Source organism: Canis lupus, chromosome 9 (assembly GCF_048164855.1).
Source record: "Canis lupus baileyi chromosome 9, mCanLup2.hap1, whole genome shotgun sequence".
NCBI lineage: Eukaryota > Metazoa > Chordata > Mammalia > Carnivora > Canidae > Canis > Canis lupus.
Window position 1 is genome coordinate 60,159,766 of NC_132846.1, and position 127,162 is coordinate 60,286,927.

The 127,162-nt window shown below is 37.7% G+C and overlaps 2 long non-coding RNA genes across 3 annotated transcripts; one reads left to right on the top strand and one right to left on the bottom strand.

Annotated features, from left to right (window-relative positions):
• The first annotated feature begins 19,010 nt into the window (after positions 1-19,010).
• Positions 19,011-79,412, top strand: LOC140639479 (uncharacterized). 2 transcript variants are annotated; one of them, XR_012036194.1, is made up of 2 exons: positions 19,011-19,199; positions 79,193-79,412. It is a non-coding gene; the product is annotated as an uncharacterized lncRNA (long non-coding RNA). The 2 variants fall into 2 exon arrangements; XR_012036195.1 differs by having other exon boundaries at positions 19,011-19,181.
• A 13,039-nt stretch (positions 79,413-92,451) lies between these two features.
• Positions 92,452-98,693, bottom strand: LOC140639480 (uncharacterized). The gene is made up of 3 exons (XR_012036196.1): positions 98,151-98,693; positions 95,353-95,480; positions 92,452-92,883 (listed from the first exon to the last, which is right to left on the bottom strand). It is a non-coding gene; the product is annotated as an uncharacterized lncRNA (long non-coding RNA).
• Between the last annotated feature and the right edge of the window lie 28,469 nt (positions 98,694-127,162).

The window sequence follows — 127,162 nt, forward strand, 5'->3', positions numbered from 1 at the left end:
TAGAACATTTTACTCATCATCACAAAATCTCCTACAATATTACTTTTGACAAAGGAACTCAAATCAGTAAGGAAGCATGGCAGTGGGCTCACCCCCACAGAATTTACTTATATTATCATGCACAGACCTCATCACTCAGAAGCAGCTGACCTGACACATGGTAAAATGGCCTACGGAAGACTCAAATGCAGTACAAACAGACTCAAATAAAAGACCCTGAAATTTTTGTATTATATTTTATAGGCTAAATAAGCTATTGATATAATGCTGGGGTTTTTTTCTCATAGCCTCAGTACGTAAGTAGAGGAACCAAAGGATGGAAGTAGAAGTTGCTTCTCCTTCTCATACTCAATAATTGTGATTTTGAGATTTAGAATAAGAAATATATATTTGTTCTTTGACCCTATTCCTGGCTAAAATCCTTGGAATTGCCTAAATAATAAAAGCTATCAAGGTCTTAAAAAAAAAGATTAAAAAAAAAAGATTTTATTGATTTATTTGAGATAGAGAGCAAGGGGGGGCATGTGCACATGGTGGGATGGAATGTTGGGGGGCAGAAGGAGAGGGAGAAGCAGACTCCTGCTGAACAGGGAGCCTGATTTGGGGCTTGATTCCAGGAGTGGGATCATGACCTGGGCAGAGGGCCAACACTTAACTGACTGAACCTCCCAGGTGCCCCTAAGATGTCTTGATATGAATTAAAAATCATTTTCAACCACACCTGAGTTTATGTAAATGAGGTGACTTTTGGAAACACTTAAAGATGGGGCTGGTTGCCAGGAGAACTAACCATGTGATTAGAAGGTTGGAATTTGCAGTCCCATCTCCTTAACCTCTAGGAATGGAAGAGGGGCTGGAGGTTGAATCAGTTGCCAACGGCCAGATCTTCAATCAGTCATGCCTGTGTAATGAAGCCTCCATAAAATTCCATAGGACAAGATTTGGAAAGCTTCTGGGTGGTTGGACATGTGCAGATGCAGTGAGAGTGGCTCACCCAGAGAGGGCATGAAGCTCCTTGTCCCTTCCCATCTGCATCTTCGTCCTCTGCATGTCTTCCATCTGGCTGCTCCTAAATTATATCCTTTTTAAAGAATCAGTAATAACCAGTAATCTAGTAAATAAAGTGTTTCTCTGAGTTCTGTGAGGCGCTTTATCAAATTAATTCAAATACACAGAGGGGCTCCTGGAAACTTCCGATCTACAGCTAGTTGATCAGAAGCACAGGGAACAATTTGGGCTTGTAATTTATGTCAGCAGTTAGTGGGGGTGTTTAGTAGAATTTTCTTATGAAAAAAACGAAATTACAGTTTCATGATTAGCTACAAAAAGAATACAAATATTAAGATTATATTAACTATACACATATGCTCACTATAATTGTCACAGAAAATGAGGAGGATGGCTCTTGTTGATTAACATACGTAATACACTAATTTTCCCTTTTTTAGCTTTTTTGCTTATTATTTTATATACAATTGGTTGGTAGTAATCATCTATATAATTTAATGTTTAGGTTAAAGAGCACTCAAGTGATTTTTGTAGCTGAATTAAAAGCGAAATGGACCTCACTTTGTGATTTTTGTTCCTACCCCATTTAGAGAGAAGGCAAGAGCATCTCCAATTGTCCAAAGAGAGTTGCATCTTCTTAGGCAGAGGAAGTACTTTTTAGTTTGTCATGAGAAGAGTCAAATACATGTGGGATGATGTGGAAGTTTGCTGAACAGCCAAAAGAGTAGATGGTGCTGGTTTACGTACTTATTACCTTCTCTCATGACCAAATTCACCTTTCTTGACTCTCCTTTGTAAAACTAAGGCCAAATTTCTGTAAACTGTATAAGCCAGACATCCTTGCTAATTGGCTGACTTTTACATTCTGCAAGGTGAAATCATTAGAGGAAAAATAAAAGCTAGGACAAAGGGGAAACAATAGGATTTCCTTCTTTCATTTATTTGTTTGTTTCACTGTTCCTATTATTGATGTGTCACCAGTAACTGTTGGCTCTAACCACCAGTGTCTTTCGGTGCTGTTATAAACAGCTTTGTGGTGCTTCTCACTCATACCAGGAAAAAAAAAAAAAAACAGATAGTGCAGCCCCCTCAAAACTTGATCACACATTTTGTAGGACCCTCTCTTGAGCTCCTTGAATACCATCTGGAGATAAACAACACTTCCTGCCTAGAGGTCTGAGGATTATTTCAAGAAATTCTAGTCTAAACACATAGGTCTTAGTAACCCCCAGTTGACTGGAGCATGTGCCTTGTTGAGAAAATGGGTTGTTAAAGAAAGTAACTTAGGGATGCCTAGGTGGCTCAGCAGTTGAGCATCTGCCTTTGGCTCAGGGTGTGGTCCCGAGATCCCGAGATCGAGTCTCACATTGGGCTTCCTGCATGGAACCTCCTTCTTCCTCTGCCTGTGTCTCTGCCTCTCTCTCTCTGTCTCTCATGAATAAATAAATAAAATATTTTTTTAAAAAAAGAAAGTTACTGGGATCCCTGGGTGGCGCAGCGGTTTGGCGCCTGCCTTTGGCCCAGGGCGTGATCCTGGAGACCCCGGATCGAATCCCACGTCAGGCTCCTGGTGCATGGAGCCTGCTTCTCCCTCTGCCTATGTCTCTGCCTCTCTCTCTCTCTCTCTCTCTCTCTCTCTCTCTGTGACTGTCATAAATAAATTTAAAAAATATAAAAAAAAAAAGAAAGTTACTTGAATCACTCTTGAGATATATCATTAATTGCTAGTGAAGAATTATCCAGTCTTTTCATCCCTTATATTACTAGCATTTGCTTATATTGCCAGGTTATGGATGGTGGTCTAAAGTGGAAGGAACTGTTTGGGGCCAGCTCCATAGCAAGTCCCGAATACGTGGTCCAGATAACCTTATGTTAGGATATGGGTTTACCTTGCACCAACTCTTCCATTCTTGGCTCTTAGAGTCTTTGCTAAGATCCCAACACAACAGAAAGAGTTGTATTCAATGCCCTTACCACCTATATTACCCCAGTAGCGGTGTATGATAGACAACTATACTTGAGCTGAATATAAGGTGAAGTATTTTTAAAAATGAAAGCCAATCAAATATGGTGTTGGCTTCCTCAGAGGGTTAGGAGTCTTCTGTAACTTGTGATATTTAAGTAGAGACAAGATGATCCTTTATTTGAATGTCATTAGAAGCTCACTGAATAAATTGACATCCCTTTCTACATTTTATGATTTTGGGAGTTAGATGGCACTTTCAAGTGCATAGAACCTACATTGTTTTAATGTTTTTAATTTTACTGATTCATAAGCAAAAGCCTTGTGAAATCAAATATCCACTAACATGTACTGTTCATTCCATCACTCACTCAGCAAGTATTCTTTGAGGGCCTAATATGTATTATGCACTATGCTAGAACACTGAGAAAATTAAAAAGAAAGACACTGTCCTTGTGATCATAGAGCTGATAGTGGCAGAACAAGGAAAACAACCAAACATCCCTGGGGTAATTCTACTCCACAACACTATCGTCTACTTAAAGTTCCTCATTTGAAATGGATCATAAACCAATATAATTTTTCCATAGATAATTTAAAATGACAAATCACTGGCAATTTAATGTAAATCAAGTTAGTATCAGTAATTAATTCACACGTGTCATATTTTATATACTAGAATGTAATTCACTTATTACACATTGTCACATTTCAAAGAGCTGCCTTGCATTTTTTTTTTTTTTCTGAACTGCATCCCGCCTCTATGGAAGTCTTCTTTTTCTAGTCCTGGGGAAAACAGAAGGTTCAGCAACATAAATTTAGACTGAACTGTTCAGGACGCAACATGCCTAAACCCTATGTACTTTCTATTTGCAAAGTATTCAAATTCCTTTACTAGGAAGGAAGGAAGGAAGGTCTGCCTGCAGAATTAAGCGCAAGAGTGTGGGGAGTGCATTTTTCTTTCAGTTGGTTAACTGAAAATCAATTTCCTATTTTAAAAGCAAGCCCATCAAAGGCAAGTGTCCAATTTTAAGCTAAGCTCTACAAAATGCTTTTCAATAAAATGTCTTTCGGCCTCTTTCCCTTTTCTCATTTCAATGTCCTGTTACATATTTCCGAAAGCTCAGCTTTCAAACTTGGTATATGCTATGATTGTGTGGAATGAAAAGCCCTGAAAGGCCACAAAGAAAAGTATCACTTGCATCAATCTCCGAGGAGAGGGCCCTTTGAATTAAGACTGATTCCACCTGCGAAGCCTGAGTGAGCCTGAATTGATGATGCCTGCGTGTTGTGGGTTTTCTGGCTTTATTTCCTCTTGCATTCTTTTTCATTTTGGAATGTATTGTAGGCCATTATCCGATTTTCATAGCAGCATGAGTGATTACTAAAATGCTGTGAAAGAGAAATCCTTAAAACGAGGTATTCAGGCAGCCCGAGTGGCTCAGGAGTTTAGCGCCGCCTTCAGCCCAGGGTGTGATCCTGGAGACCCAGGATGGAATCCCACGTCAAGCTCCCTGCATGGAGCCTGCTTCTCCCTCTGCCTGTGTCTCTGCCTCTGTGTGTGTGTGTGTCTCTCATGAAGAAATAAATAAATAAAATCTTAAAAAAAATAAAACGAGGTATTCACTGAAGGCCAATATTATCTGATGATCACTGGGACTCAAAGCTGAATGTTGGAAACATCCAAAGGAATTTAATTTACCTCATGAGGATTTTTCTTTTTCTTTCCTTAGATGCTTGGGGCTCTTGAGGTTGAGGGGTTTCCCTTTATTTTATGTGTTCGTTGTTATTCTTCCTTACGTAGATCCATAATGTAGACTGGCAAAAGGACATAGCAATGGTAACTTTTTTGTTCAAGTAACTGCTTCTTTTCCAAAGCCTCTATCTACACCTTAACTCTGTAAAGCCTCTTGTCCTTTGCCCTGCGGCATTAGAAAAATGGAAAGCTAGAGATAGAAATGCTGCCTATTTAGAAGTTAGATGGACTGACATTATGATGCTCTAACAGAACTAGTAGAATGAGTCATGGAAACGATACACAGTGGCAAGAGATGCTCATTGAACACCTACAATTTTCCAGATGTAGGTATAGGCTGTGGCATAGAAAAGTGAATCAGACAGACTTCCTTCCCTGTTCTCAAGTATAATTTGTCACAAAGCGGTAGGTACAAAATATTGTAGGAAGGAATGGATATGCAAGTATTATATGAGCAAACCAAATGTCTACCAATCTTTAAATGTGGAATATCCACCCAGTGGGATAATATTCAAAGATAAAAAGGAATAAAGTCATGATAGGTACTATCACATGAAAGAACCTTAAAAATATCATGGTAGTTGAAAAAAGCCAGACACAAAAGACCACATACTCTAGGATTGCTTGTACGTGAAATGTCCAGAAAAGGCCAATGAAGGCAAAAAGTTGATTGATGGTTGTGTGGAGCTGAGGCCAGGAGTTAGGATTACTTGAACACAGCCATGAAGGATCATGCTGGAGTGACAGGAACAGTCTAAAACTGATATATAGTGATCGCTGCACAATTTGGTAAATTTACTAAAAATCATTGATCCTACACTTAAATACGTAATTTTATGGTATATCAATTGCAAGTCAGTAAAACTGCTGTGACATAAATTCCACACGAGGGAGGAAAATGAAGAAGCCAGATGAAGGAAGAGCTATTGAGAGGAGGTCTTCATTATTTTCCCATCACTGCTGGGACAAATTACCACAGATTTAGTAAAGTCAACCCAGATTTATTCTTTTATGATTCTGATGCTCAGAAATCTGAAGTCCATTTCACCACCTACAGCCAAGATATTGGCAGGCTGGTTCTTTCCACGGGCTCTAAAAGAAGACTGTTTTCCTGCCTTTCAGATCCTCAAGTTGGCCCAAATTCTTTGGTGTGTGGCCTCTTTCTCACTCTTCAAATCATGTGACTCCAATCTCTGTTTCCATTATTCCATCCCCTTCTTCTCTGATTCCCTCTGCATCTCTCTCACCAGAACCATTTTGATTACATTTGGCCCATTTGAATAACCTGCCCATCTCCAGATTCTTAATTTAAGGATTAAGGTAGGATCCTAACTCAATCACTTCTGCAAAATTTGTTTCGCCACATCAGATAACATTTCTGGTTTCTGGAGATTAAGATGTAAATCTATTTGGGGAACCACTACTCAGCCTCATATAAGGCTCATTTTTCAGAAGGGATATGTTTTGAGTTGGGTCTTGAAGAACAGATGCTTTTTCAGGTAAAAAAGAGAAGAAGTTCATTCCAAATACAAGGAATGTTGTCAGGAAAGGAACAGAAATAGAAACCTGTATATAGCTTGTGGAGTCAAAAGACAACATTTGGATTTGGTTGTGGAAAAACAAATAACATTGCTAACTGCTCTCATTTTACATTTGTGACTGGATTTTGTTTTTCCCTACAGGTACATTTTACTGTACCTTATCCTCATCGGTTCCAGCCTTAGCTGGTTGGTTATAACTGGGATTCAAATATGCTACAATTGTCTTCAATCTTTAAATAGTCTTCCCTGCCTACCCATCATTCTTCACCTACAACCCCAATGCTTTTCTTCCTTATTATTTTCACTAAATGCCTTCTTCCTCTTCCTTTCTTACCAATCTCTCTGAAAAGCATACAGTTTGGTTTTTGCCCCACTGAAACTGCTCTACACTGTCAGCAATGGCCTCTACATTGCCAAATCTAGTGGTCAATTCTCATTCGTATCTTACATGGCCCATGCAAATGACTTACCATCTTGCTTCTAGGGACTGTATCTTCTCTCGAATTCCAGGACATCACTGTCCCCTGATAGTCTTCTACATCATCATATCCTTCCCTTCTTTCTCATCTCCAAATATAGGTATTTCCAAGAAGTCAGTATTTAAACTTTGTCTTTTTTCTCTCTACAATCATTGTCTAGATTATCTCATCTACTTCATGTTCTTACATACCATGTTTACTGTGATGATCGTGTTTATAATATTATGACTCCCATTTTTTTGTCCTATGACTCCCATTTTTGTATTTATAACCTCAACCTCTTCTCTGAAAACTGAACTTGTAAAGTCAACAGCCTGTTGTCTCTACTTGGATATTTAATAGACGTATTAAACTTAATGTATTTCAACCAGAATTCTTCTTTTCCTCCTCCTGCTCCAGATTGGTCCCTCTACTGGTCTTTCCCTTTTTAATAAATGTTGAATAAATGTTATTTAGCTTCTTCAGCCAAATTCTACCATTGTCCTTAAATCCTCTACTCACTTCACATGTCAATGCGAAGTCATCAGCAAAGTTTTCAGGTCACACTTTCAAAATATACATGAAGCTTGATGATTTATTAATACCATTACTTTTACAACCCTGGTTCAAGCAACAATTTATTATCTATTTCCTCAATATCAAGAGCCTTTTACCTGATCTACATGTTTCCAATCTTGATCTTCTACATCTTATTTTTCCAAAAGAAACCAGAATGATCTCTTGGACATAAGTCACATCATGCTAAATCCTTGCTCAAAATTCTTCCTGTGCCATCTCCACAATCATCCTCAACAACCCCACATACTGGTCTTCACACCTTTTCATGGTTTCCTCCCACTTTGTGTCAAAGCCAGGTCTGTGTGACCAATGGAATATGGCTGATGGCATGCCACTTCTAAAATGAAGTTAAAGAACACTATGACTCCTGTCTCTTCTTTCTCTCTCTTTCTCACCTTTCCCTCTTATTTTCTTTCACGTTACTCATCTGGGGCAAGCTATTTCATGAGAAGTCTTATGGAGAGGCTCACATGTCAAGGAACCAAAGCCTTCTTTTGATAACCATATAAGTGGGCTCATAAATGGATCCTCCAAACCCAGTTAGGTCCCAGCTGACCAAAAACTTAGTTGACACCTTGATTGCTTTCCAATGACAGACCTTAATCCCAAACCATTAGGTGCCCTGATTCCTGACTCACAGAAACTGTGAGATTTTTTAAAAAATGTTCCTTTAAGCTTTTTAACCTGCTACTTTTGCAAAACACAAAAACAAAACAAAACAAACAAAACAAAACAAAAAAAAAAAACGAAAAAAACTTATACATCAGCAGATAAATAATTTCTATAGTAAATTGAAAAATAATAGCTTTAGATTGTCTATTTGGAAAATAAAATGAAAAGATGAGGTATCTGTGTCATCTGATGTTTTAATCTCTGATGACTTTTTGTTAATTTTGGAGAACTAGAAGTCACTTTTGAGTTAATGGCTGAAATAAACACCACTTAGGAGGCTTCTTACAAGACTATTTAAAAAGCAGTCATGGAAGAATTGTCTACTCCTTTAGTTTGATGTCTGTGTTCTGATAAAATGGCTGGGTTCTGATAAACAAAGTATATAGTTGAGAAGTGTAAGGCCAAATCGAAAAATGTGAGAGGCCACTTTATAATTAGCAGTAGGGCAAAAAGAATGACAGTTTTTGGCCATTGGTTGACTCATTTATTCCTCCCTCCCATTAACAAATATGTATTATTTGTCAGCTTTTCTGGGACAGACACTGAAGGTCTAGTTAACAAAGCAATTTCAAAACATCAAAATGAATACATATAGCAGTGAATAAAAACTGGTCAGTAAAAGACCAGTTTTCATAAAGTCATAGAAATATAGGCACATTATTTTTTTAAGTTGTGTAGCTGGTGTTAGAACATAAGCAGCACATAGTCATACCTGGAAGGATTAACAGTCTATTTGATTTTCATACACTTATCGTATGATTCAGCATCATTTTCAGTTTTTGAATTACATGTGATGGGGGTGAGTGGATGTATATTTTTTTTAGTGCTTGGGGCTTCTAAGATCCAAATCCAGCAGTAAGTACATGATAAGACTAAGTGCAAGTCGCATGGGACCAACAGGAGACATATGTCATCATTCTAAACAGGCCCCCATTATGATGTGAACATAAGTTGTATTGTTCTAAGAAGCAGGGATAAACCAGTCAAGAAATTGTAGAAGGGCATTCTAGGAAGTGCAGCACTGGCAAACAATAAACATGGGGACGGTCAAAAGTTTAAGATATCTGGCAGTAATAAAACAGTAGTATTGCCAAGTGAGTCCTGAGAGTGCATAAGGGCCAGATAAATGAGCAAGGATGGATGGTACACTCTGAGGAATTTGCACTTTATCCTGAGGCCAATGAGGATCTCTGTCAGTAAGAGTAACATGATTAGATTTGTGTTTTGGGAAAATGACACCTGCTACATTGTTTTGGAGAAAGTGTTTAGGGGCTGGAAGAAGATGGAGAGCAGTTATGTTTCAATAATCCAAAGGATTAAATACATTGGTTATTTTGTCTGGAATAGTAAGACTGAGGATGGAGAAAAATAGATTCCATAGATAATAAGTAGCTCTAAATTAGAGGAGTTAATGATATAACAGAGGAGAGGTGGGGAGGGTGAGAGTGGAGTCATGAATGGGATCCATGTTTTTCACTTACGCAATTTGAATGATGTTTGCACTCTTTCCTGGAATAGAAAACACTGAAGGCATGGAATCACATTATTGCATAGACTAAGTTACCATCTCAAATTATGTGAGACCTATTATCACAGCAGTGCTTTTCAAAGTGTGGTTCCCAGATTAATAGACTGCCTTAGCAATCTACACTGGGAAGGGGGCAGAGAGGAATGGAGAGACCCAGCCAGGAGCCCATTTGCCTGTCCATAAGAGGTCCTCTTCAGTGTCTTCCAGAAAAGTAAATACATATATTTGTCAGTGTTAAGGTACAGTGATTAACTGAACACCATAGAAGCACACTCTTCTGTAGGATTAAAATGTTACCAATCACCTTCATGTGAAGCTACCTAAATGCTACTTCCACACCTCTTCTCTTTTTTATCTTCTTGAGAAGTGAAGACTATCCAGAACCTGTCATTCACTTATTCTATATTCACAGTGTTTCCATATACATCCCATGACAAGCTTTGGGATTTAGCAAATCGTTATCATATTATATGCAATCTTCTAAGAACTGCCAATTTCCTTCATTATAATTATAATTTTTATCTATGAAGCTGTACAAACCTATAAATCATCTGTTCTCTCTTTCTTTTATGTTAATACATTGAACTTTCTCCCCATTCCTCAGGAATTATTTACATTATTTGCCTTTCATGAAAAAATCCTTCTATGTACAATCTTTGACATGATTCTAGATGCTCAAGAACAATAAGTGTTTCTACACTTATACAGGGTCAAGGGATATACACACAGATATACAAATGTTCAACTTTGCAAGATAGTGAAAAATTATTTTGAAAGGTAATTACACTATATCTTAATCCCTCCATCATTATGTAGAAGTTGCCATCTTTGCTAGTTCTTAGTACTTCGGGATACCTTTGCAACCGTGCTTACACACTGGCTTGCCTCATCAAGCCTGGGTGATGACCACTATATCAAACAGGTGGGGATGACTGTTAGCTTGTTATTTCATCTCAAACTGTGGCTCATGATGTGGTTTCTATCACTGTTGTTGTGGGATCTGGAGTCCCCAGAAGTTGCCCAGAAGAACCAGGAAATACAACAAATATGTGTAGAGTTAATGCTGTATAGAGAAATCTTTGACCACTGAGAGACAGAACATGGAAAAGGGCCTGCAGAAAAAGCCTTCTTTCTTTCTTTTTAATTAATTCATTAATTTATTTATTTGAGAGTGAGAGAGTGCAAATATGCAAACAGGGGAGGGAGAGAGTCCTCCAACAGACTCCCCACTGAGCACAGAGCCTGATGCGGGGATCCATCCCAAGACCCTGGGATTGTGACCTGAGCCAAGTCAGATGCTCAATAGACTGAGCCACCCAAGAGTCCCAGGAGAAGTCTCTTTTCTTCCAAATCCCAAAATTATTACAGAAACCACTGTTTTAGTTGATCCACTGTATTCAATCAGCCTCTATTGATTCACTCCCATTACCAAATATTATTATGTGTTTTTAAATTATTATTGATACTTTTATATTCTTATATGTGCCTTCACTTATTCCCTGCAATATACCCAGGGAATAAATCACACTTACTTATCTGGGATTATATCCATGAATGCAGCCATAGGAAATCCATTTATCTAAACATTGAGTGATCTTATTCTTTAGAGAGTCCTGACTATTTTTGGCGTTTGCCTTTTTATATAACTTTTAGAATCAGTTTGTCCTCAAAAGCTATCATTGTATTGTCATTGGGATTGCATGAAATTCATAAAACAATTGGGGGAGATGACAAGTGGAATTTTGTGAGTTCATATTTATGCATGATCATGGTTTTATCTCAATTGTTTAGGTCATCTTTAAGCTTTTTCAGTTAATTTTCTGCAATGAGACATCTTCTGTTAAAAGTTTCATTAGATATTTTAATTGTTTTTGTTATTAGACTATTCCTCAAAGATTTTCTACATATTTGTTGCTGGTGTATAGAGATGCATTTTATTTTTCATACTGCCTAGTACTCAGGCATTATTCTAAACTATGTCTTATTTTTCATCTTTATAGGGCATTTTTCTACATAGACAATATCATCTATAAACAATGACATCAGAATTCTTGCTAAAACTAATCTGGGCATGATGTTTTCTTCATGGATAGGTTTAGATTATTCATCAATATTTTTTGGTTATAGAAATATTCAGATATGTCTTTTCTTCTTAATTCAATTTTCATGTTACATTTTTGTAAGGATTTGAAATTTTCATTTAATTTTCTAATTTATTGGTTTATGGAAGAGACATATCTAGATTTCTAGACAACCCATTATTAAGAGGAATAAAATGGAGAATATGCTGAGCACTTCAGCAATATTTCAGCATAATCCTCTATAATTTCTAATCATATTAATTCATAAGCAGTCATTAACGTATTCAGCCAATGATGTCTACTAGTCACTGTGATTATGTATTGTATACTTTACAATATGATACAGCCATATACCCAACATTAAGGAGATTACATCTCCATTGGAAAAAAAGAAAAAAAAAGATAAGAAACGAACCTAAAATGACTAAAATCCAAAAGAGGAGGTTCTCCGTGAACCCTGAATGGCATAGAGATAGCAGTGTGGGCACTGAGAGGAAAGATGGATTACTGTCATATGAGGGAGTTGGGAAGACATCGAGAATCTTGGATATGGATTTCCTGCCATTGTCACCTCGCGCAGGTTTAATGGTTTCATTAGCGTCACTTCTCGGCTATGATGGATAATCAGAGACAGGACAGTGACAACAATGGCATGGAAGTGGAGCTCCCTGGCCCCTCAGGGCTGGGGAGGTACGTGGAGATGGTCCAGCAGCAGGTGCAGCCAAGCAGCTCCCATAAATCAAGCTGGCTCCCACCAACTGTGGGCAGGACTGATTGAAGCATTTTAAAGAAATGATTCAACAGATTTAAAAAATGATCTGCGAACTCCTAAAATAGCAGTTTGGTGCATGGAGAGTAGTTATTTTGAGTAAGGATGTAGAAACTGGCAAATCATAACAAAACCAAAGGTATTTTTAAAAAATATTTATTAAGTATTGATTTGTTCCTATTTACAGGTGCCTACTATATATTTTATTTAAAAAAACTTTAAAAAAAATAAAAAAAAATAAAAAAACTTTAATTTACATAGAAAGGAAGTAGGTAGAGAGTATCATCTCATTTTTCTAAGTAGATATCATGATTATATTGGTCAATTGCCAGTGCAGGAAGCCAGCTCTGGTTAACTTAACCAGCAAAGTAATTGGCAAGAAAGTTGGAGAAGTTACACTAGAAAATGGACAAAACTCAAGAGAGTCTAGACAGAGGTCCCAGAGTTCCCACAGAACAGGGGGTACCCCTCTGCTCAACACTTTGCTCAACTCTTGTGTCCCTTAGCTCTGGACAATCACCACAGCTGCTATTTGACATTATGCAATGAATTCATCGTTGACTTTTCCTTCATCTTGGTGGTGGCACTCATAGGAAGCTCAAAGTTGTAGATGAGAGTGTCTGATAATCCATGTCTTGCCTGTTGGACAGGAGGAGAGAGAAAGAAAGTATTTGCTTTCCTTCAGCTCTCCAATGGAAAGAAGTTCCCTGATTCTCACATGGGCTCTCAGAATTGAATATTCTTCCCAAATTAGAAAGGATTCCAGATGCCCAGGGACATTCACACAGACGCCTTTCTCAAAATGACCTAGCTAATAAGCAGAGCTAGTATTTTCCAATCAGGTCTGTCGGAACCAAAAACCCCATGATCTTTTCACAGAACTGATTCAGTTGCAATAAATACTGCAGATAAGTTTAGTTTTAGAAAGTGGCATGATTTTTACATCAGCGTAGTGGGGCTAGGTCTCCCATTTAGCATCTACTCTACGCAAGAGGATGCTGAGCAAGACAGAGTGGGGATAGATAGTCTTATATTCTTAGCATTTATGGTCTAATTGGGGGTCATTTTTTAAAATATCTATTCACACCAAGTGAATGTCAGCTCTGAAAAGAGCTATGGGCGTTCAATATTAGGAGAAAACACTGTGAGCTGAGACATTCCAGAAAGCTTTATAGGAGAGGTGGCCAGAATTTCACTATGCAGGAGATGATGTTTCGGGAAAGGGAAGATTTGCTTATGCAACAATATATGTAGGCATGAATCTATCAGACTGTAGTGCAGAACTTTCTGGGTTAAGTCCATGACGTCATTAAGGAAACAAAAGTGTTGATCATCGTAGCCTCTGGAAACCATGAACCAAATTCCAGCCATCAGAATAAGGGGCGGGATTGTGGGGTGTCAGGAAGCAACCGCCAGTTCTCTCTGTTTGATGGAATCCATTTTCTGGAGAAAAGGGCAAAGTACTGAACACCAGGCCTGCAGTGATTAGCAAACAGGCATGGCACAAATGGGAAGAAAGAGCAGTCAGCTCAGCTAAGATGTGCTCTCCAGGAGGTTAGAGACCCAGAGAGCAGGTTGCTGGCTAATAAAGAGCATGGACAGCTTTGGGCCAAAGTCAGTTGTGAGAGGCCTGAAATACAAATGCAAACTCTGTGTTTTGTTGCTTCAGGATAGAATTCCATTACGCTGGCTCTGACCTTACGAGAACATTGTCAGTGGCCTTGGAGCAAAAAAGAATAATGCTCCCTTCTGAAGTGAAGCCAAGAATAATGCTTCAATAAAGAATTATAAAGCAAACTCTAAACCAAAGCCGCATCCTACAGATGTACCATTCACTCCTTTTTTAGAGCAGGTGACCTGGAAAAGGAAGTCTCTACTGAGACCAATGATACTGACAGGAGTACTTAAGACATGGTTGCCCAGAAAGCCTTCATCACTTTGTAGTTAACATAAAATATACTCATTTATTGGAAGGTGCACAGTCACAGACAAATGTGACCATGTTGAAAGGAAGATAAACAGCAATGCATTTCAGAGCTTGTTAATTTCCATCCTGGCTTCACACCTGCTCTTCACTCTTGCTTAATCTCATATCCACCCTCTGCCCCTGCCCTGCACCCCTAGATACTCACAGTTTTCATCCCTCCCCTTACACAACTCCCTCAGCCACCCCCTCACACCAACTTCTTTCTACTTTTAACGGTTAAGCTTACATGTCACCTCCTGAGACAGGAATCCTCTGACCTGTCTCTAGCTAATGTAGGTTATTTCTTCTCTATCATAGCATCTTATTTCCTCAAAATACCCATTAAATACTTACATGCATTTACTTCTCTCCTTGCTTATTTTCCATCTGTCCTAATAGGCTGTTAACTTTAAAAGTCCAGTGATTGGGTCTTGTATTCACTCCCACATATTTGGTGCCCGGCAGAGTGACTGGCCCTTAGAAAACAGTAATTATTTGATGAATAAATAAATGAATGCAGAATCAGAACATTTCCTCAAGTTTTCTTCTGTATCACTCACTAGGCATCAAAACAGATGTTAGTAGATTTTGTGCACACAAGGAAAAGTAGGACCAAAGGTACCTTAGAGATTTGACCTTGAGCTACTTAATCTGGTTTTGTTCCACTTTTTAAGAAAATAGAATCTCATTCCACATGCAAATGAATATCAGAGGTTTATTGCTGTTTATGTAACAGTGAGTGCTGCTCTCCGAGGAGCAGCACCATTTTTCACTATTACACCACACTCTGCTTTAGACAGAGTGAGTGATTGGTATTATTTATTGCATAGATATTTAAATGATTAGATGATTACATGAATGAATGTAGAATTAGAGTGATATAATAATGCACAGAATCAAGAGATTTTCTTTGGGCTATGAATCAAATAACCAAAATGCAAACACAGGGACAACTCTTGCTTTGAATCTGGCAGGCTCCAATTAATATTTATTAGGTAAGGAATCGTGTCTCTGGCTGGGAATTTAAATTAACAAACAGATGGTTTCTCTAATGTAGCAAGTGTAGGTTGGAATTTTTTAGCTCGGTTAGCATCACATTACTCAGTTCCATGGCTCTGTACTTTACTTGCATTGTGCACACAGATTTGTGATATTTTGGCTACTAGTAGTACTTGGAGGGGCAGATGGTCCAGGGCAAAGTTAGCCTGTTTCTGGGAAAGACAACTCACAATGCTTCATAACAGCCTGGGGGTAGTTCACTATTTCTTGCTATACTGACACTCAGGAAATCAAGGCTTTAAGAATGGATTTAAGGGCATCACCATTTTATTCTGTATGATAAAATAATTGTGGTAGGTTAAAAACCCTTCAGTATGTTTCAGTGTATTTGTGAAAATCTGTTAGCAAACCTATTGTGTTTGACTTCCTTCTCAATCTAGAAAAAAAGGGCAACTATTTCAAAAGTTTTAAAGGGCAGTATAAATTGAACCTCTATTTTGATTATAGAATGTATGTGAAATGCCTTGTATATGGTGCATGGAATATAGTAAACTCTCAATAAATGTTATTTTCTTTTCTTTCCATAACACTTGGAAATTACAATGTGTTCATGAATTTTTGGTAGTTATTTATGAAGAATTCAATATATTTTAGACATTGCATGAGTGCTTTTCAGACATTATTACCTTGATTAATCCTTAATCTCTCTGTGAGGAAGAGACTATGATTATCCCCATTTTCCAAGGTTAAAGAAGTAAGTCACTCAACCAAGTCAACCACAGCAAATAATCCTGACCTGTCTTATCTCAAAATGTATGCTAGTAGATATCTTACCCCTTAATTAAGTATGTTTGCCACTTCAAAAGAATTGGCACATTTAAAGCCTTACTTTTAAGAATTCTATTGTGATTCATACGTGTTTGTGTAAAGTGCTTTATATTTTTAATTAGTGATGAACTCCATAAGAATGAGAACTGTTTTATTCTTATTTCCTCATGTCTTCCACAATGCCTGAGATTTCAAATATACATATATATATTTCAAATACATATATATTTCAAATACATATATATATTTCAAATATATATATATATATATATATATATATATATATATATATATTCCATGCCTGATAGATATTTGGCAAGTTAGTGAGTGATAATTCCAGAGAAAATATATAACATGAATTCTGCTTGTGGGGTGATCAGTATTTTCCTATTAGAAGTGCTCAGGCTGAAGCTGTGTGGTTCACCTTCCATGGATGATTTAGAAAGCATTTCTAAATTGTGGGAGAAATTGTCCTGGATGATGATGTAAACAATCCATGCAAATTAAATGTGCAACTTGTTTCTACAAATGCGAAGGAGTTCACAATCTTATTTATGTATCCTTCAGTAAATTTTTTCTTGCCTTAAAAATGTATGAATTAGAATCTAGGAGAGAAAAAAAGATCCATGCTATTGTCCCATCACTACCCTCAAACTTCAGAAAAATCCTTTATTGTTCCAAAAGCCTTTCTCCAATAATATATAATTTCTTACACTATCATCTCAGTCCATTTGAGCTGCTATAACATAATACCATGGGCACACTAGGTGGCTTATAACATCAGAAATTTATTTCTTACAGTTCCAGACACTAGAAGTCCAAATGCAGGAGGGGTCAGGTTCTGAATTACAGATTACCCACTTCTCACTGTGTTCACATGTAGTGGACGGTAATAGGGACCATGGCAGGGCCTCTTTTACAAGACACTAATCCCATTCCATTCGTGAAGGCCCCATCCTCACAACCAAATGGCCTCCAAAACTCCCCATCTCCTAATGCATCATCTTGGGGATTAAGATTTCAATATATGAATCTGGGGAGGATGCAAACATTCCAACTATAACACCACTCTTAAGTGAGACTCCCATGGCCACTGTTTCTAACTAAATTGTATGAAACAAGAGCATTGGAAACACTTCAGTGTGTTTGGTACAGAAGACAGGTTTCCCAAGGCCCCATGTCAGACGTATTTAGCAGAACCTTCAGTTGTAGGGCCCAGGAAATCACTTTTTACCCTGCTTCTATGTGTTTGAAATGATCCCACTACAGTTTGAAAATTGGTGTACTTGGACTATTGAGAGACAAGAACAAAACCTGACCCTGCCTCCAGCCCTCCCTCCCCCAACCGCAAGCATATACTATTGTTTGTTCTTCCTCAGTGCACAAGTCAGGCTTCTCCAGAGAAATGGAACCAATAGGATGTGTGTAAATAGAAAGAAAGAGAAAGACAGAAACAGATTTATTTTAAGAAATTGGTTCATGCAGTTGTGGAGTCTGGCAAGTGTGAAATCTGCAGGGCAGGCCAGCAGCCTCGAGAGCCAGGAAAGAATTGACATTGTAGCTTGAATCCAGAGGCCATCTGTAGACAGAATTCCCTTGTTCTCAGGGACAGTCAGTCTTTATCTTGGAGCCTTCAACTGATTAGATGAGGTCCACCTATGTCATGGAAGAAAACCTGCTTTACTCAAAGTCTACTGATAAAAACAGTAATCTCATCCAAAAAATATCTTCACAGGGACCAAAAATTATATTGTGAGCAAAAATCTAGGCACTGTGGTGTTGTCAAGCTGACACATAAAATTAACCATCATGCACAGCAGTAGCTTCAGAGAATGCTCAGGGGACTGTGTTTGTCATTAAGGCCTACAGAGAATAAATGATTCTGGACAGAGAGCTCCCAGACTCACAGCTTGATAGTGATCTTTCAAGCACGAGGCTTTCTATAGCTTCACTTATCTCCAGCAGAAAACGACCAGATGAAACTAAAGAAAAAAAAATCCAATGGTGACTTTCATGATGATTTTTAATATTACACACACACACACACACACACACACATGCATGCACACAGATTAGGATGTTTCATTTATCAAGCCATTATATTCAAGGTTTGAAATCTTTTTTTGTCTAAACCAAAAAAGGATGGTGAAAAAAGGAAACATAAACAGAGAGGGGTGACCTAACTCTCTAGTCAATACCAACCTCAGGATGAACTGAAATTACCCCATGGCTCCATTTGACCACAGAGTGGGGTTCCCTCCCCTCCCAGTTCTGATTCAGAGTTGCTGACGAGTTGGAACTCCTTGAGAAGGAAAATATTGCAGGTAAATGTTTTCCTCCTGATGTCTGAGTCAGAGAGCTTATTTCTCTGATTCACTAAGGGAGAGTTTTAGCCCCTACTCCCATGGACCCTCACATTACCATTTTGGTGTGCCAACAGATCTGCCAGAGAGCACCATTTGAAAACCCAACCTCTCTGAAATGCCACCTTTTACTCATGAAGGCTTCATAGTCAATATTTCTTTGGGACTTTATTTCTGGCTTTGATTTGGTGGACTGAATTAAGCAATGTTAAGATTCTACATCATATTAACACCTGGAATTCTTCTCACTGGGCTGGTAGTTAAAAGCTCTTCAATCCGTTTCTCTTTCCTTGTTAATGATAGAATGGGAACCTTTAAAGAATATACATGAAACTCCTCATTAATCATTTGCTTCAAAGTTGGCAAAGGCAATAACTTCACTCATTGGCATGAATTTGCCCAATTAATCTGCAGGAATTTCCATGTCTGGTGATTATTTCCTGGGATTGGTTTTCACATGGTATGCCCTCCTGGGATGTTTCTTAGAACACAACTTAGACTGCAAGCCTTTCAACCTCATGGGATTTGTATTTGGGCTTCTTTTCTGCAGGATTTTACCCTGTGGTTCTCACTGGAACTCATGTATGTCATTGGGGCTTTTATTTTCACCCAACTTCCTCCTGGGCTTTTACATCTGTGGCTGGGAATGGCTAACTGCATAATCTCAGAAGTGAGTGACTCTGCATTTGTAAGTGAAAAAATTACAAATGTTTGTTCTTGGGGACACTTCATAGGTTGTTGCCTTTTTATCTTATTTATATCTTGAATTTTTTCTTTCTGTGATTAAACTTAAAATATTAATAAAGTCAGTTATATGATAGGTAGAGGAATAGACGGATAGAAGACAGGTAATACAGATAGATGATAAATAGAAGATAGATGATAGATGGGGTGATGATAGGTAGATGATAGATGGATAGATAGATAGATGATAGAAGACAGCAAGACAGAGATACAGAGATAGAATGCTTCTAAGATACTTTTTCCAAAATAAGACTATTTTTTGAAATCTGCTGCACCGGTTTGGAGGCCCATCTTCCACCCAAAGCCATTGCTTCAGGTAATCAGGTGCCTCACTATTCCCCAAATTCTGTGTCATTCCAACCTTTCTGCTTTTATAAAAACTACTTCTAGATTTTCTTGTGATGTTCTCCATCATAACCTCTCAATCCACCAAATCCTACTCCTCCTTCTAAATCTTAATAAGGAAAGCTACAATTCCAGTTCCTACAATTCTTTGGACCTGCATTTATCCTTCCACACTTCTGATGGCCTTTTGCTACTGGCAGGACGATGCACTTGATACTTTAAGCACACTATACTTTCTCTTAATTTTACTGTATTTGTTAGTCTCTTCTTAAAAGCTGTAACAGAATAGCTTTTCAAGGTGCTATTCAGCTCACACAGGGCCTAGTCTCATATGAGGTGTTCAGCTATGAGCAGATTGAAAAGAAAACCTTAATCTAATGTATTCTCAAGTTATATCCACATGATTGTGGGTGACGTGGCTCATCAATGACCTGCACAGGGTAATGAATGGTAGGGCTTTATTTGCTCTCTCTCTCTCTTAAAAAAAAAAAAAATCTATTTATTTATTTATTTAATTTACTTATTTAAAAGAGAGAGAGATATAGAGATAGAGATAGAGATAAACATAGAGATAGAGATAGATAGAGAGAGAGAGAGAGAGAGAGCCTGAATAGGAGGGGCAGAGAGAGGGGGAGAGAAAATACACAGTAGAATCCAGACTGAGCATGAATCCCAATAAGGACTTGATGTGGGGCATGACCCCATGACCCTAAAATCCCGACTTGACCTGAAACCAAGAGTTGGATGCTTAACCAACTGTGCCACCATGATGCCCCTATTTTCTCTCTTGAAAAGGTCTGGGTTCTGGTATCACTACATAAAGGTAAATTCATGACTTCTGTTTCATAATTGTTCCCCAACTGCCCCTGACCTTTCCCTGGTAGTATGCAATTCCCTCTCTCTCCATTATGGAAAAGCAAGAGAGTTACATTTGAGGTAAATTATGTACTAATTATGTGAGTTGTTGTTGCAACCATTCTCAGTGACAAATTACTAATAATAAACCTTGCATTTTTCCTACTCACTGCCCAACCATGGAGAATCTCAGCAGGGACTCAGCATCTGTTTTGATGGTCTTGTTTTTCTATGCTTTATGCATAAACAGTTTTCGTATGAGTCAGGAAATACTGGCTTTCATAGTAGTGGGTTGAACATGGGTAACTGTCAGAAATGTTCTAGAACTCTTATAGTTTATGAATTAGATTTATAATTATGAAAACTTAGGAATATGTCACATGAAATAATTTTAACATGTGCCATGGTGGAGGAAAATGTTGAAACAATGGTTTCTGGACTTGTAAATATAATAAATGCCCATTTATTATTTTTTGTATTCATTTCATTATACTTGTTATCTATGACTTGGAATGGTTTTTCCCAAATTTAGAATAAAGCTATGCAGACTTGTAGAAATATCCATGACATAGCATCTGCTCTCTCATCAGAATTAGAATAGCATAACCAGTATCTCCTAGGATGCAATGGGAATCACAAGTCGAATGAGGCATCAATCTTATGCTCATGCTTCAGTGATCAGCCATACTGGCTGAACAAAGCAAACATTCCAAATTAAACATCATAGACATTGATTTGTGACTTAATGCAAAAATTTCCCTTGGAAAGGTTATGTTTTGTTTTGTTTTGTTTTGTTTGTTTGTGGTTAGCAATTCCTTTTGACATAGGAATTCTCATTATGAACAAGGAAAATTTAAACAACAAAATTCATTTTCCTTCCCATAACGTAAAATTTGGGGAGCTGTTCCTTTAGTATATTTCCTTTCACTTGCCATGTTTGGTTCCTGGTTTCTCCACCATGATAAAAATATGTGCCATCTTTTGAAAGAGTTGGGACATTCCTATAAGAAGTAAACAATAGGGATCCCTGGGTGGCGCAGCGGTTTAGCGCCTGCCTTTGGCCCAGGGCACGATCCTGGAGACCCGGGATTGAATCCCACGTCGGGCTCCCGGTGCATGAGCCTGCTTCTCCCTCTGCCTATGTCTCTGCCTCTCTCTCTCTCTCTGTGACTATCATAAATAAAAAAAAAAAAAAAAAAAAAAAAGAAGTAAACAGTAATTACTGCCCCTTATCTTAAAAAGAATTTTGGCTATTACAACAATTAAAAATGAAAGCCAACTTCTTTTTTTTATGTTAAGTTTTTTTTTTTTAATTTTTATTTATTTATGATAGTCACAGAGAGAGAGAGAGAGGCAGAGACACAGGCAGAGGGAGAAGCAGGCTCCATGCACCGGGAGCCTGACGTGGATTCGATCCCGGGTCTCCAGGATCGCGCCCTGGGCCAAAGGCAGGCGCTAAACCGCTGCACCACCCAGGGATCCCGAAAGCCAACTTCTAAATACAGAAGTTTTACAATTTTTTCCTGGTTATAATTGCAATGATATGCCTTGGAAAATCTTGAGAAAATCTATTCTTCAGCAATTTAGATTGTTTACAAAAGCTCCATGATTTCAACTGTGAACATACATCTGGCTGACAAAGATTTTGTCATATTTTTAGATCCCTTTACTCAAAGTAGGTCAATAGGATATTTTCAGAAACCTTTACTTCTGACTTAATATAAATTGCAAGAGATCTTTCCAGAAAATGCAATAACAGGCACCGAAGATGATTTTTCTTTTCTTACCAAATTTCATCGATGCCTAAGTATTAGTATTGGCAAGCCTGGCACTCTATTGCTATACACAGTTTTGAGCTGGGCAGTAAGTTAGTCTCTGCAAGGAGGCCACACAATCCCCAAATACTGATGTCATAAACTATACAGGAAGGCAAGGTAATACTTGAAAACAATGCTATTTCAGGAATGTTAGATTTTGTCTTGCAAGCACTATGAGGAATTGAAGTAATCATCTCAAGGACAAAACTCAAATGACAAACCCTTTTCTTTTCCTTGTATCTGTTTCTAAATGGCAGAAGTCATAGAAACTGAAATAAATTTAGCAATTTAAAATTTGAAATGTTTTGTTGAATTCTATGAAAAGGCATTGTTAATTTTTGACACTATCTGAAATGTTCTTAATTACAAAACAAGAGAGAGAATTTTAATATTTGGAAAATAGATTACACTGCAAATTCTATAATACCAGAAAACTGGTTGGGTTCCAAAATACTCTGAGAAATCACAGATTGGAGCTATGGTTTAAAACAATCAGTATAAACTGTGACACTGTAAATAATGTTCTCTCCAAAAATATCCCCCAAATACATATAAATTTAATCTCATGCAAAAGAACCCTAATCTTAAATTTTATTTAATAAAAAACAAATAGTTTATTGCAGAATTTTTTGGAACAATTAGGGATGAGGCATATTGGAACAGAGGAATGAGGAACGATTATCTATTTTATAAGCAGAAGACTGAATAATGTGAATTATGTACAAGTACACTTTTTACCTCCCAAATAAAGAATACATGTGAAGATTTTCATGTAACAATGTTTTATTTTTAAAATCCTTACCATAATCAAATTATTTCACATGACTTTTAAAAATAGCCTTCTAACTGGTATTATGTTTTGGCTCTTTTTTTCCTCCAACCAATCCTCTTTTGGATGGCCAGAGTCATCTGTCTAAAAACATAAACATCTGCCATGTTTGTGTACTTCAAAACTTTCAATGGATGACTACTTCTGAGAGGACTAAGTTCAATATTTAGGGCACAAAAAAGAGGCCCATGGTATAGTCTCTGCTCACCGTTCTACTTTATCTTTTACCATAACCTACACTTAGATAATTTCAGCCATATCTTTCAAGATAATACCTACACTGCTTATCCTCAAATGCAAGTTCTTCCATGGTAAACAAACTTCCGCATTTCTCATACCTCTCCATTCTTTGGTCTTTACACTTTAGCCATAGCAAATAATAGCTGTTTTTCCATCATCATGCTATTTCATTCCTCTGGGCCTTTGTTCATGTTCTCCCTGTGTATGTTCAACCTATCCTGTTTTCCACCTGGCTACCTCATAATCTTGTCATCCTCCAGGAACTTCTATCTTCCTCTACCATTTAACTTTTTAATTCATGCACTCCCACAACACCCAGGCCCAACTGATGACAGAAAGCTTGCTTTCATTATATCAAACGTATTCTTTCAAGTCTACTTCCCTTACTAGAATAAAAGCTAGATGAAGGCAAGGACTGATTCGTCTACCTTTGTATTCCTAGCTTCTAGCAAAATGCCTGGCATGTTAAAAGGTCTCCATTTTTATATCTTGGAATGAATGTTATCTTTTACAAGGAGGAAAATCATTTGGGACCATGCATTGGACAAACAATATTTTTAGAAAAAAGTAATCTGGCAGAGCTTCATAATGGTTTATAATGCCTGCAATTTTTATTTCTATACAAAGATATAAATTCTGGCCACAGTTCCTGTAAATTGCTAAAACGTTAAAATCATCTAAGCATTTGGAATTCTATTACCTTGACAAACAAATAGCATTATAAATCATCTGAAAACTTGGGTTTGCATTTGAATATTGTAAAAATGTTGTGTAAGGCTGGTGTCCTACAACAAGTTCAACACTGAAATTTGAAGTGTAGGGAAGGCAAACGTGATTCTTGAACCAAGTCTGCTTGTAGAAAGGGATGTAGTTGGGCAGGACTCAGATTAAAAGGAAAAGATCAATGTCTCTTAGAGAGAAACACAAATGGGTAGATCTTTCCAACCTCATCCTTCAGCTCCAAAAACAACCCAGTTGAAAACAGAGGAGAGTGAGTCAAAGCCCTGCTGGGGAAGTGTGGATGAGCCGTCCTGGTGGTCTAGGAATCACCTCCTAGAGACAAACAACACCATGGTAAAGAGAACCCATCAACAGGTAGTACGAGTAGAATGGAGTGATCTACCCCTGCAGGTAGACAACTCTGACGGTTCATTCATGCAACAAATATCTCTGTGTACCAGGTGCTGTGCCAACCTTTGGTCATATGGATGTGAAGACAGAGAGATCCTTTTCTCTTATAGAACTCACTGTGGAACATAGAGAAGCAGGAGCATGTAGTGATCATAAATGACCTGCAGTGGAAATTGCACTACTTTCCTCTTCACTGTATTGACCAAGTGATACTGACTTGTGAAATCCTGGTAACACCAATTGTACATTAATTTTCCCATAACCATGTGATGGCTCTTTGGGCCCCTAAGAATGGGAAATAATCCAGAAAAATAATGCTGAGATAAAGATCAATGGGTAAACCCTTTATTGAGAGATGCAAACCCAAGACAGCCAGAGTGGGGAGAAAGGAGAGTAAGATGAGATCAGGAAAGAGGAAAAGCAAGTACAGGTGGCCCCTTATCAAAGTGGCCCCAGCCTTCCAATAGAAAACAACTATGACTGGTTATTTGGTTCTGTAAGATGACTCCAGAGAGGTGCCTCAGAACTTCCTCTATATATCTGGTGACTTTCCTTCCTTCCTTCCTTCCTTCCTTCCTTCCTTCCTTCCTTCCTTCCTTCCTTCCTTCCTCTTTCTCCTCCTCCTTTCTTCTTCTTCTTCTTCTTCTTCTTCTTCTTCTTCTTCTTCTTCTTCTTCTTCTTCTTCTTTTCTTCTTCTCTTCCTCTCTCTCCCTTTCTTCCTTCCTTCCTCCTCCCCCTTTCTTGGCAGCTACCTCTCAATGTTCAAAGTCTTCCCAATGGGTGTTAACTCTCAGAGTTCCTAACAGTATGACCCACTCCCTCGTGGCAGGCACTAGGAAAGCACAGCTACTGCAGGTCCAGCTAGTTCAGCCTTCAGCCTCAGACAAGGTTTCTGCCATTGGTAGCCTCTGAAGACAAGTCAGGAGGGGCTGGGAATTCACCACCACAGGAGTAGACAGGGGGTGGTGCATAAACAGCCCAACACGGGTGGGATATGTCCCACTGTTAGAACAGGTGGTACTCAGTGGTCTGTGAACAAGGCGTCAGGTAACATGCAACATAGTGTATTTTACCTTTTGTAATCCTTTCCACTACATTAGGAAGAAAATCTCAGCTGGTGCTATTCTAAAACACTTCTCCAACACTTACCTTTAAAAAAAAAAAACAAGCAAGAACAATTTTATTCAAGATTATTGCAATAGGGGAAAAAGATTGAACTCACATTGGAATATAGCTGAGACAGCTGGGGATTTGTAGCTAATGGCAGGGTGAAAGGAAAGAGTAGAAAATCATTAAGAGGAACTCAGTTGATGTGGGGAAAGAGAAGCTTGACTGGCTACCAAGGTCAGAGGGATTGCCTCTAAACTGGCTTACCAGAATTCTCCTTAAAACTAGGCTCAGCACTCAACCCTTTTGCAAATGAAAAGAGGGCAGGTGAGTAGAATCTAGCTGGAGTTTAATTACATTACTGTACTTTGATAATATTTCTAGCATATTTTGTATGTTAATATGTGTATTTCACCTGTTTCAGCTCTGTTGCCCTTATGGAAAGTAGGATGGGTGTATATTAATATCATGAAGGAAGATTTCCTTTCAAAATGAATTTATTTGGATATAAAACCCACAGGCTAAAGAAAAAAATACCCAAACCATCATATTGAAGGTGATAGATAGATGAGAAAAAAAAATCCAAAAGGAACAATACAAACAAGAAACTGTTAGAAAATGCTACCTTCCTGTGTTTGGACCTGATGTATGCCTGAGCATACATATGAGAACTTGGTCACAATGAGTTTTCTAATTAATTTTCTTGCTCTTAAATTAAATCTGTGTCCAAAAATATCAGGACTCATAGACCTACAAATGGAATCGACTTTATAAAACAACTAGTGTGCTTCCAAGTGTATAGTTGGCATTCTATAAATACTTTTGTCATTTGGCTTTTACTAGCAATAGAAGTGTCCTTAATTTAGGAAATAAAGAAGAAAAGGATGAGCAAACAATCTGGTACTGCGACAACAGCATTTTTCTTCCAGGAGCCCTTGAGAAATGTGTCACTTTAGATTTGCAGGTTTTCAGAACCAAAATATTGAGAGACCATCACACCAATCCTCTCTTTGGACAAAGGAAGCACCAATAGACCAAGGGGTTTCCCAAGTCCACACAGTTAGTGTAAAAAGTTTGAACTAAAACCATATCTCCTGAGGTCTAGTTGGGATTTTTTTGGAACATACACAGTGGTATGGCATAGTAAGATCACCTCTTAATTCGGCTTCTAAGCCCAGATGTTCTAGGAAGCAGACACATTTAACCCACTTTACTTTCCTACGCAAGCGGAAGGCTGCAAGGGAGCTAGACCTTCTGAAACATTTAATGGTATTTGTCATTTCCCTCTTCTCCAATACTTAATTCCCTGTATTCTAGGACACCATTGCTTTCTGGTTTCCCTCTCATTTCTCTGGTCTCCAATTATTTGTCTACTTTATTACTCCCTCTTTTTCCTCCTGACCTTTAGATTTGTTTTTCGATTTTTTCTGACCTTATTCTAAATATTTGAGTACTTCAGCTATATAGTGGGGATAATACTCTTTAAAATACTTGGTGATTTATCTATCTTTACCTATTTATCTATCTTGTGATTTATCCATCTTTATCTATGTATCTATCAATTATTATATATCTCATGCTATTACCTATTTATCTATCACTTTCTTTTGCGTTTGTTTTATTTTTTTAAAGATTTTATTTATTTATTTATTTATTTATTTATTTATTTATTTATTTATGAGAAAGAGTGAGTGAGCAAGACAGAGACACTATATGCAGGGGAGTGGGAGAAATAGACTCCCATTAGCAGGGAGCCCAATGCAAGGCTTGATCCTAGGACCCTGGGATCATGACTTGAACTGGAATCAGACGCTTAACTGACTGAGCCAGCCAGGCACTCCTCCTTTGTTTTATTTTATGCATGCAGGCATCACTATTATGAAACCATGAGTTTAGTAATAAGTTAGTAACATGAGGAAGGGGCGGATTGTATCTCCCAAACAAAGCCAGCCAGTGAAGAAGGGAGAAAGCTGCAAACCAGTGGTTCTCACTGTTCAGGAAGGGAAAGTAGAAGCTTTTTTGGTGGGGGTGGAGGCCAGAGTCTTGAGGAAAGATAATAGTTTCAAGATGTTGTAAGGGTTTTTCTGGTCTCTAGTTCCCTCATCTCTTTGAGCCCTGTTCTAGACTGGATGTGGTTGGAAGATGGTGTGGGTGTATGGTAGGTGAGGAAGTGGGGGGATCTTTGGGAAGATTAAAAACCTCAAGTAAGTTGAGAGGGAATCCAAATGATGAGGGTGTTTTTCAGTTATATCTCTGGGAATTTTTCAGCATGGTTCTGTAAGAGATTGAACTATTTGAAGAAGATGAACCCATGACTGTCCCAGAGGAAAGCCTCCCAGAGTCTTAGATATTCTCTGGTGGTGCAGAGAAAGCAGCGAAGATTCACCAGGCCTCCATAGAGATCCTAAAAGAACCAGTAACCTTAAGAGATGTGCATTCATGACTGCCATATCCAGGAACATCCCAAAGTTAAAAATAAGGTGGAAACCAAAGATTTCATTACTGTCCAATGGGATACTCCAAATGATAATATTTTACCAATAGTACCAGAGTGGGCAAAGTACAGAAAAACTAGAAATCAAGCCTGAACAACTCCATGACACTAGAAACCAGAAGGACCCCCAAAGAATGCATGTAAAGTGGGGGTTCCTCCTAACTACCCATGTAATAATGAATAGAAATTTCTTTCTGCACACAACTATAAGTCTAAAGAAACCTTAATAGAAAATATAATCTTTAAACTGGTTGTATAAACAACCCAATTAATCTATTCACTCAAAAGTAACTTAAACCTGAAACATTATCTTGCCCTTAATTGGTGTCTCCCTCCCTCCTCCTCTCTCATAAGCATTGGCAACCTTTGCCAATTGATGGGAGTCTAGACTGTAAGAAGCATATAATACAGACAATGCTAAAAATTACTTTTTTGGAGTATTGTGTACATTTAGTTACCACGATTCATCTAATGTTCATTATATAAAGACAAATTTTAAAACTGTTAAGTGGCATGATGGAAATTCAGAAAAATAAACCATGCTAACCATATGTTCCATAAGCCTTGTGCTAGGCCCCGGTGGGTTTTCTTTGCATGGTTGTTCCACAAGAACATCACATTCAAAGTGTCCAATGCTAAACTTATATCCATCCCTTCTTTATTTTCTCACGCTAATGACACCCAAAATTGGGATAGAATCCTCAGAGCAATGTTTCTTGTTGATGTTAGATCAAAAAATGGTGAATAAATAAACACTGCCCCAATAACTGTCAAGGTACCATTATTGGAGTTCAAATGGCCCAGCTCTAACGCAGTGTGACATTGGGGAAGTTTCAATGAGACCCAGCTTCTTCATATATATAAAGTGAAGCAAATAAAAACAATTACAGAGATCCTATGAAAAAGAAATAAGACAGTGTAGTTCGATGTTTCCTAGCATTTAAATTTTTTAAATTCTTTTTTAGAGAAAGCTTGTTTAGCTAACGATTCAAGATAATGCTCTTCCAACTGATTTGTCCAATTTATCCTTTATTTATATGAATTCAATTTAAGCAGGATAAGAGAATTTGAGGTAGCAAACAGGGATGATTCAGTTCATCAATTTATATAATTAGCGAAATATTGCTGAGACTTTGTAAAATGCCATCACATAGACTTTAAAAATAAATGTGCTTGAGACATTGTTATTTAAATAGGAAAAAATTTGATACTCCCGCACAAAGTATATCCAAATAAATTTCAAATGGCTCAGAGATTTAAATTGAGAAAGAAGAAAAAAAGCTATGCAAACACTAAAATAAAATGTGAGTGAATTTCTTTATGCTCTGGGAAGAGGGAAGGTTTCCTAACTATGACTTCAGTTCCAGAAGAAATAAAAGAAAAAATAAACGCTTTTTACTATATTTTTTAAGTGCATGATGAAAGATAAGTGACAAAGCAAGTAAAAATTATTTGCATCTTACATCAAAGGGATGATATCTTAATATATAAAAATTTCTAAAAATCAGGAAGAAAAAGATAGTATGCCAATAAAAAAATGGGCAAAAGATACAATGGTGGGGGGGGGGAGCCCTTGTTTTGAAAAGTAGGAAATTTAAAAATACCAAGCATTTCTCTTGCCTATCCTATTTGAAAGAACCACAGTGTACTCCATAATTGATGAAACAGTGTCTCTCTATAGAAATGTTCCAGTTAATAGATAAAGAAGAAATGAAAGGATGAGAATATTACTATTTTGTGCACCCTCATGGGCTAATGAATTTAGGCCTAAGCATCAGGTAATCTCTCTCTCTCTCTTTTTTTGAGATTTTATTTATTTATTAATGAGAGACATACAGAGAGAGAGAGAGAGAGAGGCAGAGACACCGGCAGAGAGAGAAGCAGGCTCCAGGCAGGGAGTCCGACGTGGGACTCGATCCTGGGACTCCAGGATCACTCCCCGGGTCTAAGGAGGCGCTGAACCGCTGAGCCACCAGGGCTGCCCAGCATCAGGGAATCTTAACATAACAAAAAAAGAAATGAGACAACCTATGTCTTCAAACAGAAGTATACAATGCTACCAATGAAATGTTCTTTCCAAAACAAAAGCAAAGCAAAACAAATACCTCTCTGCCAAACTCTGCCAAGATATTTGCCAGTCATAATCACGGTGGTTGCTAGTGTAGGAGAACCTGGAATGGCTTGAACAGAAGCCACACCTCCCTGGAAAGCACTTCTCAGATCCTTATTATCTCGGATGTTCAAACTGTGATCCTTTTCTCTGGGAATCCCCAGATCCATTATCACGAGAAAATAAAGAAGGGATGGAAATGAGTTGAGCATTGGACATGTCATGATAATGACATCCCAAATCAGGATAGACCCGGGAACCCAAAATGCCTCCAGCAGTTTTGGAAATAGAAGCCTTCCTTTCTGAAATTACTCTGGTTATAATACTTAAGATGTACTCATTTAAGTGTATCTTTAGTAGGTTTTTTTTTTTTTAATTAAAGATTATTTATTTATTTATTTATTTGGGAGAGAGAGAGCACAAATAGGGGGAAGAGCAGAGGGAGAAGGAGAAGCAGGCTCCCCACTGAGCAGGGACCGCCCCCTCCCCCCAACAATGATCATGACCTGAGCTGAAGGTAGACACTTAACCAACTGAGCCACCTAGGTGCCCTTCAGCAGGTTTTAAAAGTAATTTTGAGAAATCTTTTCTATTTCTTTCCTTTGGAATGTTGGCTATTTGATTTTAAAGCCATCTTAGACCACCTATCTCTATTTGATTTACTCATCCTTTTTGATAGAGTTAAGATTTTTGTTATATCCGCTGGAGGTTGAGGTGGTGCAGCTGAGCCCCTCCCTCTAGCTTCATTTCATTTTAATAAGTCAAACAAAACCATAATGTTCTCTTTTCTCCTCAGTAATTCAGGTTCACATCATTTCAGCTACATTTCTATGCCCTTTTAATCATCCTCGATCTCTCTAAGTCTATTGATCTCTTTGTTGCTTTGTTGTCTTTTATAAGTTTTTCAAGACCATTTCTCTTCTCACCTTATATAAATCAATCTGAAACTGTGCATATCGGAAAAGCAAAATGGAGGAATGTCTATGACTCTTAGGTTCTAACTTGAGCTTGAATTTCAATTTCTCTAACTTTTCAAAAGGTATGCTTGTAAGAAAATGTTCACATTCTGTTTGCTCCATTTCTTAAGACTTTTCTACCCATGAATCATCATTTTATGGACGATCTTAGCTGAATCACTAATTAGACTTCTTTATTGGCAATATTATCACCAGTACACATAATAATAATAATAATAATAATAATAATAACAGTCCTGATGTACTGAGTGCATTGAAGTGCCAGGTACTCTCTTGGAGCTCTACAATCATTAACTCAGTCAAGTTTTCATCACCACTCTCCAAGTGCAACAAGAGTGGCCCACATTGTAGAGGTGAAGATCTGAGACTTGGAAAGTTTATGGAGCATAATTCCTTCACACTGCCTGAAAAACTCAAAATCAAATCCAGGTCTATCTGAATAAAAGCTGTGCTTTTAAGGACTGTACTTTTAGTTGCTTCTCATGGTTAGTCTTAAAAATTGCTTTTTGTTTTGTTTGGGGTTTTTTGTTTCTTTTTTTTTCTTTTGTTTTTTTTCAGATTGTCAGCTCAATTAGAATATGAAGCATGATTAAAAAAAGTTGTATGAAGAGCATCTGAAAATACTGCCACATAGGGGAGAAAGCAAAGATTCTAAGGAGGGCACAGCATGCATTTCTAAGCACTAGAAAAGTCAACTATGTATCCTTTTTTTTTTTTTAAGATTTTATTTATTTATTCATGAGAGACACACAGAGAGAGAGGCAGAGACACAGGCAGAGGGAGAAGCAGGCTCCATGCAGGGAGCCGAACGTGGGACTCGATCCCAGGACTCCAGGATCACACCCTGGGTCAAAGGCAGGCGCTAAACCACTGAGCCACCCAGGGATCCCCTCATCAACTATATATCCTATTTGTATCACTTCAGAGAAGAGGTTTGGGACAGGTCAGTCCCTGTGGGAAATGGATAATAGGGAGAAGAAAGGAGCTATGACTTTAAGGCTATTTTTTGAAGTCAATGTACACTTCTAGGCAACAAAGACAAAGAAATTAGAAGGCAGGGTTTATATTAGTTAGATGCTGCTTTCAGCCTGTAGCAATAGAGACCTTTTTGCAACACTTTAAACAGGCAAGGGATCCCTGGGTGGCGCAGCGGTTTGGCGCCTGCCTTTGGCCCAGGGCGCGATCCTGGAGACCCGGGATCGAATCCCACGTCGGGCTCTCGGTGCATGGAGCCTGCTTCTCCCTCTGCCTGTGTCTCTGCCTCTCTCTCTCTCCTCTCTGTGTATTCTCATGAATAAATAAATAAAATCTTAAAAAAATAAAAAAATAAACAGGCAAGACTTTAGTCTCTCATGTCAGAGCATTCTGAGAGAGGAAGTCCAAGGCTGTTTTGGTGGCTCCAAAGAGTCCCTTAAGGGCTTAGACTTCTTACAGTTTTCCACTTCTACACCCATGCTTTCTGTTATCCAAATTACCTCATAGTCCACAATGGCTGCAGAGACTCCAGCCATTGCATTTGGAATCCAGTCAGCAGGAAAATAGAAGGTAGAGAGTATAAAGGAATACCCTTCTTAGGTCTGGTGGCTTTCCAAGAAGGACCAAGAGGCTTCCACTTAGATTTCATCAACAAGACTCTTAGTCACATGGACAAAATTGTTGAAAGAGAATCTGAGAAATGTATTCTTTTAGCTGGGCTCACTGTCCCTTTAAAGAAAATGGAGGGTTGCCTGCAGGGAAAAAAAAAGTAAAAGGAGGAAAATTAATATTATTAGCATTTAGCAATCTCTGTCATAAGCCAGGCCTGGGTGGGGAAAAAGAAAAAAAATGAAAAACAGTTTTCAGCCAGCAGGGCAAAGTCCAAACAACGTGAATCTCACTGAAACAAATGAGAAGAAGGCAGGACAGTCCAGTTGGCAAGCCTGTCTTGGGATCAGGACCCATTCTTAACCACATATTTTTTAAATTTGGTTGTTTTCAAGCTTCTAATATATAGTTTATATTTGCTCTTATGGATTTAATTATCTCCCTTTTCCTACCACTAACAACAAATAACTCAGTATGAGATAGACAAATGTTCCGGATAAGTCAATACTGGCCCATGATGAGGATGAATTAACTTTTTTTAAAAATAAAAATCTCTGCCTCCAGGGGCACCTGGCTGGGTCAGTCAGTGAAGCACCCTACTCTTGATTTCCACTCAGGTCATGGTCTCAGGGTTGTGAGATCCAGCTCCATGCTTTGGTATAGAGCCTGCTTAAGAGTCTCTCTCTCTCTCTCTCTCTCTCTCTCTCTCTCTCTTAAAAAAATATATCTGACTCCAAATTTCAATATCTCAGGGCATTTTGTGTCTTCAACCAAACTTTTTTTTTTTTTTTTCCTATTTTGAACTTCTTTTCTTGGCTAGTTTTCCTGCGCTCTTTCCACATAGTGAACTGATTGGACACAGTGCCATAATACACCCATCTGGACTCTGGTAGGTATTTTGGTTAAGATCTAGATTAAATTAACCCTACTATATGTAGTTACCTAAGCCAACAGATGCATATTATCTAGAGATGGTATACTGAGGCCCAAATAGGGGCAGCATTAACTATTCAGGACCCCTAACAGAACCCTTGGGTAGGAAGACTCAAAACACCGTAATTCATTTGCAGGCTCTTGTTCCCATGAACTTTATGCATTATTTCAACATTATATATAAAAGTTATGACTTGCATTTTTATTATTGCTTCTGGCTCCCAAAATTTTCATCTTTACTTACAGTAGCTAAAATTTTAGGGGAATTACTTTATACTTGTTGACAAGTATCAAGCAGAAGGAGTCCAAAAAGAAGCCAGAAGCATGGGAACATGACAAGTGTACTGAAGATGGAGAAAGTCAAGGAGAATCCTTTTGAGGAGCTCAGAAAACAGTAGCTTAATCTGTAATTAAAGTTTAGTCTTTAACTTTGGGAAAAATTAGGTCATCTACAATGTTTGGGCTCAAAAAATAAGCAAAAGAAGAGCAACTCCACTGACTGTCTCTTCCTTACTTCTAGCTGCCTTACCCAATACTTAACTCTACGCTAAGTCTGGCCCTAGAGAAATAAGGTTCATTTTGTTGGGTATGAGCTGTAGAGCTCACGTTTTGCCAACAGTATGATTGTAGGAGTTTCATTTTGGTTTCCAAAGCAACCTGAATCCTCCTCCTCACCCATGTGAACCTTCCTCAGGAACAAAGAGACCTGCTTTTTGGTACTTGGGAGAATGGGTCAGATGATGAATATTTCACCTACCCTAAGAAAACACAGTGAGGCCAAAACACAGAATTGAGATGCTTCAGGAAAAAGCAAACTACTTGATATGCAAACACAAGCATTTCTCAGATCCAGAAGTGGGAAGTGAAGTTTCCTGCCTCAAAGTCATTCTTCAGGAGGAAAACAGTTGGAAGAAAAGAGAAGCCAACATATGGCAGGTGTGACCAACAGAGATGTGAGTGTTGCCAATCCAAAAGTCCAAAATAGAGTGTCCTTGCTTCTTTTCATCTCTTAAAATATTTCTACATGTAAATCACCCATAACTATGTCAGATCCCAAGACAGTTTAAATTATATTTAATTATATTTAGGTACAACCATGATGAACAGTATTTAGAAAGACGTGTCAGCGATAAAGTACATTTTGTTCACAACCACATTTCTTGTCAAAGCATGGAGCTCTTAAGAGCATTCAAACTAAGAAAAACTAGTTCTTTACTAGAGAATATGTTTTCACCTAGAGAATAAGTATTATTACAAAATACAATGTTGGAAAACTATAGTTTAGGAAAAAATCCAAAAATTTTATTGTCAAACAAGATATCTTATGCACTGTTCTTTAATAACTAATAGAAATGAAGCAGATTCCAGTAACATAGTACTAAATTACCATCAAGATTCATATTTCATATATATATGTGGCATTTTCTACGAGAGTAAGGGCTAGAAATTCAAAATAAGTAAGGGGTTCAGTCTCTATCATGTTAAAATATGTTTTATTATTATGTAAGTATGGAAAGGCCAACAGATCAAGAGACAATTGCCCTTGAAAACATAGTTTGTTATACTCACAGATTCCCAAGAGAAGAGGCATACTGTGTCATGCAGGGCCCCGAGGGGAGGCATAGAGGTCTGCTGGGACACAGAGGGAGTAGAAAGAAAATTGCATGAGAGACTTTATCGTGGTTTCTGTGGGAAGGAACTAGAATAGGGGAAGCAAGGTAAGTAGATTTGGGATTGGTTAGTTTAAAAAAAACTTTTAGTGGAGGGTACCTGGGTGATGGTTAAGGGTCTGCTTTTGGCTCATTTTATAGAATCAGAGTTCTCGGGGCCCTGGGTGGCTCAGTTAATGAAGCACCTGCCTTTGGATCAGGTCATGATCCCAGGGATCCAGCCTCACATCAAGCTCCCTGCTTAGTAAGAAGCCTGCTTTTCCCTCTCCTTCTGCTGCTCCCTCTGCTTCTGCTATCTCTCTGTGTCAAATAAATAAATAAAATCTTAAAAAAAAAAGAATCACCCTTCAATTGCTGCCCTAGCATGCTGCTCTGTATATCATGTTGTCCAGAGTTAAGGAAAAACAAACAAACAAACCTCAACTCTGGAATCTTCCAGAGCAATTCACAACAGCCATTGAGGAAATTCGTTAGGTCACAACATACCTCCTGGGTTTACCACCCTTCTAACATTCAATTTAGTTGGCTCTTTTTAGTAGCAAGCATGTCACGTGGGCCTTTGCAAGCGTAATTCAGTTTCCCCTATGAGCTTCTGTCCATTCTATCTAGATGAATCGGTCTATTTACTACCACTTCTGGGGAAAGCCAAGCAACATGAGCCCACGGAGGCTTCCCAACATGGTTAATGCTCTCTGTGACACTGTAGGGCTCATCACACTTCTTGATTTCTGTTGGAAGAAAACGAAAGTATATTTTAAAGATTTATTTTCAGGCACTCCAATGACCCTCATTCTTCAATTCCAATGCCCTTGGTAGGGTGACAAATAGCCAAATCAGAGTAAGAGAAATTAAAACCCAAGGGAAATAAATAATCCCTGCTATAAGATATCATCTGATATGCCAGGGCACTAAAATATAAAGGTACCAATAAGTAGCCATCCATGTTGTTTACCTCTCAAAGTACATTTTTCTTTGTTTATTATAGTCATTTCATAAATTACAAGGAAATGGACAAATTATGAGAAAAAAACGAAGATAAAGAATAAAAGATTATCCAATGCGACCCATTTTTGAAAATAATTTATCTATAGAGTTTATAAATAAAAGCATTATTAGCTCATGTTACTTTAGGAGAAAAAAATAATATTACCTAAAGTCAAAATCATATTTAATCAGTTAAAAAGATACTCATTTGAAAGAGAACAGATAATATTCTCCTACTCAAAATTCCTCTTCTATTATATGTACAGACACATGGCCTAACAGTTTATACTGTGTAATTCTGTAGGTCATAGTCTAGAATGCATCACTTAAAATGTAATGGTAACCAAGTAGACCATGAATCAGACTCTTCTTATGCACCAATCACTTCAGGTTTTGTCCCTCTTGTTCATTTGTTGTTCCAACTACTGCTAGGGGCCCTACTCTATATGAGTTCCAACTCTTGTCAGGAAAGTACAACTTGACCTCACGTCACCTCCTGTTCAGGCTACATAAATAGCCCCAACCCCTCTAACTTCCCTACTGATGCCAAAGAGTGGGTACCAGCAAGCAAGATCCTATTGACACCTGCACCACCTCAACTTGAAAGTGGTACAGACTATGTCCAGTGGGATGAAACTTTGACCAGTGGAAGATAGGAACAAGAGGTTATGCCTTTCCTTCACCTGTTCCATTAAACTGAGAAGTGACTTTTTTTTTTTTTAAGATTTTATTTATTTATTTATGATAGTCACAGAGAGAGAGAGAGGCAGAGACACAGGCAGAGGGAGAAGCAGGCTCCATGCAGGGAGCCTGACGTGGGATTCGATCCCGGGTCTCCAGGATCGCGCCCCGGGCCAAAGGCAGGCGCCAAACCGCTGCGCCACCCAGGGATCCCCAGAAGTGACTTTTTAGACAATGATCCTTAAGAATCAGCAACCATCCAGGTTCTCTAATTGCCCCTCTCTCCTTCCTTGCCTCACTCTCTATGTCCCTCGCTATCGCTCCCTAAGATTATGTTCCTTAGTCAAAAAGTCAGTAGAAAAAAAAAACACTTGCCCTCAGGCTCTCCTTTCTGGAGAATCTAGACTAAAAGAGACATTTCCATGAATATCTTAGTATAGTTATCTCTACTTATGTAGTGTTTGATGGTTCACCAAAGCACTTTCAGAATAATATCTCATCGAAACTTTTAATATGAGCTTTTGGAAACAAAGAACATGAGAATAACTAATTCATTCTCTTGATAAAGTATGAACCAATTATGCAAAACAGATAACTTCAAACTTTTCAAAGCTATATCTGTATGTCTCTAATCCAGACAGTTTTCACTGGGCTTTAATCACTAAGACTTTATTTTTTAGGGATTTAATTGAGGTCTCATCCAACTTGTGATTAAACAAGAATTTCTGTCCATTCCTCATCCTGTTGTTTTTTTTTTTTTTTTTTTTTTTTAAAGATTTTATTTATTTATTCATGATAGTCACAGAGAGAGAGAGAGAGGCAGAGACACAAGCAGAGGGAGAAGCAGGCTCCATGCACCGGGAGCCCGATGTGGGATTCGATCCCGGGTCTCCAGGATCACGCCCTGGGCCAAAGGCAGGCGCCAAACCGCTGCGCCACCCAGGGATCCCATATATTTATTTTTTTTTATATTTTTTTATTTATTTATGATAGGCACACAGTGAGAGAGAGAGAGGCAGAGACACAGGCAGAGGGAGAAGCAGGCTCCATGCACCGGGAGCCCGACGTGGGATTCGATCCCGGGTCTCCAGGATCGCGCCCTGGGCCAAAGGCAGGCGCCAAACCGCTGCGCCACCCAGGGATCCCTGTTGTTTTCATATGTTCTCTTCTCTGCATTTGTGTCAAGGAGCTTGACATTACCTGCTTTTATACTCAGGTATCCTAGACATAATTCTTATCTTAAGGGTATATATGGTGGTTATGGCTACGGGCATAAAGACAGACTATCTGGGCTCATAATTCCAGCTCTGTGACTTAGGAACCTTGTGGACATTTGCAAGTTGCTTGATTTCCCTGGACTTTTGCTCATATATAAAATTAGGATAAAAATAATACCTACATCATAAGATTATATAAAGGATTAAATGAATAAATTTAATTTGAGCAATGCCTGGCAAATATTAAGCATATAACCATAAATTTGTTTACTTCTTTCTCTTCTGCTACTATAATTCTTTGGAGGGAAGGAAGAATCACAAAGTTAAAGTCAGAAAGACTTGAATTTAAATCTTGGGTTTACAATGGAAGAGTTGCTTGACCTGAGTAAGTCACTTGGCTAATTCTGCAAGTCTACTTGTTATCTTAGTCCCTTTGTGAACTTCCTTATGTCCATAATTCCTTCTCTTAAGCCCTCAGAATTAGGATATGTTCACACACTAAACATTTGTCATATTTTAGAAATGTAATAAGGTACCTACAGTGTATTTTAATAACACCCCCCTGCTGGGGATTGGTATAGCACTAGTAATCAAACACATTAACATTTTTACCGAAAAACTTAGAAAAATTTACAGGAGATGGAGTAAATCTAAAAACCTAAAGAACCAGTGGAATCAGATCAGGTTTTACCCCTAAACAAGCCTGCCATATGTTTACAGTCCCTTTGTTTTTCTGAATTTCAGAAAATGGCAGTGCAAAACTGAATTTTCAATGATCACCAAGACACAAGCACCTTTGAAGGACATGATTTTCATTCAAAGCCCTTTCTTTCCTTCCTGTATTTCCCATCATGCTCTAGAGGTAGGATTCTGGCCCTGCATTTGCACTACTGCTCCACCAAGAAATGCCCCCTTTTCTTAACTCATATTCTTCATCTTGTCCATATAAAAATATTTATGAAGTACCTATACCAGGTAGATGATAACCAATAGAGGAACATCATTTCATAAGACCTAATTTACTGTCTAGGAAGCAGAAACATATAAAAATGTTGAAAGAATCCAGATATTCTATAGAGATCCTCTGATACCAATAGGTAGGTGTTTTATATGTCTTCCTTTACCCTCATATAATTAGACTAAGCCATTTGAGAAATGGGATGGTCTTACTTATAAATAGGCACTAAATAATTGTCACAAAACTGCAGACAGTTCCTTCTTTTAAAATGCTATAAATATTCAAGCAAGGTTCCTTTTAAGATGTCTCTAGGGTTCTACATTTTAACAAATAAAAAATATTACCTATTAAATTACTTGCTAAAACTTACTTTTCAATTGCCATGAAAATCTGTGTTTCTCTAAGCATGAATCTGAAGTTAGACTCTGTTGACAATGGAAAATCCTTTATATCTGAAAAGACAAATTGTTCATGGTCAAATTTCTCTCTAGAATATTTTTGAATTATCTCCTTATATGACATATTTCATGAATGTTCTTAAGGACAAAATTAAAACTCCATTTGACCCCCTAAAAAAGATTAGTCAAATCCATTACTTGGCATCTGTTAGAGGTGATGACCACTCTCTGAGGCTATCATATTTAGTCTCCTCTCCATCTCCCCACCAAGTTTTCTATGGTGCTAAAACCTATTCTTTGGATTTGATTTTTCTTTTTTTGCATCAATAAACATTCACCTCTCTGTATGGCTCTCACCTCAGAGGTGTTCAAATATTTGCTCCATCATTATCGCTCTTAGTCATTATTTATTGAGCACATCACCCTGTCCCTGCGGTGTCCCCTAGTTCCAGGCATGCCTCACAGCTGGGCAATGTATCTCTCAATGCAATCTTATTTGTTTCCTTCTTTCAATACTCATACATTGGACAACACAAATAATCTTTGAAATCCGAGGCTAGTGTCATTATTGAAATAGAAAAGATGGACATCTTTTCAATAATTTTTTTTTCCAATTTTTTCTTCCATCTCATGTGAACCAGTTCAAAACCATTTAAGTTTGTTAAGTTGAGTAAATAAAAGGGGAATAGAGTCCTATATGTGAAGCAGCTTAATTCCATTTTTTTTTTCAAATTGAAAAGTCAACCCTGCTATTGCAGCATTTCTTTCCGGCCTTTCCTTCTGAAACTCCATGAAAAAAAAAAAAAAAAAAAAAAACAGAGTAGCATAGACACATATTGCACATTTATCTAGTTTTAGACCCTGAACGTCAAGGTGATGCCTGGAGCAAATATTTAGCCAGGCAAATGGTAATCTTATCAAAAGAAGGATTTATAAGAGAAATACTAGCACAAAGCTCCCTGCAATGGGTGAATGGCTTTGGGTAATCATCACTATTCTTTGCACTGATATTTGACAACATCCTTCTCGGCAACAGCTGCTTTATCACTGCCTTTAATGACCATAAACCAGAAAATCTTGCATAATTCAGCGAGAGTATTCTGAAGGCCCTCCGTCTGTCTGAGCTTTGCTGAACAGTTTCTTTCTTGGGGATTTCTTGACTAACAGGTGCATCATTATACACACCAACAATTGGCAGAGTGAGGAGTGCAGTAATTCAGTGTGCAGTGCCTTCTGATAACTACATAAAGAAATGAACTTCCTTAAGGAAGAAAAAAATGGAGAACCATTTAACTTGTCCAAATGCATTTAAGCTGATGTTATAGGGAAGACAATTTAGATTCTGAACAAGTATTTGTGGCTCAATCTCAATCTTCTTTCCACACAGCTCTGAGTTTTGCTCACAAACAGAACTACTTTGGGCAATGTTATTTTCCCTTTGTAGGCTTGCACTATTTCTGAGTTCATACAGACTAAGAGTGCTCAAAATACTGATCAAGTTAAAATAGGGTCTTGAGAAATTCCATTCAGCCAGAAAGGAAATAAAAGTTTCACCTATGGAAAAGTTACTACAGCTACAATGAGGACAAATTCCAACCTTGATTTAAAATCCAGTTAAGTGTCCAGTCCATGACCTTTGGAATGCATCTTCATATCTCTGAACTTTTATTACTGAAACTAAAAGCTGGAATTGCCAAATGCTTCCTTAGACATGGGCTTTGGAGAAATTGGGGAAGGTTGTATGGAAATATATTAAGCTTTTAATATATACACAGAATGCGAAAGAGTACAGAGTGCACAGATTGTTAGAATATCTACAAAATGTGAAGTGTTAGGTTGGAAAGCCTCATAACAATCAAGAGGTCTAGGGTTCTGACCCACAACAGACTACATGACCTCAGACTCATCCCCTGGATTCAATAACAATGATAATGGTTAACTTAGGAAACTTAGGAAAGAATAATGTGCTATACAATTATGGAGTAAAGCCACTATTGATGAAGTTGATATTTTATTGAGGAGCAAAGCTGCCATGATGGCTAAGGATCTTTCACATAAAGTCCTTCTTTGAGTAGAAAGCCACCGCCAGCATTAGACCTCATTATCCTTTGTGCTGACTCTTGTGATAGTCCCTCCTGGGTTCTCTCTCTCTCTGATCCTCTAATACTTTAAGTCTTTCTAAATTATAGTCACTGGATATTATAGTCACATCACTCTTTTTCTTAAAACACTTCTGAAGATTCCCCATTGCCAGGTCCAGCTGCTTACCTTAGAACCCACACTAAGAGAGCATGAAAGTTCCATCAATCAGGAATAAATGACATGCTCACAGATCAGGAACTAATCACTGGGCACCAGACAACCCTAGCAAAGCCCTCAGCTGCTTTTCTATCTTGTGCTCATTTTTCCCCCTCAGACACCTGCAGCTTCCAGCTGCTTAAAGATCTGGTTGCTTCTTAACCTGTTAACTCATAACCCTCAAGCAGTTAGCCATTGTCTCCTTTATTTCTCTAGAAGGCAATGTGTCTCCATCTCAGCACTTGAATTTTAATTCTTTATCTCTGAGACTGCCCTCCATGCAAAGTCACAGGGCAAAATTTTCCCCCTCTGTCAGTGTGATTAGTTTGAAAAGGACTGGCACAAAATAATTAGTGTTTGTTGAATGAATGGACCTGCCATCCACCATTAGCTTCTGCTGCTTACAGTGCCCAGAAGTTACTATAGATACAGATGATACCTTAATTCCAGTCATGCTCTTTTCTCACTGGATGCTCAAAGTCAAAGTAAGACTCAAATAAGTCTTTTTAAAACTCCATATCAGGGGATCCCTGGGTGGCTCAGTGGTTTAGCGCCTGCCTTTGGCCCGGGGCGCGGTCCTGGAGATCCGGAATCGAGTCCCACGTGGGGCTCCCAGCATGGAGCCTGCTTCTCCCTCTGCCTGTGTCTCTGCCTCTCTCTCTGTGTCTCTCATGAATCAATAAACAAAATCTTAAAAAAAAACCTCCATATCATAGATTTTCCATGATTATATATTAAATTAATGAATAAAAATGGCTCTAAACCACTGACCCTCTTTCTTTCCCAATTTAATTTCTAAAAACAAAATTATTCTGCTCCTACTTTCAAAATATTTGATGTTTTCACATTTTAAAACCTTTCAAAGTTTATTAGTTCTGTTAACAACAACCAAGCATTTCCTTTGTCCTGTAGTTCATTCTCTTGCCTAGATGTTGTATTTGAGCAGTAACCTTACAACCTGCTCTGGTCTACCCTATTTTTTTTTTTTTTCCTTTTCCAAATGGGGCAATAGGACCTGAGTAAACACTATATCTACTTTTTCTTTGTTGGACAATTTTACAGCATAAGATACCAGAGAAAAATATTGACCTTGCTTTTAGAACACCTGATTTCATTCCTCTTTACAGAACCAGCTACATAATTTTCAGGATCCAATCCAAAATAAAAATGAAAATTTTTTCATTCTTTGATCAAAACACAGGGGGAAAAAAGCTGTTCCTTTTTTCAGTGGTCTCTCTGTTTTTTGTTTTTTTGTTTTTGTTTTTTTTTTTAATTTTTATTTATTTATGATAGTCACACACAGAGAGAGAGAGAGACATAGGCAGAGGGAGAAGCAGGCTCCATGCACCGGGAGCCCAACGTGGGATTCGATCCCGGGTCTCCAGGATCGTGCCCTGGGCCAAAGGCAGGCGCCAAACTGCTGCGCCACCCAGGGATCCCTGTTTTTCATTCTCTAATAGATCTATGGGATAGATCTATTTAATGCTGCACTACCTCAGATGTGAGGCCGCTCCCCGAATGACTGCAGAATCTTACAGATATCTCGGCTCCACAGTTCAGCACTACTGACACACACCCAATCCTGACCCTCCCCAGTACCAATGCCCAGAGCCCTGCTAGCGGGCCAAGACTCCAGGGACTATTGGGTTGGGGAGAAGGGAAACAGAAAGCTGAAATCCAATCCTAGAGAGGTGACAAGGAGGCAGGATGGGGAATCACATATGAACACAAGTTCCAAGCCCCCTGCATTGTCCCATCAGACTAAATTTACAAAATAGAACTTCAAATAGAAAATTATGACAGGGTTCAAGATGGCAGCTGCAGAGCAGAAGGTCCTGTGGGACTGTCCTAATTGCACACAAGATAGCCTTGCCTCTTCACTTTCAATACTGTCTACTCTCAGGGAGAAAATACTCCCTGTGCCTCCGTCTATAAGACTTCTATCACAATTTTCTTGTAGGGTTAAATCGAATAATGTTTGTAACTTGCTGCATCGGTTGTGAATAATCATCCATAACAAATGCTTAATGTGCCAATAGTTTGGAGCACAGCCTGACTTCTTGAGTTCCAGTCCCAACTTTGTTTCTTGCTTGCGAGAGAGACTTGAGAACATGATACTTGCCATTTACTTTAGAATATACCAGTCTGTACATTGAGATAACACATGCATGTCACTTAAGTTAGTACAGTGCCCAGGTGCTACCCTCAAAAGTGCATTTGAGAAATGATCAGCCAATATGTGAATGCACAGTCCAGAAGGCAGCCAGCTATCCTTCAGAAAAGACACATTCCTGGTACCACTACAAACATCCCTATACCTGATGATTTGCTGATTACTCTACTGATGGTCAAAATATATAACTTTTTAAAATTATCAAAAATAATGGCATGTCAATCAATAATTCCTTGGTGGAATTAAATGCATATAAGATAGTTGAACTGTCTAAAGTAATTTAGGAATACTCCTTACTCTTGATTGTCAAGATACTGAAGTCTAGTGCAACTTGCACACTTAGAAATAGCACATTAGGCTGAATCCCTCAACTGTCTGGTGTCCAGCAACAAACTCTGGAATTGTGAGCTATATGCGTGGGCTCTTGGAATCTGCTTCAGGAAACCTTTCCTGCAAAGTCAGAATTGGATCATGCAGAAGGACAGAGAGTTGAGATATCTTTTAGTCAACAGAACAGATCCTATGAATTGACTTTTTTTTAGTGCATGTGAATAATTGTTGAATTAATATGTGACATATGTGTATCAACATTTGATCTTAGACTTGTGCCTTCATTGGAGAGGGCTGCCCTAACAAAGTATTCACAGACTGAGTGGGTTACAGGAATGTATTTTCTCACAACTGTGGAGTCCAGAAATCTGAAATCACGTGTTGGCAGGTTTGGATTCTTCTGAAGCTTCTCTCTTTGGCTTGTATGTAGATGCCTGTCTTTTATTGTGTTCTTACATCATTTTCTTTTTGTGCAAGTCTGTGTCCAAATTTCCCTTTTTTATAAGGACACTGGTTAGATTGGATTAGGACCCCATCCTATTGACCCCATTTTAACTAAAGTACCTCTTTAAAGTTCCTATCTCAAAATACAGTCACTTACTGATGTACTAGGAGTTAGAACATCAACATAGGAGTTTTGAGGAACATAACTCAGCCTGTAATGACTTATTTTCATTACAAAGTAGCAGGAGGCTCGAAAAGTAGGTAATTTTCAGTACTCCAAATTTTTGGCCACTACTGTGATTTACCAAAAACAACCTAAGAGATATGCATGTCTAAACTGGCATCAGTCATTTCACAGTCCTTAGAAAATCTACTTTCTGTCTCTATGCCTCAGTATCCTCTTGGGATAATAAAAGTATGTGCTTCATAGATCGCTTTAACGATTAAATATGTTAAGGAATAGAAGATATTTAAAACAAGTGCCTGGTGAATAGTGTTTACCATTATTAATATTATTATGAATTATCAAATCAATGATGAAATTTACGAAAATGAGGAAAAAAAATGAATGAGTCAATCAGTAAGACTAGTTTTACAGAACAGTAAATTAAAAGCCAGCAAGTTTCAATAACATTCTCATTGCCATCCAGCTTTTCAGAGATACAACCTGCATAAGAACTTAGACTTGACTCAAAATTCAATTTTCTTTCCCTTCACTGTTTCACATGAGTCCTCTTAGGGGTCAACTTCACAAATGTCCATTGAGGTACGATTTCCACTTAGTCATACCAAAAGAATATCTCTCTGACATTTTCTGAGCTAAAATGAACTAAGAAGATTCTATTTCAATTGTTGACATCTGCGTATATCTGTATATGATTGATTTTAATTTAGTTTGAACTATTATTTAATTAAGTATTTAACAAATATTAATTGGGCCAAGCATGCTATTGAAAGAATGTCACATAACTGTCCCTGAAAAGAATTTATCATGAGCTATTTTAAGCCAATTTGGTCACACACATCTATCAGGCCCCATTTGGTGGACTTTAGTAGTTGCCAATAATTATAGGTTAGTTACCTCTCTATATAACCTGTACCTATTACTTTTGTAAACTCCATGGAGTCCCAGATCTCTTGTCTCTATAGTTCCCCAAATTGCCCAAGAATCACAATACCAGAATAAGCTAAACCATTCTCAGAGTCAGGCAACTAAGACTCTTCCACACCTTTGGTAGGACACAGGACTATTCAGGGGTTAAGGCCAAGGGACCATTTTCAAGGACAAAGGGCAAAAGGTCTACTAGATTTTATACCTTCCCTGTTAATGCAAAGCAGAAATTTCTCTAAGATATTTTTGACAATCAACATATTTTTAATACAGCTAATTTCAATTATGTGACCTCTTTCAACATTCATTGTACTGATTATTAAAGTCTCTAGGGATCCAGTAAAGGAGTTCCAAAAAGCTCCATCAGAGTCGCTGCTTCTGAGTACATCCATTCTCATTAACAGGAGAGAGGGCCTTTCATGGGATATGAATGCTGCATAAGGACAGCTGACTAACCTCAGGGTGTAGATTGAAACCAGTACACACACATTTTATAACACTTTCCACGTTAAAATGTTCTAAAGTAAATTACAGACATAATAACTACCACGCTATTAGCTGGCCTATCTGAAAGCACAGAGGTGGCCTTTCTAGAAAAAGCACAAAATGCAGCCATGCTGAATGATTCTCCTACAGAAGAGGTTCACTAACAAATTTGCTCCATGCAGAGCAGATGAAAACATATTTTAAGACACAAAATTTCTCCCAAAGATGATATATATACATTTATACACACAAGCACATGTATATGTATATACATACATACACAATATGTATCCACACACACGTGATTTTCTGTATAGAACTGAATATCATTAATTGCAACTAATATTTTTTTTCAGCTTCATTGGTTTGTAGAATGCTAGGCTTCAAGGTATGTACTCCCTTCACACAAAATATATTTAGAAATCTAGAAAAAGATAGTTACTCCCAAAGATCTAGGTGCAGTATTTATTAACTAATTATACAATTCTAGATCTATTATATGCTAGATATGAGGGATTGCCTAGTATATTACTTAAATGCTCATAGATACTTAGATACCAAGCAAGGGATTAAAAAATATTTGACTTAAAAAAAAACAACAGTCCATTTAACAAAGAAAACTTGCATAATCCTTTCAGTTATATAATAAGCACATCAAAACCTCCCACTCTTGTAGGAGGAATGCATTATGGACATATTCTAAAAACAGGGGAGGCATTGTTAATGCATAGCTCTATGATACCTCTTTGAAATATCACAAGAACACTGTTATTATTGCAAATAAGGGGTGGAGATGACTCAAGTTCTACCAGAATATGGCTCTTTTAGACTGGAACCATTTTAGACAGATGCACATATACCCAATAGGGTCCAGCACAATGCCTCCCACATAAGAATTACAGATTCTTGTTTAATAACTTGATGATAACATTACATTCTAATGTCCCACAAGGTTTCTGTAGAGGTATGAAAAACCCAAAGAGAAGGATATATGTGTGACTATATGAGCTGAAGTAAGGCACTGTAGGGAACCCATGATTACCTTATGGTTATGTTGTCATTTTCTTGTTCCCAACAAGGATGTGTATTTCCAAACACTACAATGGAAGAGTATTTAAAATTGTCCAGTCAACTATTTTATCGTTTGCCTTATTTTATTTTATTTTATTTTATTTTATTTTATTTTATTGGCCATGAAAATCTTTTAAATAAAGCAAAAGCTCCATAATAGTAATTAAATATTTAAATCAGTATTCTGGTGGCTCCTAGAGGGCTGATCAAAGGGGAGAGATTGGAGGAAGATAGTTCACTAGAGAGATACGATGAGAACCATAACTCAAGTAGTGAGAATGAAGAAAAGAATACAAATTCAAGAGATATTTAGAAGTTAGACTCAGCATGTGGGGATAAAGGAGAGAAAGATGTTGAGTTTGAATTCTAGGCTTCCAGCATGGGTACCTGAGGTAATAGAGAAGTAGATTTCCACAAGAAGGAAATCCATTTGGAAGAAGAAAATTGAAGGGAAAGATCAGGATCCATCTATGTTGATTGTGAAAAATGTAATGACAGTAAATGAAGCAATCTCTGTCTTCACACATGCATCTTTTGTTCTGATTTGCAGACATCCATTGATTTCACCTCATAGTAAGTACCTTGTTATGAGAAACTGTCAATTGGAAAAATTAAGACCCAGAATAGGTTATTTCTCTCCAAAACTCTCTCCTGGCTAACATGCAGTCTGGTTTCCCAACATTTCCATAGCTGTATGATCCCAGAATATTGGGGGACATGATTGATTGACATGACTGCCTCTTTTGTGAGCTTGTGTGTATGTGTACGTGTTCTAAATTTTTCTCACTTTTCTTATTCCCAGGAGTAAGTCTTAGATTTTTACACACTTCCTAGGATCATCTGAAATCTACTCCTTAGCTAATAACAAACTCTTTCCATTCACTAGCAGCCGAAGAATTGACCATAAACACCTATCCTAAACCCTGTCCAAATGTGTACTATCACTTTGCGTAAGAGCTCCGAATTCTATAAAAACTAGAAAAATAAGTTGACAAATGTTTTTTTTTTTTTTTCTTTTGAAGTCACCAAAGCAGGAAATTCTATTCACACTATTTGGCCAGCAAGGCCACAGCCTCTAATCCCTTCTGCAAGCTATACGTTCAGTCTGAAGAGGCACTATGCAGGCATGAGAGGAGAAAGTTGCTAAACCCATATGGTTGGCTGAATTACTGGGATGTCACTCCTTGACCCTGGTCTAAGCAGTGGCAACTTTTTGTAAAGCATTATTTTGTGTTCCTTTATTTATATGGAAGGTGACTAGAATTATTGCTTTTGTCATTTTTTTATCACTCATGGTCAGAAAAATATTATTTACATTTGCCTGAAGAAAAAGAAGTAGGTCCGATATCCAGGCTGGGTCATAAGCCCATTGCAGTATGACAAGATTCAAGAAAAATGGGCTTGGGGAAGGAAATCTGTGCTTTTCTTAAATATTTTTTAAATGGCCAGAAAGAAAGGATGAAATGTAGAAGACAGTGAGAAGTTCAGGAACAGTCTTGGCCTACAGCTATGTAGATTGTTCTTTTCAAGGTAAAAATAGTTGTAAAATTAAAGGAAAGGTCAAGATCACCCAGAGATATATTGTAAGGTCTGGAGAGAAGAAAACTCAAGATAAAACCTTAGGTAATACCAGCATTTTAAAGTGTGGCAGAAGGCCACCAGAAAAAGGAAACCAGGAAAAAGTAGCAAGAGGTAAAAGTGAACTAGAAAAGAATAGTATTATGAAAACCAAAAGAGAGAGAGTTTCAGGATCTAGAGAAAAATAAACAAACCAAAGTTTGTATAAAAGTCATGTAAGATGAAAACTAAGAATTGTTTATTGAATTTGTCATTTAGAGTCACTACTTGCCTTTGTGTGATTTTAAGGAAGTGGTATAGCCACAATCATGACTGCAAAGCATTGTAGACAAATCAGGATTGGGTAAATGAGGACATCAAGTGTAGTCTGTCAGACAAACATTTGATTAAGAAGGGTCAGAAAAAGATAGGGTGATAGTTAGGGAAGGGTACAAAGTTAAGGAGCGGGTCATGTTTTATATGTACATATTTATGCACAATTGTTTTATTTTTAGGGTAGAGTAAAAAACCAAATGTATAAGTTGGGGAAAATCCGTAAGTGGACAGGAAAGCAGAATAGTCAGAAATGAGAGAAGGGTAATTGATTGTATTAGTTTTCTAGGGCTGCTGGATTAGCACCCAGCCTAAAACAAACAAAACAAAACTTCATCTTAATTTAATCACCTGTTGGCTCTATCTCCAAATATAGTCACGTTTTGAGGTACTAAAGGTTAAGATTTCAACATATGAATTGAGGGGAGGGCACACAAATTAACCTATAATACTCATGGAGAGAGTGCTAGGATGGAGTTGTGGGGAAAGGGAGGCACTGTTCAGATTTAGCTTCTTATATTGTCAACAATAGTCGGTGGCTGGTAACGATAATAGAAACAATCACTTGGACCTCCTACCATTCCAACAGAACATACTCCATCTAATACTGCAAACATATATATCTAAAAGTTTTTTTTTCCATTCTGTAACATATTCTAAAGTCTTTTCACTCCTATGCTATGATTCTCTAAAAAATTATTCTTTGCTTCAGTCAAAAAATATTGTTGGGCAACTATCTTAGTGCCAAGCACCATGCTTTTTATGGAAATAGAATCTCAATTTATTTTTTGAAATCAAAAGCATGTCATTTAACTAAACTTTCTGGCTTTAATTGATTCAACCTCTAATTTACTCTGTTGTTCTACTCTAATCATCTTGATACTTATATGTTAGTGTGAAAATACTGAAATAAATGAAAAATAAAGTATATGTTACAATAGAATGAATAAAGAAATCAGCAACATAAAGAAAAACAGAAAAATCTCTAAATACATGGAGATAAATAACACATCTGTAACACATGAGAAAAAAGAATAGAATTCAAGAGGAATTTTATAATAGTTTGAAGTAAAAGAAAATGAAAACAAAACTTATGAAAATTTGTGTAGTACAGCAAAAGTACTTCAAGGGAAAATTATAACATTGAAATATTACAAAAGAAGAAATATCTAAAATCAATAATCTGAGTTTCCACTGTAGGAAACTAGAAAAAGAATAGTAAATTCTTTGAAAAAATTCTTCTCAGTGTAAGAAGAAGAAGAGAAATAAGAATTAGAGCAGAAATCAGAGAAATTTAAACCAGGAAATCAATAGAGAAAACAAAACCAAAAGTATATTGCTAATATCCAAAATGAAATGGGGAACATCACTACAGATTCTGTATTCTACATTAAATAAATAATTTTAAAATACTATAAACAAGTCTATACCCATAAATTTAAAAGCTAGATGAAATGAACCAATTCTTTGAAAGACACAAGCTGCTAAAACTCACACAAAAATAAATAGTTGATATGAATAGGGCTATATCTTTCTTAAGAAATTGATTCAATAATTAATAATCTCCCCAAACAAAAAGCAGCAGGGGTAGGTAAATTCTCTAGTGAATTATACCAAACCTTTAAAGAATTACACCAATTTTTTCAATATGTATTAGAGGATAGAAGCAAAGAGAACTCATTCAATGCAACCAGCATTGTCTTAATAACAAAACCAGACAAAGATATTATAAGAAAACAAAACTACACACCAGAATGAATATAAATACAAAAGCCCTCATTAAAACATCAGCAAGTGGACACTAACAATGTATAAAAAGAATTATGAATTACTGAACTCTACATCTGAAACTAATGATGTACTATATGTTGGTTAATTGAATTTAAATTATATATAAAAATTATAGGGGCACCTGGGTGGCTCAGTAGGTTGAGGGTCTATCTTTGGTTCAGGTCATGATTTCAGGGTGCTGGGATCAAACCCTGCATCAGGCTCCCCATTCAGCGGGGAATCTGCTTTTCCCTCTGTTTCTCCCCGCCCCCTCCCTTTGAAATAAATAAATAATCTTTAAAAACAAGAATTATACACCATGACCAAGTGTGATTTATCCCAGGTATATAAGGCTGGTTCAACATTAAAAAATCAATTAATTCAATCCATTTTATCAGTAGGATAAAAAAAAAATCACACAACCATATCAATAGATGCAGAAAAATGATTGGACACCCATTTATTATAAAAACTCTCAGTGAACTAATGGCTGGGATTTTTTTCAACCTGATAACAAATACCTGCCAAATAATCCTACAGCTAACATCATACTTAATGGAGATAATCTTGAAGCTTTGTTATTGAGATCATGTATAGGCAAAGATGTCTGCTCTTACATCTCCTTTTCAACTTCATCGTGGAAATTCTAGCTAATGAAATAAGACAGGGACAGGAAAAAGATATAGATATTGGAAAGGAAGAAATAAAATTGTCTTTCTTCACAGATGACTGATTTTCTACATAGAAAATCCAAAATAATCAACAAAAAAACTCCTAGAACTAATAAGTAATTAAGGCAAGGTTGCAAGGTACAAGGTTAATATACCAAAGTCAATCAGTTCCTTATTATATCAGCAATGAACCAGGGGAATTTGTAATTAAAAGCAGTATCATTTACATTAGCACCCAAAAAAGATTAAATACTTAGATATAAATCCAACAACATACATAAAGCAAATTACAAAATTCTGATAAACAAAATTAAAGAAGAACCAAATAAATGGAGAGATATTCCATGTTCATGGATAGGAAGATTGACTATTGTCAAGATTGCAATTCATCCAAACTTGATCTATAGATTCTTTGTAATCCCAATCAAAATCCCAGAAAATTCTTTTGTGAATATCAATAAAATAATTCTAAAACTTATATGAAGAAAAAAAAGAGCAGATTAACCAAAATAATATTAAAGGAAAAGAAAGTTCCTTTCTAACACTATTTGATTTCATGACTTACATTCAGCTGGGGTAATCAAGACAGTGTGTTATAGGCAAAAGGATAGAAAAACCAATAGAATAGAATGCAGAGCCCAGAAACAAAGCCATGTAAATATATTCAACTGATCTTTGACAAAGTAACAAAGGCAATACAACAAACAATGACAATCTTTTCCACAAATGGTGCCAGAACAACTGAACATCCACATGCAAAAAAACCAAACCAAACCAAAAAAAAAAAAAAAAAACACACACACACAAACCCAAAACCCAAACCCCCCCCAAAAAAAAAACAAAAACAAAAACAAAAACAAAAAAGAACTTAATTAAGACATAGACCTTACACTTTTCACAAAACTTAACTCAAAGAAGACCATGGACCTAAATGGAAAATTCAAAACTACAAAACCAGAAAATAAAATGAGAAAAAACCCTAAATGACCTTCGGTATGGTGATGACTTTTAGATACAATACCAAAGGCACACTCCATGACAGAAATCATTGTTAAGTTATACAAATTTTAAAATATTTCATTCTGTGAAATAGAATGACAAAATAATGGGAAGACAAAGCATAGACTGAGAGAAGATATTTGCAAAAGACATATCTGATAAAGAACTGTTAAACAAGAACTGCTTAAAACTCAACAAGAAAAGAAACACAATTTAAAAATGGACCAAAGACCTTAACAGACAGTTTACCAAAGGAGATATACAAATGCCAAATAAGCATATGAAAAAAATGTTCTATGTCATATGTCATCAGGAAAGTGCAAATTAAAACAACAACAAGGTACCACTACACATCCATTAGAATGACCAAAATCTAGAATGCAAACAACATTAAATGCCTGCAAGTACATGGGGCAACAAGAGCTATCATACATTGCTGGTGGAAATGCAAAATGATATAGTCTCTTTGGAAGGCAAAATGCTGGTTTTTTTCTAAAGCTAAACATACTCTTAACAAAAATCAACCTGCTATTGCACTCCTCAGTGTTTATTCAAAGGCTTTGAGAATTTATGTCCATGTGAAAACCCACATACAGATGTTTATAGCAGCTTTATTCCTAAGGCTATACATTCACACCAAATATCAAACCTTAATGAAAATTTTCTAAATAGTTATATAATTCAGTTTTAACCAGTTAGATTTGAGGGAATTTTTCAATGTGGTCAGCTTGATCTTCAAGCCTGAACATTAGTAACATTAAGATATACTTGAAATATTTATAACAAGGTGAAAATCTGAGATTATTAACTTTATCCTCTATCATGAATCTTATATACTTTGTGAATAAAAAGCACAGAAATCAGATCTCCTCAGTAACCAAGAGTCATTAATTCTTTGTTAATGCAACACACTTTTGCTCTTTTGGCATTATTATAATGAAGAACAGTATTTTACAAAAGGAAGTCAAGCAAATACATTAAATCATGACCTCTTTACTTTGCACTACTCTAGTTTAAGTGCCCTGAAATGAACTTTTTAGTTAATTAGCATTCTTCTGTTTGTCACTTTAAGTAATTACTCTTCTCAATTTAATTGAAGTGTTATATGTGAGGCGCTAAGAGCTTGGAAACAGACCCACCTGATGAATTAAGTTCACTCAGGAACAAAGCAGATAGTTGCGTTCAAGAGTCAAAGGAGCAGCCTGTGGGGAGGTTTGGAGCAAAGTAATGGGAATAATTAACATCTCTTGCTCCAATAATTGTATTGGAAGAATGGATTTCAAATATCCATTAATTTAAGTGGTCTTTATTCCATCATTAAGCAAACTGCAGATTTGGCACTGACTTTTGCATACGCTTAGCACAAATAGACCATGTTGTGGGTATATGCCCTTGGGAGTGATTGTCATAAGAAGCTTCAGAGGCTCTCCATGTCTGTGCCTCTTGTGCTGGATGCTGTAGGCAGGGATGGGCTGACAACTGTGCAAGGTCTTAAGGGCACTGCTACTTCTCTGGAGAGCAGAAATTAAGTTTTTCACCTCAGAGATAAAACCTCAAGGTCTGTTTGTTCAAGGATAATTTGTCCCTGAGAAAATTGCTTTGTAGCATCTCAGCTCATATAAGGCTTAAAATTCAACTTAATAATTCATAAATAAAAAAGCCATACTGGTTTGTGTTGAACCAGGGTGGTTTTTTTCATATTTAAATAATTCTGAAATTGGAATGCCCCTTACAGTTTTCTTTTCTAGCCCTTGCAAATGTATGTTTAAAAAGCTAATGGATTAATCACAGAGATAAAGAAAGATAGTATCTCAACTACAGGAAGCTTATGTAATGAGATGGTTAGTTTGTTCTAGTCCTTACAAGCCTTATTACATGTTAACTGAGGTACCACATGCCTTCATATCCAATCTCAACAATCTTCCACACAAATGGATCATTGGGTATTATTTTTCTCATTTGTCTGAATATCACAGTGCTGGGGAATGTTAAAGTTTGAATTCATCATTCATTCATTCATTCATTCATTCATTCATTATTCATTTATTAATGTAGTCAGTCAACACTTGTTTTGAGCACCTGCAATATAAATAGCAATGATAATGACAATGATAAAACATAAATGTCGTGAGTACTCATTCTAGGCCAACCACTATACTGAGTTCTATGGAGAGAATGGTTAGTAATGTGGGTCACAGATTCAAATTACATTGAATTGACTAAAAACGTGGGCTCTGAAGCCATGCTACCTTTAGAAAGCAACCTAAAAGGAAGGTATATAGCTGCTGTGGCTGAGATATTCACCACTGAAATAATTAGCAAGATAATATCTGCTGACCTGATCTGATATACAAACATCCCCCAATCAGAATTCTGAAGACAATCTATTTTTGAGTCCTACCTTGCCTTTTTTTAAGATTTTATTTATGTATTCATGAAAGACACAGAGAGAGAGAAGCAGAGACATAGGCAGAGGGAGAAGCAGGCTTCCTGCAGGCTGCCAGGACCCTGGGATTACGACGTGTGCCAAAGGCTGATGCTCAACCACTGAGCCACCACGTGCCCCTAACCTTGCCTTTTATCGACTACCAAACGTTGAGTATATTAATGTACCTTTCTAAGATTGTATCCCCTTCTGTAAAATACTCCCATGGCCAGGTGTTTTAGTGAAGTTCACTATTTTTCATAAGATAGTATAAGCTCTCTCTTCCTTTTGAGAATGCCATAGCATCATAGAAATATCTTCACTTTATATTTTTGGTTTTGTTTCACAAGAAAATACAACCTCAACTTCAGTAATTATTATCAAATTTCATTATAAGGAATGATATTGATGTGCATTTTCTGAAACATAAGCAGTCTATTTTTTCAATGTATACATATTACTCTTTAATAGCTAAAAATAAAAGCAAAGATAATAGCGTCTGTATTTTTTATTTAAATGCTAATACTTCCTTGCTTTGAAATATAGTAATAAGAGCTAACATTTATTGATTTCTAAATTCTAACCATCATTAATTAACATTTTTAATTTTATTTTTAATTTTATTTTTTTATTTTTAGATTGTATTTAAATTAGATTAATTAACATATCATGTATTCTTGGTTTCAGAGGTAAAGGTCAGTGATTCATCAGTGTCACATAATACCCAGTGCTCATTACATCACACACCTTCCTTGCTGTTCATCACCCAGTTACCCTACCCCCCAATCCTCTCCTCTCCAGTGACCCTTGGTTTGTTTCCTATGATTAAGAGTTTCTTATGGTTTGTCTCCTTCTCTGATTTTGTCTTGTTTTGTTTTTTTCCTCTCTCTAATAAAAGCATCATAAATTTTCACATTTGATAAGCCAAATTTAAAGAGCTACAGGAGTGGACTCAATTTTGTATATTGAATTCTGCTTAGTTATTATACATTTAAATTATAGGAAAGAATTTAGATAGGAAGTTAAATAAATAATATATAGATGATAGATAGATAGATGATAGATAGATAGATGATAGATAGATAGATAGATAGATAGATAGATAGATAGATAGATAGATGATAGATAGATAGAAATATGTTAAAATGTGGGCCACTACATCGTATCATCCTTCTTATAGGACCAATATAAGAAATTTTGGCAGGCAAGCACAAAGACAAAACTTATGAACAAAAACAAGTCTCCTAACACATCGTATTTCCATTTCTGTGCTTTGGCTCCAAAGAAATTTAGAGCTAATTTGCAATCTATCTCTAGTGATGGTACAGCATGTTCTGGTGGGCATTTCTGTACACTTACTTTGCCTCTGCTTCATCTTACTTCCTTGTCCTCATATTCTCATTCCACCTACTTGCCTTGCCTACTTTTGTCCTATTGTACTGCACATACTGCACATATTTATGTAAGTGTACTTCAGTTTATTTGAGGAATTTATAAAATTAATCATTAAAAATCAATGTCTGAGTAACTTTACAATGGAGAAACATGACAAGGGCTAGCTAGCCAGGTGATTAAGGTAATACCATCAGTGATAAATCCTGTTCCCTTGTTATGATGTAAAGAGAATGGCATCTTGCTGTGGTCATCTTTCTCAAAACCCATCATCCCAGTCTAATCATGAAAAAAATCAAGCAAATCCCAATCGAAGAACATTCTATAAAATACTTCATCAGCATCTCTCAAAACTGTTAAGGACATTAGAAACAAAGATAGTCTGAGAAATTGTTACAGCCAAGAGAAGCCTAAAGAGACTCAATAACTAAATATAATGTGGTATTCTGGATGGGGTTCTGGAACAGATAAAGGACAGTAAGCAAAATTAATCAATAGTAGTTTATTAATTATGACAAAGTTCAGTAAGTATTCTCAGTTATGGTGATAATTAATGATAGGAGAAACTGCGTCTGGGGTATATGGGAACTACAAAAATTGTTTATAAATCTAAAACTATTCTAAAATTTAAACATTTATAAAAATAAAAAAAATTAATGACTGGAGATGTGGAATGACTGAGATACCATGTATGCTATAGTTTTGCACACTACTAAGTACAAGAAAAAGATACCTCCTGTGTATCTGCGTGGCTGTGTGACTGGTGTAAGTAGGGGACAGGTGACATTTCCTGACAGAGAGTACATACTCTATGACTAAGTCACTTCAGAAAGTTGTTTCAGAGATGACATGGAATCAAAGCTCAGTATCATTGTAGAACCTACAGGACCAGTATGCCTGATATTAAGGCCCTCTTTAAATGAGATAAGCAACTTGGGAATAAGAAGGAAACAAAAACTAATGGACAATGAATTTTCCCCAAACCTCTCTAATTTTCTCTATAGCTTCTTTACCCAACATAGGTAGAGCCATAGCATCCTATGGAAAAAGGGTCCTATGGTTAATATGGGTATGTCTTTATGAATCTCCAAGTATCTCCCCAGAGTGAGAAACATACATACTTGACCAACATTTGACCACAGTGCCTTCACACAGGCCCAGGTTTGATGGCTCTCAGGCACCCCTGAATTTGGTAAGTTATCTGAATGTGCTTCTTTACCAAGGAAGTCCAGTTAGCCATCTGGTCTTGATCCTGTTTGGCCAGCCACTCTGATCTTCAGATTCAAATTTTGTTACCTCAGGAACAAAATCTCCAGTAGGTGCTAAATTGCCTAGAGTAGGATTCAGTTACATTTGAGTCACCAACACAATGGCAGCATAAATTTGATCAAAGACTTTTGTGGGGCTTTTTTGTTGTTGTTGTTTGTTTTCCTCACAGAGAAATTTAGAATTGGGAAGTCCGGGTCTGGTGTGGAGCCTCACCAATTGTCTGGAACTCAGGTGTTCTCTTTAACCACCCCTAGAATGTGACCTTCAAGGGCATGACCCAAGATGGAGATACTGTCATCATCACATTTCTGTTTCAGAAAGAATAGAAAAGGACAAGGAAATGAGGAGCAAGGCTGGGTGAGGGTCAGCTACATTATAAGGAAGGCTCTCAGAAACTAATTGATCACAGCTGAGTGGAGGCAGGATGATATTTTCACTATTCTAAAAGGTCGTGTGCTTTGGCAAAGGAAGTTCTCTCTTTAAGAGAAAAGGAGAGGATTGATATTGGGAGACACCTATAAGAGCAATCTTTCTCCTTAGCACTTAATCTCATTTATTTCCAGTGTTACAAAATTGCCCTGAGAAGATCTAAGCTCTGTTCTCAGCTCTATGATGTACTAAATAAATATATGACCTTGGTTAAATCACTTAACCTCTTGGAGATGTAGTTTGCTCATCTCTAAAATGAGGCTAATATTGTCTCCTCTTTCATCCTCAAATGATTTAATTAGATAAATGTATGTGAAAGGCCCCCACAAACTATCAATGATCACCCCCTACAACTATGGGATGATAACGTCATCTTTCCAGTTGTCTCTGTTATCATAGTATATCCCCTACCCATGCACCTTCCTTTCAGTATGCACATACAAATCCGTGAATGATACTTTTATCCAAGTATGTATTTATTTAACCCCAAAGTACTATCATATTAATAACAGATTTTCAGAAATTATAAGGAAGGAATAATCAAAGCATTAAATATTCACATCACTTGTTATACTTACCCTGATTTAAGAAATCATTATGTGGTCAATAGACATCAGTGTTTTGGGATCCCTGGGTGGCGCAGCGGTTTAGCGCCTGCCTTTGGCCCAGGGCGCGATCCTGGAGACCCGGGATCGAATCCCACATTGGGCTCCCGGTGCATGGAGCCTGTTTCTCCCTCTGCCTGTGTCTCTGCCTCTCTCGCTCTCTCTGTGTGACTATCATAAATAAATAAAAATTAAAAAAAAATAGACATCAGTGTTTTATTATTTATTTTATTTATTTAAGATTATTTATTATTTATTTATCTATTTGCCTGTGTGTGTGTGTGTGTGTGAGAGAGAGAGAGAGAGAGAGAGGGAGAGAGCATATGAGCAGGGGGAGGGTCAGAGGGAGAAGCAGACTCCCTACTGAGCAGGGAGCCCAACTAGGAGCATGGGGCTCCATCCCAGGACACCTGGTGAGGTTAGACTCCAGGACCTCCTCCCCGCCCACCTTGAGATCATGCACTGAGCCAAAAAGCAGACATTTAGCCCACTAAGCCACCCAGGCACCTGGTTCAGTGTTTTAAAAATCAAAGATAGGGGCACCCGCGTGGCTCAGTCAGTTAAGTGTCAGTCTTCAGTGTAGGCCGTGATTCCAGGTTCCTGGGATCAAGCTCTGTGTCAGTATGTTAGGCTCCCTGCTCAGCAGGGAGTCTGCTTCTCCCTCTCCCTCTGCCCCTCCGCTTCTTGTGCTCTCTGACTCTTTCTATATCTCAGTTAAATAAATAAATAAAATCTTAAAAAAAAAAAAAAAATAATTGGTAGGAGGCAGGGGGCAGGTTTACTATTTAAAACCAAACAAATAAGAGCTGATACATGGTAGTCAGAGCATATCGTATTAATGGAACTTTGGTGTCAGATAAACATGGGTTCCAATCTCAGCTTCTACATGAATTATCTGTGAAAGCTTGACCAATTTTGTAGACTTAGACTGAGCTTTCTTATTTTTGTTGCTGTATCATGCTAAGTATTCTTTAAAAACTATGTGAGGTAATGTACTTATAACTCTAAACACAATATCCTGCACACAACAGGCACACACACAAAAAATGAGTCTAACTCCCATGCCCTCCTTTGTTCCCAAAGAGCCAGTTATGGTGATCTGAAACTTACAAGATAATAATTTATACTGTTTTAGCCCTTAGTATATATTTCACTGTGTTCAACCCATGGTGTGGGTTATTTCATTGACCCACACAACCTTATGTAAAGATACTTTCATAATTTCCATTTTATGGATGTGAAGATTGAAGGTCAGGAATGTTGACTTGCCAAGGTTACCCTGCTGGCAAGTGGGGAAAAGAGAACAGAACCCAGAAGTCAATGTCAAATTCCAATTCTTGGATCAAAACCTAATTCACTGAAAGCCAGTTTGGCAAATATTAACTCAAGGTATGATAAATTGGCCAAAACTCACAAACAAAGGAGGTGTATGTTTAGGACTAGTGTGGAGACACAGCTTTTGGGCCGGGTGTAAATCTGCAAGAGGGTGGACAGCATTAAGAGTTAGCTCATCCATTCCTAAGTAAAATTATGCACATTGGAAAAGGCAACCATGCTAGTCTGAAAAAAAGCCTTGGCAGCAGCAAAACCCCAATGAAATCAAACATTGGAGAACATCTCTCATTTGGTTAATTGGTCACTTTATAAATTGATCATTTTCTGAATTAAATTTTAGTTAACTGGCCAGTATCCCAACCTCTCAACCACCAGGCACTACTGCCAGATCGGGTTTGCTTTAAATGGTAAATGGCAGGCTAATTTTCCCCAACTCAAATACTTATGTGTCCATTATTAATGTTCTAAGCATGTCATTTACCCAAAAGACATATCAGGGCAAAGGAGTGGAATCTAGAATTGATTAGCTGACAGCTGTGGACCAACACAAGTGGTGGGATATTGCATGAAAACAAACAAACAAGACAAACCCCTCGTTCCTCCCCCTGAAAAAGATAATCAAAAAAGCTGTTCCAGTAGAATCATGAAAACAGGTCAGGGTATGCCAACTTGTGATCACTAGACTGAAAGGGAGAGGGCACTGCCATTGTCTACCAAAGAGTCAGGATTTGAATGAAATAATCCCAATAACCAGAGCACTAGAGGAAATGGGGAGAAGATAGGAATTAGCAGGCCGTGCCTTTACTACACACGAAATAATACCTGTTTGATTATTTCAATATTGTAAGGACATTTTTGTTCTCATTTTATAATTGGTAAAACCAAAACAGATTGCTTTGCCTTTTTTTTTTTTTTTTTTTTTTTTTTAGTGTGATTATCTCTTTCCCTAGGTAAACTCCTCTCGCCTCCACCTCTATAAATGGGCAATTCCTATTTATATAAACACATGGATCCCTCAAAAGGTAGTAACAACAATAATAATGTCCACCATTACTCAATATTCCATAGCTCTGTGAGCTGGGATTCACACCTCTACATGCTGACTCCACAGTTTATGCTCATTACCAGTCAACCCATACTTTCTGGAGGAAAAATAGGTTCTTTGGGTAGCCACAGCATGTTTTCTAATTAGCCAATGATATTTCCCTTTTTTTTTTTAACTGAAGTATTTTTATAATACAATATATCATTTTCTTATCCCCACAAACCTGAATCTATATTCAAAGTTCTTACTAATGAGTCACGATGATTATTATTAACATAAATTATTTTATGTTTTAATATGATGATAAACAAAGATAGCTTGATATATGTAGGTCTACTTTACAAAGCCTATAGTTTGCCTTTTAGATTTTCTTTGTTTCTCCTTCTTTTGACTAGAGAAATCACAATTTTCACTTCTCCCTGCTGGCAATGTATTGAATGATTCTAATTTTGTCCCTGTATTTAAAAACAAGTTTTTGTAAGTGACCTCTTCCATCTACTTAAGTACATGGACATTTATTGATAGAGTTCATGATCTTTCTAATAATTATATTCCCACACGGTTAAATTTGTTTTAATTCATTTATTTCAGGTTCTAGGTTAGCTGTGGGGGTTTGAGAGATAGGAAGTCATAAAGGCAAATTATGGGATGAGTTGAGTTTTAAAAAGTTATTTTTTTTTCATAATCTTCTTGAAAAAAATATTTTTGTTAGTTTATAAAACCAGTATCTTAGTAATTGCCAGCTACCACCCTGTGCCCCACCCAAAACTCAGCCAAATACTCTCTTACACTTTGGCCCCAATTCAGATGAGCTGACATCTTTGCCAGACAGACAAAAGTGTGGTCACAATATCCATGTCAGAAATGCTTATTTTGTACTTGTGCTCTCCAGCTCAACTTCAGTAGAGCAACTTTCCACGTCAAGCCTAATCACTGCATTAGTAAGATCAGGGCCAGGTATATTCAGCAAGGTCACTGCCAGCTCTAGTGGCTCCCACAGGACAAGGCTGGCATTAGTGATTAGAAAACAGATGGATCCCCAGTGGGAATTAAGAGAATTCGACCAGCTGCTATAGGAAGCTCTTTTTGCAATGGGCAGGCTGATCTTGTGAGTAGAGTTTTGTCACCAGGTTTGCAGGCACCTGCCCTTGGGGGAAATCTGTCAGACTGATGAGTTGACTCAGGAAGCATAGTGATTTTGTAAAGGGCCTTGGGTGGCATTATATGGCTTTCTTTCCTAAGTGTTCTTCAGCAAGTGCTCTTAGCTTATTTGTACTTATTAAAACTACTAACAATAATTCAGGCTGAAAATCAAATTCAGCTCCTGCCTTATCTTTGCCAATTTCCTCTGGCTCTGGAGTCCTTAATGGGCCAGGTACAAATATGTAAATATCATGCCTTGTGTTGGTAATTAATTTCCTTAAGGTCAAGACTGAGTGATAAGAATGCTACCTTCACTTTATGAATAATTCATTTCTGAAGAAGATCTTTATTCATTCAGACTTCATGGATGTAAAAAGTTTTGAATTCACATATCTGTGACTGTATCCCACTTTTCCCTATAAAGTGAGTGACTTTGGATAATTTGCTTAATCTTTCTAAGCTTCTTCTATGTCTCTATATAAAAGATGAGTCTAATAATGTATACCTCACATGCTTACAGCTTGTTAGGAGTTTAAATAAATACATACATACAAAATACTTAGGAAAGGTAGGTGTCCAATTGATGTCATCTCTTTCTTCCTTCCCAGTCTTAAGCATGTTAAAAAGTTAAGTTAAACCAAGATGTTTTAATCTAACCAGCATGTTGCTTTAAAAAAAAAAAAAATGATGGGGAACTCAAATAACCTTGACATGCAAATAAAATAAGCAAGTGAGCAAAACCAACAGAACATGTAATAGTATGTTTAAAATTTTAGGAATTTGGCATTGATCATGTGCTTAACACAATAATAAATGTTTTAAGTTCATTATCTTGTCCGAAGTTTTAATAGTCCAATAAAATAGACCAATTCTTCTATCATCTCCATTTTGCAGTTGGGAAAACCTCCTAGATTAAGTTGCTTGACAAAAATCATCCAGGGCATAAGTGTTAGATGCAGGTGTGCATTTACCATGAAGTCAATAAAGCTTAGGATCCCCCTCTTTAATAAGGCTCCCCAACGAAAGTTGGCTGAGGCCCCAGCAAAGAGATCCCATGGAAATACATAATTGTAAATTTTGCAAAAATACTATATAAACTTTAGGCAACATAGTATATATGTCTCCTCCTGATCAAATATCTTCTCTGTGAGATATCCCTAAGCTTCTCTAAAATTTCAACCTACCTCTCATTTACACTTTTTTTCCTCCTTAGCACTTAACACAATCTAAAATAGTATATAATTTATTCATGTACCTTGTTTTTGCTAACTCCTCCATTGCAAAGGTAAATAAATAGGGCATTTTTTTTTGTTACATACCAGTACCTAGAATAGTGCCTAGAATATAGTAGCAACTCAATATTTGTTGAATAAATGAGTGAATGAATGGATTAGACTTCCCCTGGCTCCAGAGCCTATGCCCTTTACCATAATATTGTACAGCCTCTCTGAGGGAGACCCTTCATTATAAACAATCCCCTTCCCCCAGGTCTATGTGAGTGAAAATCCAACTTGTAAGGCTTTAAATTGCCCCTGAGATAATGATGAATTGGTGACCATTTAATCGGTATCCAAGAATTATGGGACAACATTTGAGACCTGACAGGTATATAGCAACAGACGAAGCCCAATTAAAGGGAAATACGTCTGTGAAAGAGGCTAGCAATGGGAAAGTGAAAAACAGAAGTAACACAGTTCTGCAGGCTGTGTTCCCCCAAACTCATGAGAAATCAGTTATGTGCAAGAATCTATTGCAAACAGGCATTCCTGGGGCTCCTGGGTTGTGCAGTGGTCAAGCATATGACTCTTGGTTTTGGCTCAGGTCATGATCTCAGGATATTGGGATCTGGCCCCACATCAAGCTCCACACTCAGCAGGGGGCCTGCTTGGAATTCTCTCTCTCCCTCTCTCTCAAATAAATAAATCTAAAAAAAGAAAGAAGAAAGAAGAAGGAAGGAAGGAAGGAAGGAAGGAAGGAAGGAAGGAAGGAAGGAAGGAAAGAGGCACTCCCTTTTCACCTATGTTTCACTTTAAACTTTTTCCTCCATGAGAGGAATGGAGACAATTTAACGTAGAAGACCCTTCCCCAGTTTGAATTTGCAATAAATATGTGTATTTAACAAAACCAAAAAGTAAGAACAATCACCTTTGTAAAAATCAGCCATGTCATGCCCCAATCCTCTTTGGTATGAATGTATTATGTCAAGTCACAGGGAGGTCAATTTCTGCTAGCACATCAAAATCCATACAACAGTACCTGATTGCTATGTACGTACTCTAAAAATTAATAATTTTAATTATTTAACTGAATAGAATATTTTGATGAACTGAAATAGCTGTATTCATATTGTTTTCAACTGTTGTAGTTCTGTTAGTGCTTTTCTCTGCTTTACTATATATTGGAGTTGTGAAAACATACCATTAATAATGAGCTGGAAGATATTCAGGATTAAAGAAAAATGTCTAATCCGGCAGAGATTTGAGTAGATATTGCCCCCAGAGCCACCCTGGAACTTGTTTATTGTGGAGAATAAATCCAAAATTCAAAGTGTTTCACTGTTGGTGTATGCAATCTTAAAAATTTAGACTTCAATCATTCTGAGAAGATTCTGAGACCCAGAGGGAATAAATATTTTCCCCCAACATCCCACAGGCAGTTCACAGCTGAAATAAACCTTCAAACTCTGCTTGTATTCAACAAAAACTATGTACGCCTCCTTAGATTCCCTTGGCCCTGACCACTTTCTGGACTTACTCAGCCACTTCTCTGCCTGGATGAGTCTTCTAGCCTTGCCATGAGAGTGCCCTGACCTCCTGTTGGCCTGTGTTGCATGGCCAAGACTCAGCCAACACCACATATTTGGTTCCCTCCTATCACCTTTACACCTAAAAGAAAGTTTCTTTATAGGGCATAGGTATGGCATCTGAGAACAGCTGCTGAAGGGGCCAGATGACAGTGAGGGGCAGTAACTCCTCCTAGGGTATCCTTTGATCCATGAGATGCAGGAGATAGGACAGATCTGGGCAAATACAGTACCTCATTTTCTCTCTCCCATAGACTATCCCATGGTTTGTACATGCAGTCTAGTTGGAGACATTCCATCTGACAGCAAGTGCATCTGCTGAAGGACCTGCTATGTTTCATCATGGCTTGTCACCAAGTAGTAGCCAACTTGATAACCCATCACTTTGTAGTACCTGACATCTTTATTTTGCTCCCTTCTTTTCCTTTTAAACCTCACTGCCCTCTATTTTCATTTCCTTAATAAAGCATTATCCCATTAGGCCTTGCCTCAGGTTTTATTTTCTAGAGAATCCCTGTTAAAGTCACTGCTAATTAGACTTCAAGGTATATTTTGAGTAATGTTTTAAATCTACAAGTTTTTCAAAAGATAAAAGTCATTAAATCCTTGAAGCATTTCAGTCAACCTGCTATGAACCCATTAGAAAGGATATGTGTGAGATTCTCTCCATATAGAGTGCATTTGGGGAATGGTTGGCCCCAGTTATCTGCTGGGTCAGGTGGTTCTCTGTCAGGATCACCAGAACATGGAGAGTGAGGTTAAACTAAAAGTGTCATTCTGGGATGGCCAGAATGAAGCACATATTTGGTAAAAGATGTAGCTTGTCTTTTGCTTTTAAAAACACATGCATAACTGGCACAAAAATGAAATAATTGGGAACTGGGTGCCTTGATTCTTCTGCTAACAAGTTCTTCAAAACTGGTGAAGTCATTTAATATTCCTGGTTTCACTTATATCATTGAACCCTGTTTTCCTTAATAGACCCCTTTGAGAATATACATTTTTGGAACTGTGAATCCTTTCTATAGGAATATGCAGCCACAATCTTACTGAAAAAAAATGTGATAAATTATAGGGATTTTTCTGACTCCTTATAACTCATGCATTCCAAGTTACAAATTCCTCATCTAAGTGATCATGATTATAAATTTATAGAAAAAAGGCAGAAAGCCGTTACTCAGTAAAGCTCAGACTGAGATAACACACACAAGCTTTGAATAGTTTCAGCCCCCAATTGATTGAAACGGTGCTTTTAGCGAGGAGATGGAAGGGAGGTTAAGTTTTTTAAGGCAACGAATAAACCAAAGAGAGCGAATTATAATATTAAGGATGACTTCTCCAGGCTAGAAATAGTGCTTGTTTTCTCAAGGCTGTGATTGCTTCCTCCATCTGCAGGGGGTTACCTCTGATTGATAAGAAAATTGGAAATCAATTGAGGGAACTTATATGCTTCAATATTTGGTGGCCAACTGTTGAGTTTTTTGCCACTGAGCATCCATTTTCCTGGTCTGATTTCTATCACAGAATACTCTCACCGTATCCTCTACAAACACGAGAGATGACAATTCCAGTTTAGGAAGCTGACAAGTTCAGAACCTTTCACTCCTCTTCCTTGTACAGGTTGGGAGTGGGAATGTGATCTAATCCTGGCTAAGTGGGCAGTCTTATGGGAGCATTTGAATCCTGACTTTCTGTTGCAAGGCACAGTGTTCAGCGTCATCCACAGGGCCGGCGGGGGTAGGAATGGCTGTGGAATCCAATCAGGATATTTTAGATACAAGACTCTGCAGTACTTCCTGATCCTCAGTTCTTTGCATATCGAGAGTCACTGGATGCTTTCCATTCCCAAGTCTGGTCTGTCAGTTCCATGAATGCCCAGTAACCTTTCAGGAAATCATCTTGTATCAAGGTGGAGATTGTGGTTGAGTGCAAGCAAGAACCCTTCATAACACACTTTTATTTATGACGTGTGAAGGTCCTTCTTTCCACAAGGGTTTGCATCTCCTCCTTAAAAATAGAGTTTTAATGTAGAAGGCAGAAGACCAAAGCAAGACTTAGACTTTTAGCCTATCAAGTGCACATGCAACAAAGAGTGAAGCACCCAATAATAATACTGCTCACTCCATCTCTTTATAGATAAATATAGACAACCTTCCCAACCACCACAAGGATGGCTTCAAGGACGGGACACAATGAGACTTGAGATGTATTCTGTAGTTTATGATGTCTTAAAAGAACTAGGAAGTAATACGACCTTTTGGTTAAGTAAAGGTAGGGATTTTCAGAGAAGTGATATACCCAAGTTTGCTTTTGCTGACATTTCTGGATGAGGTAATCATTATCACTGACACTACCAACCCTGATATGTATTTGATAAAGTTTCCATATAAAATACAGAATGACTGGTTAAATTGGAATTTCAAATAAAAACAAATAAATACATGTTTAAAACATATGTCACAAATAGTGCAGGGAAGGTGCACTAAAAAATTACTTAGTATTAATCTGAAATTCAAATTCAACTGGCATCCTCTGTTTTTATTTTCTAAATCTGTCAGCCATAATTTGAGAGTCCATGAGTCCAAGTCCAAGGATTCAAAGTGCAGTTAACTTAGGAGCAAACTATATTATTGCCTCAGGTAGACAAAAGGACCTGAAGGGATAATTAAATTTGCAAGATCCCTGGATAATCAGTAAGATTTCCCTTCTTTGATAAAAATGGAGAAAGTTATGGGCCACCTGGGTGACTCAGTTGGTTAAGTGTCTGACTCTTGGTTTTGGCTCAGGTCATGATCTCAGGGTCATAGAATTGAGCCCTGAGTGAGGCTCCACACTCAGTGGGGAGTCAACTTGAGATTCTCTCTTTTTCTCTCTGCTCCTCCCAGCCACAATCTCTCTCTCCCAAATAAATAAATAAATCTTTAAAAAATGGAGAAAATTATATTATAATTGGTTCACTACTAAGCTCAAATAGTTCATTCATAGGACTTATGGAGAGACACAGGGGAGACCATAATCAAAAGGATAAACAACATAGTTTATAGGAAAAGTAGAGACAACTGAGTCAGACAAACTGAAATTTGTTATGGCAAAATAAATGTATACTCATAAATATTATTTTTAAAATAGATATTCTTAAAGATAAGGTTATTGGATCAAACAGCTTACATATTTTAATTCTAATAAAGATTGCCAAATTGCCCATCTAAACATACATATTTACCATCTAAACATACACATTTGCCAAGCAATATAAGAAAAAAACAGTATCTAGGGACACTCGGGTGGCTCAGCGGTTGAGCGTCTGTCTTTGGCCCAGGGCATGATCCCTGAGTCCTGGGATTGAGTCCCACATCGGGCTCTCTGCATGGAGCCTGCATCTCCTCCCTCTTCCTGCCTCTTTCTCTCTGTGTCTCTCATCAATAAATATATAAAATCTTTAAAAAAATAGCACAATAACTATTGTATTTTTAATTTGCATTTGGGACATCAGGAAAGTGAAACAGTATGTACTTTTGCAGTCAGTCTGCCATCTTGAAAAAGGTAGTCAGAACTCAAGTCTCTATGGACCAGCATGTAACCTTCAGTGGTTTTCCCTTCTTTGTGCTACACTTTTCCTAGGCCACGGATGTTAGTAATTAAACACTCAATTTGTTATGAAGACTAAATAAGCACATATTTTACAGCCCCACATAAGCACTGTGTTTGAAACATAAAATGTCCTGTATATATACACATCCTTTTTTTTCTTCTCTTAATTTTTTTTTACTTCTCTATCCCCCTTGTGATATCCTTCTACTCCGGGAGATATCTATTTTTGGTAGTTAGTTTATAGGCAACTAGGTGTTACATGTTTATAGCTTGTAAACATTTTCATTATCATGAATAGCATTAAATATCTTATAATAATAGTAGTAATTATCATCATCATTTTTTATCATTATCATTTTAAAGATGAAAAATAGAGGTGATGAGAATTTTGAGTATAGAAATCCAAAAAGATATACCTCAAATCAAGAGTAGTAATATACAGGACATATAACCTTCCACATTGTTTATTTGTTAGACAATCCATTCTTCAGTCAATTTCTGTTCAACACCTAATAATATAAATTAAGTAAGGTGGATAATGAAAGCAAGGTCATGTTTAACCACATTTAGATTTTCTCAAACTAATCAGAAGGGATTTGGGGTTTTAATCACAAAACTTCTTGAGAAACCACTTTTCATCTTTTGCTAATGATTCCAAGAGAAATAATTTCTAAAAGAAAATGACTAGAATCATTTACATTTTTGAGAACTAATGCCTTAAATAAAATAAAAATGTATGTAATCAAGTCTTAAGTATAGTGCTATTAGTAAATAATAATAATGACATTAGTAATTGTCACAAATGAAAGACTCAATAAAGGCTAGGATTGCACATGAAGCGCCTTCTATGGATTATTGCATGTAACCCTCACAATATCCTTGCAAGGTAGGGATTATTATTATTATTATGCCCTTTCTTTTTTTTTTTCAGGCAGGAAGGAACCAAAAGATTAGGAAAACTCACAGAGCTAATAATTATCAGAACTGAAATCTAACATAGCTCTCTCTGAGAGCTATATTAAACCATCTACATAGTGAAGCATGAAGATGAAATAATTATTTCTTGGGGTATTTCCAGAAACATGAATGAACACATAAACATTTATGGAATGCTTGCTGGATGTCAAGTTATTGTCATGACACCAACACTATTAATTAAGGATGATTATTTTTTTCCTTGATGTTACCTAGTAAGAAACTGACACTCAGTGGCATTTCTAAAATCAGATAAATAGCTTGAGGGTGACCCAAATGTAGGGGTTTCCATTTTGCTTCTGATATCTCCACGTCACACCCAAATATAATTCACATACATTCACTCAATTCTCCCAGTTTTAATGGAAACCCCAGGCAAAAATCTGCCAAAAAATATTCTTTATGTTAGAGCAGCAATATTCTCAAACTGTTTTGATGCTCCAATTTCTTGATCCTGATAAGAAGACTGTACTGTTTTTGGTTTTGTTTTTTAGCATGGAAAGCACACAGTATCAGCAAGGACAGTGGAAGAGTCTTTGATCAATGAGAGTGGGGATGGAGGAGGGCTTGACTTCTAAACTCAGGACTTTTGAGTGTTGTATTGAAACAAGCTTCTAAAAGTGAGCATGAATCTTAGCATTGAACTGAATATATAGGCTGCAAGCAATGGCATTTGCTTCATCTATGTTGATCATTTGGGTTTTCTTTCTGTCCCTGACTTTAAATATGTGACCTTGGTCTCGTCACTTAACCTAATGGAAAATCAATCATTTCATCACATGAAAGAAAATTCTATTGCTGCTTCCTCAGGGCTGTTTTCTGTTTGGAAGGAAAAATTTCTTCTGCTGTGATTTTGGTGGATATCACACCGACGTCCTAATTTATTCCTCAAAATAATCTGTCTTTTCTGTGGAAAATTACAAAATTCAAACAAGAAAAGAATGTGGCTATAATCCCACCACATATTACCTTTCTCAAAATATGACTTGTTATAGCCAGCCAACAGAGAAATAAAACAGAAATAATGTGAATGTAGAGACCACTTGGCTTTAAAGAAATGACTATGAATGGTAAAACCAGCAGAACGTGGGAGTTAATCTCTGGACTAGACTTCTTTTTAAAGGGCAATATGCAAGCATTATGGGGTAAACTGCATCCCCCAAGGAAGAAATGCTAAAATCCCAACCAACAACACCTCAGAATGTGGCCTTATTTGGAATAATGGTCTTTAGGAAACACAACTGAGTAGAAATGAGGTCATTAGAGTGGACTCCAATCTAATCTGACTGCTGTTACAAAAAGGAAAATTGGGACAGAGGCACAGTCACACAGTGAGGGGGGGCAATGTGAAGATATGCAGGGCAAAGATGGTCATGTGGCTGGAGTGATGCATGTACAATCCAAGGAATGCTAAGGCTTACAGGCAAGTGCCCAAAGCTGGAAAAGGTAAGCAAAGATCATCCCGTAGAGCTGTCAGCATGGATCTCCTGGCATCTAGATGCCTGACTTATAGACCTCACAACCGTGAGATAATAAATTTCTGGGTTTGGATTTTTTTTAAATACATTTTTAAGAATTTTTCATGGAAGTATGGAAGCTGACATAAATTTCTGTTGTTTTTAAAGCACCCATTCTGTACTACTTTGTTAGGGCAGTACTCGCAAAGTACTACAGCAAGTACGCCGGTATCACAACTGCACTACACACTGACAATCTCCACTTCTCATGGTCAAATGTATGCATGCTTTCTCACACACACACACACACACACACACACACTTTTATTAAATACAAGCAAGTTAAATGATGTTGTTGAATGAACCAGCCTCCTGCTTTATTCTCCCCTTGAAATGACTTGTGAGCTCTGCTGTCTTCTATGTGTTCGTCTGTTTATTGCACAGAAATAACAGCTATAAGGTCCACTAAGGATTTCTATAAAATAGCTAATAAAAGCTTCAACTTAAATTCATTCCAAAAAATTGAACACACATAACACATCATATCAGGGAAATGGAAAGCACGTTAGTGCACATTTAAAGTTGTATTGTTTGTGCAGACTTTGATATAGAAATATGTTGAAGGGCTGATGGAGATGATACAGAGGAAAGAACATCATTATGGGGGAGAGCTGGCTCTTGGGCCAGAGATCCCTCCTTGAAGACTTTCCCACCCTGCTGGCTTAATCACTTCCTAAAGACCCTCCCATTCTGCTTCTTTGGTGGTCCAGCTCTCCCCTTTTAGCTTCACAAAGCATCTGAGACTCATTGCTGACATTACTGTTGCCATGAAAAAGATCACGGTCTACTAAAGGCAGAATATTCTATGCACAGACACCAGTGGATATAGGGAACTAATGGAAGAAAAGTGAAGGCACTGGTAGCCACAGTACACAAATATAACCACCAATAAAATACATGGATGTTCTGATGATTGATACCACCCAAAATGAGATAATAAAGTCATCTATGAACACATAGTTCTTGAATGATCCATAAATTTTCCCAGTCCTTGATCTTTTTTTTTCCCTCTGACTTCTCAGCTTCCCTATACCATTTGGATGACCCCCTCGAGGCCACTGCCTAATTCTGCACACTATACTGTTAAAAATTAGTGGAATTTTTTACAGCCAACTATTCAATATCTTGCAGATCCATGCTTTTTCCCCTCTATTAACTCATTTACACTTTGAGGGCAATGACTTCGTATTATCCATATTTGTATAATTTGTATAATGTGTATAATTTCATCCATGCTTTGCAGTGAGTATCCAGTAGTGTTTATGATATGAACCATTCAGAGGACGGAGGGTGGAAATAGGACCAATTAGATTCATCTCTGCTCTTTTTATTTTTTTAAGATTTTATTTATTTATTTTAGAGAATGAGAGATTGAGTGCAGGAGGAGTGTGTAAGTGACAGGAGGAGTGGAGGAGGAGGGGGAGGGACAAGAGACTCTCCGCTGAGCACAGAGCCTTATGTGGGGCTCAACCATATGACTCTGAGGTCACAACCTGAGCAGAAATCAAGAGTCAGACACTTGGGAAGCCTGGGTGGCTCAGGGGTTGAGCTTCTGCCTTTGGCTCTGGGCGTGATCCTGGGGTCCCAGGATCGAGTCCCACATCGGGCTCCCTGCATGGAGCCTGTTTCTCTCTCAGCCTATGTCTCCGCCTCTCTCTATCTCTCTCTCCATTTCTCTCGTTAACAAATAAAGTCTTAAAAAAAAAGAGACACTTAAATAACTGAACCACTGAGGCACCCCCATTTCCACTCTTCATTTTTGTTTGGAGGGTGGATGGCGAACTCTGTCTTGACCATAAAATCATTCAACCCATGTTCTCCATCAAGTTGCTTCTGATATTTTTTCTGTTATAGAAATGGCAGGAACATTGAGAGAATGGAACATCCTAATAACCTTCCCGGTGCTAGGCACAGAGACTTCCTTATTGAATAATGGGCTTTTATTATAAAAGAGGAATCTGTGTTGTTTTTCCCTTAAGATCAAGTGGTAAACCTTTCCCTCTGCTGCCCACTGAATTTTAATTATTATTATTTTTTTTTAGTATAGTTGACACACAATGGTCCATTAGTTTTGGGTGTGTCACTTAATGATTTAACAAGTTTATTATTTATTTTTTTTAAGATTTATTTATTTATTTATTTATTTATTTATTTATTTATTTATGATAGTCACACAGAGAGAGAGAGGCAGAGACACAGGCAGAGGGAGAAGCAGGCTCCATGCAGGGAGCCCGACGTGGGATTCGATCCCGGGTCTCCAGGATCACGCCCTGGGCCAAAGGCAGGCGCCAAACCTCTGCGCCACCCAGGGATCCCTGATTTAACAAGTTTATACATTATGGTATGCTCCAGACAAGTATAGCTACCATCTGTCACCACACAATACTATTACAATATCATTGACTCTATTCCTTATGCTTTGCCTTTCATCCCTGTGAATTATGCCTCTATCTCCCACTCTCCTTCACACTCTTCACTAATTATTAATTTTTAAAGAGACTTTCAGTATCCAAGCATTATCTTGAGTAGCGATGGCTTGCTACTACTTTTTTTAAAAAAATGCATTAATGACAAAAATTATTATATATTTGGGTCTGTAGACTTTAATTCTTTCTCCATTTTAAAATTGGAGCACTTTAATTTTCTTTAGGGACATTTTTCCAAGTCAGTTGGTTCCAAACATCACAATAGGGTTAAACATTTGGAAGCCATGACAGACCCTTGACAGTTGGACATTAGATTGATGGGAAGATGGAAACTGCACACAAAACCATCATTAATAATGAGCATATGCAGGAAGGATCTCTCACAGCACACCGTGTTGAAATGATAAATGTGGAATATTAATTTAGGAAATAGCAATGTAGAGCCATTTTTAAACCAAAAACCAAGGTTAGAATCAACCATGCCATGCCTCTGAAAAGTAAAGTTGAAAAAAGAGGGTGAGCAGCCTTGGATATTCTAGTCACTTGCTCACTAGCTCACCTGGCTGTAGTCCTACCTAAAGCCACCCTCTTCCCAAATACAGTGATGGTATGCAGATATCAATACATTGGTAATCTTTCTAGCCCAAACAGGGTCAGGGAATTCAGATAATTAGTCATGTAGCCTGCCGCAGGCTCTACTGCTGAATTCAGTGCATGGGGACAAATGGGTGTAAACAGGCATTAGATAAGAGTGTAGCTTATGGATGTAAGCTTATGGAATATCTTCCCCCTTGGAGGGAAGAAGGAAGTCAGTCACATATATAGCTGATTCCTTGCTCTGGCTAAAAGCGTTAAAGAAGAAACCTTCACTTAGGATTTATTAATCATAATTTTGTAGGTCAAAATATTTCAAACTGAGTAGCTAGTTATATAGATATAACAGAGTACCTTCTTTTTTTTAAGATTTAATTTATTTATTCATGAGAGACAGAGAGAGACAGAGAGAGAGACAGAGAGAGAGAGAGAGACAGAGGGAGAAGCAGGCTTCATTCCATGCAGGGAGCCTGATGTGGGACTCGATCCCAGGTCTCCAGGACCACACCTTGGGCTGAAGGCAGAGCTAAACCACTGAGCCACCTGGGCTGCCCCAGAATAACTTTTCTTAATGATCACATATTTTAATTAAATTTTAGTAGTTATATTTGTTTTTCTGTTTTTATCAAAAACCAGAGATGACTAAAGTGTTTGACAGACTTGAAACTGGTAGAATTTTAAGTTTTTCCGGAGTGTGTTCTGTTGCTTATATGGGTATATAAATATTCAATACACTGGCTGGTTTTACAAATAACGACATTTTTTTTCTGTTGAGAAATGAATTACTTAAAGACCTCAGAGCTATTGACTAATCAAAACTAGAGATATGTTGCAATAAGGAAAAACACCACCTTGATAAAGTGAAAGGGGAAAAAGAAAAGAAGATTTTATAAAAGCCTCAGACTGGGTGATTTTAAGGTGAGGGGGAATTTATGGCATCATACCTTTGGATTGGTGGGATTAAGAATGTGAAAGTCTGGAAGCAAGTTTTGACAAGCTAGGTATTAGCCTTGATAAGCAAGCTGTTTTAGTTGGTTGATAGTATTACCTTCCAAAAACAAATATCTTCCAGGAACTGAGTTATTCTTGCTTGGTGTCAGTATGCATTAATATTAAGAAACAAAAAATATGCCCCATCTCGATGGTATCAGAATTATGTTTGAGTCCATTTTCTCTTTCCTTCCTTCTTTCTTTTTCTTTCTTTTTTAAAATACATTTTCCTTTCCTTTCTTCTCTTCCTTCCTTTCTTTGCTCATTTACTTTTAAAAACAGATCAAGGCAGCCTCCCAAGAAAGTTATCATAGTAAAACTAAAAACCATCTGGTCCAACACAAACATCACAAAGACAAAAGAGGAATTCTAATAAGATAGTCATGGCTGAGAAAGGCTACAGCAATTAGTGTCAGATCTTTCCATGAGCACCCGGAAAGTCCAAACAAAGAGGTGAATAAGATATTGACACAGCCAAAAATATATATATATATATATAAAGATACATATTTATTTAATTATTAGGAAAAAAAATCCCTGCTCCTTAGCTTTGTGGAGCAAAACATGCTGGAGAGAAATAAAGATTTTGAATAAATACATGCATGTGGAAGACCTCAGAACTCACGAATATACTGAAACCTCAGGTAACCCCAAAGACTCAATTAAAAATATAACGTGGAAGGATGGGGGCACCTGAGTGGTGCAATTGGTTAAGTGTCTGATTCTTTTGTCTCAGGTCCTGATCTCAGGGTCATGGGACAGAGCTTTGTGTGTGGCTCCGCACTGAGCACTGAGTCTACTTAAGATTCTCTCTCCCTCTCCCTCTGCTCCTCCCACTCATTCTTTCTCTGTCTCTGAAATAGATAAATAAGGCTTTTTTTTCTAAGTGAAAGGATGTAAATGTACTATAATAAGACCATTTTTTATATGACAGTAGGGTAGATCCTTACATGGTGACCCAATTTCTTACCTTACTTCATCTACTGGCCTAAAACTTTATAGAGAACTATTGGTCTCTAGTTTGGGGCTTTTCTGACCAGACAGTTTGCTCACACCACCTGGGCTACAGAACCCAGCCTTGCAGGTATGCCTCTGTGATGGCCTGAATCATTGGTTCCAGTCTTTCACTTCCTTGTTTATCCATCCTTTTATAATTCATCCATATTGTTGCCATGACAGAATGTGTTCTCCTGGCCCCAACCTTGGATTGGCCACGTGACTGTTTTCGATAATAAGAAGTCAGTAAAACTGAAATGGATAGAGGTGTGAAATGTATGTGCTGGATCAGCTTTATTTTCTTGCCCTTTTGCTTTCACCATGGGAGAAACTTCCCATGTCACCACTTAGTTACTAAAGAACAAGAGAACCTGACCTTAATCTTCAGCCTAGAATCCAAGGTAGATGGAACCCAGGCCACATCAGCCAAACACCCCAGTGGGCTCAGAGATGCACCAGTCAAACTAAATTTAAGCCATCCGGTTGGAGAGTTAAGGATGGAGGGAGTGGCCACACAGCAGACCACAGAGCTGACTTTTTCTAAAGTCTTCTGAGACATTTCAGAGTTCAATCTCTCACATGTATCCTTGATCCTGTGACTATTCTTTTGTGATTTGGTAACAAACAAGTCAGAGTTGCCATTTATAACAATCTAAAAACCTGGCTCACTCTTGTGATCTGGCCAGCATCAAAGAATGAGCTCCCTCCTATCTCAGATATAGCATTCTTGAATATATTTGCCAGACCCATCAAATTTCCACTGGAGGCTACAATACAGGAAAAACTGTTGTGAGAAATTACCCAAACCTAGCCCCACAGTTTAGAAATATCTGCAGACATTCAACACAACACACTCACTCTCACACACACACACACACACACACACATTTTAGCACAGTTTTTCTTCTGTCTTACATAATGCTGCTCTAGGATCTGCTTACCTATCCCTGCAATGGAGTGGGAAAAGCTAAGTGCCTCACCTATTATACAGGGTCAAAGTGGAGTAGAGGAAGAAAGGAGGTAGAACGGGTATGTGGCCATTTGGGCAGGCACTGATTAAGGGAGACAGCCCTCAGGAGACAAGATAGTCTGCTTCAATTGCTGGTTCTGGGTGAAAAAGGAGGTGCTAAGGCTCACGCAGGCACATATCCATCTGTCCCAAATTGCTAGCATTAATGCAAGTGAATTAAGATTGCCCCTCCTCTTCCATAATCACCATCAGGGGTCATGTCTGGTTTTCCCATCATCACCAGCCCCTGAAAGTGATGATTATTGAAGTCAAATCCTCCCTAAAATAAAAAAACACTCCCCAGGGAGGGGGTAGTCAAGCCTGTGATTTGGCTGGGCATCTTGCAGTGGATGCATTTGCTGCGTTCTGTCCTTCCCTAGAGACATCCCAGGTAAGAGTCTTACACTTGTGCCAAATTTGGTACTTAATGAAGCAATCAGCTTATCTCCCACCTCTAACCACATCGACTCCAATTTTACTTATCTGGATAGGTTTGGCTTTAAATTCATTACTAATAGTCTCAGTTTGTATTTTGATTAATGTTTAAGCTCCTTCAAATCCCTTTGGAGAAAGCTGAGAGCTGAAGCTTGAATAAACAATGAGATATTCTCAGACTTCAAAGAAGCATTACCTTAAGGGGCCTAGCCAGGCTGTGGAATGCTGAGCTTCTTTCTGCCTGGTCCTAATTAGCCCTGGGGTCTGGCAAACCTGCGCAGTCCAAAGGCATTCAGCCGAGGCCCCTGGCACGCTTTCTCAACTACCCTCACATCTGGGCTCACCACATCCTTGGATCATCATCTGAAGAAAATATTTTCTTCTGTTCTTGTTCTGCCTGGGGAATATCAATCCTTCTCCTCCTCTTCCGTCTCTCTCCTTTGAGTAGGGACAAAAATCAGTTAGCCAACTAAATCTTTTTCTCCCCAAGTGTAGGGTCTTGAGGTTAATGATTGCAAACTTTAAGGGAGGTAAAAGAGATACAACACCATTGAAACAATGGGGTTTGTGAGCTCTGGTCTCAATTCTCTCCCCTGGGGGTTCCTCTCTAGACCTTCAACTGGGAAAAGACTTCACATTTCAGATGAAAGCCTTGCAAAATAACTCTCTAGTGCCTCCCCTTGGGCACCACAAGGCCTACAGCACTGAAGCTGAATTCCCCACCATTGGAGAAAAGTGAGTCCTACAAGGAAAAAAGAAAAGTTGGCTCACTCTCCATCTTCCTCCCCAGGTCCCCACGTCTGTGCTAACCCTGAGATGTCAACTGTTCCAAGCCTTTGCTGATGCACCACCAAGGCTGTGGTGCAGGTAGGTCAGGGGTCAGCACACTGTAGTCCAGGGGCCGAATGCAGCCCACAACATGTTTTTGTAAATGAAGTTTCTGGAGCACAGCCTCCCCCATTTGTTTATGGATCTTCTATGGCTCCCTTCCCTTCCAACCACCGAGTGGCACAGTTGAGTAGTTGAAACTGAGACTGGATAGTTTGTAAAGCCTAAAATACTTATTACCTAGATCTTTACAAGAAAAGGTTGCCAAGAGAGGAAAGAGAAAGACAAAAGAAAATCAAAGATAAATCTGGTGTCAAGATGCAATATAATTTCAGTTCCTGTTCATCCAGTCAGAATCATTTTTTTTCCCCAGATTTGCAGATGTGGAGCAAAATACTCTCAAGAATTAGACTCCGACATCAACGAGGGTCCAACTGACATGCATTTTCTAAGAAAATTTCTCCATGGATATTATTTGGCATCACGCAGAGGGAGGGCTGAGATAAGTTGCAACCTCGATTAAGGCTAAACCTATACTCTTTTTGTCTTGTATGCAGGTTCCCAGACCAAAATGAAGTCTTCAGCTACTGCAAAGGACTCCCCAAAACATCCTTGAGATTGTGCTCAATGATGCAAGGGCTGTTCTGAGCCCTCACAGAGAAAACACAACTACAAAAAGGCTGTGGCGAGTAACGAAGAGTGAAATCAATCCAGACCCCCCTATAAGATGTGGGTTCTTCAGAGAGAAATAAAAACCTGTTGGGTTGCTTGTCCTTACTGCCTGCTTGTAAAGCGTATTCAATTATTCATTTTATTCACTTGACTGACCACTTAAAAACTATGTAGTCAGTGCTTTGGCAATAATTTCATTTCTAAGTGTTCCGCCTGGTTATTTTTCTGTGTGTGCACACTATTAATTAGTGACTATGGAGATGTCCATACATTTCAGCATTCTGTAGCAGTGGTGCCTGAATCTATTACCCATGAAAGCCAGAGTCTACAGTCACTGAGTAGGCACAAAGAGATAAGTATTGATTTTATTTTTGAGTTTTAATTTCTTCTCATTGAATCTATGTGAGTGGATTGCATCCAAACAACCCTCACAGCTCAGTGAAGTACAATGCAAGATGCACACAGCTGTCTGCCCGCGGGGTGGGCTCAGCCTACCAGCTCACGTTTTTGGGAGGCTTTATGTGTGTCACTGATGGAGAATCAATGAGAAAACATTTGGGGCTCTTCAAAAATGCAGCCAAATCCTCTCTGAGCCTTAGTGTCTTATTAAATTGGGACAAGGGTTTTAAGGACCTCCTGTGTTCAGAACTTCTGATGTGGTTGCATTCGGTTGATTCAGGCTCCCAGTGCATCATGAAGCTGGCCTTAATAAGACAGCAGAAAGTCTCCAACCGGTGAGTGGGGACATCTGGGCACTAATGTGGCCTTGGCTTAATGGATGCAATGTAATAGGATGAAGCAAGTGTTGCTGTACCTCCGTGTTCATCTGCTTAATGGAGATGAGACAAAGCAGGTCACAAACCTGTCTGGACCAAGATCCACATAAATAAAGAAGGAGAAAGCAGTCTTATTCCTTTTGAGAAAGAATGAAGCCTTTAGTTAGCCACTACACATTCTTGGTGTCAGATACAGAGAAAAATGTTTTAAGTGAAATGCAGAGAAAGGAGACTTGTATTAGGACAGTTGAGGATTGAACAATCTGGAATTCTTTGTACTCCTGTAGTACCTACAATATGCTAAGTAGTGTTGTAGTTTATAAAAAAAAAGCTAACCCTCATAACAATAATCTGATCAAGGTACTATTATTGCCTGCAGTATATTACAGATGAGGAGACCAGGGCACAACGTTTTTGAGCACACAAAGCCATGCAGCCAGCAGGAGGCTCCAAGCTCTCAGCTTCTAGGTCCCTAACCCTGATGTAGACCAGTTTCTCACCCCTTGGGCTGCCTCAGGTGGACCAGAGTCCAATGCATCATTTCCTCCTGGAGGACTTCAAGGTAAGGGCCCAAGTGGGCAAATGCTGGTTCTGGTCATGATTTTTAGGCAAATGAGCTATGTTATCCAGAGAACTCAGTTCACCATGTGCAAGCAATCAGTCACGTGGAGATTTGTTTTGGTTTTGTTTAGGGTATTTTCAAAACAGATCCCAAGACACCTAGAGATTGAGCAGTGCCAACAAAGAGATGCTAAAATCCAGCTTTTCACTGCAAATACTAATATAAATTATGTTCTGATTAAATTGTGCTTGAAATATTCAACCTCTAGGAGCATAGGAGCATATATCCACATGTTTAACATCTTAATATTTTTGAATTTAAAAAATTAAAATTAAAAAATAACATCTTACATGGATTTCTTTAATCCATTCTGTTCACACCTCTGAGCAAACACAGGCTGCTGTTGATGTTCTTCAGACTCTACCCAGCAGACAGCCTTACTCAAATGGCACCCTTTTGAAGCCTTCCTGTGCCCCACTTTGCTTTTGAATTTGGGGTTCCTCCTCATCACCCAAAGGGTACATTCCTGGAGGGAAACACTCTCATTTTTCACTTCCACGTTTTTATTGTCTGTTTCTTTCTGAACACTACCTTCAGTCATGCCTCTCCCAATAACAAGCAGACAAGATTGAAGATTCCCCTCAGCCCACCTCTATCTCAGGGGTACAGAAAGAAGCAAAGGGTTTATATGTCTTTGTGACCTTTATAAACAACACAAATTCAAGGAAAAAATTGTAAGATCCACTCATTGAGATGACCCAACTCTGGGCTGCTAAGTAATACCAGAAACTCTCCAGGTTAAAGCGGAGATACACATGCATGTAAGTAGCTCTGCGTGTGGGTGTGCATATGTGTGCAGGCATGCAAATGTGCATATATGCATTATATGCATATTTAAATTTTCAGAATTGATAAAACCAAGTAATGGGGCACCTGGGTGACTCAATGTTTGAGCATCTGCCTTCGGCTCAGGTCATGATCCCAGTGTCCTGGGGTAGAGTCCCACATCAGGTTCCCACAGAGAACCCACTTCTCCCTCTGCCTATGTCTCCGCCTCTCTTTCTCTGTGTCTCTCATGAATAATTTTTTTTTTAAATCTTAAAAAAAAAAAGGAATTGCCCGACCTTTCATGATGTCACAAAATTGATATTAGATGATGTGTTAATGAAAACAAACAAACAAACAAAAACAAACAAAAACAAAAAACTGAACAGCCCAGGTGGCTCAGCGGTTTAGCGCCACCTTCAGCCCAGGGCATGATTCTGGAGACCTGGCATTGAGTCCCACATCAGGCTCCCTCCATGGAGCCTGCTTCTCCCTCTGCCTGTGTCTCTGCCTCTCTCTCTCTCTCTCTGTGTCTTTCATGGATAAATAAATAAAATCTTAAAAAAAAAAAAAAAGAAAAAGAAAAAAGGAAAAAGTAAAACTAATGCTCTGAACCACAGCTAGGAGGACACAGATAAACATTTTATCTGACACGGGATCAAAAAACCCCCAAAAGCAACAGATGAAATCACATGTGGCCTATTGGTTGGTATATTATTTTCAGCACATAAAGGATATTATAAACAAATATCAACCAGAAACTTAGACAATGATATGGGCTTAAACTCTCTAGGAGTTAAGACTTGTAGAAATCTGCACTTTTTCAAGCTTTCAGGAGATTCTGAGGCCCCCAGAAGACTGTCCAGCCGTCAGGGAAGTACGACCCCCCCAGGCAGTTGTTGCATAGCGTCCTACCTCCAAACAAATCCTGTTCCTGTGGTTTCCTCCTAATCATGGCCTCAGATCCTCATCTGTAAAATGAGAGTCTTGTAGCAATACAAAAACCTCGAGTTTCTCATCTCTTAGGCCAGGGGGTTTTGTAATCCTGGTTACATTTCCTAGAAGGAGCAGAAAGTCTGGGTTCTGTGGAATGGGTCAGCAGTGAGGTGACCTCACTTGAGGGAAGACCACTCTGACCCTTCTTTCTACTGCCCCCAAATCTGAGTTGTTAAAAATAACTCCATACATGCATCTGGGTGGCCCATGCTTACAGACAAGAATGAACCTGGTAGGGGCTCCATTCTGCCAGCTGGCTTGTTGAACTGATTTGTTCACCAAAAGGACCCAAAAAGTTGATGGAAAATAGCAGTTGGGAGTCTATCCTGCCTACACTTCTATCGACAAAAATAACTGAAGAGACAGAACTTTCTAAAAGCAATAAAATGTTTGCTGGAGCACGGTTAGATTTATTACAAATAAAATGCCACCGGTACAATTGAGGCAGTGATGGATCCCTAGGCAGGACCAGGTGACAGAAAGAATGAGGGCTGTGGGGTCTCCTACTCAGGGGATGCCAGCTGGCCTCTCTGACCCTTAGTTTTCCTCGTCTGCAAATGAAAGTCATACCTGCCGGAAGATTGTAAATGACCTTTAAAAATAGAAGGAGGCTAATAGGTATAGTTCCCTATTTTATTTTGGGAACAGAATCCACTGCCTTCTTCCTGGGAGGATCATGGTTGTCCAACTTTTGTGTCCCACTCCTGCCTCCTATAATGGGCCCAACTTGTAAAAATGGGCCCATTTATTCATTTTAGACATATTCTTTAGCCCAAATCATTGTCCAAGTTTCTAGTTGGTAATTGTTTATAATATCCCTTCTGTGCTGAAAAAAATTATATTGACAAATAGGCCACGTGTCATTTCATCTGTTGCTTTTGGGGGTTTCTTTGATCCCATGTCAGATAAAATGTTTGTCTGTGTCCTTCTAGCTGTGGTTCAGAGCGTTAGTGCGTTTTTTTTATTAATGCATCGATCTAATATCAATTTTGTGACATCATGAAAGGTCAAGCTATTACTTGGTTTTATCAATCCTGAAAATTTAAATATGCATATAATGCATATATGCACGTCTGCATGCCTGCACACATGCACACCCACATGCACAGCTACTTACATGCATGTGTATCAGCCCGCTTTAATCTGGAGAGTCTCTGGTATAGTTAGCAGCTCAGAGCTGGGTCATCTCAATGAGCGGATCTTACAATTTTTTTCCTTGAATTTGTGTTGTTCATAAAGGTCATAAAGACATATAAACCCTTTGCTCCTTTTTGAACCCCTGAGATAGAGGTGGGCTGAGGGGAATCTTCAATCTTGTCTGCTTGTTATTGGGAGAGGCATGACTGAAGGTAGTGTTCAAAAAGAAATAGATAATAAAAACTTGGAAGTGAGAAATGCAAGTGTTGCCCTCTAAGAATGTACCCTTTGTGTGATGAAGAGGAACCCCAAATTCAAGAGAAAAGGGGGGCATGGATGGGAAGCCAAGGGGAGTGCCTCTTGAGTGAACCTGTCTGCTGGGTAGAGTCTGATGAACATCAACAGCAATCTGTGTTTGCTCAGAGGTAAACAGGGTGGATCAAAGAAATCCACGTAAGATGTTATTTTCTTTAATCTTAATTTTTTTACTTAAAATATATTAAGATGCTATTTAAACACGTGGGTAGACACATGTTCCTATACTCCTAGAGATTGAGCAGTGACAACAAAGAGATACTAAAATCCAGCATTTCACTGCAAATACTAATATAAATTATATTCTGATTAAATTGTGCTGGAAATGGCATTGTTTGCATTTTAGAACAGCCCTCATTTCTGTTAGACATTTATGTTGCGTTTTCATTAGCCTGGATTACCCTTTAGTAGGTATTTTCAGTTATGGTATTTAAAATAATTAGGACATGATGCTATGAACACTACTAGTACCTTTGGAATAATAGTGGGGAAACCTTCACAATTTTTCTTCCTTTGAAAGTATTTAAAGCTTTTGTCCTAAGATAAAGTGACTTGATTTCAGTAAGCTAACATGCCACATGGTTGGCATGTGGACTAAAGCACACATATTTTTGTACGGATTATGTTGCTCCCCCTTTCCTCTCTACCAGGGGAGAAGGCAGAGGTGTGAGATACACTTTGGATGTCTGACAGCGCAGCCTACTAGAAGGGACATGACAAAGCCAGAGGAGCCATTCTGGGGAAGGATGAATCTGAGTAAGTATCTCAAATAATGATATAGAACCTGTGTGGTGTGGACTGAAGGTGGCATGGACATTCAGAATTGAGGACTAAAGGGCAGTATTTCAGGAACACCTGAAGACATGAAAATCACCAGGCTGGTGGTAGGCCCCAAAAGGACAGTGTCCAGAGGAGTATTTTATACACCAAGAGGCATGATTTGCATGTAACATGGAAACACCTTCTCATCCCCCAGGACATGAGGAATCAGAAGACCTTCATTCAATCCCATCACTATCTTTTCCCCATTGCACAACGGGGGAAACGTACTTATGTAAGTCTTGTTTCTTCTGAAGAACTGTTTCCTTTCCTGGAAAATTGGCTTATTACCACTACTCGTTAAAACTCATTGAAAAAAACAATGTACATTGGGGCACCTGGGTGGCTCGATCTGTTGAGCATCTGACTCTCAATTTCAGCGATGGTCATGATCTCAGGGTCATGGGATCAAGCCCGGAGACTGGCTTCCATGCTGAGTGTGGAACCAGCTTACGATTCTCCCTCTCTCTCTCTCTCTCTCTCTCATTCTCTCTCTCCCTCTGCCCCTCTCCCCCTGCATTCTCTCTCTCTCTCTTTTTCTCTCATTAAAAAACAATGTACATCATAATATTTTTAGTTGTAAAAATAAGGACCCTCTATAAATATTAATGTTATCATCAACTTCATGAGGATATTGGGAGAATTCATGTGAAAACTGGAATAAAAGACACAAGAGTCCTTCATAAAAGGGAAAGTACTCTTTGTTTATCTGTAAAATGAAAATTGACCTTTTTTTCATACTCTTTTCTTTTGATCATTCTTTCTTCTTTTTCTTCCTTCCTTTCTTCCTATCTTTCTTTCTTCCTTTCTTTCTTCCTATCTTTCTTTCTCTCTCTCTTTCTTTCTTTCTTTCTTTCTTTCTTTCTTTCTTTCTTTCTTTCTTTCTTTCTCTTTCTCCTCCTTTTTCTTCTTCTCTGTTCTTTCATTTGCTAAAAGAAAAATGCTATGGCTTTTGAGTGCCCACTGGCCTTTACTAATTGAATATGAGGCTGCAGAAGGGCTAGGAAACTAGAAGATGTAATAATTGTGCAATTCTGACTTTTATTGTGATGGTTATTTGAGAAAGTCTGAAGGTCACCTGAGCATTCCCTTATTAAGAGTATATCTCCAATCAGACCTGAAGCTCAAACCAGAATTAAGCCACGGAAATAATTTAGGCTTGAAATGGGCACTCCTGTATTCACACACCTCTCCCAGAACCAATCAGCATGAGTGCATTTCCATTTCAGAGGTTGCATTTGATTTCGATCCACTCTCCCATGCCACTCTAAATGAGAAATTGAAATAAACGCCTATGCAACTTTTACAATTCTGGAAATAGTAGCATTTGGGCAGCAAGTTTCATGTCATTTTCCTATTAATGCCAATTTCCAAGGTAAACCAACCCATAATATTTTTGACAGGTCAGTGGCTAGAGTAATAGAGAAATTTCAATATATCAGTTTTCATTTCATATTTGGGGGGAGAAAAAGCTGAATGTCATTCCAGCAATTCAAATTTTCTAACAAAACCCACTGATATGTAAAACTCTCATTTATCAAGTCTCCTTTCTCAGGGGAAAATACATTTTAATGTTTTAATTCCATTTATTTATAATTATAATTTCATGTCCTGAGGAATTGTGTTCAATGAACTTTTAAATTTTTTCCCCATATTTTATATGACTAGTTTTCAGTTATAGGCTTAGCAGTATTGTGTAGACATTAAGACAACCACTTAATTGCAGAGACTCATAGAGTTGAATTTACATATATTCTTCTCATCAAAGTGAGAAAAACCTTGGTAGAAGAAATTCACCAACAGTCTGGGACAAGCCCTCTTCCAGGTCCTCGGATGAATGCAAACATGTAGTTACAAACTTGGTTTTCCTTACTTGAAAATAAAATGCAAATGATTGATACAGCATGACCCAAGAAATCAAACTGAATAAATGAAAAGAAACTTCATCGTGATCAAATGTAAGTTATACTTTTCCTCTCTCGTTCTCTTTGAAAATTATTTTTGGGAGGGTGGAGAGAAACAAAGAGCAGAAAGGAGATGAAAGGTCCTCGGAAGGGGCGCCTGGGTGGCTCAGCAGCTGATCGTCTGTCTTTCGCTCAGGTTGTGATCCCAGAATCCTGGGATCGAGTCCCACATCAGGCTCCCTGTGAGGAGCCTGCTTCTCCCTCTGCCTGTGTTTCTGCCTCTCTCTGTGTGTCTATCATGAATAAATAAATAAAATATTTTTTAAAAAGAAAGAAAGAAAGGTCCTTGGAAATATTTCTCATACAGAAAAAAGCGAAGAACAAACAACAAATAAACCAAAACAATTCCAGATACACTTTGAACCTAAAAGATGAAGCTACTTTGTATAGAACAGCGCTTCAATGGCTGGGCTTGGAGACAAAGAGATATAAAGTTCAATTCCAATTCTGCTTCTTACAGGCAATTTGACGTATTTCTTAATTCCACTTACTTTGGGTTCCTCAATTATAAAAAATCAAATTAAAACCACAATGAGATACCACCTCACACCAGTGAGAATGGGGAAAATTTAACAAGGCAGGAAACCACAAATGTTGGAGAGGATGTGGAGAAAAGTGAACCCTCTTACACTGTTGGTGGGAATGTGAAATGGTACAGCCACTCTTGAAAACTATTTTTCAAGAATTCTCAATGAATTATCAATTTTGTCTAAAGGCTCTAAAGTCAGAAGATTCTCCTTCTCTCTGACAAAATTTGAACCAATTATATACTTTTTCATAGAATAAAATTGTTTTCTATCCATTCCCATCTAGTTCTTTGAAAAAATTTGTATGTTCCTAGTTTAACATACCTCACAAGTTCCCAAGGGTTACTTCATCATGAGAGGAGATCTTCCTCACTTTCTTAAACTAGATGATTATGTGTACTACGATAGGCTTTAAAAGGAACTAAAAGTTATAGGTCCACGGAAGTCTACCTTTTTAAAAGCAATGCTTATTTTTTATGTAGGCTAGCAAAGGGGTTAAATGTGATTATAGACAGATGAGAAGATTTTTTTTAACCTTAAAATGAAGAATATAAAAGAAGTAACATGTGCAGCATATTGCAAATGAAATGAGACACTACCGTTAAAAAAAAAAAAAAAGACCATAGACTTAAAATGGAGTCACTAATGTTATGGCCCCACATTAGCAAACCAAGACTTAATATCTAACCTAACTTCAGTTTCAACCCCCTTCACCACCACCACCACCACCACCACCAAGGAATTTAACCAGTCAACATGGCATTTCCTGGTCAACACTAGAAAATTTGCTGATAGACCTCTTCCATTCCCCTTGGAAAGGTGGCCTTTCCTAAAACAATGCATTCTGTGCTAATAATTTTCTTTTTTTTTCACTCCCTCTTTGCCTATAAAAAACCCTTTCCTTTTCCATAGCTCTATGCAGCTCCTTTCTATTTGCTAGATGGGATACTGTCAGATTCATGAATCATTTAATAAAGCCAATCAGATCTTAAATTTATTTAGTTGATCTTTTGTGTGATTTAACCCTACCTAGCACCGTTAGCTTAGTGTCTAAACAACAACAAAACTCCTAAGTATGAACACCTTCAAAACCCACCATTTCTTCAAGAGCCGATGAGCTCAGTTTTGGAGATTCCATAAATTACCTGGAGCAGACAATACTTGAAACATGGTGTAGGGGAACCCCGGGTGGCTTGGCGGTTTAGCGCTGCCTTCAGCCCAGGGCCTGACCCTGGAGACCCGGGATCGAGTCCCACGTTGGGCTCCCTGCATAGAGCCTGCTTCTCCTTCTGCCTGTGTCTCTGCCTCTCTCTCTTTCTCTGTGTCTCTCATGAATAAATAAATAGAATCTTAAAAAAAAGAAAGAAAAGAAAAGTGGTGTAAACTGCTCCAAGTAGAAACAGAGCTATTTTATGTATTTTCATGCTATACATGTTAAAGAAGAGTTTGTGAGATAAGATAGGCTTTGTCATTCATTCCATATCTGCCATTTTTGAAATAGGGTTGAGGAAATGTTTGAAGCTTAGGCATTTGTCCATCTTAGTTTAACCTAGGTTTGACACCAAGGATGCAGCTGCAGATGGCATAGTGGGTAAAAGATGCAATTCCTAATTAACTGCCCTTTACCCTTCTTGCCCAGATCAGCTAATTTCCAACAATATTGTCAGTCAAGGGCATGGGCTCTGGAGAAAGAACTGAAGATACAATCAACCTTTGCTACTTACTAGTGATATGATCCCAGCAAAAGAGTTAACTGCTTAGTTTGCTTGCCATTTACATGAGATATTGGAGTCATACGAAGCAGTTAGTGGGGGGGGGGGGGCGGTAAGTAAGGAAATGCACAAAGTGGGTAGCAAAAATAATCGACGATGACTGTTGTTAACATTACCCCTTTCGTGTGATCCCTTCTCATTGGTAAAATAGGCTAATGTAACTTTTGGATATCTGCTTTTGGAGTTTGTTCTACCCAGGTAGTACCAGCAAAAGCCCTGCTCATGTTTAGTATGTGTCGTTTTAGGACTTGTCTCGCATGTGACTGTAGAATCTTTTCAAAACTTCTATCTCCTTCTCTGTTCCTTTTTTCCACATTGACAGAAAAGACTTCAAGGTGCCCCTCTGAGACAGGCAGAAGTCATAAAATAAGCAAGAAAACAAATAAACAAGTAAATAAACTGTGTTTCAGATGTTCAAGATAATGGTAACTGCAAACAGCCTTTGCCAAAGCGTTCTAAGAGGAAACAAACTGTCAGGCTAAGATCCATAGGGGCAATCTGATGCCATTCTATTGTGTAGTTTATTATTAATCTAATAAGATTAGAATTTTAAGAGATTTTGAAAATTAGTTTTTATCATTTTTAAAGATTTAGGGGAAATGATAGTTATTGGCTTTAGCTTAAAGTTAGTTATACTTTCCTGAGAAAATTCCCCTCTCTTCTTTTTTTTTGGAGTTAAATCACTGAGATTTGGGGTCATTTATCATAGAAACTAGAATTACCTACCCTAACTAGCACAGCTTCAGAGTAAAGAATTAGGAAAGGTCAAATTCAAATACTAGTCCAAATGACTCCAACAAAACATTTTGTCTACTAGTCAACCCAAGGCTGGCTATATGAACAATCAAGTCGCTGGTTTAAAGGACTCTTTGAGACTGAGTATTTTATGCTGGTGACATAAGTAGTAGACTGTGCTGTATTAAAGTAAAGGGAACAGTTGCTAGAACAGACAATCCCCCTCCCAATCCCATTTAGCCAGCATGATGGCTAATTTCTGCTGTCACAGGCAAACATGAATATTCATCATTGATAAGCGTAGTGTTGGCTTTGTATACTCCGTGCAGTTGAGGAGTTGTTCAAAGACCCAGGCTGAAGAAGACACTGCCATCTCAAACACATGGCTTCCTAGAACATCCCAGTATCTGCAAATCATCAACTGACTCCTTATTACTCTCTTCAGCCCAGAAGGGACACACATCACTTTCATTCATCCTCTACTGGCATGGACCAGTCATATGGCCCTACCTTGGCTGAACAGGAGTCTGGGAAAATATAGAGTCTGTCTGGCAACAATTCTACACGGTGCAAAGATGCATAAATTTTTATTGGATAGCTACCTTCTTCTGACACAGGCTAGTAAAGTGTTTGGAATGTAAGGGCAAAAATAAATTTCAAGCGGTCATGCAGTTGGCCTGCTTTCATTCTACTGTCAGCTAAAGAGGGAGCAGGAGGTGGCCAGAACCTGCCGTGTGCACTCACAGAAGTCTACTAGGCAGGAGGAAGCCTTTCCATTTCTGCCCCGGGGTCAGTGGGATCAGCTGTCCTCCAGACCACCGCCAGGAGGTGCTGCATCACAGACCAGTTTACTGCTGGTTCGTTCCAGAGTGTCATGGTGGGTTTCATGTAACTCGCAAAAAAAGGGCCTAGGAACAAAGATTGGGGAACAAGTCGTCTAACCAGAAGTTTACCAAGTAGGAAACAGGCCATGAACTGAAACTCCAGGATGACTACAAAAACTATTACTTCTAGAAACTATTCTCCAGGAACTACTAGAGCAAGTGGTGACATTTCGCATCTCAGCGATAACTCAATCATGTGGGGCGCTTAAAATTGCCCCTTTAATTCTTCCTAGAAAAATGCTAGCACGGACCATAGAGGCGCTCTATGCTTTGCTTCCCTTCCTAGAGAGTGCCATATTATTTCGTCCTATTTTAAATTATTGATTATTCTTTCTAGTCGGGCAGCCTAAAACATAACCTGTTGGTGGGAAAATAGTTGAAGTTAACTAAGTCTATGCATTTCTAAATCCATTTATTCATTCATCACATGTTTATTGAGTACCAAATGCCGGGTACTGACCCAAGACAGATAGAAACATCTGCTGTATCACATGCTTCCAAGCTTGAAGAGGAGGAGGAAAAAAATGTCATGTGAATCACTCACTGGCTCTGAAAGCTTCTGCATGGAAGTGACACTTCAATTCCCATTCATTTCATGTGCTATAGCAAGTGATAAGGCCCTGCCACGTTCTGCAAGCTGGGCAAGTAGACTTTTCCCAGCAGAAGAGAGAGCCCAATATGGGGCAGATAGTGACACATGTTGCTTTTCACAATTGGTTATCTTCTAGCAATTACAGCAAGGCGAAAACCACATATCTCCTCTTCCAGACCCTGGCTACCAGGGGGTATATTTCAGTAAAAAGAGGTTTTTGACCGGATTCTGCCAAATGACACTTATTAGAAAACAGGCTCCCAAACTGTCAAAAAGACTTTTCATTATAAGTTTGAGAAATTCCCGTTCTCCAGCTTCAGACATTCTGAAAAGCAAGCACCTGGAATGAAAATTGCACTCCAAGACAGATGCTATGATGTGTCCACTAGAAAAGTAATCAACAGACCCTCTGTTGTTGGGTCCAGCTGAACAGAAGGCCATTCGAACCATGGGGGTCTGGATCCTAGTGCTGTTCTGAGGATACGTTGCAGCTGAGCCACTTGCATACCTGTACTTCATTTTCATGCAGGGACTGTGAACTGCAACGATGTCCTAGTCAAAGCCCCATCTTTCATATCACTTTACTTCATAAATAAAATTATTTTTAAGTACCCCTTAGTTAAATATAAGCCTTCTTCTGTAGAATTCTATAAGAATATTTGTGGCTCCCACATAAATGAAGATTCATAATTAGGATGCTTTAAATGCTAACAGATCACCTCCAAGAAGGAGAATCAAATAAACGGAAATGCAACCACATGCATTCCACCTGTTATACTGACGTATAAAGTCCTATACAGAAATATTTCACTTTTAAATACTTATACGTATTTCTAATAATATCTTCTTACAGAGCCAAAATAATAGTATCCTAACATGATTACTGATTCCTTAATATACTTCAATACCCAATCAATAAGTATATTGAATATATTCCTCAATATACTTCAATACCCAATCAATAGTCAGATTTTTCTGAGAGTCCCAGGAATGTCTTTTGCCTCAACTGTGTGCAAAACAAGACACAAATAGAAATTACATTTCATGTTTCTTCCAATATTCAACAGTCCCTGTGATGACAACACTCTGCTTTGATGAAGAATACCCACCTTCCAAATTGGCCTAAATGCTTCCTCATGGTGCTATTTGCTTTATGTGATAGTTATCTGTTGCTGTGTAACAAATTATCCTAAAACTTAGCATCTGAAACAAACAAACAAAAAACATTTATTACCTTGCAGTTGTTTTGCTTGTGATTCAGCATTATCAGAGTAATCAATAAAATTATCAGCAGGGACTTCAGTTAAGTCAAGGCTGGTCTGAGGGAAGATCTTCTTCCAAGTTCACTCCCATGTTGGGCTCAGGTCCTGGGTGACTATAGGCAGGGGATTGCCCTCAATTCCTTGTGTAGGTTTCTTTCCAGGGCAACTCACCACATAGCAGGTATTTCCATCAGAGAGAGTGAAAGAGTGAACAATCAAGGGCAAGAAATAACGAAGCTAGGCTGTTTCTGTAGCCCAGCCTCAGAAGTGACAGCCCATCACCACTGTTGATTTCTATTCATCAGAAGTGAGTCACTAAGCCCAGGCCACATTCAAAGGGATATGAAACAAGATATGAATACCAGGGAAGTGGGGATATTGAGAGCTTGTTCCTGTATCCTCTGTTATTCCTAGAAATGATAGAAAAATATAGAAACTTACTTAGATAGATGATAAATATTTTTAATATGAACATGTGAAGGGTGATGTTCTATATCTTATGTTGCACAATACCTGGAATAAATATATAATCATCCCACTAGTACCGGAGGTAAGATTTATTGCTGGATAAAAGTAACGGCAGCCTAATTTTTTTATGGTAACATAATGTTTCCCCCCTTCAACCAGAATGTGAGCTTCCCTTCTTGACAAGAGCTACTCAGTTACCCAGAAATATAGCACCCATAAGAAAGGCAGGAAAACTGTCCAGTTCATATTTTTTTTAATTAACTCAAAACTTAGATTTCAATATTCAGTTTCCTGAAGTCTGACTGCACATCTCCAATTAACACTGTCTCACTGTGTCTGTTTTGTGATAACTTTCTGAGAAAACAATTATGTTTGATCACTTCTCTTATTTGTCTCATGTTGTTATTGAAATCCTCCTAATATCTATATTCTCCAGTCACTTTTCTTACCAAATCCCATACGGCCCAGTGTAACAATGTACTCAGCTCATTTAATGCCTCCTTTCTGCCATCGTATCCCCAAGCTGTGTCTTCAAACTTTCAGTTATATCATTTATTGGATATTGGATCAATTCCCACATATTTTTTTAATTCCCACATATTTATAACAGTCTAATCCTAATATGCAGCTCCAACTTGTTCTATCACTCATAGTGTCTTCCCTGAACATCTGGACCAACCAATTCATGCTCTTCTGTATGGCCTCAAAAATAATATTCATTAAAGTATGAGCACCAGTGATACAGCATACCTGCCAAGAAACCATCCCCATAAAACTGTAGGATGATCTGTTATAAAATTGCCCTAAAATTGATAATTTCTCTCTTTTTTGGAAGGCTCTTGTCATTTTGCTGTTGTTGTTGAAAACCTAAATAATATGATTCCCCTTCTTAAACTAACATAACACTTGAGACAGACTGTGATGTGATAGGCCGGAAGTGAGTGTAAGAAAATTATTACAAATTCTCTATAAGTCAACAAATCTCTATTGCTGGTACCCTGGATACCAAGTATGGAACTTCCCAGGGCACTGGGATTTCTAGGAAGTCTCGAGAACATCATAGTCCACCCCACTATGCACATGTCATGATGCCATTAAACACCGCCTATAAAATGTGGATTAGATGTCTGATTACGTCTTTGATTGCTAGGAGACTCAGAGACCTGTAAATGAAATGAAAGACCCATTACTTTGTTCCTGAACTAAAATTATATAACTGCAAATCTTAGCTGAAGCAATCCCATCCACGTATGTGTTTTAATGCAGAATGAGGCCTTTATGCTGAGTCAGTCCCCAAGATCATATATCCTTAATGTAGTCCAGTAAAATTTTTGTCTGGTGAACAAACAGGTATGCCTAGGGATTAACATTTCCTTCTACTTTCCAGAATGACTTTCACATCCATGTTGAGTGACATCAAAATGGTAGTGTTTTACTTTTGTCTTTTGAATTTATTCTCATTACAAGTGGCAGTATCAAAGTAGGGACTGGGGTTAAAAGGGACTATTGTCTTTCAGGATTCTACTAGGAGTATCTAGAGGACATGTTTCTGAATCTGATTCTGCTATATATAAAAAAAAAACTATTTTCTTCCTATCTTTGTTCAATCTTTTCCTCAAGGAGGCCTTCTGGGGCCAGTTATCTCAAATTTCCATCCCCAATTCATCATCTCTAGCACTTAACACTTAAGGATCATGCATTTCACATGACTATATATATGTGTATTGTCTGTCTTTCCTACTTACTAGAAAGTAACTTCCTTGAGGTCAAGGACTCTTGTCTTCCTCTGCCTTACATCATTCCTAGTGACTAGAAGGGTGCTAGTCTAGTTCAGAAGGGATTATTTGTTAGATAAATAAAAATGAATAAATAAACTGAGTATAGGACATCACATTTTTACTAAAATGAGGTGGAGTTTTAACATATCTGCTTCTGAAATCCCCTTAATACAAACACAAGGTAGTTTCCATTTTATTGTCTATTTTCATAATAAAGACAGTTTTAAAAACAGTGATGGAGCTGTGAGTTTTCTTTAGCATTTCTCTTAAATCATGAGGTAATTTTCACTTCTGAATTGTTAAAGGTCCTGGTCATTCCAAATACAATAAAAAAGTGAACTCCTGATTGATTGTTTTGAAACAGGGCTAACATCTCAAACAGAGCAAACCTTAGGATTGCAAAATGTATGAAATTGGCTGACCAATTAATGTCAGAAGCAAATGATATTTTGCTTCCTGAAAAAAGCATCAAATGATTACACTGTGTTATGAGATGAGACTTGTTTTTCATAAGGAACTAATTAGTAGAGTGTCTTTGACACCCTTCAGAACACAGCCTCTTCTGTACTTCTCTAACATACTGGATTTTGTCCGGTATAAAAAGACAACTAGCTCTCGTGCATATACAAATACCTGGGTTATTGATGCTGTGTGTGGTTTATTTGTTGATGAAGATGGGAAGAATTAGGGTTCCAATGTCATTAAAGTGGATCTGGGTCACCATAGCACACAGGAGGTATTTCTGTGCACAACTTCAACACCTGTTACATTAAAAAAAAAAAAAAAAAGACCACCTGTTAACATAAGCAGCCACAGGAAAAGCAACCATCCTGAAGTACCCACAAACACAGGAATAGAGCCCACACAGTCATTCTTTCCTTAGACTCATTCATCACAAATAAAGGAGAATCTCCCAATGGGTCATGAAGGTTGTCAGCAATTAATATCACTATATTAATATACAACATATATTAATATAACTATTAATATCACAACCATGCTCCAAGGTAGCACCCAAATTATTCCAAAAGGCAATGTCAATTTCATCCATTCAATCTTAACATCCATTTATCCTTGGCTTGTTAATCTTCATCATGTGAAAATTGTCTAGTCTAGTTGTACATATTAGTCCTGTTTCCACCTCCAACTTCAGTTTCCTTGGAAAAAAGATTGAGTTTGCACGCCATGTGCCAACAGAGTTAGAGAGTTCCTCTGGTTGTTCTTGCTCTAATGGACAGTATTGAAGATATCTCAAAAAGTCTTACTTTCCTGGGCCAGTTAATTTTATTGTTGGAAGATTAATTCTTCAAAATACTTTATCTGTAGCTTGGAGAAATTCTATTGGGATATATTGGCTGGAGACAAAATCATTTTTCTTTGCAACTTTATAGGTCTTTTGGCCTTTAGTGAAATTTTTACTCTATACATGTGTGGTTAATGTTCTTTGACCACTGCTATGGGCATCATTATTTGTGGCAGCAGATGGTACCCTTTTGATGACTTTTTTATTTGAATCTCTAACATGGAATTGAAGCATGTTGCCCACTTCCTGTTAAATTCTGGATCTAGGTATTTTTTTTAACTCCTTTTTAATAGGTTATTCTACTTTTCTGACATCCAGGCTACTTCATATGGGATCTGAAAAATCCACAGTCTACCCATGTCACTTGCCCATTCCAGCATAATTTTTGCCCTACAGTAATTTCGCATACCTGAATTCCAATGTCAGATGTTTTGTATCTTGTACACAGTTTTTTCCAGCTCTGCTGATTGTATTTTGATCAGCCACAGTTGAGGCTCTGCTGATCTGCACAGCCACAAGTGCAGCTCCCTTCTCTCGTTGACAGTGACAGTGAGAACACAGATTTTCCTGCTTTTGATAAAGGTCCTATATAAGCCACCCATCACTGTTTCCCAAGAATCAACCATCTAGGAACTTAATCTTCAGATTTATTCAATTATCAATCTGGACTCTTTACAACTGTATTTCTAAAATTTCACATTCACAAGTGACATCCTCTTTCTTGACTTTCACTCACTTTGAAGAAAAATTCCTGAAAAACCAGACATATCCTGTTTTCTTCCTCACGCATCTGAAAAAGGGCCTTATTGGACACTATCTCGAATTATCCCAGGCAATTTTAAATAGGTTTTATGCCTCCAGCAAATGCACCTGCTCCATTTGTTCTTTTGGAAGTTTTTCCACAATTTTGATAGACCACATATTTAAATTGATATTGATGAATTACTTAGCACCTTAATGCTTCCTCCAAGACTGTTTTTCTATTAATTAGAAACTTTTTCCAAAGACTTGACCATATAGACAATCTCTTAGCCATCATGCAAAATCTGGAAAACTATAAACTTATGAGAAATTAAATATCTCTGCTTGCTACGACCATCCAGAGTGCCTGGAATTCAAGGATATTGTACTAACTGGCCTAGTTCTGTCTTTACGTAGGATTTTCCAGGATTAGGCTAAAAGCAGGGGCTTCCTAATTCACCCCCTTACTGTTGTAAGAATGTTGCATTCTGTAAGCCAGAGTTTTTGTGTTCTTTTTGTAAATTATCTCAGGGATGTCTGAATTAACCAGAGGATCTCCTTAAAGCTTTACTTTATGGTATAAACTATGCTGCTTAAACAGGAGAGGAACCAGTGGTTTGTCGGTTGTCCACTCGAGTAATGTTGACCCATCCTGAGTTTGTGTCCTTTCTGGAGGTACAATTGTATTTCATTTGATTGAGGCAAAGTCTGAGCAACCTCTTTAAATAGTTCAGAATTTTAACTCTGCTATTCCCATCTTGCTATTGGAAGTTCTATTCATGTGACCATAGGTACATGTTGTATTAGGCCTTCGTTTCAATGATGCCCAATTATTTTGGAAACAGTTGTTTGGTTAGGAGTGTTTAATTGGTTTGTTTCACCTGGAATTTGTATATAAATCCCATTGATTGCCATACTTGATCATGTAGAGGCCACCTATAAAACCAATGCAAAGTCTCTAATGACTAACACTTCTAAAGTGAATTAAAGTTCTGCTGAAACTGATACCAAAAGTATGGTCTGTTATATTGTAATTTTTATTTAGTTGGACTCATTTGGCCACCTTAAAAAAAATACTTACCTCTTTTTTATATTACCTTGTAAATTGGTACAAGTGATATCCCCAAATGGGGAATGTGTTTTTTTCCCATAACTGAAAATTCCTGCAAACCAGGCACTTATTTTGGCTTTCTTTCCCCCCTTCTTCTTCCCTTACCTCCACTTCCTCCTTCTTACTGCAAAACTTAATGACTAAAAGGAACTATAGTCACTTATTATTTCCTACCATCTCTGTACATCAGGAACTCAGGAATGGCTTGGTTGGGCAGCTCTGGTTTACAGCCACTAAGACTTACTGGGACTAGAGGACTTCCAAAGTGTCACTCACATGGTGGGAATATGAATGTCGGCAAGTTTGTTCCATATCATATGCACCTCTCAGTGTTCCTTGAGTGTCTTCATAACACAGCAGCTGCTTCCCTCAAAGCAAACAAACCCAGAGATCAACACCTTTATGACTTGTTCTTGGAAGTCACACCACTGTTCTTCTACTGCATTGTATTGGTCACATAGGTGAGAACTGATTCAATATGGAAGGGGACCAGACAGGAGCCTCAACATAAGGAGTTCCTTAAGGGTCATTTTGGAGGCTGGCTACCACGCCTTCTCATATTTCTTCCCTTTAACCAGAATGTCATCAATATAAAACGTCATAAATGTCCTGGAAGAGCATAGTGAGCCTTACATCTTATCAACATAATCAGACTGTGGATGTAACCCAGAGTATTCAGGCAAAAGTATATTGTATTTCTTGCTGAGTGAAAGAAGATTATCTCTAAATTCCTTATCAGTGTTCCAGTGAAAAACATTACAAAGGTGTAATTTGTCTTCTGGAAATAGATTATGTAAACTTGACCACAGAGAACAAATAGAAAACCTGTAAATAAAATAAAATAGAAAACCTATAAATATGTAAATATATGTGATATATAAGTACACACACACACATATACACACACATACATATCAAGCTTAGATTACATCTATAACATTTTATATTATATTAAATGCTTTACAGTCAATCAAAAATAACTGGACATACAAGGAGATCAAATAATGTAACCAAAGCAACAACAACAAAAGAAACAGCAGGAAATAAAAACAGAAACACAGATGAAAAAGACAATGAGGTTCCAATTATGAATCTTAAGTTCACATCTATTTCCTTTTATACTAAATATTTAAGTTGATAATTTTCATCATTCTACATAAATAATATTTTCAAAGCAACACCACAATCATTATTATTAACACAATCATTCCCAAGGATATTTTAAGCTTTGTTTTCAGCTCTGTTTTCCTTGAACTATATCCCACTAGATACATAAAATTCTCTATAAAGTCACTTATAATGGTTCTTCTCTCTCTGCCATACCTACTGTGAGAACAAAAACAATTCTTAAACAAGTCTAAATGGGCATACAGTTATTGTGATGGTCCCTAGAAAACCTGTGGAGAGAATTCAATCACTCAATGGAGAGCTAAGTCTCTTTGGAAATAAAAAGATGAAGCTCTGGGTTGGCAAATGTTAAGGGGAATAAAAAGAACTATCTACAGTTTGCATGATCTGTAGTTATGTACAGAACATGATCAAGGATATTATATAGGGCTTCTATTGCAAGATGAGATAGGTGTGCTCTCAGTTTCCCATTAATATCACTATTCTAGAGAGAAAGAAACACTGTAAAAGCCAAAGTATCTTATGTGGAAAATATATCTACAGAGTTCAAAGCCAGGTGTTCTTTTTTTCATTATCCCTGTCCCAGAAAATTTAGTTAATTCTTGAAGGACAAAAAAAAAAAAAAAAGTATCAAATTCACCTTCCTTGATTCAGCAAGACTTGACAGTTAAAAAAATCAACTCATGACTCTTTTAAAAATCTTCAAAAATGTTACAGCTGCTAAAACAGTAAAATGCTGGATGGTACTCAATACCAATTTGTGATATTTTAAAAATTAGAATAAACTGCATCTGTTCATGGAAAGAATTCTTTGTTTCTGGTTGAGGAACCAATTGAATACATAATTAGATTCCCTTTTTTTTTTTTTTTTACTCTGCATTCAATTTTGAGAGAAAGATTTTTCTTCAACTTGGGTTTTGTTTATTTTATGATTATGCAAAACATTTATATTGTACTGGTTGACTGGTCTTTTTCTTACCTAGGACTTTTTAATGTTATAGCTAAAAGTGTGACCCTCCCGATTAACTCCTGACTGGTAGTAAGGACACTGCCTTTTGTAAGCCAGAATTTGTGTGTCCCCTTTGCAAATACATTCACATACACTCACACACACTCATAAGTAGGCACACACAGATATAATCTTCCTATACCCCTACATCTTTAGTCAACGTCTATCTTAGAAATATTTTCATCTCATAAATTGAGATCATCATCTTTTTTTTTTCTTTTCAAATCAAGTTTACTGGGTTTTTATAGTTGTTTTTTTAAAAAAGATAAAATACTTAGGAATACATTTAATAATAGAAGTCCAAGATTTGTACATCTAAAACTGTAAAAGTTTGTTGAAAAAAATTAAAGGTCTAAATAAATAGAAAGATATCTCAGGCTCATAACTGAAAGATTTTTTTTTAATATTTCATTTATTTATTTGAGAGAGAGAGAAAGAGTGAGAGAAAGAGAGAGAGAGAGAGATAATGTGCGAGAGAACACAAGCGGTTGAGAGGGAGAAACAGGCTGCCCACTGAGCAGGAAGCCCAATGTGAGGCTCCATCCCAGGACTCAGGGGTCATGACCTGAGCTAAAGGCGGACCCTTAACTCAGGGGTCATGACCTGAGCCAAAGGCGGACCCTTAACTGACTGAGCCAGTCAAGTGCCCCATAAATTGAAAGATTTAATATTATTGACATGGCAATACTCCCCAAATTAATCTGTAGATTCAATATTATCTCTATGAAACCCACGGAGGCAGAGTTTATACAGAGTATACTGCACCCATCTTAGGTGCAAAGGTTGATGAATTTTGACAATTAAGCACCATCACAATGAAAACATAGAACATTTTTGTAAACTCCAAGAGTTACCTTGCTTCCCTTTGCAATTACTTCATACGCTCCCCACTCATTTGATTTGTGCCAATATAGATCCGTTTTATCTGTTTTAAGATTTCATACAAATGGTATACAACAGTATATACTATTTTATCTTTTGCTGAGCTTTATGTTTTCCAGATTCATCTATGTGGCTGCTGTTATCAGTAGTGCATTTCCAATTTATTAGCAATTAGCATCCATTGTATGGATATATCTGATTTGTTTATCCATTCACCATGGACACTCAAGTCACTTCTAGTCTGGGGATAGTTTATATGCTATAAAACTCTTGGTCATGGAGTTGTGTAATTTTAAGTTTTTATTTCTCTTACGTAAATACTTAGGAATGGAATTGCTGAGTTATATGAAAGGTGTGTGTTTAAATTTATAAGAAACTTCCAGAATGTTTTCCAAAGAGGTTGTCTTATTTTACATTCCTACCAGCAATGTTGTTCCAGTTGCTCCATATCCCTGCCAACTCTGGGTATTGTTAGTCTTTTTAAATTTCTGTCATGCTAATTGGTATTTAATTTGCATTTCCTGGATGATTAACAATGTCAAATATCTTTCCACATGCTTGTTGGGAATTCTTATATCTCTGTTTACTCAAAGGTTTTTAAATTGTTGCTTTTTAAAAAAATTGTTGCTTTAAGATAGATCTTCAAATTAGGTAGGAAAAGCCATCCCATTTTTGTAGAAGTTTAAAAAAAAAATTGTTTTGCTAATGTAGGTTCTTTGCATCTCCGCATCAAATTGAGAATCACTTCATTAATTTCTACTAAAAAAAGAAAAACTCCTGGAATTTCAACTTTTTTATGGATCAATTAGAGAAAAACTGACATCTTAACATAGTCTTCCAATCATGCACATGGTATGTATCTCCATTTATTTAGATCTTTAATTTCTCGGTGCAGTGGGTATGGAGTCTGCCTTCAGCTCAAGTCATGAGCCCAGGGTCCTGCAGTCAAGCCTCGCTGAGCTGGGAGCCTGCTTCTTCCTCTCCCTTTGCCTGCAGTTCCCCCTGATTGTGTTCTCTTTTCTCTCTATCTCTGTGTCAAGTAAATGAGTAGAATCTTAAAAAAAAAAAAAAAATCTTTAATTTCTCACAGCAAAGTTGTGTAGTTTGCAGTGTACAAGTCTTGCACCTATTTTCTTAAACTTACTATTTCTCTTCCTATTTATGTTTTTGGAGATTTCCACTTCTCTTTTGTGTATGAGCTTCAGGATGTTAGTTCCAGGCTTTGAAGAAAGCCTTCTCTTTAGCCTCTTGCATGATTATATAGGTAATCAATTTGTTTTTATCCAATTCAAAAAGTATCCCCCCCAAAAAAATATTCACTTGATTACGAATTCAGCTTATGGGATGCCACTTCAAAATCCCTAACCAACTACTAGTTCTTTCCAATTTAACCTTAGTTCTCTTAGGTTTCATGTACCATGCTAGTCCCTGCTGTTTTACTGTTTCACCAAAATATCTGGTTTTATTTTTCTACTCCTTTACACAACTTTAAAGAACTTTGTACCTACCAGAGAAATCATCCCATGGGTCCCAGTATCACTAAATGCTATTTCTGACTGCCTATATTTTGAATCTCAGTGCATCTTTTGGATTTTGTATGGGCAATTTTCTGGGTATGTCCTTACTAATTTAAAAGGCTTCAGCTCCCTAAGTAAAATTCAGCAAATCAGTACATTCCAGGAGCTTGTGTCCTGAGGTATCTTGTGCTAATCTTCGTTTTGATATATGGGTGGTAGAGGTTCCTGGGCTTATGTAATAATATTGCTATCTCTGAGGTATCCTGCTCAAGAAATTTTCTCTCTGAATCTAGGATTACTTTCTGCTCTTCATGTATTTTTCAATACCTTGTTTTCTAATTCTTCCTGACTGAGTCAACCCTATGGATGGCTCAGGCTAACCTGATTTCCCCAAGCAATCTAATTACATGGCTTCTATCACAGCCTGGATTATATCTGTGCCCCTTAATATGTTCATTGGGGCCTCATCTCAAACTGAGACACTGCTAGAAGCAATGTAAGTTTAATTCCTCTCTCTCTCTCTCTCTCTCTCTCTCTGTCACACACACACACACACACACACACACACACACACGTGATTTCCCAAATAGTGTCCCATTATTCAAATTTTAAGAAGAGTCTCCACTCCTTGATATGCCTCTGCAATTCTGACTTGCTTCTTTACATTTCCTTGACTTCTACAATATTTCCCCACCACTTGCCTGTTGAAGCGCTGGATTAACTAAGGGAAAGCCCTTTTGGTCCACCACAAGTATCCACTTCAGTAGTATGGTTTCTAGCTTGCTAGGGAGCTCCATAAATAAGTTGTCAGTTCTCATCCTTCTCTCTCATCGTGGAGCCTAGGTGATGTGTTAGTTTACCATCATTTTTACTGTCCATTCTGAACAAGGAATGTGTTTCCTTTCCTTTTCCCCCTGACTATATTCTTTCCCTGTGGTTTGGCACTGTAGTCTGGTCTGAGACTTCTTCCTCACTCTGAAGTTTCACTTCTCTGGATCATGTGGCATCTCCCAACTAGTTTTCTGTATTCTCCATAGAAAGTGTTCTCTTGGACAGCTGGCACTGTCAAAAACCCTGGGCAATGGATCTGCTAGCTGAGTATTAAAAGGATATCATCCTTCTAGCTGCTTATCATCAGCATTTTTAGAGACCCTCTTTTCTCCTCATACCTTTTTTTCCTCCCTTTACTGTATTTGAAAACATGGCAGCACTTTCTTTTTACTCTTTTTATCTCATATTTAAGCAAAAGTGTATATTTAGCAGTCAAGGTGATCAGTTCCCCCTAAATGTCAGACCAGCTGGCTGCTTCCCACTATTCTTTTAGTTTGTCTACCATAAAGTACAATGGATCTGGGTTTAAACAGCTCAATATTTCCTCTTATGCAGCACACACTTTTAGGCAGAGATGTGATGAGAAGCTCAGTATCCTAACCTCAATATCTAGTCCTCCTCACTGGTGACTCAGAGTAAACTGTTCTGGAAAATGCCTAACCATTCATATGGTTTAAAAATCCCATAGGTAGTTCTACCTGGAAGTCTGAATGGAGGACTTTGATACTTGAAGAGTTCAGTGAATGCTAGGTTTTGTGTGCACTCATATCTCTGCTATGAGTCTAGCACGATTTCTAGCCAACCACAAATACACATGCTTCTTATCTTTCATAGTTCATGTCCTAATGGACAAACACTTTGGTGTAGATTTTGATAACAATATTTAAAGAATTTAAGTTCTCTGAATGCTAATAATTTAAGTCATAGATTCAGGTGTCTACAGGATATATTCATGACACTGGTTATCTCTAATTATTTTTAAGGCAAGGACTCCACAAACGATATGGCAAGAGAAAGCTGGTAAAGAACACTACCACTCCATCATGGAGAAAAGCAGAGAAGCTACCTACACTATCCCCAAATCATTGTTTACTTCTAATATGTAATGACTGAGAAAAGGGGACTTCTGAGTCTAGTCCCTGCTATAATCTGTTGCTGCTCTCCCTTTCATACACTATACAACTGTATAGTTGACTGAACATAATTTTTGTCAGGGCTGTTCTTTTCATGTACCATTATCTCCACTTTCATACTGATGCACTGTTTTTAAATATTTGTACCTGTGCCTTTTCTTTAAGGTATATTTCTATAATCGAATTTAACATACACACATCAGAGATTTCTAGTTTGCAAAAACCTTTACTGAGAGGTCACTTCAGGTGACAATATTTTGAAAGAAAAAACCACAGGTACCAGAAATAATATGTAACTTCATACAAAGTGTCATTTAGAATGATAACCTCTGCCCCTTATCCAACGCAATACATTTAAAAATATATTTAACTTCCAGAATAAGTTTAAAAATAGTTTAATATTTTATACTTCTGAGCTAAGGGTGTAGTGACAACTTAAATTATATCTAATAGCAAAAAATCAGGGTGATTCTTTACACTTCTTTAAGAGAATAAAATGCCTTAAAATATTTTGCAATTGTACATAAATTTCAAAGATTTTTAAAGAACTGATAACCTCCTGTGCCTTATAGAAATCACTGATTTAGATCTCTCACTGATAACAAGATATTTTAGGGAAAAAGGAAACCTTGGGACAATTGAAATCCTGAGGTCTAGTATCAGATAGGTATAAGCAAGACAAGTTGTGGTCATACCCATGAGCCAGGGACAACCAGGAGGAGCCCATCTGTGTCACATAAAACTGGTTTTATTACTTGTTGTAACAAGGGAGTTCAAATCACCAGGGAAACCATGAGATATGTCATTAAAAATAAGCTAAGAGGAGTTTGTTGCAGAATTTTGGTTTGGGGTAGGTAGCTTTGGGTGGGGGTGAAGGGGTTCAAGGAAGAAGTGCTTTGCTCAATTTGGGTCCGACATAGAAGTTTAGTAGAACATTTAGTAGACATTAGCTAAACAACATCCTTCCCCAAAGGCCACAAGGTACCAATCCCTGGAGCCTGGGAATGTTACTTTTTATTTAAAAATAAATAAACAAGCAAAATCTTTGCAGATGTGATTCAGTTAAGGATCTTAAGATCCAAACAATATCCTGCGTTATACAGCTGAGGCTTAATGCTATCCTGAGTATGCTAGAAAGAGTAAAGCAGAGGGGGATTTGACCACAAATGTAATAGGAGAAGGCAATATGATATGGAGGAAGAGACTTGAGTAAGTCAGTCAGAAGACAGGGAGTGTCATTAGTACCCAGAAGCTGGAAGAAACAAGGAAGTGTTCTTTGTGGACTTTAGAACATGGCCCTGACAACACCTTGATTTCAAACTTCTGGTCTTGAGAAATGTGAAACAATAAATTTCTTTTGTTTCAGCCACCCAGTTTGTGGCAATTTGTTATCACAGCCATAGAACTCTTATGATACAGGTATCTTGAGGAGCATAACTAACACTGCAAGGTTCAGCACAGCAGTGACAACTGCTAGCTAGGAGAGGACATGTTTGGACACTTTTATGCTTTGCATAGTGTATATGTTTTGTCTGTGCTTAAATGTGATTATGGAAGGGTCTGGTTTTTGTCTCACTCCATCATGGTCTCAGAGTGAACTTGCCTGATAATCGTGTTCTGTGAAATTGTTTATATGCAACAGAACACCAAGACCTAGCTGCTCACGCAAGCCAGTTCCCACTGACAGCTGTCAAGGCTATGCTTCTCCTTCTCATTATTAATTTGATGGGCAATGCTGGTAATGCTATTCAACCCCTCTGGATATCACTATTCACTTCATCATTCATCCAGCAAATAGTTATTGATCCTATGTACCAGGAATTCTTCTAGATTCTAGGAATAAATCTATAAGCCAAACTGATGAAAATCCTAGCCCTCATTGACATCACAAAGAGTCAAACAAATAAGTAAAATGTATAACATGTTAAGAACACCACCACTCTGATGTACTCTGATTCAGTAACAACCGATGGAATTGATAGTGAGAGAGTGTGCCTTTAGCCTCCACTTTGAGAGACACTGGAAGGTATATTTAAATTTCAAACAAGTGCTCTCCTGGCTATTTCTCGCATAGATTCCCAGGTCCACATAAGAGGTTTTGTGGGATTCTGGTGCTCATGGTAGAGACAGGCCACCATCAGCAGAAGACCTGCCATCTACTGAGCTGTTCATTCACCACAGTCCTCCTCCTGCTGGAAGCAATCATGGGACATTCAAAATACATTAACGGCTGGGCCCTTCACACCAGTTAAATCTGAGTCTCTGGAAAAGACAACTGGGCATTGATGTTTAAAGAAAAAAAACTCCTTGAGTGATCCTAATGTGTGGTTAGGGTTGAGGACCAGCAAAAAGTCTTTAAAATGCAGGGTTATGATGGATATATTCACGTGATAAAAGAGCTGACCTTGAATTTTCATGGGAATTCATAGAGTTATCCTAGTTATATCATTCCAACAAGAGTGCCTCACATTTTAAAACAAATGCCTTCTTTGATTTATAAAGGAAAACCCAGAAAGATTTTTTTTTTACAGATGTTAGTTACTAGAATATTGAGGAAATAAAAGGAAAAGATTAAAAGGTCATTTGATTTTGTAATACTATTGATATAGAATTAATTAGTACCAATAGTACCTCTTCTTTTCACACACGAAGATGGTGTGTATTGTCTTCACCCCTGCAGGGATGTGTACATGTGTGCTCAGCAGTGAGGACAATACAAAGCCAGAGTCACTCTGTGGCCCTTGCAGGATGAGTTAAGTTTAGAGGAATAGCATGTCTGGAAAGGAAAACTCTTTAAAGAGTGGTTTATATGAACAATTGTAGCATGATGAGTAGGAAAGTTATTAAAAACTAAAAACTTGGAGGGGGAACTCTGAGCTAAATGTGTCAATCTGAGGCATGTGGTTGGACAGAGGATGGGATCACCAGGTAAATGTGGTCCAAGAAAGGAAAGGAAAACTGGCATCTGCCAGCAAGGACAGTGAAAACCAACCACTTTGATCTTGAAATGACTAAACTACTCTACACATGAGAACAATATACAGTCCTCTTTTCAATAAAAGTTTAACGGAGAAGACACAACATGCATTTCTTGATAAGCCACAGCTTGTGTGGTCCTCTCTAGAAAATTGCTGGCAACATTGATTTGATGATAACGCAGGCTATTTTCATCTTTGAAGAGACAATGTGACATAGAAGAGTCCTGGATTTAGACTGCCGGCATTCTAAAAATGGCCCTGGCTTTGCTCCTACTCCCTGGAGGCCCTGAACATGTCACTTAATTTTCACTTTTTTTTTTTAATTTGCTGGATGAAATTAATAATATCTATGTAAATATTTCCTATGGGGATTAAATAAAAGAGTATGATTAAAGGAGTTTTGTAAGCTGTAAAATTTTAGTAGCAATTATTATGGCTATCTTTTAGGATATTTCACCAGTTCCTGGAATTTCAGCAACTGGAGAAACAAATGGTGTAGTGCAGGGGCTCGATAAATATTTATTGAAAGCATATAGCAAGAATTATGGAAGAAAAAGGAAGCAAGAGAGAGGGGGAAGTGAGAGAGGGAGGGAGAAGGAAGGAAGGAGGGAGGCAGGGAGTAAGGGAGGGAGGCTAGGAGGGAGGGAGGGAGGGAAGAAGGAAGGAAGGAAGGAAGGAAGGAAGGAAGGAAGGAAGGAAGGAAGGAAGGAAGGAAGGAAGGAAAAAGGAAGAGAGGGAAGGAGTAGGGAAGGAGAAAATAAGGAAACTATTTTAAAACATTATTATTTTTTTTTAACAAAGACTCATCCATTAAGAGTTATTGAGCTGTTCTCTTTGCTGTACACAGTGCTTGGTACTATGATTAAAAAGGACACATGGAAAAAGGGAATCAAAAGAACCATAGACAGTACCCAGTGAAATCTCAGTTTTATAGCAGAGGGCACTTAGGGATTTAGTTTTCTACTGACACACTATAAGGTTATAGGGTCATCTCAGCATCTTTCCACAGCATAGAGGAATTAGTGTATTCATAGATAGGGAGTGATGGCATCCCTTTGCATCCTCAACATTTCTTTTTCTTTCTTTTTTTTTTAAGATTTTGTAATTATCTATTCCTGAGAGACAGAGAGAGAGAGAGAGAGAGGCAGAGACATAGGCAGAGGGAGAAGCAGGCTCCATGCGGGAAACCCAATGTGGGACTCAATCCAGGGACTCCGAGATCACACCCTGAGCCAAAGGCAGACATTCAACTGCTGAGCAACCAGGCGTCCCTTGTTCCCAACATTTCTAAAACAAATCACACTTAGAAAGGCAGAAATTCACTCCTCCTTTCCAAGAGGATTCTGTGAAATTGTCTATTTCAAAAGGCTGAGAATAAGTGGTCAGAGATTACACACCATGAATTTCAAAAAACCTGATAAAAAAAAATCCTTAAAAATCTCAGAACAAACAAGATGAGGTACATAAAATACCCATTCTTCCCAAAGAAAAACCAATATATTATTGCTTCTGGAAAGAAAATATTTGGGCAAGTCTCAAGGACAAAATACAGAATCAAACAATTTAGCACATCTGTCAGCACGACCCATTGAGGTAAAGGAGACATGCCATCTGTTTTCAGGCACCATGGGGCCTTTTCTCTCTCCAGGAGCCCTTTCTCCATGAGGTCTCCCATGACCTATACTGTTAGATCATCTCCCAGGCACACTACTCGTTGACAATGTCCTGTTTGAACTTCAATAACCAGATGGATGAGGAGCATAGATGACCCACGTTATATTCTACTCAACTCTATAAGAAATAGGGTCATGCCATAGGGTTATGGAATATTTAAACTGATTGATGGACTCAAAACTCTAGCTTTGGGCTAGTAGGTAGGGTATTACTATTGGAAAGAACACAGCATATGAAATCAAAACTCCTAAACTTAGGTGGTTGTGTCTTCTGCTGATTAAAGATTGGTCTAAGTGATGATCTCTTCTGTATCTCAACTTTCTCAGCTGTCAATGGAATATACCTTTACTACTGCTTATGCACATTACAGAGTTCCTGTAATGCTAAACAGGGAAAAAAATGTAGGTAACAGACCTTACGTTATTATAAGCATTGTGGATTTCTTATTACTGTATTTATTTTGGATTTTACATGTGATCATCTTTATCAGTTTCCATTCGTCCTCTCAGTTTCTTGGAAACAAGAGAATTGCTCCTGGTGCTTTGGGAATCTTAATGAGCCGGCATTGATTCTGGCATTATCACTCCTACCCCATCACTGGTTTAGGTCCATATCAAGGTCAATTATGCCATGTGGTACTTGTAGACTGCATTTCAATTGTTGAAGAACTATATTTAATTTCATTTTCTTGAGTCTATTTCATATATCTTGGAGTCCCTTATCCAACTGATAAGCTATACTCCTTCTTTCTATTTGCTATATTTCAATGGCCTATTCTTATTTCAATATCCCTTTCACTCTGCCTCAGTTGTCATCCCTGATTTGAACATTTTACATAGAATCCTCAAACCACAAAAGGAACGGCATGCTCAATCACAAGCATGGCTTTAAATTGTCGGACCCTTGATGGAATTTGGTGGGATTACTTCTGGCTTCCATAATGACATGGGTACTCTCACCTAGTCCCTCTCAGTTTTCCCTTCAAAGGAGGTGGAAAATGAAAATGAAAAGATATTCGAACTATGTTTATAAAATAATAAAATTTTATTTAAAAGAGACAGAGGAAAGCATTGTAGGAGCCTATATAACATTGATTCCACAAAAAATCCTTTCATCAGTAGCAATGCAGATCCTAAACCAACCTTGAAAGTACTTTGGGGAAACATCATTAGTAAGTCTTTACAATATTTTTTTAGCTCAGAAAATTGGCATTCCAATTACAATATCTTTCGGTAACAAGTTCACAAACACATTTTCACAGAATACCAATAATATTCACTCCCTCCCTGGTCTCAAACACTGCGAGTGGAATTTTAAATTGGTGAAGTCTTTTAGGAGCTAATTTGGCGATATATATCAAAATTATAACTATATTTAGCTTATGATCCAGCAATGCTACTTTACATGTGCCCAAAGATGTGTGCATGGAAATGCTCTTTGTATAATTTGTTTCAGTAGCAGAAGGAAAGGAGAAAATGCATGCTCACCAATAAATAAGTTATTGCACACACATTTTATGGAACACTCTGGAGACCTAAAAAAACTGACATGAAAAAATCTTCAAGACATACTGTTATCAAAGTATGTCCCTTAATAATTGCATAATATGATCTTAATTAAGCTATATATTTATGTGCACATGCATACATTGGAAAATTGAGAGTACACAGAATCATTGACAGCCATGGGGTAGGAGGATGGGAAAATTCAAAGGGAATTTTTATGCTACATTCTAATCACTTCTCTACATTTTTAATCATGTATAATGAGAAAGTATGTCTATATTACATATGTAATATAGTTTAAAAATAAGTGTTTCACCACTCTGGAATATGACAAGGAAGGAAAACTAAATATTAAGAATATTTTAAATTCCCCTATCTCATTTCTTATATGTATTTTGGTTTATTTGAGTCCATGAATACATAATACAGAATATATAACTCTTTGTACATGGAATTGTAATGTAAATGTCTCATTCATGCTCATATTTGTTTCATTCAATAGATATTTTTGAAGGGAACATCCAAATAAAGAAAGAAAGAAGTGGATAAAACCTAAATATCTGGGGCGTCTGGGTGGCTCAGTCGGTTGAGTGTCTGACTTTTGGTTTTGGTTGAGGTCATGATCTTGGGGTTGTGGAATCAAGCCCCTCATCAGGTTCCATGGTCAGTGGGGAGTCTGCTTCTCTCTATTTCTCTCCCTCTCCCTCTGCCCCTACCCCTGCTCATGGCTCATGTACATGTGCAACCTCTCTTTCTCTCAAATGAAGAAATAAATATATTTTTTTTAAAAATCCTAAATATCTGTACTTCCAAGTGTCTACTAGCTTACTAAGAAATTTACATCCTAATAAATTTCATCCACAACCTCAAATTCCAAAATTCTTAAAATTACTAAGAGGATACTTTGGACAACCTGAATGGCCCCCAGCTCCTTTGCTTTGTGTTACCTCACTGAGTCTCACTGAGTGTGAACCACTTCCCCTATTTGTGGCTCTCTGGTAGACCACAAGGGAGAAGAGGGGCATCACTCATTTAATCAGCACAGCTATGGGCTGTTCCTGTCCATACTGTGTGTCGTGGCTTCTCCACAGAGCCAGGGTCCCTCCTGGGCAGCCATCTAGATGAAGGCTTCATACTGCTACCTTATGCCCTACCCACAGGCTGCTTGTGCCCTTGGCTTGACCATCTTCCTCTGGGTTTCTAGTATCTTGTACTTGCAGATGGCTCCTGACCTTCTGAAATTTAAGGGGAGTAAGTCATCTGTTTTCTCGGCTGCCACTGTTTGAAATTTCTCACTCCCTGCTTCTGGGCTTTACAACTTTCCAGACATTCAGGAAATCATTCCCTTCTTCTACTCGACTATTGATATGAATGAATCGAAGCTTTCTTTGAGTTTTCTAGCTACAAGCTTACTTAACTTGACCTTGTGTCTTCGAGTTCCTTCTAAACTCTAGAAATCCATGATTCTATTGTCACTATGGCTGAATCAGTTCTCCAGGGATCAAGTAAAACAAAGATGAATTGTATAGACTCCAATTAATTTCAGGTTATAGTTACTGGTTCTCTAAGTACAAATCTTATTTTCTGTTCTTAAATTATAACATTGATGACAGTGAGGATGATGGTGACGATGATGATGGTAAAGGTGATTTCTAACATCTATTGAGTCCTTCCATAGGTCCCTCCCTGTGCTCCTACTTTAAATACTTTGTATCATTAATCCTCAAAACAATCTACTCAGGCAAATATTGTCAATGATACTATTTTACCATTAAGAAACTGAGTCTTGGTGTGATTAAATAAGTTGATGAGGCAGACTTATGCCAGAACCCGCACTCTCAACTACTGTTCCATACATCTTAAGAAGTCTTTCATTTGGAACAGAAGAACATAAATGAGAATTGATTTTGCACTTTGAAGTTTTTAAGAACAAAGCCATCAAATGACACAAGATGGTACATGAGGGCTTATCTGTGTCACACCAACATTTGTAAACCAATTGTACTTCAGTTGCAGAAAAGTATGTCCACATGCCTTCTATAAACACAAAGAGGCTATTAATTTCTTTTTTTCAGAGAAAAAAAAAAGTTTCAGCAGAAAGTGGAACAAACAGAAAATATATGTGAAAGATCTTCCCTGAGGCTGGAATAGGTAGGTAATGACTCTCTGTGCCCTTGAGAAAATAATAGGAGAGGAAATAAATGTACTCCCAGCTGTTGAAAGAGTTGCAATCTCAGAAGCTTGCTAAATATAAGCAGTATGCTGTCTTCAACCAGGTCTTGGTGAGGGTTTAATTGTGTGGCTTGCAAAGCATCATTAATGCTAACCAGGGGAACTCGCTAACTGAGAGAGACCCAGGCAGTTCACTTCCTTCACAGATTTCAGATTTTTTTTTTTCATTTTTTCTTTATCAAGTTGAGACTATAATGGAACCTTCCCAGGCACTCATCTCTTAGTATCTCTTTGAACTTACAACACCGGAGAGAAATGGCATTGACTGAACTTTCACAATGGTTAACTCTAGCACCGATTAATCAGTTCCCTCAAAAAGAAAATTGGAACAGGTAGAGCTGGAGACTGGCTTCCAGATGCAGGAGTTGGAATCATTATTCTGAAATAGTCTCCTCCTGCAGTTACAAACCAGTAAAGATTTTTTTTCTCCACCAAACAGAATGCTAAGATAATAATCCTTATTTATCTATTTAATGGGGATGTTGAAAGGTTTATTTAGTTGCTGTTTGTAAAGTGTTTGGGAAATGAAAACCACTGTATAAGTGCTAAATATGATTATTATCCAACCTAGCACTTTTATGTGAACATTCTGTTCTGGTTTCTTCCTCTAAGAAGTCTATTTCAGGGCAGCTTAACACCTCCACACAGAGCTTTCAGAAAGGTTTCCATGCTGAGTTTGTTGGGAAGCCAAAAAGTCCCTGATCACTTCAGACAAGACAAAAATTAAGCCACAGATATAATTCACAGACATTTGAAGGCATCCTCAAAACGTTTCATTATTCATAATAGAGGTCTCATTAATCTGAAAAGTATCAGTGTAAAATCAATGGAATAGTCAAACAGAAAAATGACTAATGTCATGACTTTGTCAGAAGAATCACATATTCCTACATTATCCATGCCATGTAACACAGGAGGAAGGTCCCTCCCAGGAAAGAACATAAAAAATTAAAGTCATTTGGGCATGAAACTGTCCACCCATAAGCCTTCACTCTACAGTTTCTAAAGGGCTTCAAAACAGTCCCAATTTTTCTGACTCAATACTTATTTCAAGCTTTGAGTGAGTCACAAAATCATTTCAATGGCTGGAATACATTTTTAAGGTATGGAAAAGTGTAATTAAAGAGAATCTCCTTTGTTTGGAAACCTCTTGCATTAGATATGCATCCTGTCCCACAAATATTAATGTTTCATCTTTAGAATTGTGTAACCTGTAAATGTATTTGTGGGAACAACATGAGACAATTGAAGAATGCCCCAATTGTCATCTTCTGCTCTCATTTCTATGAGTTAGTTAGAAAGCCTGAGAAAAACCACCATTGCTCCCATTGCAATCAGCATCAGCTGCTGTGCAATCAAGCTCAAACAGGCTGCAGGTGTTTTAGGGACTTTACTGGGGAATTTTTGACATTTCTCTATAATATGTCAAACCAGGTCAGGAATGGAAGGAGATGAAAATGAAACAGGGAGTAAAAGCCTAGCAGTTGGCTAATATTGCATCCAATTAAACAAATGACAGATGTTCACTGGAAAATCTGGGGGTGGAAAGATACACACAAATAAAACCAAATAAAAATAGCCATCATAATTTTAAAAAAAGTTTAGTTGGTTTATGTGGGTGGATATGCATGTGTGGTGGTGCAGGAGTAAGTGTGTGGATTAATGAGGTTTCTAACAAGACACTTCCAAGTTGTTTTTGAAGAAAATATCATTCCATTACAGTGTGTATTAAAAGTATCTGTGTTTATGGCAGAAACTTTATTTTCTGCAACTAAATGCACTTGGGCCAGTTTTATTACATGGAAGTAATGAGCATTTTAGCATGGAATTGAAGTTGGTACAAAATTTCCAGAGGGGGGTAATTAGAAACAGCTACAATGGCAAAAGGGAAATGGAAGCCAGGGATATTTGCCCTGGCTGCTTTCCAATTGCTCTCTAGAGTTCTTGCTATAAAAAGATAAGATATTGTTGAGGATGAAATTATTCCCACTCCCAGGTCTTCATCCAATTTTGTATGGTGTGCAAGAAAAATGTCCACCTTCTTAATATGAACTATGGAGAATGAGCAAAATATTAAATTCAGAGCAACCCCAAATTTCAATCCTCAACAATCAAAAGATACCGGTCTGCCCTAGAAACATTTGGCACTAGCTTCTTTCCTGCTAGTTGTTCAGCATTAAGAAAAATTATCTAAAACGTGGAAATAGGAAAGAGGATGATTGCCTGACTCCTAATATCACACTGGAATAGGCTTTAACTGCGCACCCAGGATTATTTATGTCTCTAAGGGATTTGCTTTTCTGTTATTTACTATTGATTAGGGCCTAGAGTCTGTGAAGTTGCAGGATAACTTATTGATTTTTATCTACAAAGATGCTAATAATTTGGTTGGGTAGAGAAGAGAATCCTAAATTATATAGTTTTGATGCCCTGTAAGGCATTAAACAATTTTGCCTCTAACTTAGCAAATACCTTCAGTACACTTTTCCTGATAGACTTACATATTCCCTGATTCTCAAAGGTTTTTTTCCAATCAATTTTTCTATTCTGTGGGTTTACTTGATAAAATAAGTCAAATACATTTTGGCATATATTTACTCAACTTAATATTCATCTTTTTATTTTTTTTAATTATACGTTGACCGTTTTAATGGATGTTCCACTGACATGTCCAAGTGGACAGAACTGCCAATTACATTTTCTGAGAAGAGCACCTCTTGGGGTCCTCAAACCTGAGGAGATACTGTCGCAGAAGTGAATCCCAAGTGACGCTAGGGCTTTACCTTTGCTGATTCTGTTTCTTGCTGTCACCTTCCCATCCCTCTTCTAATTTTCTGTTTCTGGTTCCTGGTCAGGTCTGTTGGTCTGTCCATACCTTTGTCAGTCATTTTTTACCTACCTGTTTGTCTATCTGTGAACTGACAGCAAATACATTGTAAAATATTGCATACCCATTGGAGGGGTACCTGGGTGGCTCAGTCAGTTAAGTGACAGACTCTTGATTTCAGGTCAGGTCATGAGATCAAGCCCCACTTTGGGGTCTCCACTGGGTGTGGAGTCTGCTTAAGATTTGCTGTCTCTCTCTCTCTCTCCCTCTCTCTCTCTTTCTGCCTGCCCCCCACCATATGTACACATTATCTCTTTCTCTCTTAAAATTTTTTTAAAATATTGCATAACCACTGGAAAGCAGGACTGCCCTTTAGATTTGTACTTGTGGGTTTTGGTTTCTAGAGTACATCTAACCTCTTGTAGATGTTGTGCAATGGAAGCTGAATGCTTTTATGTGTCTGTGTGTTTGTAATTGAGAAGACTCTGTACCTCTCCTCATGTAAATGTGAAATATACCCTAATCTGAAGAACATTGACAAATTAAAATTTAAATGCTCTCAAAATAAAGGAGGTCTACTACAAGCACTTGTCCAGAATGGATGAGAAATCTTGAAAGCAAAGCGTTGATCCCAACGCAAAGCATTTTTGAAGAAGAACAATCCCATAGGATGAAGTTGGAAAGATACACATGGGATGATCCTTGATTCTCCAGGGAGCAAACCAGCTAGACTGGGAGGCGTGAGCTTATTCCTTTGGAACTTGGTATAAACTGCCACATGGCTCAAGTGGACCTTCCAGCGCCTTAACACTGTCAGGAGGTGCGAAGACATGTAATACCTGTAAGGTAATGGTATAAATAACCCAGTTACTCACAAACATCCTTGGGCATCTTCATTTCCAATACATTGATATCAGAAACCATGCATGAAAGCTGTGTTTCTATATTGGAAGGCTATTGTACGAGCTTTGGGAACCCGCAAGCAGCTTCAACCAGGAAGGACAGAAGGCTTTCGTGTGTACAAAGCCCTCTCTGGCCACTGTGTGGGTAACGCACTAACAGAGACAATGGTGTGGTGGAAAGAGAAGCGCAGAGGTCCGGAGGCTCTGGCCAAGGTGGTGCAGAGGTTGTGGAGAAGGGAAGAACACTTGCGTCTGCTGATTCACACAATGTTACAGCTTCAGACAAGAGCCTTTTTTTTTTTTTTTTTTTTTAAGATGTTATTTGTTCATGAGAAACAAAGACTCTATCTACAAGGAGGTCTACTCTGGATAAGTGCTTGCATGAATATAACACTCCCAGAATCCCAAAGAATAAGGAAGCTGAAGTTAAAATAAGTATACCAAACTTTTAAGAGAAAGGAAAATTCTTCTTATAGAAAAAAAGCCAGAGCTTTTTTTTTAGAGTATATTTAATCAAGACGAATCCTTGGATTGGTTTATAATATTGGTTTAAAAACAGCTATAGTATTATCCCTTATCAACATGTACATAATACAAGTGCATTTTGTTATTTTACAGGATTTTTATGACTTTATAAGATTGGGTTTTCCCATCAAAAGACTACAAATATGAATGTCTCTGAGTTCTCATATTTACATATTGCTCAGATAAGTTAATAGTATTTCCATTAAATATTTAAAATTAAGAAAATTAAAATTATGTGCTTAAATTATAACCTTGACAAATATTTTACATTTACAGTGCTTATATTTAATGCCCATCTGATTAAACATCATCCTCAAGATCCTTAATTAACTTAAACTTTTAATCCAATATTAAATTGAATTAATTAATGCAAAATCTTCAGATACCTGGATAAAATTTAAGTAAGATGGAATACTGAAATGCTGCCATTATTACAACTGTGTATACAAGATGTGGATGTATTTTTGTTTTTTAAGGATTAAGAGAGTAGTTTTGTCTTAAAGTATCAGATTGTTCCAATACAAAATTATCATAAAGGACAAAATGAGCATTTACAGCAAGTTGCAGAAGGTTTGAGTACAGTGAATCCTATTTGTTTTGGTTTCTAAAAACTGCAAATTATCATAAAAAATGTCATTTTGACATTTGAAAAATGTCAAAATTCTGCAGAGTTGACTCATTTTAATGGGTATATTTATAGATTATTGATCATTTACTGCCAAATATTAAATTGATGCAAACTAGGATTTTTTTCTCTATGTTAAAATGACAAATGATCCTCCAGTATTTAGTAATCTCTAAGACATCGTAAATATTAGTCTCTACCTTCTGTTTAATCTACCCAGATAGCAGATTCTCTGTCTCACTAGAATCATTTTCTGTGCTATAGCAAACTTTTATGTCTATAATCTGAAAAGTAAAGGGAAGAGCAAAGTTCATCACTCTTGAACAAGTTAAGTTTCCTTCTAACTTCTTTATAGTTTAGTTTATTTAAAACATTGCATTGTCACTTTGATGAGCCAGAAATCAACCTAATGTTCTCAGGACCTGTGATCCTATCTTAGTCAAAAGACAGAATATTTTTTGATAAGTCCATTGATTTTGCCTTGTCAAAATTAGAGTCTATATTTAATAACTATGTCTATATTAAATATCTTTTGCACATAGAACTAGAATGTGGTAGGTAAGCACACAGATTTCTTCTTTCACTCTATATAAAGAGAGATGCTAAAAGTAACTTCATTTGGTTGATGTATCCGTATTTCTTTATTATTCCAACAACTTTCATAAGAGCTGCATGGAAGGAATTTCTGAAATCAAAGGAAAATTTGGGAGGTAAAATACAATAATTGTAAATATATCAGAGATCATAAATGTCATAGATGTGTCAACCCCCTTGCCACCCTTGGCATGTCTTTATCTTCAAAAGAGAAACGGATCAGATTCTTACAACCCAATGGAGAATTTCACTCTCTTCTGTTCTCATATTGTTGGCTACTACAATAAATTAACCATGGCCATTGAGCCTTTCGTCAGCAGATGCTTGAAAGTTTTGTTATAAGCTACAGGCTTGAAATTGGGCTTTTAACAAAGAAGGATAGTCTCAGTGCCTCAGTAAAAAGGACTCTATCAGGTGCTTTTAACTATTAGTTTTTCAATTCGTGAGAACAGGCTTTGAAGCTTGAGATGGCATCACTTAGGTAACTCTGAGATTGTCCGAGTTAACTCTAAATTGACCCAGAATTTCCAGAAGTGTCTGTCATTCAGAAGCCGACTTCATGGAAGCTAACTACTTACCCCAAATCCAAAAGATTAAAGCTTAATTCACACAGTATAAAATGAATGGATAAGAGAAATCTAATTGTAGTTATTTGTTTTAAAATATTTTGGTATTAGTTTTGTGTTCCCCTTTCTTGTTGGTAAAAGAGGCTCTTTCTCTTCTTTTTGAATATGTCTGAAGTCCTGAACTTGTAAATGATATCTTCTCCACCCTGGTCCCTAAATTCAAAAACACACATGCATACGCACAGACGCTATTCCTGAGTCTCATTACTTTTCTTAGAAATGTAGTTATTTGCCAGAATTTGGCCTCCTTTTTAATCAGGATATAATTGGACAAATTGATTCTATAATCAAGTCCATATTTGCAGTAACATAGTTGGGGATAAATCTTAATATAATAGTATATGACAAACCCATCAATAAGGCACAGGAATTGTATTTCATATGTAGAACTGATTCCCACAAAGTTCTTCCAGGAATCTGGGACAAGACCTGCTCTGTGTCTTATAGACTCTTATATTGGCAGACAGAACCCAATTAGATTTGGTAGATTTTTGAGCAGGGAGCAATTCTTCCCAATGTATAGTAACTGCAGGGACAAACCATGGATGTGGATATTTCAGGTTTGCATTTGCTTTCCTTTCCTTGCCATTGTGTAGGATGACCAGCAGGAACAATTAAAAGAAAAAAAAAAAAGAAAACTCAAGAATAATAGAGGTTATTGAAAATGCAATATGAGAATCTTTATGAATTTTCCAGGCAAAAGTTAATTCTCTGGCCTTAGTTCTTATTCAACCCTGTGAATCTCTGAATTAGATGATTGACAAGGAGGCTTACATGGTTAATTAGCACCTCTTGCTCCTCAATAAATTAATCCATTAAAAACACAATGAGATGAACATTTTTTATTATAAAAATAATCTTTCAAAATTATTTATGATCATGAGAGGGACTGTTAAAAAACTATTCCAAATTTGAAAATAGTCAAAAAAAAAAAGACTAAATATTCTAATGTCACATTGCATCATTGGTCAGTAGAGATTTCTAAAGAGTACCTAATTCTCTGGTGGATTTTACTCTTATTTAATTTGAAATGAACTATTAATTAGGATCCAGACTACATGGGGTTACATGTTAACTTAAGTTTTCATCTTGTAGAGATACAGATAATGTCAGTCCTATAGAGGAGATAATGCCAAACATCATGCCCTCCAAGACTTAATCAGCCAACTATTTCTGCCTGCCTTTCATGACCCACTATTTAAATCCCTACTCAAATACTCTCCATATTTGCCATTCTTTTGGTTCTTTCACTAATGAGTTAAACTTTTGACATGTGCTCATTCTAAATGAACTTCACAGGAATCATTTAAATGGGTTTTTTTATTTAGACATGGTCCATGCTCTTTAACTTTTTGAAAATTATACTTACATAAGCCAATCTCTATTAATTGGGGAAAATTTTGAATAAGCCAAGGTAAGCATCATTTCCCAAATAAATCATTGAATTTCTGACTTCCTGGAACCATCCGTAGGCTTTTGGTTCTAGTTTAGCTAAAATAAAATTAATACTCTTACAAACAACACTTGTAAGATTATTTTAAATCATGATTTATCTCCAATGTCTTGATTAGGTTCTTTAATTCACTATAATATATGCACTGGTTGTTTATTCTTTGTAAAAATGAAATAAGGAAAAGAAAAAGAAATAAGAGTAAATCATTGTCTTAAATATTATATCAATATAATTATCATAGAATTATTAGTTGGTTTTGGGATTTACTCAATAAAATTTATTATTCAGTCCAGTACTCTTGCTAAGATATAATGTCATGTCCCCATCACCTCACACAAGAAATAATAATAACTAAATGGCCAAAATGTAACAAATCATTCATTTGTTACATCTATATAAAAGAAACTCCAATTGATATATGTCAAAAATATGTCAATCGGTTTATGTTTGAAAGAAAGCCTCTTCTAACAACAAGTAAAAACAGGACAAAGAAAAAAATCCTTTCTCTTCCACTGCAGGGAATAATGTCATTCAGCAGGAGGAATAAATCTAGTGGAATGACTCTTGCTAGTTTACATTGGGCTTAATTGTGGTCTTTTAGAATACTCACATATAAATATAATGGAAAGAAAACATTGAGGGGCACCTGGGTGGCTCAGTGGTTGAGCATCTGCCTTTGACTCAGGGCATGATCCTGGGGTCTGGGGATCAAGTCATTCTTGATTACATTAGCCTTCCTGCAAGGAGCCTGCTTCTGTCTTCCTCTGCCTATGTCTTTGCCTCTCTCTCAGTGTCTCTCATGAATAAATAAATAATTTTTTAAAGAAGAAAGAAAACCTTGATTTAGAAACAAATGTTATACTAGATGTCTCTTAGTGATGGATCTATAATTTTTGTATATTTACCTTTATATGTCCAGCTTCAAAAAAAATCTTATAATCAACTTAATTAAACATTTGAAGAGGAGGTGCCTGGGTGTCTCAGTCAGATTCTTGATTTTTGGATCAGGTCATCTTGGGAATGTGAGATCAAGCCCTGCCTCAGGCTCCATGCTCAGCAGGGAATATGCTTAGGATTCTCTCTCTCCCTCTCTCTCTACTCTCTCCATCACTTGAGTTCTTTCTCTCTGTATCTCTCTAAAATAAATAAAATCTTTTAAACAAACAAACAGGGATGCCTGGGTGTCTCAGTGGTTAAGCGTCTGCCTTCAGCTCAGGGTATGATCCGGGGGTTCTGGGATGGAGTCCCACATTGGGCTCTCTGCATGGAGCCTGCTTCTCCCTCTGCCTATGTCTCTGCCTCTCTCTTTCTGTGTCTCTCATAAATAAATAAATTAATTTTTTTCTTGAAGAGAGAAAAAAAGCAATAGTAGATGAAAAAGGGCTCCTGGGAGAGAAGAGTATGTGTGGTGTTGAGTTAGGGATCTCAGCAGGCAGGCGCCAGTCACCCGAGATTTAGCAAAGTGTCTTCCCCTTGAGTCGTCCACTGGCTACCTCATTGTGGCAGAGTCTGGAGCAAGGAGAAGCCAGGGTAGATCACTAGATAGTCCTCAATTTCTGTTAATCAAGGAAATAAAACTCACTCCAGCTCTTCTCCTGCCGGGCTCACCATTTCCTCTCCACTTGTCCAGAGTTTTAAGCATAAATGGCTTCAAGGGTCACATGACAAACATTCCCGGCAGGGAGCTATAAGGAAGTGGTAATGATGGGGAAACGACCATATGTCAGGCCTGAAAATTTTAGATTCAAAAGCAAAACAATCATTAACTATCTGTGGGTTATATTTGACTCTCGTTCACCTCTTCATGAGGCTTGACCTTGGATTAAAGCACTTAACTTTTAGATTAGTAAAGTAAAACTATGAATAAGAGCCAAGTGGCCAAGCAGGTCGATAAGACTTCCCATTTAACCAGTGCATGACAGAGTCTTTACTGCAAAATGAAAACTGTAACACAATTCAGAAAATAACATTTGTCTAGAGCTTAATAGGTATAGAATAGTATATGCATCATCACATTTAATAAATACAGTAAAATTATTTTACTTTACTGCTAACATATTGCTTTTAACTATGTCTACTAATATAGAACTGCTATTGCTACTACTAATCCTATTCCTACAATTATGACTACAACTACAGAAAGTCCCCTATTTTCCTACCATAATATAGTCCAAAGACAGGTCAGATAATAGAAAGGGAAGTTATAGGGAAGAAAATAAATGTACTCAAATGCATGATAAACCTACTACCATCATGACTTCTTTGAAGACATAACATAATGAAGACATAACAAATTGGTGCTATTTTTCCACCACTTATACATAGTCTCTAACTGTCATTTTCCTTCAAATTTAACTCATATCTACTCACCTTAAGACTGGGATGTGTCCAATTGAGGTTAAGAAGTCACCATATGAGCCCACCTAATTTTTTTGCCTGTGTCTCGGTTGTATTACGTTTGAGACCAATTCTTATTTTCATGTTATCACTTTCTTATTTCAAAAACAAAATTGTTAAATCAACACACAATAAAATGTTCACATAATTTCACAAGCCAAAATATAGAAAAAGATGACAAAATGTCATATCTGACATCTGGTTAGCAGGCAGTGTCACTGTGGAATTGCTTGAAATAACTAGCTGGCTTTTTTGGTATGAGAAAGTCTGATTTGGGTTTTTGAAAAGGAGTTTAGAGGTACCCACGTATTACTTATCAAAGTGAAAATTATTTGAAAGTCAAATATATAAAATCAGAGACCACCTCATTTACAGGAAGTTGGATTGCCAACTTCTTATTTTGAAAAAAAAAAGTAATTATGATACACACACACACACACACACACACACACATAAACACAGCCACTTACTGTCATTTCACAAAAGAAAGGACAGTCTAACTCCATAACTATTAGAAATAGTAGTATTCAGGGAAAGAAAAATGTAACCTACTAACAAGAACACATTTATAATAAACCAAATTGTGTTTCAAAAAGACGTTTAAGTCCTAAATCCAGAACCTCAGAAAATGACCTCATTTAGAATAAAGGTCTTTTCAAATGTATTAAGGTAAGGATCTGGAGATGTAGTCCTGGATTCGAGTAGCCCCTGGATGCAATGGTAGGGACCTTAGAAATGACACAAAAGGAGAAACAAGAGGAAAGAAGGCCACATGAAGGTGAAGCAGAGATCACAGTGATGAAACCAGAAGCCAAGCACTGCCAAGGATTGTGCCCAAGCACCAGGAGCTGAGGAGAGGCAAGAAAGACTCTCCCCCATCCCCACCAGCCCTGGGAGGAAGGGGGGTACCCCTGCGTACTCTAACTTCCAACTTCTCACATCTAGGACTCTGAGTGAATAAATTTTTATGGCTGTAAGTCACCAAGTTTGTGGCAATTTGTTGTGGTAACAGTAGGAAACGAATATATTTAACTCTAAAACACACGAAGATACATACACTCACTATGGCTTCCTTTTTTCTGATTCGAATGTTCATCTGTCTCATGAGGCTTCAAGAATGAAGAATCATTCCCAGTCTGGGCTTTCTGGTGCCAGACTCTGTGGCCTTCCCTATTCTACGCGTCAGCGTAGTCCAGGGAAGGAGATAGAAAAGATTAACAAGTTACAAAAGCTTTCATGGCCATTCTCCAGCTAACTGTTGGTAGATAAAGGTGAAAAATTCGAAAACTCTCCCCAACCCCTGCCTTGCAGAAGGTAGCAGATGAGAGCACTAAGGCATTCTCCTCAGGTATAGGATAAAGAAAAAAGAGCCTTTCTTTGTTCCAGAGATGGTCTTTCTCAATAACTGTTGTGAATGACTTTGTGACTGTTTTAGAACCTTGTTAAGTTAAATGCATTTGTAAAACTTATGATGGAGTAAACTTGCTTTAAGTAACTTTTAACAGCAAGCAGCTGTATCAGGACACAGCCCTGAAGTTGGTCCTGTACGTGTTAGGGGAGCTGACTGACTATTTGATGGAGATTAAGGATAAAAAAAGACTGGGTTTCAAAGGGCAGTTGAGCTGAGGTTAACAGAGGTGGCCTGGCAGCTGTGGAAGTTGCTTCTAATTGGAAAAAGACAATCCCTGGGAGGTTTCATGCTAGCACACACATGAATTTAGTTTGTTCTCTCTCTCTCTCTCTCTTTGTGTCTTTGTCTCTCTCTCACTTTCCAGCACTCCTCTACCCCCATCCATTTCTCCTTCTCTCCGTCCTTCAGATTTCTCTTTGGCTACTTATTTGCTAGAGAGATTTAGGACGTATGTATCTGATGATAACACGAAGAAGGCAAGTAACATTTGTTTTCTAATTAATTTCTGAATGAACAGAAGGATTGTGTAGTCAGCTAAAGATGTTGGATCTACAAGGTTATTGATTCAAAAGCAAAATACCCATAGTAAATGGGAACATACTGGCTAAGACAGCACACTTCGGGCTTATCCTGCCTGGATTCCAAGCCTGACTCTTCATGGCCAGCTGTGTGGCCTTTGGCAAGTTGCATAACTCTCTGAGATTCATCTATGAACTGAACACAGTAATGGTAGCCACCTATAAAGCTGCTGTGAGCATTAAATCAGAAATTACTATAATGTGCTTAGAATGGTACCAGGGATATAGTAAGTGCTCAATAAATGTTAGCTATTTCTTGGATCTGAACAGAGCCTCAGGATTTGGTTCAGCAGTGACTATTAATAGTTTAGATTTAGAAAACAAAACTTCAATGGAATTGGAAGGTTTCTATTTTGAAGACCAATATTAGTTTGGTACATTCTTTAATTTGGTTAATAGGATTTATTAACACTTATGTCTGTTTTAAAAATAATTCTAACCAGGGATCCCTGGGTGGCTCAGCGGTTTAGCAGCGCCTTTGGCCCAGGGCATGATCCTGGAGTCCCACATCGGGCTCCCTGCATGGAGCCTGCTTCTCCCTCTGCCTGTGTCTCTGCCTCTCTCTCTCTCTCTCTCTCATGAATAAATAAATAAAATATTTTAAAAATTCTATCCATACAAATAAAAATCGTATAAAGAAAAGAAAGCATAGTAGATAGCCACTCCTTTTCTACCCTTTCTTGCTAACCCACTCCAATGGAAATCTGATTTCAGATCATGAAATACTACTGAAACACTAGTGTAGGCAGTTATCTCAGAGAGAATAAATTACTTCTTTTAAGTATTAGAAACCCCATAACATGATGGGAAAATTTTTCACAATAAATTATGATTTGCCTATGTTGGCTAAGAAAAAAAGTTAAAATTGAATTGATAATTCTTCCCACGGCAAACATATAAACCATTTCTGCCCATCACCCCAAGAGCCTGTGGCTATTTGTAATCCAGCTTCCTTGGCTTGAAGTTGGATTAAAGCCCTGATTCAAGTGGCCTGCCAGCCTGATCCATGGAATACAGATGGCCTTCCCCGTGCATAGCCATGCTGGGACATCTGGCACAATTTCAAAGTATAAAGATCTTCTTGGGTCACAGTCATCATTGTCATGGTTCTCTTATTTTTACCAGAATCTCTCTTCTTCTGTGCTTGCAATTATCCCATTTCAGCTTCCTTTAGCAGGCTTTTTATGGTGATCCTATTCTAGTTCATGCATTTTTGTTACAATAAACAGAGCCCTCATTTGGTGGTTGGGGAATTCTCCAGGACTACCTTCTAAGTGACCTTTGCCTGTCATTTGATGGTAAATAGGTGTCCTGGGGGGCAGTGATGAAACCATGTGCAAGACGAAATGGATATTGATGGTGCCTGTATGACCTCTACAAAACGTATTGAGTGAGCACTGCTGATTTGTAGTACTTTTCGTCTGACTTGGAACTCCATGCAACTTTTACAAGCTTTGCCAAGTTCTCTTTAAATACATTTCTTCTAATTGAGCTCTGTTAAACCTAGATTCTGGAAAAGAATTAGAATATATTTTCTATCTAATATCATATATGTTCTGGAAAAGAATTAGAATATAGCATTTTCTATCTAATAATCATATATGTTCTTATCTCTGACAAGACATTGCAGAGTTACTTATAGGGGATGTTTATTTTGGGAATCACTAACTAACCAATAGGCTGTAGGCTCTCCAGGTATCAAGAGTTAGTGCTTTGAAATTCTGAGGAACTTACAGTGGTTTCTCTGGAAATATTGGTCTATGATTCCACTTGTCATCAGACCTGTTAGCAGTCAAGGCTGTGTCAGCACACCAGAGACCAGGCCAAATCCAGACTATTCTTTTTCTTGATAAAGAAAACCTTATGAAACACAGCCATGCCTATTCACTTACATATTGCCTATGGCTTCTTTCACATTACAATGGCAGAGTTGAGTGGTTGCAACAGAAACCTGTGGCCCTCAAAATCTAAAATATTTGCTATCTGACCCTTTACAGAAAAAGCTTGCCCAATCTCTGGTCCACAGCAAAAATGATTCAAAATGAAGTAGGTGCAGCCTCTTCAAAGTCTACAAATACTCTGAAAGTTTTCCGAAAATTGCTTTCCAAATTCTCATGGACTTTCCTAAAGGCCACATTGAGAAAGCCTCACTCTAGTACTTCCAGTGAAGCGGATAGAGAAAAGGAAGGAGTGAAGGTAGGAAAGGGAAGAAAGAGGGATAGGAAGGAAGGAAGGAAGGAAGGAAGGAAGGAAGGAAGGAAGGAAGGAAAGAGAGAAAGAAAGAAAAGGAAACAGAAACACACTTTTCTCCAAAGGGGACAAAGCAAAGGTTAATCAAAATATTCCAAAATTCTTCCAACCTTCTAGAGACTCACAGCATTGCTGTTAGAAGCAGAACTTCTTTTCACGCGGGCATTTTGGATTCAGAATATTCTGAACTGAGATAAATGGATAATAAAGT